The sequence below is a fragment of the Pituophis catenifer genome, unplaced genomic scaffold (assembly GCF_029215685.1).
Source record: "Pituophis catenifer annectens isolate HBS135680 unplaced genomic scaffold, rPitCat1.0.hap2 SCAF_8, whole genome shotgun sequence".
Taxonomy (NCBI): Eukaryota; Metazoa; Chordata; class Lepidosauria; order Squamata; family Colubridae; genus Pituophis; species Pituophis catenifer.
Window position 1 is genome coordinate 33,341,835 of NW_027256888.1, and position 144,179 is coordinate 33,486,013.

At 38.8% G+C, this 144,179-nt stretch overlaps 1 protein-coding gene, 2 long non-coding RNA genes and 1 pseudogene across 4 annotated transcripts in view; 1 reads left to right on the top strand and 3 right to left on the bottom strand.

Annotated features, from left to right (window-relative positions):
* The window catches only part of LOC139320298 (uncharacterized), a 6,224-nt gene extending 4,859 nt beyond the window's left edge, over positions 1–1,365 (bottom strand). The window contains exon 1 of the long non-coding RNA XR_011600683.1: positions 1,049–1,365. This is a non-coding gene — a long non-coding RNA (uncharacterized lncRNA). The remainder of the gene's footprint in view (positions 1–1,048) is intronic.
* Positions 1,366–3,907: 2,542 nt separating this feature from the next.
* Positions 3,908–4,650, bottom strand: LOC139320708 (ribose-phosphate pyrophosphokinase 1-like; annotated as a pseudogene).
* Positions 4,651–18,109: 13,459 nt separating this feature from the next.
* HAND2 (heart and neural crest derivatives expressed 2) lies at positions 18,110–23,842 on the bottom strand. Its single transcript, XM_070948301.1, has 2 exons — positions 22,595–23,842; positions 18,110–19,126 (listed from the first exon to the last, which is right to left on the bottom strand). Exons 1-2 carry the CDS (start codon positions 23,171–23,173, stop codon positions 19,028–19,030), a joined length of 678 nt encoding a protein of 225 aa, XP_070804402.1. The 5' UTR covers positions 23,174–23,842; the 3' UTR covers positions 18,110–19,027.
* Positions 23,843–24,063: 221 nt separating this feature from the next.
* On the top strand, positions 24,064–118,482 carry LOC139320600 (uncharacterized). Of its 2 annotated transcripts, none has more exons than XR_011600705.1 (5): positions 24,064–24,100; positions 24,771–24,828; positions 56,814–56,874; positions 77,391–77,635; positions 118,409–118,482. It is a non-coding gene; the product is annotated as an uncharacterized lncRNA (long non-coding RNA). The 2 variants fall into 2 exon arrangements; XR_011600706.1 differs by lacking the exon at positions 24,064–24,100 and adding an exon at positions 24,158–24,228.
* Positions 118,483–144,179: the final 25,697 nt, after the last annotated feature.

A 144,179-nucleotide genomic window follows, 5' to 3' on the forward strand; every position in this document is an offset into this window, starting at 1 on the left:
TGCTGCTATGAATAGATCTCTGTAAATTACAAAACAACAAGCTAGACAGGAACTTTTTTTAGAGACAATTTTTTGGGGAAAGGGAACAGATGGAAAGGGTCATCCAACACACTTTAATTACTATGTGTTGGTTTTGGTGCTTTTTAATCAGTGTAGCTATAAATGCTAAACTTTACAGCACCACATGAAAGGAAATATCTCATCCCAAATTCTTCCAAATCTTACTTAATTGACCCTAATTCACTACTTAACCCCAGATAATTCTTTTTCAATCAGAAATTTAATTCCAATAAATATCTGCAATCAAATTCCATTTCAGATTTCTGACTTTCTATCCTTTGGGCCTGCGTTTCATTAAGCCCTTGAAACACCAGCTATTATGGACCCAGATCACAACACAAATCTGTGATAAACTTAGAGTGAAAATGTCTAGAACCACTGTACCAGGGATTGAAGGAAAAAAGCTGTGGGCGGCATTTAGACCATACCCTTTTTGTATAAAGTTAGAGTTTGCTGACGTCTAGAGCTGAGGAAACAGAGGACTGGACTGGAGATCTGCACCAAGGATTCTGATTTAATTAGCCAATTGTTTTTGTGGTAAAACTCATCCAAGCTAAATCTAATATCTTTGATATCTTTGGTGAGGGGGGCATCAACTGATCCAAATCCCAACCTACTCTCTCTTCTCGAGACCTCAGATTCAGTGGGTGGGGTGGGAGTTCCCTGGGCCAGAGGCCAGCGCTACCCTTCTCCCTATGTAACGGGGCTAGAAGAGGCTGAATTCGAACTCAGGCTTCACTGGGACGCCGCGTTTTTCTCCTCTTCCCTTGGGAGCCAACGGGCCAAGAAATCTCCCTGGCCTCCGTCAGGGGCTCCTTCTCCTTTTTTGGCCAACCCTCCAGGCCAAGCCCTTTCAACCTTCCCAAATGGGATTCGGGGGTGGAAAGTTTGCAGCGGATAGCGGTGGGAGAGAGGAAGCTCTGCAGTATCCGCGACCCAAGAAAAGCGCCCCCTCCTCTCGCGTCCTAGTCTGCAGCCGGTGACCTACCGTCTCCTCCCTTTTCTTCCCGCCGATCGCTGAGCAAAGGGTGTGGAACCGCCGAGAGGCTCCGAGAGAGACTGGCGGGAGGTGGGGCGGGTCACAGAACGCTCCTGGGCTCCACCTTTCCCCTCCCGGGGTCTCCGCCTCAGAATCTGTGGCCGATTGGAGGGTTTTTTCCTTGGTTTCTTCGCTGTTGTTTTGGAAGGGCGTCGCTACTGGAGAGAGGAGGGCGGCGGCGGCGGCGGCAGGGGCAGGGCGCGAGGTTTCGTTCGAGAAACTCAATCTGCCCCACAGTAGCGCCTGTCTCTGGCACCCATCACCGCTGACAGCCGCAGCCTGACCCGACGCGCGCGCCTGCGCACACCCGCCGGGAGGTCTCTCTTCCCTCTTCCCTTCGTGGAGGTGCTCAGAGCCTGCAGGGAGCGCCTGGCAACCGAGACTCCCCCCCCCGTCCCCGCTTTCCAGACCTCGAGGGCTGCTGACCCCTCGAGCGGCTTCAATGAATAAACGCAGGAAAAGAGGCCGTCCCTCCAGGAAGCGAGGCTGAAGGTCGGCGGCGGTTTTTTCCCCTCCAAGGGAGTTCCCTTCCTCCATGCTGGAGGGAGAGGCCTCCCGCGACCGTCCACAAAGGGGAGAGAGGCGACCGAGCAGCCAAATACACGCTTTGCCAGCATAGAAGCCCGCAGGTAAATCGAGGAAGAGAAAGAGAGGCAGGGACGTCAAGAAAAGTTGCCGAGCAGAATGGCTGGTTGCGAAAGTCTCTGCGCGACGCGCCTTGAAATGCCTTTCAGTGTAGCGGGGGACCAAGCTGCCCTGGTTACCCCTACAGACTTCCCGTTCGCTTAAGTCCCCTATTCTGTCATGGAAGGATCATTTCAATGGAAAACCGAGGACTTAGGTTGCCCTTAAGTCCGGCAGTTCTAAGCAGTATCTTTCTTCAGTCTGCGAACAGTGGTTGACATCTATGCCAACCCACCCAAGGAGGGAGAAGGGAGCAATTTCTTTTAAACTTTTGCATAGGGATATTTTATGTGTTTTGCAGTTTGTAGGATGATATTGATCAATGGATATTCTGTTGTACATTCCACTATTTATTTTCACTTAACGCTTAGGTGAACATTATTCATCCTTCAATTTATTCGGTTGTGCTTAATATTAGGATAGCTGAGAATATTGAAGAAAATTGAGAATATCTTCTTGTGCTTTTAGTGCAATGTTCAAATTTCTCTATCAGGTCAGCTACGGAGGATTCTGTCAGTGCTCTGTGATTTTAACTTGAAGAGATATTTAAAACTGAATTAAATTGTACAGACTGAGGACTCATTCTCAATTTCTAAGAACATTATCTGGTAATTGTGTGGTTTTTATTAATGTTATTTCCTCATAACCTTGCCTTTCTTTTATTCCCAATGCACAGCTGCAAGTCTTCTTTAGGCATTAATGCAGTTTTAAAGTAGTGTTTTCCTTTTTCTCCTGATGTTTTTGCCCTGAATGTGATCTAGCATAGTTCACCTATGATGTGACTTATGACACAGTCAAGGCTGCTTTCTGGCCAGCTCCTCGTGCCCCTGTGAGCTGCCTTCTCTATCCACCATGTGCTGGGCTTTCCCCATTATTATGCTTTGGGCCAAGAGGGGCCAAGGAACTGGCTTCCACAGAGGAATCTGCCTATATAATACCTGATCAGAATCAGCTTTCCCCTGAGACGATGCATCTTCTAGGCTATAATGAAGGTTAATTTAAACCAGGAAAGAGCTGATTTTGCCAGTCACATATTGCTATTTTGCCTACTCCATTAGGGATTGCCAACTATGACCACACTCTGAGAGCACTGCCATTACCTTGCAGTATTCTACAATAGAGCATTTGTTGAGTTCTTCCTCCCACTTTACTTCATACCCATTTCAAGTGGAGAAATGGACCAAAGCATCACAAATGCTCCTTGCAATCCCTTCTCTGTTCCTCTGTCAGACGGGCTATTCCAAACATAAGTGTACTGCTTTTCTAAAGAAATGTGAAACCTTTATCTACAAATAGCCCAGCTAACTATACCTAACTCAATACAGGTAGTCTTGACTTACAACCACAATTGAGCCCAAAATTTCTGTTGCTAAGTGAGAAAGTTATTAAGTGAATTTTGCCCCATTTTATGCCTTTTCTTGCCACAGTTGTTAAGTGAATCACAAGTTGTTAAGTAAGTAACCTGGTTGTTAAGTAAATCAGGCTTCCCATTGACTTTGCTTGTCAGAAGGTTGCAAAAAGGGATCATATGACTCTGGGACATTGCAACTGTCATAAATATGAATCAGTTGCCAAAATCTGAATTTTGATCATGTGACCATGGAGGTGTATGAAAAACGGTCGTCACTTTTTTCAGTGCCATTGTAACTTTGAATGGTCACTAAGTGAACTGTTGTTGAGGACTACCTGTATGTCAGAATACCTCCCTTCCACTTCATCCTAACTTGCTCTTCTGAATTCATAACCCAATGCAGTTTATTTCTGAATACATGCTGAGTGTATGCTTAGAATGGCCTGACTGACAGATGATAGGCATAAGAAATCTCTGAGTCCACAAGTTTTAATCAGATAATTAAAAAAGTGCTGCCCTGTCCCAGTGGTTAGTATGCGGTTTTGCAGGCTAACTCACTGCTCAGTGCCAGGAATTGGCTGCTGACCGGTGCAAGGTTGATTCAGCCTTCCATCCTTCTGAGGTCAGTAATATGAGGACCCACATTATTGGGGGCAATATGCTGATTCTGTAAACTGCTTAAAGCATTATGAAGCAGTATATAAGTCTAAAAAATAACTTTTTAATTGAATTTGAAACAAATTGTTTTCAAAAAGCCACCCAAGCAGCAGCATCTATAGTTGTAAAGGGACATGACTGAAGAGGTAAGGGACAGATTCCACATTGTGAGTCTGCTTGATGGGTTCAGCCAGAATCATGGAGATTTCGATCCCCTGGATTTTAGAGCAGTGTTTCATGTTGTCTTTCTGGAGGATTGTGTTTGTGACTACAACTGCTTCAAAGCAGGCATGGTTGATTCGGGAAATGGCTGGCCCAGAAAAGAGGGCCAGCCATTTTTTGATTCCCATGAATCAGGTTGGCATAAACTTTGGTAGTGCCAGCTGTAAGCAGTTTGTCAGCAGGATGGTGTATGCCATTTCATCCACAAGGGTGGCCATCTGTTCCTTCACATCACCATGCAATCCACCTCCTGCCTTCTTCCTCTCTTTATGAATGAGGGCAAAGTCCATAATCAGCTAATCAATACAGGTCACTCTTTTGGCTGACCCAGTATCAGGAGAGATAATGGTGCAGCGTTTCCATTCAACAATGTTCTCCTTGATCCACTTTAGGACACCTGGCTCAGCATACAGGTTGTTCACAGGATATCAAAGAAACTCTGGCTCTGAGAGGCTGGAGGTCCACCGCGATGGTGTGTTCTGTGCCAGGAATGGAAAGAGTGTTGGCCACCAGCTTGCCAGAGATCCGGGCCGGCTGTCTTGTCCTCCTTGTCCTGGCGCGCCTATGAGGTTTGACGGCCGTGACGCGGCTGTCCGAGGCGATCTTGGCAGGCGTTGATCACCATCAGCAACTTCATCGGTTGCCGTTGATCTCCTCGCAGCCGCTCTGCATGATGCAGACATCCTCGCCGTGGACGCTCTCGCCGATCTCCACTCAGATCTCCCGGTTGGAGAACTTCTTGGTGACGACCTTGCCCAGCTCGAGGCTCAAACGGTCAGCGATCTTCCGCGACAGGTCCCGGTGTGAGCGGATGGTGGAGATCTTGATCCTGGTGGGCATCCTGGCCAGCGGCGGCGGCGGCGGCGAGCAGCGCTACGCGGCGGAAAACGAGGCCAACTTTGCGCGGAGCCGCCACCTTCCTGAGGCGCCAGCAGCAGCTTCGCCGTCTCCTTGCGGCCCTGCCGCTTGTCGCTCTCGGGATCCAGCAGCAGCAGCAGCAGCAGCAGCAGCAGCAGCGTCGCACGGCCTCCGCCTTCCGGGCACCGGCGCCGCTTAGAGGCTCAGTACGACGCACGGGCTGCCCTCGAGCGCACAAGCACCGACTGACGGGCCACGCACGCTAGGCCGCCATCTTGGTCCACGCCCCTTTCATTACCTTACCGCGTCTAGTCTGCAACGCGCATGCCTTAAGCAGACAATTTGATGGGTAACCAAACCTGCATTTTTCTTCTGGGCTACCTCACATTAAGGGGAGCTGTTTATTTGTTTGTTTGTTTATGACTTATAGAGTCCTAAACTCACCCAACTGATACTAATTTGATTCTTCAGAGTGTCCAACAAAAACAAATAATAATTAGAGAAATAATAACCACATAGCATTAATAGAGCAATATAAAATGGCAATTGAGCATGACAAATAACCAAAAAGGGAACTCCACTCTACAGAGAGAAAACATAGATCTTAACAGCTTTTCTAAGGGCAATTTATGCTTCTTTGGCTGGTGGTAAACAAGATCAGGGGAATCTTCCTGGAGATTTCCGACTTTAAAAATGTTAATCTATGGTGAGGCAAAATACAGTTCAGTAATCTAGGAAATCAATTTTATTCTGGCATACTTTTCTGCTAGAAAAAGAACTGGTAAACTGCATTTTAACCTGGGCATCTACAATAGATACAGGAAGTCTACATATCCCTGTTGTCAGGCTTTTGAGATATAAAAAAATCAGAACACAATAAATGCAGATTTTTTTCTACCTTTAATATAACATATGCTGTACAATTTGGTTGAAAAACAAACAAATTGTTTAGTGGGAAAAATTAAAACAAAAATAACTGCATAGGTGTTCACACCAGTGGTGGGTTGCCCCCGGTTCAGACGGATTCTATAGAACCGGTAGTAAAACTGGCAGGAGGCTCTGCCACTGACCCAGACATCATCAGAACGCTTCTGCGCATGCGCAGAAAAGCGTGTGCACGTGAGCAAAGCAAACAACGCGTGCAGCCCCGTTGCGAACCGGTAGTAAAGGTAAGTAGAACCCACCCCTTGTTCACACCCACAGTTATAAATACGGATATGGCTGTGTTCAGAATTAACCAATGACATTCAAACGATTGTTAAATAGTAGTCAGTACATAACTGCCATCAATTAAAGTCAGTCTGATCAAATCCATGTAAAGTTCAGCTGTTCTACTAGGATTTTTCTGACAGTTGTCTCTCACAGCAAAAACTGTAGCTTGCAAAGAGATCTCGTTGGAAGTTATAAATTAAAAGAATGGTACAAAAAAATTACAAACCATTGGCTATGCCATGGAACACAGTTAAATGTGTGTCATTCTCTGAAAAAAGCATGTAGGAAAATGTGTTTGGTACAAAAAGCATGTTTGCTGTGAATGAATAGCATAGCATAGAATAGCATAGAAACAGAGTTGGAAGGGACCTTGTAGGTCATCTAGTGCAACTCCCTGCTCAAGCAGGAGACCCTATACTATTTCTGACAGATGGCTATCCAGTCTCTTCTCAAAAGCTTCCAGCGATAAAACACCCATAACTTCTGAAGGCAAGCTATTCCATTGGTTGATTGTTCTGTCAGAAAATTTATCCTTATTTCTAGGTTAAATCACTCCTTGATCACTTTCCACCCATTATTCCTTGTCTGGCTTTCAGGTGCTTTGGAAAATATATTGACCCCCTCCTGTCTGTGACAGCCCCTCAAATATTGGAACACTGGTATGTGTCCCCTGGCCCTTCGCTTCATTAAACTAGACATACCCAATTCCTGCAACCATTCTTCATATGTTTTAGCCTCCAGTTCCCTAATCATCTTTGTTGCTCTTCTCTGCACTCTTTCTAGAGTCTCAACATCTTTTTTTATAGTGTGGTGACCAAAACTGGATGCAGTATTCTAGTTGTGATCTTACTAAGGCTTTATAGAGTGGTATTAGTATCTCACTTGATCTTGATTGTATCCCTTTGTTAATGCAATTTAGGATTATGTTTGCTTTTTTGGCTGCCAACACATACAGCTGGCTCATATTTAATTGATTGTCCACGAAGACTCCAAGATCCCTCTAACAGTTACTGCTATTAAGTCAGATTTTACTCAATATACATGTGTACTTTTGGTTTTTCTTGCCTATGTAAGACTTTACTTTTCTCTACATTGAATTTTATTTTGTTAGATAGGGCCCAGTGTTCAAGTCTGTCAAGATTCATATTGATCTTGATCCTATCATCTAAGGTGTTGGCTATTCCTGCCAGCTTAGTAACATCTGCAAATTTAATGAGTTCCCCTTCTATTCCCTCATCTAAGTCATCTAAGTACCCCATTCCCACAGTTAAGTGTGATGGTGGCAGCTTTGGGCTTTGGGCTGCTTTTCTTCAGCTGGAATTGGTGCATTATTCAAGGTGGAGGGAATTATTAACAGTTCCAAATATCTATCAATTTTGGCACAAAATCCCCGTTCAGCACAATGGCCCAAAGCACACCTCCAAATCAACAAAAGAATGGCTTCACCAGAAGAAGATCAAAATTTTGGGATGGCCCAGGCAGAGTCCTGACCTGAATACAATTGAAAATCTATGAGCTGATCTAAAGAGGGCAACTCTTCTAAACAGGAGTTGCCCTCGCAATCTGATTGATTTGGAGCACTACTGCAAGGAAGAGTGGGCAAAGATTCCCAAGGTAAGATGTGCCATGCTGATAGGCTTCAAAAGATTGAATGCTATTAGAAAATCAAAATACTTAACAAAGTATTAGTTTACAGGTATGAACTTTTATGCAACCACACTATTGTAGGATTTTATTACCCTTTCCCCCCCAAAATAAGACATTCCCTGATAATAAGCCCAATTGGGCTTTTGAGCGCATGGCAATAAGGCCAAGCACTTATTTCAGGGTTCAAAAAAATGTAAGACAGGATCTTATTTTTGGGGAAACATGGTATTTTTTTTCTAAACTAAAAGATTTCAGTTTTTCAATTGAATTTTATTGCTTATATAATATATTAAACATGGAAAGAATTCGGAAGTGATTTATCTTGGTCTGATTTTGTTACATCTCAAAAATTTGGCATTTTATCTGAGGTCTATAGACTTTCTATATCTACTCTAACGGTGCATTGATCAACTCTTTTATTTTTTTTTAGCCAGGGAGTTGGTGAAGAGGTGCTTCATGCCTAATTTTATGCGATATGAAACATGCAAGGCCAAATTAAATTTTACTGTCCTTTGTTGGGCCCTCCATGGAATTCAGAGATTTGTTTGTTTGTTTGTTTGTTTATTGGCAGTGTGTATCCCTGAAGCATTATAGAGCTATAAAGTATCCATTTTATGCACTAAAATCTGGACACTCCCAGAAATCCAGGGGATAAATACTGAACTGAAGACAACTGTAGCAAAATTAAGAACTCAGCAAGTAAACTGGCTCTTTGTAATTGTTCTCTGGACAAGGAGATGTCCTGAGACCAATCACAAGTGCCCCATATAGTTGTCCCTGTGTTCCACTGCAAGACAGTGGTCTCCAGTGGGCTTAGGGGTCTGGGAGATGGGGGAATAGCTATCTTGCTTAATCTATGGTAGGCTCATTTAAGGCTACTGGGTTTTTATACTTCCTTTTCTATTTATCTTTTTTTTTGAGGGAGGCAATTGCTTGTTAACTGCTTTGGGTCAACAGGTTTTACAGCACTGGGTGAGCCTTCAATCCCTATTGAAAGAAGTTTTAAATACAAGCTTAAGGACTTATTTTTTTCTGGAATAAATAGCAAAACTATGATTTTAGAAAGGCCCTCATCCCACTCATGTCAGAGGCACCATTGAAGGTCATTCTGAACTGAAAGGATTAGCTGGTGACATGATCATTGCCCTATCTCTGAGAGGGGTCTAGACTATGGTTAAAGATGTTATGGAAAATGAACAAGTTTTACTAAAGGAGATAGAGACTGATCGGAAGTGATTTAAAAATGACAGGTTACAACAAAGATATTGAAAATGATGCTATGTCTGGCTATACAAAAGAAATTAGCTGATGTCTTGATAATTAAAAGAGATATACAAATAACAAACCAAAGGAATGACTTGGATAATCTGCCTTTACTGGATTTATAAAGGAGGTTTGTTAAAGTTGTGAAGAATTTTGTGAGAGGGACCAAAGAAAAATGATTTGAGTTCCTGGACTTATTTGAAAGCACTAAAGATCAAGTTTGTTAAAAGTAATAGGAGAGAACGCCAAATTGGTTTATTTGATCAAGTTAAAATATATGTTATCTCTAGTAACCCTTAATGGACTTTTGCTGATCAAGACAGAAATGATGAGGTTTTAAAGGACTTTTTTTAATAGATAAGAGATGGGATATGAGAAGAAGACAAAATTTGTTGTATATTAAGTAAGATGAAAAATTACTAAAATCATTTATATTTTAATGAATGGGAAAATAATTTCTTTAATTTTTCTTGTTCTTTACTATATTCTAATTTTTCCTTTTTTTCTATTTTCTTTTTGTTAGCTGCAACTCCCAGTTTTTATTTTTTTAAATTTGTATTAGACTTTTTCTATCATCGTGGTTGTAATTTTTAATAAAATTACTATTAAAAAAGATATTCAGATATTCTCCTTTGTACCTGTGCTTTGCCCACTTCTGAAGTTGGTCTTTGCTTTTCCATGATGTCATATGTTTTCTCCAATTGATAGAAATTGCACACTTGTTTAAATTTCAATATTTAATGTATCAGTAGAAAACCTGTTGCAAGTTACTGTTAAGCAACATTTGGAGGCATGCATATACAGTAGTTCCTTTGTTCTATAGCAGTGATAAAATGCTGCAACATTGTCTTACATCCAAACAAACTCATTTGTTGGACATTAAACTAAAGAGGATTGGGGATATTCTTCTGAAGGTTGCATGCTAGGCCAGACCTATTGGATGCATTTGCTTTCCAGCTGATCTACAGTGGGACCTAAGGCTAGGAAAACCAGATCCTCCTTCCTCCTGTCTTTCATTTGAATTTGCATGGCTTATTCTATGGGTTTGTGTCACGCAGGGCTGCATTTCATTTTATAACCAATTAAAGAGAACATCATTTTAATTTTCCATTGAGTTTATTTGCCTAGGATTGCAATGGTGGACTCCAGCTGTTTTGAGAGGGAAGACAGGAAGGAGGGAGAGTGAGCATATAAATTTTTCAGGGCCAGATCCAATCTTTTCCTTAGCAGAACTGAAGTCCAGAATCCTGGAAGGAAACATGTAACTCTACTAATCATACAGAATAGACCTCTCATTCACATGAGAAACTGTGTCCAGGTAGCATGGAAAGCATACAACCACTTTTCAGAGTATGGCTGGCATTTAGATACCTAACTTCTGAGATAATGTTGATAAAGGAAAAAGGGTTTTCAAGCAGTATAATGTTTTATGATATGTAACTAACCCATGTTCAAATGTATTTTAAGTTAAAAAACCTGAAATTGAAACAAAAAGCACCTTTAGGGGTCCCTTGTCTAACTTTAGATGGCAGCCCCAGGCATTCATTCAATGTTTCATCCTGAAAAATATGTGTGTTCTAGCCTAGGAGAAAATATATTGTTATTTGGTGGAGTGTTTCTATTAAAAGAGAACCATAAAGAATAGTTGAGTGTGTGTTTGATTTTAAGCTAGTGTTGAACAGTAGCAAGTGTTTTGCTCAACTTTGGCAAAACAAAAGATTGAGTGAATTGCAGGATGGATGAAGATTCTGCCATGGCCAAGCATCTCCATCCATCTCACTGAGTTCCATTTCCTGATCTGTACTCTGTGCTGGCAGAGTTAAACACTTGCCTTTGGATGCCACCATTGGTGCCACCAATGTTGAAATATGACTCAAATGTCATTGATTTGAATCCAATAAATGGAGAATGAGAGATGATGTCTGTGCTTCAGATGGTAGCATTAGAGGCCTAGATTGGGAAGTTCTGCATTGCAGCAACAAGGCCATCACCGAAGCCATGCATTTTCTTTCACTCCTGGACATCACTCCATTAAGGCTTAATACCTTATCAAATAGGATTGATGCTGACATTCCTTGTCAACTTGTCCCACTTCTAGGGCTATTTTTTAAATCTCTAGTGTACTATGAACAAAACTAGGTGTTTCCATTCAAAAGAGATGTCTGCCAAGTCTTTACCTCCCCCAAATTCCTTTTCTATCTTGTTATCTGTCAGCCACTTAAAAAATCCTTCTTGGCTTAAGAGAGATAAAAATGCTTCAACTACATCTATTTTGGAGTTGCGACTAGTATAAACCTTCCTAACTTGGTGCTCTTCATATGTGCAGGACTGCAATTGCCATCAACTCATGCAATATGGCTGCTGCCTGATAGATTATAGGAGCTGTGGTCAAAATGTCTGAATAGTACTACATTGGGAAGGATGGTTTAAGAAGCTTTTGGGTTCCTAGCCTAGAATTATTTTTATAATTATGGCTTACTCATCATAGGACTTATTTTGAACATAAATATTATACTCCTGTAATGCAAAACCAAAAACACAGAACATCACATTATAGTTTGGAATGATTTGTGAAAATTTAGCCCAGGTAAGAACAGATTCATGACAAAATGCACAGGTACTAGAAAGTATAGATGGTCCTTGTTCCTTTCCTTCTGTACCTGTGTCACCAATATTTTTATAAATAAATATGATACAAACAGCATTTTAAAAAAGTGAAATGTAATTGCAGCAACTATAAAACCTAAGGAATGGGGGGTTTGGGTGAACATGAAGAAAAGAACAGAACAAGAAAAACGTCTCATTACATCCGCATTCCAGCTGGTGATCTGGACTTCAGCTGATGGTGTTTGGAAAATAGCATGGTGATTACACTCAGCTCCAGAGCAGGATGGCTCCTCGCCGTCTGATATGACGTTAGAAGGTCCACAGAGGGTCTCATTGCAAGATAGAGAGGAAAGGAAAGAATTGATCGCTGCCAGATGTCTCTTAATAAAAATATCAGGACATACAGTATGTGTTGCCTAAGAATAAATTTGGTGGATTCATGATTAAAGATGTCTCCTATACATATTGTACTCCTACTGTATACATTCTTGTCTGGAAGTAAACAGGCATTTTATGCTCAACTTTAGCTGTTCTCCCTAAAGGTTGTCTTGAAAATATTCAGATAGCTTCCCTCATATTTTTTTAAATCACTTAACTTTGTCCCTTTCCAAAACATTTTGACTGGAGCCAGTCATCTTCTCTCAGCCAAGGAAAGAGGCAGTGGTAAACAACTTCTGAAAAACATTGTCAAGAAAGGTGCAGAGACTTGTCCTGGCAGTCTCTGAGACAGGGACACAGTTGAACAGGAGGGGCAAAAAAGTCGTACTTAGCTAATCAAAACTTATTTCTGAGTAGGCAAAGGGGCAGGATGGTAACTTTCATTTGGTTGTAATTTATTTCAATGAAATGAACACTTGAGAGTGTTCTCAACCCAGGCATATTTAGAAACTGCTTAACAGTTCTGAGATCAAAAGCAGAAAAAGACAAAAACTACTTTTTGATATATTCTTACTGGAAACAAGTCCTTTTCAATGCAATGGAGTTAAACTCCTGGTAAGTAAAGTCAGACACTGAAATGATCACTACCGAAAAAGCCAAATAATGGCTCCTACTGGCATTAATTTTAATAAACAAAAATGTTTAATCAGACGTTCCTTCTAAAAAAAAAAAGAGGTTTTTTCATCAGGATAACCTGGAAAATTCACAAAACTAATGACCAGGCCATGAGAAAGATTGGAAAATGCCCTATTAATTTCCAAAGTTTAGCTTTTATGTTACAACATTGTTATATGTTGTTTTTTTTACATAACAAACAGAAGGAGAAATGAACACAAAAGATCCAATTTTCAGTTTAGTTGTTTAAAAAAGTAAAATTTCTACTGATTCTATATATGAAACTTGGAACTTTCATCCTAGTTCAAATGCTAATTATTCACACACGCACACAACTTGTACAGTGCCTGCTTTGAATTACTATACAAAGCTGGAAAAGAATGATGCCATCACAACCTCTCTAAAAACAAGTAGGATTTTGTTTTAAACTTTGGTGGATGACTTTTGGGCAGCAGATGAAAAATAAGAATATTTTACTTTTTCCTGTGTAGTAATTAAAAAAGATGTTATCATATGAACATTTTAAATAAACTGCATTAAGTGTATACTGATCCAATCAGTAGTAGAGGTTGCTTATTATTATTTTCAAGTACTTATATTAAGAAGCAGACATAGATCATTGTTCCTGAGTACCTCCACAGATAAAGAAGAAATGCTTGTTTTCAGGCATCTGCAAACCGGCCTTTCTTCACTCCATAATACCACTAAAGGGGAGGTTTCCCACCTATCCAGTAGGATTCACTTCCTAGCAAGTAAGCTTAAAACCCCAAATTAGTGGAAATAAAAATACTTTGCAGCAGTACTCCTGCAAAGCTGTAAAAGAACACAGTCCAGACGGAAGATGTTCTAGGTAAGTAAAGTCCCACTGAAATCAAAGAGACTTAATTCTAAGCATATGTGTTTAGGGTCAGAATGCCAGGCTGCAATTGACAAAATTGGTTAACTCTTAAGCAGTATAAATTGAAAATAAGCAAGTGAGAAGGAACTACTCCCATAAATTTCTGTTGACCAGCAAGCCAACTCCATCTGTCCTAGTCCGATAAGCATTCCATACTTAGGAAAACCCCCAGCCATTTTCTAGTGTAGATCCCTTCTTATTAAGTCTGCTAGCTTCACCAGTCATTCTTTAGAAAGTATGAAGCGTGTTTTGATTGTGGTATCAGTAAGGGTGGTTGAATTATTCTGGAAGCCTTGATTAGTGGAGAAAGGAAAGGATGATTGGTAAATAGCTGAGAAGCAAAAAGTACACCCTTCTGAAGATTAAATTGAGACTGCCAAATACTTTAGGAAAAAGAACCTTATAAATATATATATAAACCCATATAAAAGCTACTTCTGAAAAATCTAAAAAAAAAAACCTTTCTAGAGTTCCTCTCCCCACTTCACATTTATAATCTGTCTGTTGTCCTCAGTAGAATGCATTTCTTTGGAAATCTGTCTCCTTGCATCAGTCTGTTATTGAACTTTAAAACTAACTCTTTGGCAAGTTTACTAGAAAGTAAGTCCCCCTGGCATCAAGGTAATCTCAAGCAAGTTCGGGTTGCAATGAGGGGTTGACAGCAGAGTCCTATGCAACTATTATTTAGGAGTAATCCCATCCAGTTTACTGAGACATAAACATTTTTGTCATTGCAGTTTTAATATACAGTATAGAATATCCAGAAAAATGGAACAATGGATTTGTTTTTATTTTTTATTTATTGCTGCAACTAACTAAGACTCTTGGTACAGCCTATGGAAGCTTTCCTGCTTGTTCAGCTTCAAGATGCCACAAGACATGTTGCTCTTTTTAAAAGGGAAGAAAAATCATTGGCTTTATCTCAATCTAAAAGGAATGTTTTTACGGATTTTCTTGTATACATTTTATGGCTTTTTTTAAGTATTGTGAGCTGCTTATAGTCGGGATTTTTTAAAAATAGAAATTGTGGGGTTGCAATCCAGATTGATCCCTGTTTAGAGTTTATCTCTAATCAACCATGGGATATGAACGGTCTCAAAACTGGCTTGAAGCTAGTTGTCTTCCATGGACTTAAGTAGACCCAATGGATGGTACAGGGCTCCAAGCCAGAGCGATTTCGGTTTCCCGCTGGAAACTTTCCTCCTTGGAAACGGAGCCCTTTCTAAGAAAGAAGAAAATAGCCCCAAAGTCCCGGGCACCAATACTGCCTCCGTCAGCCGGAACCTTACAGCCAAGAAGCCTCGCAAGGGCAGGAGCTTTTGGGGATTGTACCGAAAAAGATTGCACAGTCCAAGCCCTTCGACTTTTTCGTGGGGAGAGATTTTTTTTTTTTCAACAGTTGCACTAGTTTCTTTTTCGCCAACCTTCTTCGTTAATTTTCTCCTCCGACTACTTGTGAGATATTCGCCACAGCTTTTAAAGCCATTTTTCCCAGCCGAAAGGCGAAAAAAAGAGCGAGTCCCCGCTCTACGGTGGGGCTCAGCCCAGAGCAGTTCCCGCCTCAATAGATCTGCGCGCGCGCGTGCAAAAGGCGAGGGAGAGAGTTCAAGCTTGACCTTCGCGAGAACTTTGCAGATAGGGAGAAAGGAGGAGGAGGAGGAGGAGGAGGAGGAAGGGGGTAGGAGAGAGAGCGGGCTGTGAGAAGCCTTTTTCCCCCCTGCCAGACCCGTCCTAGGTCCCCGCCAATCGCTGGCCGAAAGGGCCACGTACTCTGACGAGGACCTTATCAGGCCCGCCGCTCCAATCCAGCGATTTGGGGCCAGGGCTCCTGACATCCCAATCGGCCATCAATTTACCTTCCCACCGCCCCGCTCCCCATTTAGCTTTTAACGTCAAAAGCTACATTTTTGTCGGCTCCGGCCTGTCTAGGGCTCTTGCGATTTAGCTCCAGGAGTGATTGCTCCTGAGAAAATAGCAACAGCCCCATTACCGAGCAATTAAAAAAAGCCTTTCCCTCCGCCTCCCTCTCTAGACACTTCGTCGCTCGCCCTCACCTTTCCCTGGGACCGCCAGCTGACCGAAAGAGACCGAAAGTTAAAACCCAACGTTTAGGGATCGTTTTTGCCGTGAAGGAAGGAAAGTTTTCCAGTTACTGACTGGTACCTTTTGTTATTTATGTCCTCGATCCTGAGCTCCTAGGTTTGAATCTCATTGCCTGAAATGAGTTTTGAAATCCACGAAGGCTTACAAGCATATTGCGGTGTTGCCATCTGAGAAGGAAATGTTGGTTCTGGTTAGTTTAATCCATAGATATCTTAACCATACGCTTCTGAACTTTGATTAACCTATAGGGCAGCTCAGGTAGTATCGTTACGATGATTCCCCCAATAACTATACCCGAATAAACCTAAACTGGAATGCACCTTGGAAAACTCCGGACTGTGAGCTGGATCCTGTCTTCTCACTCCCAGCTTTCGTTTCATCACCCCAGCGTTGCCTGAACGCATGCGCGCCCGTTCACTTCCAGAAAGATAGACGTTGAATCCACAATAGAGTTTGCCCAAAAGACCGCAATATTTATTGTTTCTCTGAGTTCTTGGAAATAACTTCCAACACACCCCAACTTCTTCCTAATTGTCCTTCGTGCTTTGTCTGAGCTGCGAACACTGGCGTGAGAAGAAGACTGGCTTCCTCAAGTAACTTCTATAAATTAACCAGACGCAGATTAGAGTTCTCCCTACTGTCTGAGAATTAGAAGTGACTTAGGTGGAAGCAACATCTTTCTTCCCTTAAAGTGGGAAATATTTTAAAAGAAAAGTACCGGCGGGCCCAGAATTCGGGGCATCTGAATGAAGGCAAGGTCTTTAAAAAAAAAAAAAAAGTCCAGTGTGAAGAATTGTGTTTATAGGTTGGTGAAATCATCGTAGAGTGATTACATGTGATTGTGCCTGGCGACTAGAAATTCTCCAGGCGGGTAAGGGCTGACCCGAAACTTTGGTGACCTGAAAATTAACGCCCAGGACAAATCCTGGAAAGGAAGCGGAGGCTTGGTGAGATCCAACTTCAGCTGAAGTAGCAGTGATTTTTTTTCCTTTCTTTTTCTTTTTTTTAAGGAGAAGGGCGTCTTCTCGAAAGCAAATGCACCGGGCAGTCGAAGGAGTCTGACCCCAATGCTAGAAGAGGGCACATCATTCTGGCTAGTTGTTCTAACCTCGCAACCTTCCTGTAGTCAGCGCGGCCCGGCCGACGGGGCAAAACAGCTGCCATTGAAAAAGGAGAGGAGCGAACAGTGATCGCGGACATTAGAAAATTTATTGGTATCTTTACTATAACTGACATAGCGGTATATGCCTTTCCCTTTGGATCTGGAGCAGAGCCAACGTGCAGAAGAGGTTCCATGCTCGTTAGGGAGTACAGACGCAAAAAAGGAGCAAGAGGGGAAAAAAGGGAATAATCTACCCCCCTTTCCGGGTTTTGTGCCGTTAGATCTTACAGCCTCAACCTGAAAATTTTATAGCGGTAGTTATTATGGTCGCTGGATCGCGCGTTTTCTCTGCTTGATCTTCTGATTTGCCTTCTATCGGTAGGTAATGCCTCTTGTCTGGCCCAAAGAGGCCGGAAAAACAAACGTTTCTGCAAAACGCGATTTCTTACCCCTCGACTTCCCTAGGCGTCCGACCAATTGCCTTTATATAGCAAGGACCAGGGCCCCGGTCATTTGTAAGAGGAAGACGTGACAACTAAGTCTAGCGCCTTTTTTCTCCCGGTGTGGTTCCAAGTGCCACCATCGCCCCCCGCAAGCCGCCCCCCCTCCTCCGTCCTCCTATTCAAACAAGCCAGTTCTAATTCGCCAGCCCTTTTTTTTTGGTAGCGTTAAAATAAAAAGGTCTTTGGAAAATGTCCGCTCGGAGATATCGCAAAGGAAGGAGAAAGTCACTCACATTTCGTGGTAAATAGCTCTCACACACATTTTCCGGATGCCTGGATTGTTCTGTAATCAGGCCAACCGACCCGCTTAACTCTGCGTGGGCCTCCCCCAGCCAAAGCCTCCCGGTGATTTGCCGTCAGAAACTGCTCCTTGCAAGCTGGAAGGCCCGCGCCAAGGAGCAAAGCCGGCGTGGGGGGCACCCTGACTCTGATAAGTGTGAGAGACAGACCCAGATTAGCTTCCGTCTTTGGGTTCCTCCCTCTTTCACAACAAACACCTTTCGAAGGCCGCGGTAAATTATTAGTCCATCAGTAAAAATCACAGTACAAAAGTAAAGGGACCCTAGCCCTCTCTTCTTCCCCAGAAAGCAAAGGGAAACTGGGCTCTGCCCTTCCTTTTTTCATAGCGACTCTCAGACGCTAAGAGCTCTTCTCTCTTTTGATCACAAAGGAAGGTCCCTTTGAGAAAAACCTGCTCCTAGCCAAAATCTCAAAATCCTAACAATTGAATAAACATGTCCCGCCCTTGGAATTTCTTTTGGCCCTTCGGTTTCCAAACCGCCGACATAACCTCCGTTCGTTTACCAAATAAAAACCTTGATTAAAAAAACAACCAGACACAACTACAAGCTGTTCTTAAGCACCTTTACTCGGCAGTGAATCTTAGAGGGTTCGATGTTATTTTCCCAGCCAACCATACACAGGATCGATTTTTATACATTGTCTTCATAATTGAATTGTATTTTTAGTTCACTTTAACCAACCTCTTTGGTTAATGTCTAGATTTTTTTAAAAGGATTTTGAGGTTGGGTTTAAGCCTTTCAGGTTATAAAATGTAATTATTTTAACTTAAAAAAATACACTCAACGATCCAACGAATATTACAACACTTGGGCCTTGCAATATTAATTATTCAACAGCACGGATTGTAGTTTGCTTCATTTTAATTTTAATTTTTGCTTTGCTTCCTTTAGGACTGAAGTGCAGATTAAACAAAGAACTGTTAGACACTATTTTCTTCACTGTGAGGCGGGGGGGGGGGAGGGGAGGGGGAACTCTCACAACCCTGAAGTCCTACCTCGAGATAGGAAACCTGGGAGGGGGGAGGGAAGGAGGGGGAGAAGCAACTGCCTTACAGTTATCCTCCACAATCATTCAAAACAGAGCAGGTATTAAAGGTATACATTTCATATTACACACTAATGCCTTCATGTTTTATTTTGACTTCCTTTTGTCCCCTGGGTTCTATACAAACAAAGCAACATAACATTCATCACGATGGAAGGGGGAACCACCCTTTGGAGATCGCGTTTCTCCTTACCACGCCGGAGTTTTCCTCTTCATTTATTTCGTTGAACTATGGAATGCTTTTCTTCCAGGAGCCACATTTTTTTTTCTAAAGGAGAAAGACTACGGGAGGGAAATTGCACATAAATAAACCATACGATTCCAAAACAAGGGCAAGAAGGGAAAGTCCTCAGCTCAGCAACCTCGCCTGGAAGGTCCAGAGTCCCAGAAGGGACAAGTTCTCCATTCTTTTCACTCGCCTTCATTGCTTGAGCTCCAGAGCCCAAACGTGCTGGGGCCAGCCAGTCCTTCCCTTGGTTTTCTTGTCGCTGCTGCTCACTGTGCTTTTCAAGATCTCGTTCTGTTTGAGAAAAGGAGTGAAGAGGAGAGACAAAGCCATTATCCTTCCTCTCATTTCCGGATCACCACCTCCCATCCGTACCCTTTGGGGATGTTCTGCGGGACTGACTGTCAGACTCAGACCCGGCCGCAGAACAGAAAACCTGAAATTCAGATTCAATGTTTTATTTTTCACAAGCCTGTTTATTCGCAGGCACCGGAGGTACACAAATTGAAGTTGCAATCCTAGATATTATCCACAGGTGGGAAGCAAGCACCGTTCATTTCAACAGGCGTTTACTTCTTGGTAGATGCGTGCTGGGGTTACTTTGCAAGCCGGCTGGTGCCCGTGCAGAGCAAGGGAACTGCGGTCAAAGAAACCTCACTCTCCCTTCTGAACTTATGGGATACCATTCAGCTTTACGTCTTCCAGACCGGCCAGGTCACAAATCAGAACAAAACACTGAAATGTAATCCAGATTTTAACAACTTTGACATTTCTTTCTGGGTGAATCATGGACACGCATACCTATTAAAATATCTTTATTTAAGTCCCAAATACAAAATTGCTTCTGATAATCATGGGGTCATCTTAATTGCAAACGTATAACCACATACTTGCGACTGTACTGATATGAAATGCACAGACTGTGCAGAGTAAGGCTCTTAGTAAACTTGCTGTAAAACACACACACACACACACACACACACACACACACACACACACACAGCCCAGTCCCCAAATTCATCATTTTGCCACTCGGCTATATATTGTCTGCACCATATCTGCAAGAAAAATTGATGTCTCTGATACACACGTGCTAAAGGTCATCTTAAATGATTGTTAAATGGGCTACCTCAAATATTGATACAATCTCAATTTAAGGTAAGGGGTCACCCAACCCCGGTTGGGAGGATAGCAAGTCCAGGGAAAGATATTTCCATTACAATTCACCCCTATGCCAGTTAAAGAGCAAAGACTAAACAACCTGGTATTTTTTATTCTAACTATAGCTCTACAAGAAGGTTTGTCACTGTTCAAAAAGGTTCCAGCCTCCAAAAATTAAATCACTTTCCATATATTTATCTCCAAAATTGGATACTTATTTTATATGGGAGATATTTCGATCAAAATGCCATTAATTTTTCCAGTGAATTTTTTCAAGTGAATGTGGATTTTGAGGCCCCAATCCATTGAACGCTCCAGCTGCTATAAAATTTATACATGCACATATTCCATCAATTTCAGTGGGTTAGCATGCCAGCTTGAAATGAAATTCCAATTTGGAATGTATTCATTTCTTTATCTTGACCCTTTCTCAAGCTACAACTTAAAATGACTGTCGGGCTTGTTTGTAACCTTAATTCTTCTAATCTGCTTGGGGATGCATCTTTTAGCTTTCATGCCCTAAAACCTGACAACTTTTATTTCCATAAACAGAATCCCAAAATATTAAAGAAAATAACCAGAGATTGTCAATTGATCACATGGGCAAACCTGCTTACAGTCAAGCTTTTTCTGCTGCTTTTAGCTTGCAAGAAATCAAGAAACAAAATAGCTGGAAGTGTTGATAGAAGAGGAAGGGCTTCCTATAAACTATTTAAGTTGTATTTGGTTTAAAATAAAATTGTGCTCCCATTCTAATTCTAACACCACCATTTGGTTTATTGTATGAATGGTAGCAAAAATGCAGCCAGACTTGGATATTTTCTGAAAGAAATTCAATAGAAAGCACCAAGCAGTGTGAATCAAGTACAACTTTTGGAGACTTCAGTTAATATCCAATTGTACATGTTTCCCCAGGCTGCCAGCTGTGTTGTGCCTTCTGTTGAGGATGATTGAATTTGTAGCTATCTGGAGGTTACCAGGTTGAAGAAAATTTCAATAACACAACTGCACATTTTGCAGTTTGCATGTTTATGCAGTGACAAAGAATACTCATTGGCACTCAAGGGGTGGGAGGGGGGGGAGAAGGAATATAAATCTGAAACTGCAATACCACCTGGAATTTAGAGTCAAACTATTCCAATTCCTCTGGGTTTGGAAGGCAGTTGCTGTTGTAGGCATAACAACAGAAGTTGTTCCCCATCCTCCCTTGCTTCTGCCAAATTATATTCCTTTCCTGAGATGCCTAGAAATTCTAGGATAGAACTCTAATGTTCTTGAGCCTCAATTAACAATTTTAAGTCAAAATGTGGATTGTGATGGGAAACTAGTAACTGGGGGGTTGCAAACTGATGGTTTCATCCTCAAACTGAAATTAGGATCTTTTCCAACCCACATCTGAGCAAAGTCTAAACACTTGGATTTAAAGTGGAATGGAAACTTTTCCAACATTGGAAAAGCCAGAAGAATTAGAGAAAGAGTTTTTTTCCTAAAGCCAGTGATTTTTTCAAGGCGTTCTTGGTAGATCCTTCTGCATATCATTGCTGAGAACATTCCAAAGGATTTCATTCAGGGTCAAATTTATAAAGATGTTGGCTCCCAAGACAGTTTCTACAAAATTCTAGTGGATTCCTTTAGCCAATTTGTGAATCCATGACTAGTTTCGCATGTCTGCAGTCCTAAAAGGCCTTGAGACTAGAAACCAATGCGGCTAAAAGGGATGGGGTTTATTTTGAAGGGTGAGTTGCAATTTCATCTAAAGAAATATTTTCCCCCTTCCCCTCATGGATCTATATTAGTTGCACAGCAACTCCGGAAACCTGGTCAGAAGGGAAGCCAAAGGGCTGCTCCAGCCAGTGCTACTATCTCTGAAGCTTCCCTGTCTTTCTCATTTTAAAAAAGTCTTCCTTAGGAATAAAGGAAGATGGATGTTTTATTATATATGAATTAATATATGACTATCTCGAGGACCATTTCCAATCGGCCACAGGAATGCAATTCATACTTGGGATGGGCATGTTCTCCTATCCACGGGCCTCCAATTTACCTGGCTCTGAATTCCAGAAAACATTATACACTATGTAAACAAAATTTGAAATATAAATTACTTCAAATTGAGAATATTTTCCTTGGAAATCAACCCAAAATCATCGCCTCTATCCCCTACGGCCAGCCCTGACCAGGGTCAAATTCTTCCCTACTCCTTTTGGCTCATGAGCTTGGCTTGGGGTCGGGGACACCAGGCTATTGTTTCTCTGGGCACGGCCCTCAAGCAAGCCTCGCCGCCCCATTCCAAACGCATCGGAGGAACCTTCCCCCTGGATCCATCCGGGACGCCTAAGAAACGAGCCGGGCTTTTGTTGCATTAACCGAAACTCACGATCTTCCCCCCTCTCCCCGGTTGGTCCCTAAATTTCAATCGATTAAGGGCGGACTTAGCCGGATGCGGCTAAGAAGCGCGGCCCGCTCCGCTTCTGAGCAAGGTCTTTCAGCGGCCCGTCCGAGGAGAGCGGGCCTGTCTAAGCGGAGAGGGTTCGACGCTGGTGGCCTGGGAGCCTCGCCTTCCCCGCCCCATTCCTTCCCGGGCCCGCGGGAGACACTGACCAGCTCCTTCTTCCTCTTGTCCTCCTTGAGGTCGGTCTTCTTGATCTCAGCCTTGAAGGCCTCGGCCTCGCCGTTGGCGTCGTCCTTGGCCAGGAGGTCCATGAGGTAGGCGATGTAGCTGGTGGCCAACCGCAGCGTCTTGATCTTGGAGAGCTTGGTGTCGGCCGGGACGTTGGGGATGCACTCGCGCAGCTCGGCGAAGGCGCTGTTGATGCTCTGAGTCCTGCGCCGCTCCTTGCGGTTGGCCGTGCCACGCCGTTTGACCGGCCGGGGGCCGCCCCCCAAGCCCGGCGGCCCGCCGCCACTACCAGGGGGAGCCACGCCGCCCACGTAGTGGTGGGGATGCTCCAGGCCTGGCGCTCCGTTGGCGTACTCGGGGCTGTACGAGAGCGCCATGCTGTAGTCGGGCGGAGACATCTCCGAAGGGTGGCTGCTGATCAACCAGCCGTGGAAGTAGGGGTTCTCCTCGTGGCTGCAGCGGCTGGCGGCGGCGGCGGCGGCGGCGGCGGCAGCGGCGGCGAAGGGGTAGCCGTCATGGTGGACCACCGAGTGGTGGGGGAAGCCACCTACTAAACTCATCGCCGCCGGCCTTCCCCGGCCGCCCGCCACCCTGGATCCGCTCCCCTGGATCTCCGCTCCCGTGAAGACCCCCGCCTTAGCACCAGCTCGTCGCCATCGGGCAGCCGCTGCCAAGTCCCCCGGGCGCCGAGAGGGCAGGCTCAGTCCCCACCGCCGCACTCATACGGGGCGGGAGGGGGGCTTAACCTTGGAAGCTGCAGACACGGTAAGGAAAGCAGCCCCCCCCTCCCCGAAGGGATCAGCTGTCCTCCCTTAGCGTCTTCCGAGGAACTGTCGACCAAACTGGCACGAAAGCGGGCGGTTAAAGGGCTGGTTACTTACACCTGCATTTTTTGCCCCTAACTTCCCCACGTCTCCCTCCCCTCTGCCGCCCAGCTCCCCAGGCCCGCCGCCTGGACGGGAATCGCGTCTCCTTCGATTAAAGTGTGAGCAGCACAGTCTCCTCCTCTTGGGTCTAGTTCTTCTCCCGGGAATGTAAAACCCAGCCAGTCCGTTTTCGGGGAAGGAGGGGAAATCCGGCGGTCTTCCTGCTCCGACGTGGACCCGCTGAGAAGAGGGATAAGGACGGTCTCGAAAGAGGGAAGAAAAAGGATGAAACAGAGCACAACGCTTAGATGGCAGAGTCGGAGCTGCGCAACGCACTGGTCGATTTTCCCAGCTTGAGCTCCATGTACAGCTACATCTTTAGGGTAGTTCGGGTTAATATATTTCGTCAGAGGCTCTTTAAGCCAATCACTACAGACCGGGGCGGGGCATTTCGCTTTGAGCCGTAAAACGTTTTTTGATCTTCGCGCTGCTAATTGTCCAGCTTCTCTTTAGGATTGGCTGCCGTTTCTATCCGTAATACAATTAAAACAAACCAGGAAAAGTCGCTGCCCAACCCCCTCACATTCAGAGATTAATGCAAGTATTTAACAATGTTTTCCTGTAAGTATCTTCGTGCCTGCCCTGTGTTTTGGTGGAAAATCTTATCCATTAAAATGGATTGAAAGTAAAACAAGGAAGACGTTTGACTGTGTCAGTTCAGATGTATTATTATAATATGATATTATGATGTAAGTATATCTATATACTGCCAACCAATGAATAATATACCAGAATACAATAGTATTGTATGTTTGATATAAAAGTATGCCTATAGTTAAAACTGGTTAAATTATATACTACTAGTACATTTACAAAGATGAGGGGAGAATATCTGATGCTGAGGCAAGCCATTTACATTGTCGTTTATTGTCACTTAAATGTAAATCTCTCGTAGTCCAGAAAGAATATCCTGAAAATTTTATTAATGAGTCTATTTTTGCAAGCCATCTTATTCCAGCCAATGAGACCTCTAGGTTTGTATAAGATTCCTTTAATACAAAATGATACCTGCTTGTTCAGTGTTATTCATATAGAAAAATAAATAAAAATACCCTCTCCCCCAAAAGAAGAGGAAAGCAAAAAGGAAATGGGGGAGTGGGGGGGGAGGAAGGAAAATAAAAGTAGGAATTGTATGCTCTATAAAGGGGAGAACCAGGTCTGATATTAAGGAAACAGTCAGTTATTCAAAATGCTGACCTAAAATGATTTTAATCTTAATGCTCCTCCCCAGGCTTTTTGGTCTGTCCGGTATCACCACCTGAAATCAGCCGTCCCTTCATTTAGCCTTGGTAAGTAATCAAATCTTTTCAACAGCACCTCAAGCTCTTAATTTTTATATTTCTGCTAAAAAAAAATCTAAGCATATGCTTGTACTTTTTGTATTTAACAATAAAAGACACATCCAAACAGCTACTTTATGACTGTTACTACTAGTGTGGCCAGAAAACATGAGGAAAACATGTTTGACCTAACAGTAATATTAGGCTAAAGTATGTATATATATCCTTCCTTTATTATTTTTACAAATAATTCAAGGCCTATACAACACACCTTACTCCTATGTTCCCCACAACTACAACTCTATGAGTTGGGCTGAAAGAGAATGCAGCCAGCTGGCTAAGGCGGGACATGAATTTTCTGAAGTACTAGGTAACAAAGTCCTGATAAAAATTAGTATTCATATGTAGTTTTTGGGCATATGAAATGTTGAACACACAGAAACAAGAAAAAGTTCATTTCATGCATGCACTAGAAATTTGAACTTAAGCAACGTCTAGCCTTGTTCCTGAGGGAGGATCGATATGTGGGGGAAAGACCCCCCCCCCACGCACACACACTTGGGAAGAAGAGTAAGGTTAAAATAATTTAGGACACAGCCCCAAACATAAAGGGAGCAATAGATCAAATGATCACACTTATCCTGGAAAACTTTATTTTTGTTTCTGCCATATGGGCTTAATTCTCTCCTGATCACAATCATAGAACTGTACAAAGAATAAACGTTTCTTGATCTCTGTTGCTTCAAGAAAAATTCCTGAAAGCAAAATTACAGCTTACCTGTGACCTGAAAATGGAAAAGAATGGGAGGAATACATAAAATAATTGTATAGGTTCTGGTTCATCAGAAAGAAGAGAAGGAGGAGGAGGGGGAGGAGGAGGAAACAAACAAACAAAAATCCAGCCAAAACAGAAAGGGTCTTCCCACTCCAACTCTGGATTTTGCAATATGGGGACCCTGTTTTATTTCAAGACTACTGCTTGATCTCACTGCTACCCACTCCTCAAGCGGTCATAGCCAAAGGCAGAAGTGAGACAAAATCTGATGGCTGCAGACCTTAAAGTGGACTGTGGCAGGGCTCATATCTAACAGTGGGATTTACTCCTGAGTAAGCATTCTTAGAGATGCACAATTAATCTACAAGTTTTCTGCCAGCACGAGAAGCCTTGCTGTTAATTCGGGTTAGCTTAAGACTGCCTCTCATTCAGTACATTCAAAATTAAATGAATGAGATTCAAATTCTGAATCTTATTCACAGAGAATTTTCTGAATAAAGGTGGGGAAAAGTCCCATTTATTTCACTGATTCATTTTAAATAATGGCTAAATCTAACTCAAAGCATTCTGCTGCCACTGATGCCTCCATTGTAACCTATTTGAGAAATATTTAGCTCAATAGGAGAAAAGTAGTGTGTGTGTCAGGCCTTTGCTCCTCACTGCACAAAGGAAAGCCCGTTCATTTCTACTGAAATCCCAGAAGAGCAGCAGATTCTCCCAAGACCAGTTAGATAAAGGCTAGGACTGAGACTGAAATGGGAAAAAAAAGATGCATAAACTTTACCCTATAACTGTCATTATCTTTTTTGCCCAAACAAGCCAATCTGAAATGAATGTCTTTTCACACATGTGAATGCAGGGGAATCTTCATGTAGAAATGGAGAGTTTAATGAAAATAAAAAAAAACATCTATGGCAACAAATGAGCAAATGCTAAATATGCCCCATATAAAAACGGTCAATGGCACCCATAGTCTGGCCTGCAACGTGCCCGTTTAAATTTAGAATCCTCTGGTGGCCTGATATTAAGTCTCATTAAGGAGGGAAAGGACGGTGAGCGCAATCTTAATTATTTACAGGCACCTGAGGACTTTGCCCTGGTTTCTGGGGGAGCCTGACTTGCCCTCAGTATGGCAGATGACTGTCAGGAGAGCAGTAAATGCAAGGAAGCCATTTGGAGCCCCCACCGGCAATTCGGTTAAATCCAAGCATTTGGCTTGATCCCGATTTTCCGGTTGAGGCATTAAGTCAATTTACACCCAGATCCTAGCATAGTTCCTTGGAAGCAGAGCGGCCCTGTCCACAGGAGCGTTTACCCGCCAGGAATGTATGCAGCCCCGCTGCATTTAAGCGAAAGGCGGCGGAATTTCTTGCCACAACGCCAAATCAGGTTGTTGAGGAAAAACCAGGATTCGTTTCCTTTTAAATGAAACACCTTCATTTTAGGATTTGTATTGCTTAGTCGCTAAACTTTGGAGTGACTTTCCTGATGCGACAGGCATAAAGCAGCCATTGGTTTCCATAATATTGTGTTTAATCGGACGACACTGGTTAACCTGGCTATTAACGCAGCAATGCGGGTACAGGGACTTGGATCCACTTCTTGGATCCTCAGCTTCGCCTCTGCCGAGGCGAACGCAGCTCTTGAGACATTTCTCCGGCAAAGTGCTGCGGCTGCTTCTTCGGAGTTTCCGAGAAAAAGTCCCGGCCAGAAACAACGGAGCGAAGGACCACCAGACCCCCTTTGAGAGAGGAGAGGAAAAGCGGAGCACTCGTCTGACACGGACCCAACGAGCGGCCCTTTTCTCGTCTCCGAGCGAGGTGGCTGCTCGATCTGAATCCGTCGGCTTTCCGGAGTGACAGTTTGCCTGACTCTATACTGCAGGGCAATTCGGCTTTCACTTCCTCCCGACGTCCTGAGCTTTCCTTACTTTTCCATAAAGAGCCACCTAGGCAAATTCATATTATCACCTCCTTATTAACCAAGGACTTGAAAGATCCATAGAAGTCAATAAAGCCTAGGCCCCCTTTGAATGTAATATGCAGGATTAGAAGAAGAAGTGGGGGGGGGGAGAGATTATCCTCTGATTTAAATTGTTGTTTTGGGCTCCTTCCATGCGCCTATAAATTAATGCTTTTTTTTTTTTACGAAGTCAAAAGAGACAGATGCTCCGTTCGCTTGTTTAGTAAATCGACATTAATTTAAGAGAACTGACGTCCCGCACAGGCCAGGCACTTTCTTCGAGGTATATTGATTGGGTTCTGTAGAGATCCGCTTGGAAATAAATCCCCCGGAGCGAACCAAGAGCTTCCACTGAGAGAGGCTAAGTTGTAGCCAAGTTCGGAAGCTTGTTATGTGTTCGAAGAAGTCGGTTCAAGGCGCATATAGATTTCTTTTCCTGAGTTTGAGCTTTTCTTAAGTTAATTAAGAGGCATGCTACAGCAATGACTGGGAATACACTGTAATAAATTATGAGACCAATGGGGGAGAGGGAGTTATTTGAAAGAAGTGAAATGAAGAAACAATGATTAAAAGGATTAATGGAACAGAAGAGAGAAGTCAGAAAGAGAAAGTTAAGAGGAAAACGATGGCCTGCACCCCGAACTTTCAACTTTGCCTGTCTGATTTCTCTTCCAGAACTCTTTGTTAGAGGTTTGGGCAGATTACAATCTGGAGCGCGAAGGGCGCTGGGCAGCCCGGGAGGTTTCGAAGGGAGCGGAGATAAACTTAAGAAGGGAGCATTTCAGTCTGTGCCCTGACTTGCGGCCGCTGGAGAGCCGAGATCAAAAGCGGGGCTCTTCGGTTCTGGGTGCCGCCGGCCAGATGCTCGGTAATGTCTTTGGACATTACGCGTGGAACCGGCGGAGTGGTGACGTCTCAACGAGTATCCAGCCCACAAATCTCTCCCACATGCAGATGATTCGCCTTGATTTCCACTTTTCTTGTATCTGTTCCTTTCTTTTCTTTCTATATTTGTCTAAGTTGGACAAAATGTGTTCTCTTTTAGTTTCCTCCCTCCCTCCCTCCCTCCCTCCCTCCCTCCCTCCCTCCTTCCTTCCTTCCTTCCTTCCTTCCTTCCTTCCTTCCTTCCTTCCTTCCTTCCTTCCTTCCTTCCTTCCCTCCCTCCCTCCCTAAAACATGTGTGCCAGAGCAAGAAAAAAAGAACTGTAAGCTTTGTGGCCAAACTCGCTTCCCACTGTCTACTTTGGCCATGCAAGTAAAAGAAACCAAAAGCGCTACTAAAAGGTCACAGGTCAGAGACACAAAGTGCGCAGTTTCTCTGGCTGTCCTTCCCTGCGAGTTTTCTTCCGTTCTTCCTTCTTAGGTCCCGTTAACAAGGGAGGAAGGCTCAGGATAATTTAAATGTCCATTATTTACAAGCGGTAAAGCTCAAGAGAGGAGAGGGAAGGATGGCTTAAAAAGGATTATTGTAGTTGGTATTTGGAGGAGGAATACAAGCCAATTTTTCCTCCACTCCATCCTCGCCCCTACTTCTACAATGTGCGCGGAGACTTTGGCGTGTTTTAAGGCGAAGGCTCATTCCAGCCTTCGAGGGTTGGTGCTGTTTCTTCATAGCTTCCTTTTTTGCCCCTTAATCATCACACGAGACACTCCTCCCAAGAACATCTCAGTCATAATACAATGTTGAATGAATGCGATTTATTCTTAGGGACGCTCAAATCGGCAGCTGCTGGATATAATAAGCCTTGGTTGTTTGGATTCTCACCGCAAGCAGAGAACTGACTGGGGAAGGAATGACCGTCCACCACTCAGACAGAAAGGAGCCTGGCTCTGCAATTTCCCCCATCTGCGATCCGGATTCTGGAAATTGCCCGCGAAGCCTTTGGCCCAAGGGAAACAGTTGCCCGGGAGAGTAACAAAAGCATTTCACTCCCCTCCCCTCTCCAGCACCACAGGGCAAGTAAAGCGCCTTCTACCGATTCTGTGTTGGGGCCACAAATCTAAGCAACTCCATTCAGACCAGCGGGCTTTCCCGTTTAAATCGGCGGCATTTAGGGTTAGACTGCAGGCCGCCGTTTTGTGTTGCATGCTAAACCTGACAGGTTTATTTAGCAGTAGGTCCCAATTAAAACGCACATACATACGTGTCTTTAAAGCAGGACACCAGGAATTTATAAAGTGATACCCAATAATGTCTTGGAAATAAAAACATTCTGTTGTCTCTCCTACACTTTTTTTTAAATCCGTCTGGCAACATAGTTTATTTTTTGATGCAATTTTGACTCATCCTTGGAGTGGATGAGTCAAAATGGATGAGAAAGAAAGGTTTTTCTGTCTCTTCATCTCCCCTTTCCTCCATTTTCACTACTTTGTGTATTATTTCCAGATTTCAATAATCTATATTGGTATTTCATCAAATGAATCTGACATTACCTCCTTCCTCCAATATATTATTTCTGGATAACAATTCCCTTGGTGGTTGAAGAATGCAAGTCTTTACTATTGTGTCTAGTGTTTATAACGTTATGTAGGTATGTCTCCTCTTTTAGATTTATTTCCCTGATTTCAAAAACAGCGTTTGCAGGAATTCCATCTAAATGAGTTCAGGTTTACGTAGGTTTATGGAATGGGGAGGAAAATCGTTGCCGTTGGTGCTTGGGAGCATCAGATTCAGGACAGTGGGTTCTTTGCGTGCTTCCTTAAATGTCTTATTCAGCTGAAGAGGAGGCATCCAGCGAAAAGATGTCCTGAAATATGGTCTACTAATTCAGTGGGCTTTATCTCCCAGAAAATTAGGGATGGGATTACAGTTTAACACGTTTATTCTTGAAAAACTCTGATCTTCTTTCATGCAACCTTTCATCCAATTTCCTGCCTCCTTCCGATTATTGATTTATGAAGAAATCGGGGAGTCTTGAGTGAGGGTTGACATGTGGCTGGTTGCATTCACCTCATCTCTATCTCCCATTGAGACTGCTCCCCCCCCAAACATTCCGGTTACACATTCAGGAGAAAAAATGGGGTGTGATTGGGCTAGCAGGGCAGTACATTCACCCGCACTTATCAAGGAGCCATAGCTGTTATCGACTGTTAGTTGTTTCATCAATTTTGCAATTTAAGATATGTGAGATCTCCCCCATCCATTCAATAATTGAAATCAAGAGGTCTTTTGCTTGCCAATCGATACCGATAGCAGCACACAATTTGAGAGTCCCTCACCATGCTATCCCAATCCTACTCTGACCTACATTCCATAGAATTCAGAGGGTATTTTATTCCAAGTAATGAGTATAGGTGTACCCCAAGAGATGTGGGTAAATTATTATTTAAGTTTTTTCTTTTTCCTTGCCCATCATTTGTAAAAATTAAAATTATTTATTTATTTTAAAAATAAAATTATATTTTAATATAATTATCCTGACATTGTATAGTGTCCACAGATTCCTGTATTTTTATCATATTTTAGAATGTTATTTTTAGGTTTTTTTAAAAAAGCACAAAATAAATACAATTGTGTGATTTCATATTGTTTAAATAATTATAGTTATAGTTTAGAATAAGGAACCTACAGTTCTTTATTTTCAAGAAACAGCTTTCTGGATTTCTAAGCATTTTACAAAGCAATTGCGTAGATTATTTTTAAACAACTATGTAAATTAGGGCAAGGGTATATTACTTGAAATATATGAGAATTACTTTTTATGCGGGTCTAGGGATAATTCCCACAACCAAGTAAACTGTATGTCGGAAGGGAGATTTTAATTGGATAAAATCTATCCTTCGGTTTATATATTGCAGGGTAACCAGCCTAAACTTCATTTATTTTATGGCATTAAAATTCCTGTCCAGTAATGGAGTACTGTGAAATGCCTTCCTAGCTATTCAGTCTTGTCTGGGCTGAATGCTGAGCTTCACCTGGACACCAACTCACCATTCGTAAATATAATCCTATGTTGCTTTCCCCCGTTCAAGGGCTGGAGGTTTAATAACAGCAGCAATACTAATTCTCATCGTTTCCTTCTAATAAGCATTCTCGTTGGGGATAATGGAAATTGTAGTCAGACCTATCCAGAGGACTTCGATCGTTGGAAGGAGAGGCACAAGGAAATCCCAGCGTTTCCGGCCCAGTCTGTGTCCGGAACTGAATTGCTGTTGGAAAAATAAAGATGACAGGCTGACGACTTCGGCTTAAATTCCGCAGCCTCGCAAATGATTTCTCCGCAATTTTTTTTGCACAAGCACCTCCAAAGATCCCTGGGATTCAGTGGACCCCTTCCTCTAGCCCTCTTAAGACCTGGCGCGTCTTCTCAGTCACCTAAACTCACACGTGGGATCCCCGCATCCTTCCGCAAAGTCTGGATCTAGGGCCCTGGTGAGGTTAATGTGGCAGAGTGAGATCTGAGCTTCGGTTTGCTTAATTAAAGGAAATCGTGTAATTAAGGTTAGTCACTCAGGAAAGGATCCTATCGGCTGTGAAGAACGAGTGGCCCATACACTGAATAAAGAGCGAGTGTATATAGCGCGGTAGCGAATCGTTTAGCAGAAGTCCTTCGAATTTATGGAAGCTCCGCTAAATACGAAATGTGAAGCGTCCTGCCTTATCTGGCCTTGGCAACGATTTTTTTGCATTTAGCTGTGGGAAGGAGCGGAGCGGGAGGATCATCCGTTCTGAACCGAATCGCTTTAGTAGGAAAACGAATTTCCGCCCTGGTCTTTATATTCTTGCAACTGTAAGCTTTCCTGAAATCGAGACCCCCTTGCGGTTGTGGCCGCTTCTCCAGTCAGCTCCCAGAGTTGGAGCGCCTCGAGAAAGGCAGAAAGCCGCCACCCAGAAGGGGCTCTGGGCTTCGGTCCTCCGTGTCCTGAAAAGGGGTGGGGATTGCGACGGCGGAGGTGAAATGCTGCGAATAGCAAAACTGTGATATATACATATATACGTACAGGGACGGGGGCTCTGGTAGCACTCAAGTAACTTTGGAGAAGCGCCAAAGCCAGAGCACGAGCCTTTCCTGCAAATACCGTTATTCTACTGCCGCCGCCGCTGCTGGTGCGCTTACTTTGAGCTCTTGGAAAGACCTGCGAGTTCAAATGCGCCGAATTCTACTCAACAGTTTCAATGCATTTTTTTTGAAGTCTCAGAACCTCTCAAGTGTCAGTCGTGAGTTCCGTGACCTTTGGGTTCAGGTAATCGTTTAGAACCCCAAAGGAGGGAGGCCTGTTGCTCAAAGGCCTTTGCTTTCACCCCCTTTCCTGAGTCGCGAGAAACCAAGCAGCGCCTTCCAAGCATCTTCCCTTCTCTCCCAAGGGCGTAAATGGGAATGGATACCCTTCGTGGCTTCGGTCTCTCCGGTCTTCGCAGCAGACGCGAACCTTTCAAAGAGGAACGCGGCGGACCGGACACATTTATCCCAGGGCGACCGAGCGAGGCCCGTTGAAGCTCAGCGGAACTTCCTCCGAGGCGGCAAGAAATCGATCGCCGCCGCCGGACCCCTTCTTGCCATCCCCATTGACAAAAGCAGTCAGTCGCTTTTCGAATTTGCAAGAGTCGTGCAAAGGTCCCCGTTCACACACACACTTCTACAGAGGTGTCGGTGTGCTTAAATCCCTCCCCCCGCCCCGTATCTCAGTGTAATTGATCTGGCTGAGTGAGGCCGTTGTGGTAATTTGGATACCCCAAGTCTCCAGATAATGACATATAATCAGACGCAGGGTCACTTGGTAATTCTCTCATGACAAACTCCTTCTGCGCTCTGTGATCTCCTTTCAAACTAAATTTCACACAAACAAATAAAGCAAGACAGGGGAAATTCCTAAAACACCCCCAGACGGCCAGGACGGGAGAGAGGAGGAGAAAGTCTAGAGAAGTCTGCTAATCGGGACAAGTAAACAGGCTGCTGGAGTAGGGAACAGGGGCGGGTTTAAGAAAGCCCAGCTTATCGCAGGAAAGGCATTTGTGTACAAAACGCGAGGAGAAAAACTGTTCTGGCTCACGTTAAAAATGACATCAGTTAATTTTAAAAATAAGGACAAACAGAACATGTCATAACATAGACACGGGAGAGAGAATGGGCAGCAACCTCCGGCCTTTGCCTGCGATCTTCCTTTGCAAGCCGGCAGCTCCTCCGCCCTCCCGGTTCCCTTGAGGGCCTGCGCTGCATCACTAAAGCCGGCGATGACGAGGAGGGCGGAAGTGAATTCCGGTCTAACGGAATCGGGTTTAGTTTTTCCTTGGACACCAGGAAAAGATCCAGAAGGACCAGCATCTTGTAGCCGGAAGGAAACGTAGCAGCCGTCTGCAACTAGACGGTTTTTTAAGAGGTGTTGGGCATCACCCGCAGCCATGGCGGCCAACGAGAAATGATTCTTACCGGTCCTTTAAACCAGGGGTCTCCAACCTTGGCAACTTTAAGCCTGGCGGACTTCAACTCCCAGAATTCCCCAGCCAGCTTTGCTGGGATTAGGGTTAGGGTGGGGAATTCTGGGAGTTGAAGTTCTCCAGGCTCAAAGTTGCCAAGGTTGGAGACCCCTGCTTTAAACCATCTGATGGAAGATCTTAGAAGTATCCAGAAAAAGCAGCAGTGCTCAACATCTGCAGCCCTTTAAAGACCAGTTGTGCACCCAAGAAAGAAGGTGGCCAAGAGGACCAATCCAAGGTCATATCTGGTCAGAAGAAAGTGTCCCTGAACTACTGGAACCACTTCCCCCTTCTCCCAAGTTGGAGAATACCTCTCTATTCAGTTTTGTGCAATTTCATTCTGAATTGACATAGGAGTGGACTGCTTCCAAGGCAGGAGAAGGAATGTTTTGCAAGGGGACAATGAACCTATTTGTTGAACCCAAAACACAAAAAGTAGCTATCAATACAAGCTGTTTCTTGGAATCATCATTAAGAAAGTGGAAGGATAGAATCCTTTAAAAGCCAAGTTGCCTTTAGGAAAGCAGCATATTTCATTGCCTACAAGTCTTGAAAAATAATTGAAACAATGGATGGAAATTAATTCAGAAGAGAAGCAGCCTAGAACTAAGGAGAAATTACCCAACAGTGAGAAAAATTAACCAGTGGAGTGGCTTGCCTTCAGAAGTTGTGGGTGCTCCATCATTGAAGGCTTTTAAGAAGAGTCTGGATAGCCACCTGTCTGGAATGATAGGGTCTCCTGCTTGAGCAAGGCTTGGACTAGAAGACCTTCAAGGTCCCTTCCAACTCCATTATTCTGTTATAATCCATGTGCTTTTACTGCACTTATCCTAGCTACCACATCCTCAGGCTCAGACCGAGGAGGGCATGAGATTTATAGAGATATTTTCTCACTGCTGAGTTAAAGTGCTCTTCCCACATTGTTCAATCTGGCAGAAGATCTGCTGCTTTCATTTCCTACTCTTGACTTGTCTCAGTTCTGGTTCACTGCCAAATGGGACAGTCCTAATTTTGCATGTCCAACTTCCGATAACCAAAGCTATTAGTTGAGTATTAAGCTGATTTTTTTAAAAATAAAATAAAATAAGATAAACATTGAAGCTGATTCACATACATCAATTTTATTTAGAACCTCTTTTTTCCTTTCTTTATATAAGTAACAAATGCTGACTTCATGTTCTTTCAAGAAGCAAAGACGATGGCACCTTCCCATCATTTCAGAGTTTCAGTCTATTACTCTTTGTTATTTCATTCCTACACCATTTCATTGTTATGCTATTTCAAGCCCTGATAAGTAATTGTAGTTATTTTTCATGCACTGTTGTTTATTTAGCTTATAGTGTATCATACATGGACTAGCAATATGCATTAACATTTCATCTAGATTAGCAAGAACACAATAAAAATATAAATGTTAAAAAGATCTATGTTCAAGTACCAATGTCTAGGCCATCTAACCATTGAAGCATAGTGTCATTTATATTAAAAAAAATAAATCAATCAGATACTGGACCAGTATTTGCGTACTGTTTACAGCCAGTCACTAACGGGAGGTTGCTATGTCCCATTTATACAGAGAATTCCAACAGATGTGGAGCACTGAGGTGCAAATCCTATTCAAGATTGTCAATTGCTGACATGTTAGTTCAAAGACTGGCACCTTTTTGTGGGGTCATTTATATGTCTTTCTACATGTGGGCCTCCAGCAACCCATTTGACTTTCCATTGGAAATTGATGTTAAAGTTGTTGGGCAGATGTTGTGCAAGTGTTAGTGGGGGTTTCCTGGATTTGAGTCTTCTGGTTGATAAATGAAGAAGGTCGGTATACACCGGTAGGAGTGTATTGTTCATAATTTTTCTGTATTTTTCTCACTAGTACATCTTGCCTTCTGGTGGTGCTAAATGGCTCAGGACAGGAAGCCAGCAAGTTGGAGTATTTTTAATGCATCTGCTTATAATTCTCCTGGTGTTGTTGAGTCTGGCATCCAACTTACTAGTATGTCAGCTCTTAAGCCACACAGGGGCACAGTATTCTTCTGTGGAATAGACCAAATGGAGTGCTGATGATTTGAGGGTGGCAGATGAAGCTCCCCATTTAGCTCCACATAATTTCTAAAGTATGTTGTTCTTAGTATTGATTTTGGCCACATTTCTAGGTGTATTTTATAGGGGAGAGTTTGGTCCAATGTTACTCCAAGGTGCTTTGGATGGGGATAATAGGAGACTAAGTTGTTATTTAACTAGATCATCGGGGCTTCATATGTTTGCTGTTTAGTGAAGAAGTTTCCCAAGATGTTAAGATCTTTGGACAGGAAGCTATCAGTCGCCTCCATGTGTTATTCTTGTACTGCTATGGCCAAATCATCAACATATCGAAGTTTGTGTCTCCTTGTTGCTGGCATATCTGATATGTATACATTGAATAGTGTAGATGCCATTACAGAGCCTTGTGGGACACCATTGTTTCATCTTCTTACCTAACTTATGTTGTCCCCCATTATTATCTGAAAGGACCTAATACACAGCATGTTATTAATTAGTCAATAAAGATTTTTGCAGGGGATAATATGGCACATTTTGTATAACAACCTGTCCCTCCAAACTATGTCATAAGCTGTAATGAGGTCTACAAACACGCCCACGGTTTTGAGGCCTCATTGGAATCCTGTCAGTATAGCCTGTTAGGCTTAGTGCCTGGTCTATACAGCTCTGGTCTTGTTGAAAGTAGGCTTGTTCCACGGGCAGATTTCATCTGTTTATAATTATTTTTCCAGGTGTTTGTAGCAGGAACTCAAAAGGATGATTGGGTGGTAACTTTCAAATCTGTTTTGTGGTTTGCCAGATTTTAGAAATGATGTTATTTTAGTTTTTGGGAATTCTGGTGGGAAGCAGCCATTGGAAACTATGTCTGAGAGGAATTTACCAATCCAATTCTGCATGCACCTCCCAGAGTTTATCAGGAATTCTGGATGAATGCCAATGAAGCCTGGTGCTTTACTACTTTTCAGACTACCAATGACAGTGTCAATTTCCTTTACAGAGAAGCGACAAGAGTACTCAAAAAGCATTTGGTCTGAACTCCTCCCCCAAGATGGCTGCTGCCAATGATCTGCTGTTTTTATTGACAAAGCTGGTTCTTTGGAAGTATTACCTGGTTTTAAAAGAGGGCTCTTAGGAATGACCCAAGACAATTTTCGGACCCACCTGAGAAGGGGAATCTTGAAGGTTGCAACTTCATGTGGGAGCAGCCAGAAAATCATTGATCTTTTCTCCTCCTCTTCTATCAGCAGAACCTTGTGAGCAAATCTAGGTTTTAACTTCACTTTTTGGTTTGTTTTTTATCTTTAAATGTTAACTGGTTGGCTGAATGCTGATTTATTTCAACCCCCTGCTGGATTTTATCTGTTTTTACCCCCTGGTTTTTTCCTTTGATCTATTTGGCTGTTCTCATTAACACGGCACAAGCCTTTGGATGGTGAAAGTGATTCTATTTGAATTCTATTTTATTGAACATTCACTGCAGGGAATTTGTATTTTATTAATTTGGAAAAAGTTTTTGGATAGAAATATCCAGAAAATACCTACCCCGTTCTTTGGTCTTTTTCCTGTTCTGCTTACCTGCTGCATTGAACAATGACATATTGGATTACAGAGGGAAGGAGGCTGACACTTGGGGGGAAAAAAGACTGCTTGGCAACATGCAATCTTTAGATGAAAGTTTTCTTTAAAAGTTTGATGAACTCATAAGGACTGTGGAAAACATTCAGAGGAAACTGACAGTAAGTATTGTATTCACCAACTCAATGATAGGTAACTAGCACCTCAATTTGGTAGTTGGGAAAAGCCCAGAGTGAATCAGTTTTGTTGATGTACAAGATTAAGCAATAGATTGAATCTCTACTGCACTTCATGCTGTACTGATGGAGAACAAGAGGATTGAGCCAAGACAAGCATATAGTGCTACCGAATTGCCATATTTTGTTTTGTTTTTGTGCTTTTGAGTCATTGTTGACTCCCGGCAGCTATTCCCTGTGATTTTCTTGGCAGGATTTCAGAATAGGCTTGCATTCTTATAGGGGGAGGGGAGTGTTATCATGGTTGCTGAATGATAGGACTCAGTAGAACTGGGAAGGCTGGATTGAAGCCACCTTGAAGATTTTCTTAATTTTTCTTTCTTCTTGAAAGTTGATAGATGTCAAATGGCATTAGAGATTGTGGCAACTGGTTTGCAGATTGTTCTAGCTGCACCATTTTCTGAAGTACTGGTACACTACTGGCACACTCGTGCAAAGGAGAAGAGGTGATCATATCAAAGCCAATTTGCTGTGTCCTTTACCCCAATAATGAAGCAATACTGTGAATGTTCTAGGCCCGTGATGGCGAACCTATGGCACGGGTGCCACAGGTGGCACATGGAACCATATCAGTGGGCACGCGAGCTTAGCTCCGGCATGCATGCGTGTGCCAGCCAGCTGATTTTCAGGCCTTCTGGGCCCACCAGAAGTCAGGAAACACACTGTTTCTGGCCTCCAGAGGGCCTCTGGGGGGGGGAAGGCCGTTTTTTCCTTCCCCAGGCTCCTAGAAAGGCTCTGGAGCCTGGGGAGAGCAAAAAACAGGCCTACCGGGCCCACCGGGCCATCGCGTGCCAAAAGTGGGGAGAGCACAGGGGGGAGCACATAGAATTATGGATGTGGGCACGCGCGTGTGGGTGACCCAATCACGCTGCCCCCGCTTTTGGCACGCGATGGCAAAAAGGTTAGCCATCACTGTTCTAAGCTGTGTTGCATTTACTAGTGTCTTGTGAATTGTGGTTTTCACTTTCATTGTGCATTCATTTGCCTAACAATTTGCTGCTTTCTTGCCTTCCTACACAATCATTATATCTATGGAGAAGCCTTTCACTTTTCCCCTTTCAAGATTTGGAAATGCAGGGAGCCAGGGAAACTAAAGAGCGATGGAAAGAGATGTGACAGAAATGAAGAACACAATAGCTTTACTGTTTGAGATCTCAAGCCGGTAATCTCCGAAACATTTCCAAGATAAAGTAGAAAAAATTTCTCAAGTACCCAGAGAGTAAGGTGGAAAAAAGAAACTTCTTTCAAAAAGTAAACAAAAAACAAAAAACAACCCACTTGAGAAGCTGTGAGGTAAAGCATCCTAACATGTGAAAGCCTTGCTGCCTGTAAAGAGTTAAAGATTTTTCTCCACCTCTCCCATTTTCTTGTCCCATTTTTTTCTAGGCCCCCACCTCTGGACATCACAGCTTTCCTCTAGAGGTCTCATTAGGGAAGTTCAAGCTGCTATTTTCAACATTTCCTCAATCAAGTGCTGTTAAATATAGCTACACAAACAAGTGGGCAGCAAAGAAAAGTGAACATTGTCAGAAATGTAATCTCTTGTTGCTTGTAATTCTGATTTGGCTGGTGGCTTCTTTGCCCTCTGTATTTGCCCTGATACATTTTATTTTTCTTGTCTATTTGTGGGGAGAAAACTTTTGAAAGCCTTCCTTTTGAAAGGGTTCTCAATGCAGGTAACCTTATTGTGCCACTAAGGAGATTATCTGCTGCAAGATGACCTTGGATGAAGACAATTGAACATGGGGAATGGGTTACATTTTTGAGTAAACATTCATAGGATTGTGTTGTGAAGAAAAGGCAATTAGAGACCAGCAAAAACAGATACTCCTACATACCTTACTATATCTTGTTCATAATGGTCATTAACATTAACACATACACTCACAATATATCTCTAATACCATTACAAGCATTTCTTATGCATGTATCTTTCAATATATTAAGGAATTAGTGTATTTCAAGAAACATCCTCGTTTTATTTTTTGCTCAACAGTGAAGTATTCACTAAGCATCCGTTTATTCTCACAGATACTTTAATTTCACTGTATACCATTCTTAATCATATTTGACAATAAAAACTTTTCTCACATTTGTGCCAAATGTGCAATAATTTAGGCCTCTTCAGCTTTTATCCAAATCAGCAAATATACTATACACATTCCTTTTTACCTTATAAATTGCTTCTTAATTTGTTGAAGAGCAAAAATCTGATTTGTTTACTCCCGTCTAACATAAAACCACATTCTACCTCTTAAGTTTTGCTCAATATCCCTTCTATATTTTCACTCAGAAGTTTTCCAAACATTTTGTCAGGCCTACCTAACAAACTAACACTTCTGTCATCCCCCCGCCCCTCAATGATCAAACTTGGATGCAAATCATATAGTAACAGCAGTCTGTGCCCATATCTACATTTCCAAAGTTACCATTTTTTAACATGATCCCAGCAATTATGACACTTTGCTCATGGTCCCTTATGCCATGGCTACTTCTTACTTGAATTACTGCAATGTGTTCTATATGGGTCTGCCCTTGAAAACTATTCAAAAGCTACAATTGGTCCAGAATACCCTTACGTTTACTCTCAGTTTATTTCCAAGTATGGTTCAAGGAGCTGGTTATTACCTTTAAAGCCTTACATGACACAGGACCAAGTTATTTGCAAGATTGCGTCTCCCTGAGGATACCTGCCCATCCCAGCAGATCAGATAGGGTAGCCATGGTCCAGGCCCCTTTCCTTAATTTCTGCCATTTTATAGGGCCTAGGTAGCATGCTCTTTCCATGGTAGCCCCTTCTCTATGGAACACCCTTCCTTTGAGATCTAGCCCCACCCTTTTAATCACTTAAGATCTGGCTTTTCCCCTAAATCCTGGGATAGGGTGAGATTGGTATGGAAGGAATGTGATGTAAAACTGCATTGGAAAGTTTAGCTGTGGTGCCAGTCTTTTTTTTTAAATTGCTTTTTTATTACTTGTATATATTGTTTCCTTGGGTTTGAACCACCCAGAATTTGGTTTAAGATGGGTGTCTTTGTAAATATTTTACATGCATGCGTGCAACATACATACATACATACATACTTTTTTCTGGCATCTGAAACCAAAATCGCCATGGAGGACAGTTCCCAGAGATTGGAAAAAAGGAAGCATGCCCACAGAGCCAGTTCGATGCAAAATCAAAGTGTCAAGATTCCAATTGAGGAACCCAAGCAATTCAGCACTCCATCTTCTTCAAAGCACTGGTTTATTGAATACATCAATTCGGCACAAAGAAAACTTAAAAATAGCTCTGACTATTTCCCGCTTTTCAATATAATTAAAAGCTAAGCATTCCCCCTCCCCCTTATGTCACAGATCACATTGTCCAATAAGGTGCTCTGCCATCTCCTTGGCAACTGGGTTCAGTCTCTGGTCAGTGGCCATTGGAATGACCTTGGTTCCCAGGAGATATGAAGTTGTTTTGACTGGTGTGCATTCCAAGCCACTCTGCTCTTCCTAACTGTGTGGCAACTTTGGAAATGGAAAGATGGTTGTGACAGGCCTGATCCATTTCAGAGTTGGCACAAAGTTAAGGTGGTAGCCTAGAAATCAAGTATTAGCCCTTTGTGTTAGTCCAGACAAGAAAACAATAATGACTATTTTTTTATGGTACAGTTACATTAATAGAATCTTGCAAGTTGGAAAGTATTTCTCCTTTCCTGTCCTTTTACTCTGCAGAAAGCTAGGATGGGTCCCTTGTGAAAGTTTCCCATGTCCTCTACCCATGCCTTTTGCATGATAGTAGTCTAGTCTGCAGTTCTTCTTCCTGTCTCCCAAAGCCATTCCCAAAAACAATTATAGCAAGATACTGTGATATCTAGTCCTGCCTTAGCCATGAAAGCCAACTAGATGACTTCTGATCAGTCATTCTTTGTCAACCCAATGCACCTCACAGAGTTGTTGTTCTGGAAAAAATAGTATTATAATTGTGGGCATGAGTTGTTGTGGGCATGAGTATTAGATATGTTCACCACATTGAATTGTAAATATAAAAAAGTGGAATAAATAGTAATAATAAAAACATACCATAATAAATACAGTCATTGACAAATATTGTAAGAATTTTTTAAAGCACAGATATAGCAATGGGATTTGGCTTATGATAATTTGCTACAGTAGCACTAAAATCATCAACATAAATGAATTGTAATGCTGAATAGCTAAACTGTCAGAAGGCAGTATGGCTTGTTTTACTGTCAGTATGAAGCCTAGTAATATTTGGACATTTTACAGTTAGATAACATCAACTATGGACAAGTTAAAAATGTGATTAGTAAAGAAAAGATCCAAAGAGTGAGAAAAATGCTAAAGACAACAGTAAATGGTGGAAATACCATCAAGCCATCAATACTTGGGCCATACCTAAGCTAATACCTGATACAATACACTATTGGAATTACTAACTGGACACAACCTGATCTAGACTGTTTGGACTAAAAAACAAGAAAGATAATGATTATTCACTATGCATTACATTGCTCAGTGATATTGATTGATCACACCTGACCTGCTTATTTTACTTTAAGTCAAACAAACTGTCAAAGAAGGAAAACATGCATTGGCTGCTTACATAAAAGATATCCAAGAACAAATTTTAATGCAAGTTAAAAATTGGAATTGGAATTTACTCAATATGCAGGAAAAACAAACATGAATATCAAAATAATGTAATAAAAACACAAACAGAATGCTTGCAAGGAAAAGGATTGCATGATCAATTTCTACAAAAGATTGAATAGATAAATGTGCTGGAAAAAATGATTAAATGACTGGATAAAAATAAAATTGGGCAATGGCTTACAACTGGAACATAAAAAAAGAAGCTGAAGGCTTGGTTTTGGCTGCTCAAGAACAAGCTATCTGAACTGATAAATTCGAAGCCAGAATTTTTTTTTTTAAAAAAATCATCAAATGATTCAAAGTGCAGATTGTGCTAAGAGACAGAAAAAACAGGAGTTCATGTATTCAACTCATGCAGGAAGATTATAATCAATAACAACAGTCACCAAAATTTATCATGTGTCTGTAAAGAAACTTGGTGGGATCATAAAATTGAAAAAGTAGTAAAAAATGAGCAGGTTTGAGCATATTGTAGGATTTCTGAATACAAACTGATAAAACTTTGGCTTATAACACACCAGATTTAACTATGGTTGAAAAACAGAAAGTGTGATCAATTGATGTGGCAATACTAGGAGACAGTGGAAGACAAAGAATTGGAGAAGTATCAAGATCTGAAAATAGAAGTTAAAAGGTTATGTTATTAACTGGCCTTGATAATCTCAGTGGGTGCTATTCCAAAAAAACTTGGACTGCACTTAGAAAATATGTGCATTGCCAAAGGCCACACAGCTTGGATCTCAAACTGCTTAGAACTGCACATAAACTATGCTAATACTTGCACTAGCTAAAAAACCGTCAACTGTGAAGTTAAGTGTAGGAGATCTCTGTGACTATCTGGACGTCCTCCATATCATTTCTTTCTTTCTTTCTTTCTTTCTTTCTTTCTTTCTTTCTTTCTTTCTTTCTTTCTTTCTTTCTTTCTTTCTTTCTTTCTTCTTTCTTGACTTTATGTAGAATCAGAAAAAATGAATATGATTTATTAGACAGGTATATGAATATAATTAGACAGAATATATAATGAAAGTGATGCTATAGTCATGAAATAATAGTTAAAATTATAATTATATTTATAACTGCTGTAAAGAAAATTAGATACTACTTTGTATTTTTTTCTATTTTTTTCTATTTTTTTCTTGCATCTTTAGTTTTTTCTTTTTCTTGCTTTATATTATTTCATATTAGTTTTAAATAATCTTTTAAAAAATATTTCATAAAGCAAAACAAATTAGTCTTAATTGCTTAAAGAAATACACACATAACTAGTGCTAGTTACCCACTTAATCAAATTGTGTGATTATTTTTCATATTGACACATCAAACATCTTATTTTTTGAAACAAGCACAAAACTTTGGTGTTACTTGTTAATTCAGATTCCCTTCAGATACCTGTAGGACTTATTCAGTGACAAAGATAGTGTCATTATGAACATCCCACTAAGACTGATACTTTTTATAAACTGCACATTCAGTTGAATTCAACAGGACCTATTTCTGTGCATAGGATTGACCTAGGAAAGAACAAAACTACAAGCACAGTGTGAACTTTTTGAGCAATCATTTGCCTGAGACTTTTATCTATAAACATAATCTCGTTACTCTTTTCTTTGTATTTGTGGAAATCAAGACAATGCATTTTCAGTTAACGATGGTTTTCAATTCTTCTGAATATTATTACCATACCAAATATTCTTTTTCTTACAATAAAATGTTTTTTAAAAAAGTTTTAAGTTAGCTTATTATTAATTGAATAAGCCTAAATTGTACATGCTGTGTAAGGAAAAGAGATACGTTCTTATAAGAGGCATGTAGTTACAGTATTTAACTGAGATACAATAATCTGACCCCCTTAAAGTCAAGTACAATTGAAGCAGTTCAAATTGTTCATAAATCATGTTTTAATAATACAGATTTTTGTTTTCATGCCATGTCTGAGGTTAGTAGCACTGAAGACAGTTTGATATTCAAGACAGAGGACTTTGTGCTTACATAAGTCTAATTATAATCATTTTGAAGCTTTTAAATGCACATGTACAATTTTCTTTTGAAACCTCACAGTTATGAAGTGTTATTTGAAACTCATTTTCTTTAATCATTGTATTCTGGGCATTTGTTCCTAAATAACCTTGCTTCAGTCAAGTTAGGTCTATTTATCTCTCTATCACACACACACACATGCATACGTACATTATGAATAATCTGCACAACGAGGGTCCATTTTTCCCAAGGTTTTATTCTATAGAGATATCACATGATATATTTTTTTGAAAACAGTAGCAAGAGCAATGATACAGCCCTCTTTAATGATTTAGTTCTCCAAATAACAATGGGAAAAATGGATAAATGCTTTCAGCTGGGATCATTTTACTAATACCTTTGGAAGTAATGGAGAGTGCAGTTCTGTGAGTATCAATCTGGTACACTTGCCAGAGAGATATTACTCTATAGAACAGGCAATATTAAAAACAGCAGCAGATTTGCAATGACAGTAGCTTTATCCTTTGTCAATGTTGCCATTTTCTTAGGATCTGAAGAATAAAATTTCTATTAAAGATTCTAAGAAGATGATCTTATGTACCTGTTTAATGCAACAATGGGAGAGATAATGGTCCTCCAAGTATTGAAAAACTTTGAATTCAAGTTGTCATAGCTAGGAGAACCACTAGTGAATAGAATATGGGTAGTTCGATATCTGAACTACCACGTTTCTCACATTATTTTATTCATTTATTAATTTTATTTCTACACCGCCCTTCTCCCGAAGGACTCAGGGCGGTGTACAGCCTGATTAAAAGCACAAAGACAGACAAAATTTAAAAATAATTAAAATGATTAAATAATTGGCTCAATTATAAAAACCCCCAAATTTAAAATCCCATATTTAAAACCAATTTAAAATCTTTACATTGATAGCCTGGCCTGGCAGAATAACAAGGTTTTGAGGGCACAGCGAAATACACGGAGATCGGAAGGGATTCCAAAGGGCAGGGGCTCCCACAGAGAAGGCCCTCCCCCTGGGTGTCACCAGCCAACATAATTTGGCCGATAGCACCCAGAGGAGACCCTCTCTATGGAAGCGGACTGGCCGGTGGGAGGCTACTGGTGGCAGAAGACGGTCTCGAAGGTACTCAGGTCCAATGCCATGGAGCGCTTTAAAGGTGGTAACCAACACCTTGAATCGCACCTGGAAGACCACTGGGAGCCAGTGCAGCTCGCGCAGGAGGGGTGTCACGTGGGCACAACGAGTTGCGCCCATAACCACCTGCGTGGCCCCTTTCTGGACCAGCTGGAGCCTCCGGGTGCTTTTCAAGGGGAGCCCCATGTAGAGAGGATTACAGTAGTCCAGTCGGGAGGTGACAAGGGCATGAGTGACTGTGCGCAAGGCATCGCGATCCAGAAAGGGCTGCAACTGGCGAATCAGGCGAACCTGATAAACCCCTCCCCTGGCCACGGCCGTCATATGTTCTTCTAAAGACAGCTGTGCATCCAGGAGGACGCCCAGATTGCAAGCCCTCTCTGTGGGGGGTAAAGACTTACCCCCAATAGTCAGCAATGGCACCAGCTGACTATATTGTGATGCCAGGAACCATAGCCACTCAGTCTTGGAGGGGTTGAGTCTGAGCCTATTTCTCCCATCCAGACCCACACGGCCTCCAGGCAGCGAGACATCACATCAAGGGCATCGTTGGGGTGGTCTGGAGATGTACAGCTAAGTATCATCAGCGTACAGGTGGACTCTCACCCCAAAACCACGGATGATCTCACCCAGCGGCTTCACATAAATGTTGAACAGAAGGGGCAAGAGGACTGACCCTTGTGGCACTCCCCATGTGAGGTGCCTCGAAGTTGACCTCTGCCCCCCTGTCAACACGAACTGCGAGCGGTTGGAGAGGAAGGAGGAGAACCACCGCAAAATGGTGCCCCCTATTCCTAACCCCCTCAACCGCTGCAGCATGATACCATGGTCGATGGTATCAAAAGCCGCTGAGAGATCTAGCAGGATCAGGACAGAGGAACAACCCCTGTCCCGAGCCCTCCAAAGATCATCCACCAACGCGACCAATGCCGTTTCTGTGCTGTACCCCTGCCTGAAGCCGACTGGTACGGGTCCTTCTGAATTAATTTAGGCATAGATATGTTTAGAAGCAGTGAACAACTTGGAATTGTGAGAGCTTGTCTTTGTGGCTGTGAAGGGCTGTATTATTCACAAATGACTTCCATTCTATACACGGGCAACTGCAAAAAGACACAAGAAGCAGAAGGCAAAGTAGAGAAGTTGGTTACTGTTCTCTCTCTCTCTCTTCCTCCTTCCCTCTCTCCCCCCTCTCTCTCCCTCACTCCCCCCTCTGTCTCTGATTTATACTTTGCCTCAACATGCTGTACATGGCATTCTCTGCTTCATTTCCATCCCAACAAACTTCCCTGTGAAGTAGTTGGATCTGAATGATAAAGATTGGCCGAAATTCACCTTTTGAGTCTGGATACTTTGAGGATGGACTAGACAGAAAATACATGAGACAATTCTTTTTCAGACTAAATTGACTGGAACATCAGTCGCTGTTTTAAAAAGAGTAGTTTTACCACTCTATTACAAGTTTGTTATGCATGTTTTTAAAAGGTGTGCCATTCTTCTAAAAGACTGGAAAACCTGTAGAAATAGGAAACACATGTAATGACTTCGGAAAGTGCAACTGAGACATTCAGGGAGCAGATGCCTCCATGCAAGCTAAGTATTTGGACTCATTAACAGCACAAGCCAAACATTTCTCCAAAGGGCAGTTCCTGATTCTTGGACGGAAAGAATTGTTTCTATTAATAAATCCAGAAGAACCACATTTCCCCAATTATAATCCATTTATTATGCCTTAAAAATTTTGTCTAAGAAACCCCCATGTCCTCCCACAGCAGATCTGGAATGCCTAATTTCTTTGCTCCTCTTTCTATTTCACAGAAAGAATCGGTTTTATTAACTTGATAGCCTTGAGAGATAGTCTTGAGAGCCTTGATAGTACAGTGGTTTAATGCACCCTGTTATTAACACAGCTGCCTGCAATTTCTGCTGGTTCGAATCTCTCCAAGGCTCAAGGTTGACTCAGCCTTCCATCCTTTCTAAGGTAGGTGAAATGAGGACCCAGTTTGTGGGGGCAATAAGCTGACTTTGTATAAAATATACAAAAGAATGAAGGCTATTGCTTAACGCATTGTAAGCCGCCCTGAGTCTCCGGAGAAGGGCGGCATATAAATCAAATTAAAAAAAACAAAAAAAAATAGAAAGACTACATTAAATTTCACCCTGCAGTCTGGAGTCAAGTACTAAAGTAATTGTCATCTCATCCTCATCCTCAAGCAGATTCAAATCTAATCAGATAAATATGTACCATGCAATTTTTTCCTGCTAAAAAAGATGGAGAAGGTACTTTCAGACAGCACTGCAAATAGAATAGTATGAATAAGCCAGTACAATAATGCAGAAATAGCAAAGGAAAAAAAATATTCGGCTTTATTTTTGAGCTTAGCATGTTCAGTGCTGTTTATTCAAGAATAATCTTGTTTATATTTAAGTTATTGCTCCTCATAGATTCTCAGCATATTTCATCTTTAATGAGGCAATGTGGCTGTTTTGTTGTACAGCATTCCTGGTTTGAGATAGTGAGATGTTTAATAAAATGTTTATAGGAAAAGATTACAGCACTTTATCAGATCTCAAGTAATGTCAGAATAATAAAACTTCTTGGATCTAAATGCCAAAGAGGTACTGTAGGTTTTAATTTACAGTACAATATTTTCTCAGTTACTATATACAAGATGGCTGCCTAAAATGAAGTCCCCCAAAGTCTGAAAATCATCTTTTAATTATTGTAGATCCAATTTTTATTATCACTGTTTTTAGTCCACTGGTTAGCAATTAGTGTCACAGTAAGAATAATGGCAGTTTTATCTCTCCAATCTCCCCAAGCAGGTAAAAAAGTGCCATTTTTCATAGTAACATTTTGTTATTTCTGATTTAGAATTAATTCACATTTCTCAAAGGGTAGATTATGCTTTGGAGAATCTGGAAGAAGATCTTCCAGATAAATATTTATTTATTTATTTATTTATTTATTTATTTATTTAATTAATTAATAAAATTTATATGCTGCCCTATCTCCGAGGACTCAGGGTGGCTCACAACAATAAAACAACCAGTTAAAAATATAAAATACATAATGTATAATTTATATTAAAACCCCCAAAATCTAAAAACCCTCTCAGTCCGGGCTGGGCGATGTAAACAACCATGTTTTTAATTTGCAGCGGAAGGTGTGAAGGTCAGGAGCCAACTGGAACCCCAGGGGAAGTTGATTCCAAAGGGTGGGCGCGCCCACAGAGAAAGCTCTACCCCTGGAGGTCGGCAGCTGACACTGTTTAGCTGATGGCACCTGGAGCAGGCCCTCCCTGTGAGAACACACCGGGCGATGGGCAGCTGTTGTTGGCAGCAGATGGTCCGCCAAATATCCTGGGCCTAAGCCATGTAGGGCTTTATAGGTCATCACCAGCACCTTGAATCTCACCTGGAGGGCAACTGGCAACCAATGCAAGTCATGCAGGAGGGGTGTAACATGGGAGTATCGGGACCCTCCCATCACAACCCGTGCGGCTGCATTCTGTACCAGTTGAAGCCTCCGAGAGGTCCTCAAGGGAAGCCCCATGTAGAGAGCATTACAGTAGTTAACGCGTGAGGTAACTAGCGCATGAGTAACTGTGCATAGGGCATCTTGGTCCAAATAGGGGTGCAACTGGCAGACGAGACGAATCTGGGCATATGCCCCCCTGGTTGTTATATGATCTTCTAAGCTCAACCGTGAATCCAGGAGGACACCCAAGTTGTGTGCCCTGTCTACAGGGGGCAAAATTTCACCCCCTATAGCCAGCGATGGAATCTCTCCTTTGAACCGAGATGCCGGTATCCACAGCCACTCAGTCTTGGCAGGGTTGAGCCAAAGCCTGTTCCTCCCCATCCAGATCCATACCGCTTCCAGGCACCGGGACATCACGTCAAGGGCATCACTGGGCTGGTTAGGGGTGGATATAAAAAGCTGGGTATCATCAGCGTACTGATGACACCCCACCCCGAAACCACGGATGATCTCCCCCAGCAATTTCATATAAATGTTGAACAGAAGGGGTGAGAGAATTGACCCTTGAGGCACCCCATAGTTGAGGGGCCTCATGGTCAATCTCTGCTCTCCTGCCAACACGGCTTGCATCCGACCCGAGAGGTAAGAGGAGAACCACCGTAAAACGGTGCCTCCCAATCCCAATCCCTCAAGGCGCCGCAGCAGGATACTATGGTTGATGGTATCGAAAGCCACCTAAAGATCTAATACGACCAGAACAGAGGAATGACCTCTGTCCCGAGTCCTCCAGAGATCATCCACCAGTGCGACCAATGCCGTCTCCATGCTGTATCCGGGCCTGAAACCCAATTGGTATGGATCAAGGTACTCTGCTTCATCCAGGGCCACCGGGAGCTGACATGCCACCACAGTCTCAACAACAACTCTTCGCAAAGAAGAGAAGGTTGGAGACCGGACAAAAGTTGCTCAAAACAGCTGGATCCAGGGCAGGCTTTTTGAGGAGGGGCCTCACCACTGCCTCCTTCAAGGCGGCAGGAAAGCTACCCTCCTCTAAAGAATCCGCTATCATCACCTGGATCCAGCCACGTGTCACCTCCCGAGCTGAATAAACCAGCCAGGAGGGGCATGGGTCCAGTACACATGTGGCCACACTCAACTTCCCCATGATCCTGTCCACTTCATCTGGGGTAACAGGATCGAACTCTTCCCAAAGCACAAGACCCGCCGCTTCCTCACCGTCTGACCCTGTCCAGTCAGAGTTCAAGCCATCCTGAATCTGAGCGATCTTGTCCAGCAGAAACTGGCCAAACTCCTCAACTTGCCCTCCCATCGGGTCTTCCTCCGCCCTCTGATTCAAAAGGGATATTTAGTTTTTATCACAAAATACAGTAAAATGATAGTTTAGGAGATTTTGTTAAAATCTTTTGATTTTTGTTATATCACATATCCGTGAAATATTTCCATAGCCCCAATTATCAAATATCAACCCAGTTTTTCCTTTCTTTCATCTTTCTCCTGAATTTTTAATCATATTCCTAATGGACTTCCCAATATACCAGCTCCTCCATTCCTACTTCAGATTCCTGAAATTTATTTTATTTATTTAGCCTATGGCATCTACAGAAATCATGCAATCACTTATATACAACACTGATAAACCATATTATACTTGCAAACACAAAAATAATTTTAAATAAAGTTTCAGCAAAAACATGTATATAAAGGTTATGGAGAATAAAATTCCTGAAATAATTAACTTCTAGATTTAAGCTAATTTTTATTCAGGATCTCTTGCAGTTTAATTTGCTATATTAATTTCATTTCATACTGATTGAAGAGTGCACACAAACTAATTAATACTGATGGGGCCACAGCACCCATTCATACACATTATTCTGGATAGGATTACTGATAGTAGGACAATGAGCATACTGGTATATAACAATTTTTGGGGTAGTTAGCATAATATTCTTAAATATTCTATTTCTCAAGCTTTTGGGCAGAACAGTAATTGTTCTACTGTACTTCATTCAAATCTTAGTGAATTGATCAAATCATTAGCTAGCAAAAAGAAACTTACTTTTAAGTGTTATAATTAAATCGACATTTATACAAAAGCCTTTATTTCCTATCAGACAAAAAAGAGTCTGAATAGGCTAAAAATTAAACTGTGTTTTGTGGGGTTGAATTAAGGTCAGTTGAGGAAAAAGATCAGTAGAAGAAAAAAAATCAGTTGCAACTTTTGAGATAAAAACATCATCAAAGCTAAAGGGAAGTGTTTCAAAGTGGGCTTTAATAGCAGCTATCATATTGCCTCCAGTGCCTTGACCATTTCTTATGCAGCTGTTTTATTTTAGAAAGATTCACCCCCACTACACAGGCATCATCCTGCAAACTGACCTAAATACACACATCCAAGCACTTTGGTATTCATGATCTATAAACCCTTCAATGAACTACTGCAAACCTAGTTCAAATGGAAAAGGTGAAATTCAATCTGGCATTTAACTAAGCCATTGATGAAGGGGTTAAGCCAAAAGAACAGGCAGTAAAGGAAGAGAAGGGGACAGGAGACAAATACATCAATTCATTTTAGTTACTGCTTTTACTTTTGTGTTGTGTTGCTGATAGCTTTTTTATATTGTTAGCTGCCCAGGATATTGAGATAGGCAGACAAACAAACAAACAAACAAACAAACAAACAAACAAACAAACAAACAAACAAACAAACTCTTGCTTGCTGAAGAAAATGTGATTTTTTTTTTGTTAGGACTTCTATTATAGTAAAGATAACATCAATTTGTGTCAACTGCGATATAAATTAATTTGACCTTAGGTGAGTAAAATTTGCCTGATTTTTGAACTTGCTTGACAAAGAGTTTGCACAATAAAATCTGATTTGGTTTCAGAACAGTGAAGTGGAACAAATGATGTGTGCCCTCACATTCCTTCTTTATCTGTATATTTGCCTTTCTTTAGTTCTTCCTTTTCCTCTTCTCTTTTACAAATATAAATTTTTGTTTTAATCACAAGCCAAGAATTAAGAATTTAGTGAAAGCTGATATGATATAGTGTTGTAGTCAACCATTTTATTTTCATAACAATTCTATGGAGATGATTAGGTTCAGCAAGAACCTTTTCCTCTTGCATCTAACCATGGCACAAACGATCCTTGGCAACATTTCTTTTTCTATCTTGCTCTGTGATAGTAGAACGAACCAACCAACCAGCCAACTAATCAGACAAATGCATTTGTTTTCATCTTGTTTCCACTCTATGCCTGAGACAGGATTAAGTTATTCTCAGTTGTATTGGTGCTAAACTAGTATTTTCCCTCTTATTCAAATATATACAAGGACAGCCTCAAGATGTGTGCAGTTTGTTATATTTTGCCATCCATTATTTTGGAGAGAAATTAAGTGGAAACAGATGCAATAGAAACAGGATAGAGACTAACAATGGGGGCGGGGGAGACCATTTTATGCAGTCTCTTTTTCTCTGATTCAAGGATGGATGAAGATTCCTTTCATTCAATAATAAGAAAAAACAGTTCATCTCATAGTTTAAGTAATTCCTCAAGTCTAGCCATTACCAGTCCCCATTATTGTGGCAACCTGGAGTCTGATCTACTCACCCTTCTGTTTCCCAAAGAGGATTTATTCTGATCACATCTCATCCTGACATGAATTAGCTACCCACAGTCCATCTTAATTTACAATTGAAATGTTTATGGTGTTCTGAATTGCTTGGAGAGCTGCAGTAAACCAGAGCAAGGCTAGAGAGCTTGTTGAGAATATCCTGAAGCACTTGTAATAGAAAAGTTAACATTCCCTTAATTAATATCCTGGGCAGCCAAAAGGTGTTGAGAGCACAAAAAGTTATAAAGAAGTCTAAGGAGGGGCTGGAATGGTTTTTTTTTAAAAAAATTTTTTTACATGTGTCTGTGTGCATTAATTAATGGAAGCTGTTGTCTGGATTAAGGCCCTTGCAGTCTCTATGCACTTCTATTTCATAGGCCTTTTGATAGATGCATTTATGTAGCCATTATATCAGTTTCAATAAGTATAATGATAAATAAATCTAACTTGAATAAAGTTTTTACCTATCAAAACAGTATTTGTAATATGATATGTTTGCCAAAGAACATTATACTATGTTAGTCACTAGTCCACCCGCCACCCTTAGTATCATGTTGCATCAGATAAATGAATCTAGATAGTATTTATGGGCACATACAATAAAGAGAAATTTTTGCCCTGAACCTACATGTCTGTTGATCAAACATTATAGCATGTAACATGGTATAACAGCAAATGTGTTTGCTGTCCTCATTATATGTTCCTGTCTTCTGTCCTTACAAATTAAAAATGTTTAAATTGGTGATAATTATTTAGTTTTCTTCAATGTGTTTACTAATAATTATAGGACATAGAAATAAATTGTATAAAAATGTTGGAAATTCTGTTTACAAGGCTACTTATAGATATGGACTACATATACTAATAAGCTTAATTTCTTTTTAAAAATTAAGTAACATTATTTAAATGTTGATAATTTTATTTTACTTTACACCATGACACAAAGAGATAGCTGGTTAGCATGCAAGATATCAATTCTTTTATTCCCCCACCCTCTGCCTCACACACACTTTCTAATCTTCTATCTAAGCTAAACTCTATTGTTGAGACTATCTACTGTATGTTAACAATAATTTTGTCATAGAAAAGCTGAATTTTGTTTCAGGTTAAATAATATTTGTTGTCTTGTGAACGCTGGTTTTCTTTTAATAGGTTAAAAAAAATCAGCATTTATATTTTCTTTTTTTACTCATAGTTTAATCTGAATTGCTACCCTTTTCCCATCACTTTCTACAAGATAATACCACTCTCATATTTTTATATTTTAAACCTATGCTCCTTTCCATTCTTTTTTCAAGTCTGCTTTGTGACCATTAATAAATAATAGTTATAGCACTAGCTTGTCAAGTATGGACAGGCAAAAGTTTTTCAAGACTTCTGTTCCTTTTAATAAGTTTCCTGTTTGTAAGACCATCCTTTTTATTGCTTCCTGTTAAGTGTGACAATAGGATTACTGATGAATAGTTTAATTGCCCTTGAATATCCTTCCTTTAATCACCTAATAATGACTATTCTTGTTTCCCTGGGTACATATTTTTATTGATTTCATTTTATTTCCTTTCTCTTTTTCGTACAGTAAAAAAATAACTGTTTTCTACCCTTAATAGGAAGAACTAGAAAAGGCAAAACTAATCTGTGTTGGCAAGCTGAATATAAATTTTACTGGAGTAAATATTGTTAAAACTAATATTATACCTTGTTTAGCCTAAATAAAGGCTGCAGAGTTATATTCAAGCAATCTTTAACTTCACTAAGATCAAGCTCTATAAGATTAGATCAAAAGCCTGTTTTGTATTCTCATTCCTGGACACATGTATGAAATTCATACACATGACATAAATGCAGCTGAGTTTTCTGTTTGCAGAGAGAATTATAATGCTAATAGTTATCTATAGCCTTAGTCTTCATAAAAGGCTCAATAGATTGTCACTGGCATAGTGCCTTCAAGTTACATTAGATATTCCCATAATTACAAGGCATTTTAATTAAAATACATCCTTTTGAAATCCATAAATTATATTTATTAAACTTATGTTTCACAGTATAAAATACCTTGCTCTTAGACATTTCTTATGTTGCACAAAATTACTTCCCATTTTTAAGGCTGGTACTGGATAACAACATGTAGCTTCAAGGCCTCAAAGGCACTACACATACACATGCAAACACATATGCATACCAGTGGTGAAATGCAATTTTTTTTGCTACCGGTTCTGTGGATGTGGTTTGGTGGGTGTGGCTTGGTGGTGGTGGGTCATGTGACTGGGTGGGCATAGCCAACTTTATTTTTTTTTACTCTTTAAAGCATTTTTACTACCTATTTGCCCGACCCAGTAGTAAAAAAATGCTTTAAAAGAGTTAAAAAAAAGGTACTAACAATTGTGCGGCACAGCTGTAATCATCGGAACCTTTTTCTTTACTTTTTAAAGCATTTTTTTTACTACTGGTTCACCTGAACCGGTAGTTTTTATCACTACCGGTTTGCCCAAACTGGAGATTTTTTAAAAAAAGCAATTTTGCAATTTTGCAATATTTTGTTTCATCCAAAAGGAACTAACTTGTGAAGCTTACAGATTTTCCTTCCAGCTGTTATTCTTCTCAGAGTTGTGATATATGAAGCATCTTTAAAAAGTATCTTTGTGGTTATTCACATGAATAATACATTTCACGTGCGCAGTTTGATAGCAATCTGTGTTTCTCAGCATATAAAAATACTTACGGAGCTACATTTACCAAAGAGGCATAAGAAAGATGACACAGATTGGAATGTTTTGTGTAAGATCAAAGAACAGAATTATGATACAGGAAACAACAGCTGAAAAGGAAACCTTTGAGGCCAAACAACCCATTTATTAATTTCAAGACTCCCTTACTAACACCTGGCCCTCCCTGTTGGACCAATCAGCATTTTGAAGAGTTTCTTTGTCTTAACAATGAAAATTCCCATTTTAAATAACTTACATGGAAAAGTAAGATTTATGGTCTCTCTTATACATACACACTCACTGGATGCCTGTTTTTGTTTTCACAGTTCCATGTGAAAACACATTTCCATGCAATCATTTTCTTCCATTTATTATGTATTGGCACAGAAAATGGGCTGGTGTTTGCAGCTGTGGTTTCTGAGACCCTTGCCAATAGCCAATGATATGATGAAATCAGTTTGCAAAGTTCTTAAAACTGCACAACTTTATCTTTGCAGAAATATTCATAAATGTCTTTGCCTGACAATATTCTCCCCCACAATAAATTAAATAACTATTTGCTGTACTTCTATGACACCACAAAACAGCTGTTTGAGATAGTAGCTCTATTGTGCCTAATGGTAGAGATGGCTAAGGTAATTTCCATTTTATAAAATGGAATTTTATATTCATTCATTTACTCCTTAAGAAACAATGGGATATACATCTGATCAAATAAACAAACAAACAAACAAATGATTTGGTTTGGAGAGTGGTTACTGTTTTAAAAGTGTTAGCATATTTATTGTTAAAATTAACTGTTTAGTTTCATAATATATAATTATCCTTTTATGAACAGAACTAATACCTATAGTGAGCATTCCTATGAAATAATGCCATGATACTATATTTGAATTATTGGAACAAACAGTGTTTGTCAGATAAAAAATAACTGGAGAATTTAAAACTATCCTGCAGATGAAATAAAGCCCGCAGAGATCTTTAATTAGATCAAGCTCATGGAAGACAATAGTACGATAAAGAAGATTTAGTAAAACATTTTGTCTTTTTATTACTTTAATTTCAAATAAGATGCTTAACTTCAAAGGATACTCAAGCTACCCTCCCTTTACTCAGTGAATAACTCTTTAAGCAGGAAAGATAACATGGAGTTGTAGTTTGGCTGAAGTTGCTGACTGGTAGAAAGATCAATCATGGTCCTTCTTCCTGGAGCTACAGGTACCATTAAATGAATGTTTTGCACAAACTCCTTTAATATGAATGAATAGCTCGATGCCAAAAAGCTATAGTTGAATAAAGTGGTTCCTTTCTGCGTCCATTTTCTCTAGTCATTGTGAATCCTTTCCTCTATTTTGTTTATTTACAGTAACAGGGGATCTAACAGTGATCTGCTGTAAGTATTGAATGAAAAAAACTGAAACAGAAAGGTTAGTGCCTCTTACTCCCTCATAAAAGAGGAATGTTGGAAGTGTTTCTTAGTCTTTTGGAAGCTTGTTGCTTTTGTGTTCTGAACACCATGTTACTAAATTTGCTAGTATCAAATTGTTTAACTGGTTAAAGTATCCCCTCTATCAAATGTGTGAACACTTATAAAAACATGTATGGAAATGATAAACAATACATGAAGATGAAGATTAATTTGGTGAATAAATTATTTTTAAAGATGATGTTATCTTCAAGGAGTGAATGAAGTTATTGTTTGACCTGATCATAAAAGAATTGTAAGCCAGTATTTCTAGAAAAAGAGTCTGGCACCATTCTTTCTGCACAAACACCTACAACAATTTGGGACTCGCTTCTTCTCATCGAGTGTCCTGGTAAATGGGAGATCGCAGTTTGGGCATTATGTTGCTGGACTGAATTTTGTCTTTGATTCTAAGATCTGTCCAGTTGTACTCAAGAATTTTCTAGGCTTGATATCTTCATTTAACAGAACAGAATAACAGTTGGAAGGGACCTTCGAGGTCTTCTAGCCCAACCCCTTGCTCTATACCATTCCAGACAGATGCTGTTCAGACTCTTTTTAAAAGCCTACACTGATGGAGCAGCCACAACTTCTGAAGGCAAGCCGTTCTACTGGTTAATTTTTTCTCACTGTTAGAAATTTCTCCTTAGTTCTAGGTTGCTTCTCTCCTGATTAGTTTCCATCCATTGTTTCATGCCTTGCCTTCTGGTGCTTTGGAAAAAAGGCTGACCTTCTTTTCTTTGTGGCAGGCCCTCAAATATTGGAACCCTGCTATCATGTCTTCCCTAGTCCTTCTTTTCACTAGTCTTACCCAGTTTCTGCAACTATTCTTCATATGTTTTAGCCTCTAGCCCTCTAATCATCTTTGTTGCTCTTTTCTGCACTTTTTCCAGTGTCTCAAAATCTTTTTTTATAATATGGTGACCAAAACTGAATGCAATATTCTACATGTGGTCTTACTAAGCCTTTATAAAGCAGTATTAATACCTGATGTGATCTTGATTCTGCCCCTCTGTTAATACAACCTATTAATACAAGCATTGTCTTTTTTGGCTGCTGTCACACACTGCTGGCTCATATTTAAAGTGATTGTCCACTAGAACTCCAAGATCCCTCCTATAGTTACCGCTATTGAGCCAAAATTCACCTAATCTGTACCTATTCATTTGTTTTTTCTTGCCAAAGTGTAAAACCTTACATTTCTCTACATTGAATTTCATTTTGTTAGATAGGGTCCAATGTTTGAGTCTGTCGAGATCCATCTGGATTTTGAGTCTATCTTCTGGTGCGTTGGCTATTCCTGCCAATTTAGTCTCATCTGCAAATTTAATGATTTCCCCTTCTATTCCCTCATATAAATCATATATGAAGATGTTGAAGAATACTGGGCCTAAAATGGTACCCCACTTCTTACTTCCCTTCATGTAGATGTAGTTCTAGGAATGCAGTTTGTCAGCCAGTTACAAATCCATCTAGTAGTGATGCTGTCTATCCCACATTTTTTTAGCTTACCATGAAGTAGATTGTGGTCTACTTTGTCAAACATTTACTGAAATCCAAGTATATTATGTCCACTGCATTTTGCTGGTCCACTAATTTAGTCACTTTGTCAAAGAATGAAATAAGAATGAATAATTGTTTGGCATGATCTCTTTTTGACAAACCCATGTTTGTCTGGTTATAACTGGCAACTGGTTATAACTTTGCTTGCTTCTGTTGCTTGATTTTCTTTTCTAGAATCTTCTGAGGTATTGATGTGAGACTAATTGTTCTGTAGTTTCCTGGATCTGTTTATTTTTTCATTTTTTTGATGGGAACCACATCAGCTCTTTCCAGTTCTCTGATAGTTCCCCAGTCTCTAGGATCTATAAAAGATATGGTTAAATGCTTGGCATCTGATTGATTTTAAAATGCAACATTTACTAACAGATGTTTTTTTTTTCTTGGAATGGCTGATCGTTAACATGAAGTATAATCCTGAAACAAAAATTTATTTCATTTTTCTACTGTTTTCACACTAACATACAGTTATAGTGAAATTTAGAGAAATATTTACATAAAAATTACACAAGATTATGCCCTAGAAGTGCAATGATGTTCATGTATATAAATAGATGTAACAATGTTTAACTGAACATATAACACTAGTAAAATATAAATGCCACTTTTGTTCCAGTTACAGATCTGATGACATGAACAGATTTAATTGATGGTGGAAATTATAATTTAAACAGAAACCATAACTTTATTTTATGTCTGGAAATATTTATTATAACAATCCACATTTGTCAGTTGGCTTCAGATATACTGTAATTAACTTTGCTTAATTTAAAATATTGGATCATTGTTTATAAATAGATTATTCATAAACTTATTATTTTGAGCCTGAGCTTCATCCATTTTTTAGTTATAGCTGTGACTGATGATATTCTGCATCATTTTTAATAATAACAACATGACCCTTTTCTGATACTTTGGCAAGCACAAACCATCAGGATGGCCATATGTTCCAACATCAGCATCAATATTAGTATTTAGTAAGAAGATAATCCTTTCTGACTTCTGCTGAAAAAGAAGGAAAGGTTGTTTGTTCTTGTTGAGATCCCCAGCAGGACGGAATAGATGTGTATGAAATGGGAAGACTTTGGCAACTGTAGCAGATAAGGAGATAGAAATGGATGATAGGTACAATTCCTGTCCATGTCCACTGAAAAAAGAATAGCCAGATGGCTTTATTGTAAAGGTAAGTGTGGGTGGGTGAATGTTATATGTAGAGGAACCAGAACAATTCTGTTGATACAAATAAGACACTTGTTATGAAAAATTGCCTGCTTTATTGAATGTTATGAAATATAAAGCATTCAACTATTATGCAGTTTAATCACCACACAAAATCTTTCCCAATTCAGATCTGGAGAACTGTTACATATAAATGCCTAACATCGTTTCCCCATGGCCGAGTAAGGGTTAACCCCATTCACCCACCTGGCCCTTCCCCTGATCCTTCCTTACCTTAGCTCCACCTCCAAGGTATATAAGGTGTGGTCCAGGGATCCAGATGCCCTTTTCCAGACGTTCACCTGTAATAGCAATAACTGATTTATAAAGAGCTTTGATCCAAGAACAATTCGTGTTGGAGTTATTGGGTAAGATCCTTGGAAACACGCCACAGATTGGTAGCAGAGGATGGTTAACCCACAACTGAACGCTACCAGGGCAGAACTTATACAAAGGGGGGAGACCATCTCTGAAGATAGTATAAAAAGTATAATTATAAATTCCCAGGATTCTAGTTGGGAAAACTTTATAATGCAACTGGATAGCCTCAACATAGAGCACCTCTCCCTAGAAACACTCACCAACAGGCTGATAGCTGAGGATAGCCTAAGAAGAGACTGCTCCATGAGCCGCAGAGAGGGTAGGCCAGTAAAAAGGGTAGAGTTTCAAACTAGGAATCACAACATTCCCGAATGCTTTATCTGCGGCTCCAGGAATCATTATAAGACAGACTGCCCCAGAAACTCAAGGGACAGAGACTACACTCACCGCAGGGAAAGGCAAGGCCGGAGGCCAGGGTTCTCAGATAGGCACTCACCAGATAACAGCTACAGACGCAGAGGCTCCCCCAATCCCAGAGACAGGAGGGGACAGAGAGACAGCTCCAGGGAAAGCCAAGCAGGGTCACTGTATGGTCTTGGAGACCATCAATCCACACACATGCAGCCAGGGGAAGGGAACATGTGGCTCATCGATTCAGGAGCCACCAACCACACTACCAACAACAGGAACATACTTACATCATTCACAGCAAAGAAGTACCACATTAAAGTAGCAAATCAGGACAAGGTCCTGGTAACAGGAGAAGGGAACACATACATAAATGGGATAGGAATAATAGAGGGGGTACTGCTCATACCTGAGATACCTCACAATATACTAGCCACACTCAAACTCAGCAAAGACTTGGGTATCGAGACGACTTTTAAAGGAGGAAAGGTATACATGACCAAGGATAATAAGGACGTAGGCAAAATCATCATTGAAGGGGGGCTAACATACCTCCAACCCCAAGAAGATTACTATCCAAGTACAAATATACAACTAGAAAGTAGGGAAGGCAAGACAGGTACTCCCGGGGAGACAAAGGGGGTTAAGGTTGAACACATCACTGAAGACAAACACACTTCTGACACAGCACACAAGGGGAAGCCCTCTATTGGCAAACCCATCCACAATGACTGCGCCCACCTGCTTCATAGGAAGTTGGGCCACGCCAGTTTCCCAATTGTACAAAAAATGACAATGTTCAAACGGTTTACAAGTAAAAAACTGCAACAATTACCTAGAGTGTTCCGTGTGCAAATGTTCCAAACTCAAAACAAAAACAAAACCAAAAAAGGCCTCTCGCACCACAAATTCGACCTCCCAGTTAGTACACATGGATTTGGTGGGCCCCATGAAACCCTCTATAAAGTATAAAAAGAGGTTCTTTCTAACTATAGTTGATGACTTCAGTTGTTACAGATTCGTATATACACTCAATCATAAAAAGGAAGTGTTTCAAAAATTCAAAGAATTTTACAGGAGAGTAGAAACACAACACAACACCAAAATAAAACAAATAATGATGGACAGAGGGTCAGAGTTCCTATCAAGGGACTTCTCCAATTGGCTAAAGAAACATGGAATATTACATTTCACTTCTTCGCCGTTCTTCACATTCCAGAACGGAGTGTCAGAACGAAGGAACGGAGTATTACAAACTATGGTAAGATGTGTATTAGAAGACGCAGGGCTGGGGCAGCACTTCTGGGCAGAGGCACTCACATACTCAAACTACACCCTGAACAGACTATGGTCCAGCGTGGTAGGCAAAACTCCTTATGAGGTTATGTACAACAGAAAACCCCAAATAGCTCACCTACACATATTTGGGGTCACAGCAGATGTGCATATACTGAAACAACTGAGATGCAAGGGGGACAAGGTATCAAGGAGATTTATGGGATATGAGTCCGGGACAAAAGGGTACAGGTTCATTGACAAGGACAATAAATTTATCATATCCAGAACAGCAGTATTCCATGAAAACACAAATTGATCAAAAATACACCTCAATGAAGTGTTCCCCAGGCAGGAAGTCACAGACAATGCAAGGATCAAGAGTAGACTAGACACAGCTGACACAGAGGCACACGAGAAACACAAACCTAGACACCAAGGGATAGCCACCAAGGGATGGAAAGAGGACCACCCCATCATAAAGGTAGATACACTTACAGAAAGGGAAGCCAGGTACATGCATGACACAGAAACGCAACCCAATAGGTCCGTTAGACATAACAGGAACAAAATGCCAAAAAGGTTTGAAGATTACGTACTATCAATACACACAAACACCACGACACCCAACTCTTATGAAGACATACTTAGGTTGCCACGGGAAGAAAGGATTAGGTGGGAAGAGGCCATGGAGAAAGAGATGGCCAGCCTGAGAGAGCTAAATGTGTATACTCCTCCAAGGTACCAGACAACAAGGTACCCATTGGGACAAAGTGGGTCTTTAAAATCAAGGAGCTTGAGGACAATAAGACGCTATACAAGGCTAGGTTAGTGGCACAGGGGTTTGCACAGAAATACCTGGAGGACTACACCGATACATATTCACCCACGGTCAGGGCCGAAAGCTTCAAGAGTGCCCTGGTGATAGCAACAATTCTAGGCCTAGAAGTTTACCAATTTGACGTGCGGACAGCTTACCTCCACACGGAACTAGACAAAGAGATCTTTGTCAGAGCACCCCCTGGAAAAAACACACAAAAGGGAGATACCTGGTTGTTAAACAAGAGTTTGTATGGGCTGAAGCAATCCGGTAAGAGATGGTATGAGTGCCTAGCAAAAATTCTCAGGGACATGGGATTCACAGCCACCTCTGCTGACCTATGCTTCTTCACCAAAAAGGAGGGCACATCTATTGTATACGTACTTGTTTATGTGGACGATATTGTATACTGTGGCCAGTACAAACAGAAATGTGATGATTTCGCTGATAAGTTGGGGAAGCATTTCGCACTAAAAACTTTGGGAAAGGTAAATAAGTACCTGGGTGTCCAGATTGACAGAACACAGAAAGGATTCAGAATCTCCCAAAAGGAGAAGATATTGGAGCTACTACACCAGTGCAACATGAAGGATGCCAAGCCATGCAAAACACCCATGCAAGTTGACTTTCTAAAACACATGAATGAAGAAGGTGAAACATTTAAGGACAATACCCTCTACAGGTCTGTCATTGGGTCCCTACTATACATAGCCAACTGGACTGGGCCAGATATCATCCTAGCGGTCAACTTCTTGTCTAGGCACGTCAGCGAACCAAAAACATACCACTGGGAAGGTGTAAAATGCGTGCTCAGATACCTAAAGTACAGCATAGATGCCTGCCTACGTTTAGAGCCGGTGAGCTCCAAAGAACCCATATTAACCTCTTATGCTGATGCTGACTGGGCAGGCGACACAAAGAGCAGGAAAAGCACGTCTGGCTATGTATTCCTCATCAACGGTTGCCCGGTGCACTGGTACACCGGGAAACAGAACCTAGTGGCCACATCTACAGCAGAAGCAGAATACATCTGCTTCTCGAAGGCAGCCAACAACCTGACATGGTTTGATGACCTGCTCTCCAACATCTGGACTGAACCAGCCTACCCGATAATAATACATGAGGACAACAAGGCAGCCATAGACATATCCATGGCAGATGCTGTGGGCCAGAGGTCAAGGCACATAGACATCAAACATAAGCACGTCAGACAGTTAACGAACATTGGTTTTATCAAAGCCATACACTGCAAGACTATCGAACAAATCACTGACATCCTGACCAAACCCTTGCAGAACAAACAGCACGACTACTTAACTTCAAGATTAGGTGTACATATACAACACATACACACAGCTCCAACTGTTAGGCATTTAGAGGGGGATTTGTTACATATAAATGCCTAACATCGCTTCCCCATGGCAGAGTAAGGGTTAACCCCATTCACCCACCTGGCCCTTCCCCTGATCCCTCCTTACCTTAGCTCTGCCTCCAAGGTATATAAGGTGTGGTCCAGGGATCCAGATGCACTTTTCCAAATGTTCACCTGTAATAGAAATAACTGATTAATAAAGAACTTTGATCCAAGAACAATTCGTATTGGAGTTATTGGGTAAGATCCTTGGAAACACGCCACAAGAACTAGTAAAAATAATGTAGAAACGTTTGGTGCCAAAAGCCATTATTGTAGTGTTTTAGGTTTCATGAGTGCAAATAGAGGGAGACTTAACTGCAGATACATAGCTAAACCTAAAAAAGATGTCTAAACATTGAACATTGAACAAGGAGCTAAATAGTGCCTGATGATATTTTGAGATCAAACAGGTATGAAATTCTGAAAGAAAACATTCAAAAAGATTCTTAAGTGAGGCAGATTTAACATTTAGAAAATCATTTGATATTATGTCTTATGAAAACAGGTGCTAGAGATACGATAGGAAATACAGTAGCTTACAGCAGACAGTGAAAGGATTTGTGCTATCATGGCAGAAGTTCACACATAGCAAGTCAATGTATATTTGAAGAAAAAATCTTCAGACAGTGCAGTAATATTGGACATATCAAGAAGTTTGTTGCTTTGATTAGAAACATTTGCTGGCTTCAAGTTGATATGTATTATAAATAGGCCTAATTTACAAATGTTAAATAGCTGTTAGAAATGATATGGGCAATATATATTTTAGTCAACTCATAAATTATCTGCCATAGATTATTTAACTTTTAGAGACCTTTCTCTATGATCTTAAATACTTTGACATAGTTCCCGGGTCTCAATTTACTAATTTTTACTTGTGAATTTATGCAAGGCACAATCAAATATCAAGTTATGTTCTATTTAAATTCACAAAGTTAGATGGAATGGCTCCCTTGTTGATGGGTTGCCTTGCTGGTTTCAGTCTGAGAAAAGAAATACATACTTTTCAATCTTCTGCAGGTTTGAGGTACATTTAAATCCACCTGGTACTCCCCCTCCCCATAATAAAATATTTAATGTATCATGCTCCTGTGGCCAGGCTTAAATCTTTTGAAAGGAGGACAATGACCAGTTCAAACTGGAGGGGACTTCACTCAAAACTTACATTGCTGCTAAAACACCATTATTAGAATTTTTCATTACTTTACTGGAGACTGATTTACTAGTAAAATATTAAAGGAGCAGGAAGACAATATGAGGCATGAAGAAAAAACCCACTTGATCAGAAAAAAAATGGTCTCAGTTTATTGAAGCTACATAGTCCAGAAACTTATAAAAGTGGAACTATTACCAATGAATTTAGTAAATGTAGAAGAGCAGATTGAACTCTTCTACATACAACCCTACATGCAGGTAGGATTAAATGTGTCCTCAGTTGTCATAAAAGACCTAAGTCCAGCCCCCCCCCATGATTTCTGCTGACCCTTATCCAATGCCAATTTAGCTTTGATCCCTAGATATCTAGATTTCTTTTTATTAGAGGTAGCAATAATAAACTCTTCTGTGCTTTGAACTAAACACATGGTCTTGGTTATTTAAACTAATTAATTCTAATTCTAATTGTTGGACACCAATGTTGCCCTCTCTACTTCCATATATTAACCATATAGCTATGATCCCAGAGAACTGGGAAGGAGGAACTATAATTGTTTTTCTATATAAAAAGGACAGGAATAGCCTGGCTAATATGCTAATTAACCTATAGAAGATCATTAACAAATTAAATGACAGCTAGCTATTTCACTAATCTTACTGTGTACAGTTGTTCTCTCTTGGCCTTATGTAGCACTCTTTAAGAAACTGGCATCCTTTTATTAAGAGAATTGGCAATTAATTATGGGAAATCCAAATTTTTAATGTTTTCCAACAAAAGATAAAGTGTATAACTGGCTTTCATGAACTAAAATAAGCTAAATATTTTAATATTTTGGCATAATTTTTCAGGCTTTAAAAAATTAGCATTTCAAGTTAATTCTGTCAGTTCTACTACCCAAAGACATACATTTGCTGTAAGCAAATTTTATATAGTAAAGGGCAATTAGCAAATTTTATATAGTAAAGGTCAATTACATTCTATTGGCAATTAAATTGTTGAAAGCTAAAGTAATTGCTCAACTATTACAAGGTATCATTTTGGCCCATTTCCAAACATAAGAATCAAGCTTCCATAGAATTCTGTTTGGTTCTCCAAAATGTGACTTAATGCCATTTTGAAGCTTGAAGTTAATGTTCCAGGCTGATCAGGCTTTTAGATATCATGGCTCAGAATCATGTTGATCCTACTGGGCTGTTGCCACTGCTACAGACAGATAGTTATCAATTTTGTTGATATCCAAATTTGTATCAAAGTTTTGGCTTTTCTCTTGAATATATAGATCAATTAACTTTTTTGGAAGCCAAATGAATAGTAAAAGAGGGATCATCACAATGTGATCCAGTGTTTCTGAATTTTATTGCCAAATTTTAAGAGTGCTTCTATTGTTACATGCAGCTATCAATTTAGCCTGGTTCTTTAACCACTAGTCTAAACTGGCTCTGTGTCTTTTACAATAAAAGTAATCTTAATCTATTAGGTCCTTGGTCTTGTCTATCTTGCAGGAATGACAATATGATATACAAACACATGCATTGCTTACTCCAGTCCTTTCCAAATTTGAGGATCATACAGATATATTTTATGTTACGTTTTAAGGCAGGGGTTCTAATCCCCAGTCCATAGCCTGTTGGGAACCAGGTCATGAAAGCAGTGGGCCAGCACATGAAACCATCCCCTCTTCCCCCACTGTGGCTGCTGTTGCCACCATAGCTGGTCCATGGAGCTGGAAAGGTTGGGGACCTCTGTTTTAAGAGATATTAACCCTTCACTAATATTCCATGTTATCAAATATCTTTACTGAGTCATGCAACTGCACAAAAAATTGACTTAGATGTGTTATTCTATTGTTTTATGATAAACAATAGAATATGTTTCCTGTAGCAATTTGTTATCTTTCTTCTATTTGTAATGCTGGTCAAAGACCATAATAAAGAAATTTCATGCAATGAAATGCAATGCAAAGAAAAAGCAAAACTATTGAATTGTTTTGAGATTCTAGCTTTTAAAATTAGAAACTCTTTTGTTGCATCTAGCCAAAGATCAAAATAATATAAAATCATTTACTTTAATGTTGGGCAATGAAGGACAGTTGTGGAAAATATATTTTTAATGTATTTCTATTTCATAACATCTAATCTGATTCCATGCTAATTCTCTTTTCAGTGGGACAAAAGATTCTAGAAACACAATATGATTTCTTTTTAAAGACTTAGGCTACCAGGAGACTATTTTTATGCCTTCTTAATTCTCCTCCTCCTCCTCCTCCTCCTCCTCCTCCTCCTCCTCCTCCTCCTCCTCCTCCTCCTCCTCCTCATTATTATTATTATTATTATTATTATTATTATTATTATTATTATTATTATTATTATTATTATTATTATTATTATTATACTACCCTTACTTAGAAACTCAGATTCATCTGTCCTGGAATTGACTTTAAATTGCAAGGTGTAATAGTGAACCACAATTTACAATTTGAGCTTATTTAGGCAGCAGAAGGGACTAAAAAAAAGGTCTCATAAACCAAGAAAGAGTTTGCCAGCTTCAAAGCATAAATTATTGGGAGCAGATGACACTTCAAAATACAAATCCATGCTTTATATAATATTTATTTATATTAGAATAATTATTATAATATGTAACATGCTTTGTATTAATACATGAAAGAATTGTCTTAACTTAATTTTGTCTTAATTTAGTTTTTTAATTTACATATTTATTTGTGTTGTCTCTGCCCTCCCTAATTTTTCAAACCAGCTTCTGGCCCAGCACTGAATAGCCAAGTGTTTGCTGCTTGTTTGAACTATCTTCCACTTTTCTTATATGAATTCAATTGTGGTATACATAAGGGTGCTTTTTTCTCCAGTATTATTAAAATAACACAATTGTAAAGTAACTTGGTCTAACATGATTGATCCAAATTACTAAATGATTCTCCTCCCTGAGCATGGACATGAACCAGTCTTAATCCAATGGTTTGACCACTACACTAAACTGATTAAGTTTGACTCTCAGCCTGGAAAAGAAGGCATACTTATGCACAAAATCATAGTTTAGCAGACATTATTTATATAATCAAATTTGTATGACCACCTTTCTATGCAACAACTCTGGGCAGTGAATATACTATATAAAACATGAATATAGCAATACAATAAAAATCTGGGTTAAGGCCATCTCATTAAAAACATGAAACATCTATGCCATACATCTGTGTTTAAGTCCCAAACTAACATTCTACCCCCAATGAATATAGGCAGAAGGTCATGAATTCTGTGAAAACGGAATTATAAAATGATTAAGAATAATGGTATATATAGGGCATTTTTACTGATATCCAAGCAATGAATGAAGCCATAGAGGAAGCTATTTCATATATCCTATTTCCTTTATGAATAGGGTCAGAGCTGAATCTTATGATACCGTTTATGCAATATGTTTTAATCAATACTAAGAGCATACTTAATATTTGGCCTGATACATTCTGAAGTTTAGCTGTGAGCTCCTAGAAGTGACATTGTTTTCTCAAAGCTATGGCTTCATCACGAAATTCTTGTTATGAAAGAGCAAGTTACATATTGACTTATCTGACTATCTGGCAGTAAGTATGCAGCTTTGTCCTGAATATCCAAAATAGCCTATAATTAGTCCTGAACATTTGAATTAAATCTATTCTTAGGGTCTGATCTTCAAATGCAGATTAGATGCACAACTATTCTTGGCTGTATTCTCTTACTAAAATCTCAAATCATCGAATAACCTGAAGAAAATTCTAAAATAATTTGGGCTTGACAGCAACTGGCAAAGAGAAACTGATTGAGAAACATAAAAAATTCCAAGTTCAGTTGTTGAAACTTTCTTGAAAAAAACAAAGAATAAGTCACTCTTTCTCACATCAATAATTTGGACTTTTGTGGATTTGGAAAAAACAGTTTCATATGTATGTCACTGTACATTTTCTGGAACTGGCTTGGTGGAAGCTATTTTGTTATTTGAGGGAAACCATCCTTTCAGTTTGATAAACAATAATCAAGGCAATGATACTTCATTATGTGAGTCAGAAAACTCCACAAATGTCTCTTCTCTGGCAACAAAATACATATAAAAATGTAAAATGTAGATTGCTTAAATCCTGTATGAAAAGCAATGTAGCAATGCAGTGACCAGTCACTGCACTTCAGAGTCAATAGCCACTGCATACAAGCATATTTAGTTTTGATATTGCATATAATAGAAAATGTAAATATAATGATATGCTTGTGATAAACTGCAATATAAAATTGTATATTTCCCCCTGAACTCATCATTGATCTACCTGCTAGAAAGAGGAGACTAGAATCTTCGTCATATAAGTCTAAGTGCTATCGCTATTTACCTTTCTGTACTATTTTGGTAGAAGCAGCATAACTTACTTAGACCAAAGTAAGTTCAGTGGAGAGATTATGGCCATCAGATTCAATTTAAATCATAGAGCATGAGAAAAAAAAATGCTTCTTCAAGGATCCAGTCATATAAAAAGACCCCTAGAATATTTAAAATATTGATCAGACTGTAGTTAATGCTAATTATTACCCTTGCATGATGTCATATAACAAAACTTCTTGAAAACACTATTCCTTTGTTTTAACAGGATTGATGTAAAATTCATTTTCCTTATATGTTGAATATTTTCCCCTCGTGACAGGTAGAATCAGAAATGACAGCTTCACTCTGCTCAAGAAAAGGGTAGACTATTTAGAAAACTGATGTGCTTTTTGGGAATCATTATTTATCTTCTAGATATACTTCACAATAAAGAATTATGAATGGAAACTTTTTTTCCCTTGTAATGGACTGGCCCTTTTTAAAAAGTTATTTCAATGTATCTTGTATTTTCTACCCCAACCCATTATGCTAGTCCCTTAGGACAGGAGAGCAGAAAAAGAAACAAAATGGCAAGAGTTCCTCAGGTCTGATATTTCTGTCAGTTTAAGGTCTGGCAAAATTCAAGCGTGTCTTTCAGAATTGATGTAAGTGTCTGTTCTAAACTGATTTGGAATAAATACAGTCCTATTTTATCCCCTTGTTTATTTCAAATTTAATTTGTATTACGATGGCATATGGCTATATCAAGAGGATAAGGGAGACTCCTTTGGAACTGCTACACATGATTAATTCATGTGCACTCCCTGATCACCCAAAGATGCTTTTTTCAAAAGGCAACAGGACTTTCTTAATTTTTTCTTTTACCCCTCTTCTTTGTTTGTTATGAAGGAGCTCCTACTGGATCTTTTTCAGGATTTGATCATCTTCTTTGATCAAATAAAGAAGATAATAACAAACAAAGCAACATTGTCATTCCATACGTTGCAGGAATATCTGAAATGCATAGACAACATAAGAGAACAAGCCCATCAGGACAAGATTCAGCATTCCATCTGCATTTGAAAGACAAAATCACTCCTTTGAAGACAGCAAAGTCCACATTCTGGGCAGAAAGACAATTGATTTGAAAGAGGTGTAAAAGAGGGCATCTGTGTTAAAACTGAACAGCCCTCTCTCAACAGAAGGATACGACAACACCTATCTGCTGTTTACAGCACAGTTGTTTCAGCAGTCCCAAGAAGTTTCCACACCCATTTTTACTCTGATTCACTCTGAGGGTACAGATAAATGCCAAGTGGCTTCAATAACTCTCAGAGAGATAATGACCGGACCTTCAGAGTGCTAATGACCAGATAAGAATATAAATCCTTCCATTCCCCACCATTCAATCACCACTGAAAAAGCTTCTAGGATGTGAAGCTAAATATTTTCAAGAAAAAACTGAGAAAGTCCAGTTGCCTTTTGAAAAGTACCATGACAACCATGATTTGGATGATCGAGAATCTGCATATAGTCTCCCAGATCACATTTAAGTATATAGAAGTGGCACTACTGAAAACAGTAGTGGCTTCTTACTATTTATTTCATGCATTTAATGGCTTCTTACTAATTATTTCATGCATTTTTAAAATTTAGATTTTATTTACATGTTCACAAAGCATTATTCAATAGATGTTTTATGAATGTTTAAAAACAATAAAAAATAACCACCATACCAAAAAGCATAGCCACAAAATGCTGTGGTTTTAAAAAGAAACCCCTGATAAATAACCCTAGCACTGTATTATGTTTCCATCATCAAAGCCTTGTTGTGAACCACCCAGAAAAAAGTTTAGATCTTGATTCTATGACAGTACTATTTTTCTTAGTAGTGAGCAGACTGCAATGGCATTCTGCTGTGTTTCATGTCCTTGGAGTTGCATGCTAATTTAGGAGCCATTATGTTGCAGTGAAGCTTTTGGCCAAGAAAAGCCTGAAAAGACATTCTTGACGACATACAATATCTCACCCTAGTAAAACCTGATACCGATCATTGTCAATCATTATTATTATCAATAATTGCCAGTTGTTAATATAGATATAACTTTAGAACCAGTTTGTACTATACAAACCATGAAGTTTCTAATAAAATATTATGGTTGGCTCTTGTGGACTGCCTCATTTGCACTTAAAACAATTGTTTGATGACACTGCACCATTAAATATAGTCACATGGGATTTTCTCTTAATAAATATCCTTTTGTTGATTGATTTATGCTATAAAATGTTACCATGAAGAAGTAAGCCAAGGATATGATGATGACAACTTTCTGGATACTTTTTTGGACCCTGACCATTGCCATGCTGGCTGTGACTAAATGAATATTGAGTGCTCTGACTGTATGTAAAAGACCATGTTTCTATTCCTTGAACTACTCCATTGACAAATCTATCTGCAATGCAGAGATAAATTCCTTCCAGTCCTCACAATGAAACAGTAGGCTATAAATCTGTTGAAGAAACCTTGTGGTGGTTCTTACGTTTCATATACCGATCTTTTCATTAAAAGCTAAAGGGGCACTAAATGATCTAAATCTACTGATTACATGCAGATGGATTAACCTCTGCTAAAACTACTATGAACATCTTACAGGTGTTCCAATACTTATATTTAAAAGTGGCTGCAGCAACAATCTAAGAAAATATTCAGGCTACAATCTGGCTGTTTAATGTTTCAAGCAAATTGTGTATAATGAAGTGAGGATATGAAGAAAGATATCAAATTTTCTAATTTTGGGGAAACAACATTATAGCAAAGAGCTTCATTTTAGTGTTGGGATAGGAATGAATATGAATTAATGTTTCCAGAATATTAGTACATTTCAGAGACTTAGCCTGTATCGGACCTATCTTTCATTGTGTCAATAAACAGCACATTCATACACAAGTATTAATGAAATGTAAAGAAAAACTTTGAATGAGAAAGCTGAAAACATGGTAGTATTTAAGAACCTTTTTTTGTCTGTTAAACTTTCAGTGTCTGAAAAAAATCATATACATTAAAATGTAGATTGATATCATTTAATTAATTAAAAGTTAAATTTATCTAATTTATAACAAGTAGTTGAATGCTACTAGTTACATGCAGAAAGATATGCTGCAACATTTCAGAAACATAAATGCTTTTGTGGTACTCTTTTTAAGTACAAATAAATACATGCATTCATTATATAACACTGTTTAAATCTGTTTAATATAGATATAAAGGTCTGAGGGGCTTTATTCAATAAATATAACTCTAACCATGTTCAGCCAAACATGTTTGGGTTCATATGAAAAGTACACCAGAAATTAAAGCAGGAACCAGGGTTGTCAAGAGTATATAGTCAAAATGCCAAGATAGCAATAGCACTTAGACTTATATACCGCTTCATAATGCTTTACAGCAGTTTACAAAGAGTCAACATATCTGGGTGCTCATTTTATTATCATCAGAATGATGCAAGGGTGGGTCAACCTTGCTGCTCGGAAATGAACTCCTGGCAGTGAGCAGTGAGTTAGCCTGCAATACTGCATTCTAGCCATTGTGCCACCACTTCCACCTGTTATTATATGCACAATAAAACCCATAGATGTAAAAAATATGACAAATTTTATTAGACTGACATTAGTATAAAACATAAAACAAGACATGTCAGTTCATACAAAAAAAAAAAAAAAAAAAAACCAACTAAGACAATCCTTTAATTAAGACTCAATCAAAAGATCACTGATTTATAATTAGGTTAATGATTTCTAAGACCAGGTCATAGATGGCTATAAATGAGAACATATTTAATAGAAATAACAAATCTACATTTTTACTGTTTATTATTTTTATATTTTACCACAAAGTCATCCAGCTGGTTTTTCATATTAAGGTGGGATTAGAAGTCACAGTGTCCTGGTTTCCCGGTCAATTTTCAATATATAATATATTATAATAGAAGCAAATAAACACTTGAGAAAATGTCACTGTATTTCATGTTTCTCAGTAAATGCTCTTTCTAGGAATAAAAGGCTAATTTAGATAAAATAAAAAGATTGCATAGAACCCACGCACAGGAGTAGCTTTATGATTTTGACAACATTAAGTAGAGTTAAATGATAATAGAAACAGATGATATTTGGATAGTTGAAGAACTACAAAATGAACAATCAGTAGGTCAAGAGCATATTTTTTATTAAAGAGTTTTATTTATCCCTCTATTTAATTAGTTGAACTCAGGGAAGAAAACAGAAATCAAAACAGTTCGTTATCTAAATTGATTAAGGAAAAACTCGCTTGAGATTCATATACACATCTGAATACCAGCATATGGCACACACCCACGCCAAAGCTCTATTTTAGACTCATGTCTATTCGAAAGTATTTTTTTGTGCGTTCTGGAACCATTACTAGAAATTGGCAGCCATTTTGCCTTTTTGAGGGAAGAAATCCATAACCAACAAGATAGCTTAAAATAAAAATGCTGTATGTACGTACACCTTCTAAAAACCCAGGGAAAACCCACAAAAATCACAGTTCTGCTCACAGATAAACAGAAGTTTATATCATTGCCTCATTCAATATAGCCTTTGTTTCATTGCCAAAATGTCAAATTCAGCAGCTATCAAAATTCTTCCCATCCGTAAATTCAGCAAATCATTAGAAATGCCAGTATGAAAGAAGAAAAAAATCTTTAAACTTTAAACTATCAAGCTAGATCTTTGACTAAGTTTCTAATTTAATATGGAGTCACAGCAGATCCAGCTTCCTGTGAAGCAAGCACATTCCCTCAGCATATCCAGTATACTGAATACAAAAAGAATGGGAAATGAATCTTATTTCAACACTAGTCATTGGACAGTGTGCTCCATCCCTTGATCAGCAAGCTGGTGGTATTGGCACAGATTAAATAACTTTAGGTGATGTAGGAGGACTGGTGGGAGGCTGCTTGCTGTCTTTCCCCAAGATCTGCAGCAGTTGTTTTAGGCTGCTTACTGATAGGTAAGTCCTAAATCCCAGAAACTCCTTGAAAAAAATGGGACACTCTGCCAGTACTTTTAGCTTACCCCATGCCTTTTGCATATACAGAATTGTAACTTTACTAATGACTATTTTTAAATCCAGTGCAAATCCTTTTAAATCTACACTCTACATTTGGCAGCCAACAAATGTGCATGAGGCAAACATTTGCAAAATCATATGCTTTATTTAGACCTTACGAATAAGTAACATCTGTTCCTGCTGATGGAAAATATCCTTTTGGTCACCAAGGGATCAGAGTCACATGTTAGTCCAGGAAAAGCCTTTGTGAACCACAAGTCAGATAGACTCATCACTCAGCACCTAATAGATATATACCAAAATGAAGCCAACATTCCTGTCCAAATTGGGAGGTAACAAAATGTTCTCTAGAGGATGTCACAACCAGACAATAGAAAGGAAAGAAAATGATTCTATTTGTTATTATTAGGAATTTCACTTTCTCGCTCTCTCTTTCCCCATTCCATCATATGCAAGTATTGTTTATTGTTAGCTGAATTGCTTTCATTGTTTTAGTGCATATTACAGCTCTACAAATGATGACTAAAAGCATACATCCCATTCAAAAAATTGTGGGATAGTTTTAGTAATTTAGAAAAGTTAAGATTTAATAGAGAATTGAATTTATTTATTAGATGCATAATTGGATAAACTTTAAATCTAAAACACAGTAGACTAGAAGACTAGAAAAGAAAGTTCAAGAAAGAGCATCAGATTATTTTATTTTTCATTCAAAAGAATTAGGCAATCTATGACATACTGTAACATTATTTAGCAAGTGAATGAGCAAGCTGAAAAGAAATAATTCTGCATATATATCCCTAATATTTTATTATCACTGCTCTCTCAGGCAGGATTAGTATAACTATAGATTTTTTTTGAGGCCCTGTTGTATTGTTACATCTGTGAGTACTGCCAAATTAGGTGGATAAATACCTTTGATGTATGTAACATATCAGACTGTTACTGGCTGATCCTGATCTTCATCCAAAGTAGCTTCTTAGGTCTCTGAGTGGATCTACACAACTATTTAAAATTTAACTAAAGGTGACAGCTTTGTAAAGACTTGGACGCAGTATAATAAGGCTCAGGAAACAGAAGTGGGGATATTTTAGCTGCTTCTTATAGTCTGCATTGACTTGCTTTCGATTGCATCTAATGTATGTCTTCATGCATCAAAGGGACTCTTCAAAATCACCCTTTTAAGCCTTCATTAAAGTGATTGGTGATTTTGAAGAGTCCTTCTCCATTCTTGCATATAAGCATATTAAAAAGCAAACCAAAAAAAGCGCAAATTTTTGCAAACTAATTTCTGCAACTATGTAAAAAGTATTAAAAAACTTCATAGAACTGCAGAAATTAGCTTGCAAACATTTGGTTTTTTGCTTTCCCTTTTTCATATGTTAAAATGCAATAATGGAAAGAATAGATATTCAGGGATAAAAGAGAAATGGAGTGATTGACAAACTATTTTGTAATTACAAGGAATCATTAATTAGTCCAGGTGTTCTGCTTTCGAGAGAGTTGTTGATTATACATCATTGTATTAATTCTGGCTCATTTGAAGGCTATATTCATGTAAAGAATGGCAAGTATGTCAATTTCAGTTACTAACATTTTTTTCACTTAGAAAATGGCCAAGATAGTTGGATTTGATTTCTTATTTAAATTAGTAATAAAAATTGTATATATTTTTTGTATATTTTCTCAAGCATGCACAGTGTAATTTGAGTTTTTTCTAATGTGTTAATTTTGCTATAAAAATTAACAGTAATTCAATTTTGTAGAGTATGTATGTAATTTCATGCATGTTAATATTTTATATTATAGGTGAACTGCCCTGCAAAATTAAAAAAGGCTCAACTTTTGAATGTGAATTAGGTTTCCATTTTTGCATTAAAGACTGCGACATATGTTTGCAAGCTAAACAATTCTTTTTCTGTCTATAGTTTCGATCACATTTTTCTTATTATTCTAACCAATCCTCATTTTTATCATTCAGTCTTGCTTCTAATTACTTTATTCTTTCAATGCTTCCTTATGTCTTCTATACATCCATTGATCAACTAATAGAATCAATTGTCTCTCCATCCAGTTTCAGGAATGGAGGCCTTAAGTCTTGATTTCCTTTCTTAAATTATTACTAACATGATACACATATAACAACTTCCTATTCTATAGTTTGGTTGGTTTTTTTCTTTTCTTTCTTTTTTGTCCTATCCCCTCATTACTGCATCAGAAATTCAATTGATTTTTTTAAAAGATTACTTCCATTAATATCTTATAATAAGATCAAGCAGGCTTTTGCCCTTCTGCTCCACAGAAGGTTTCTGTTCTCCCTGAGCTCGCCTTAGGACACCTGTGTTATGGTTTGACATAAATTGCATTCATTTTTTTCTTAAAACAGAAGGAACTGTTTATAGCATTCTTATGCATGGGATACACGGTCCTTATACCTTAGTTTTGAAGTACAAAAAGGATGCATGTAAATGTTTTAACTTTCACTGCAGAATAATGCCCTACAGCCAATTGTCTGCAGACTCCTTGGCTTCCCATGTTCAGTTAAATTCCAAAGAAAGGCAAGGTGTTTTCAGAATGAAGGGTCAGTCCTCTTCTTTTTAATTACCAAAAGAATCTTATCATTAAAAAAGTCTTGTAACTTTTATCTGAAATTTTAGAGGTTAGCCATGCAAGAGATCATGTTTCGTTCTGCTCTAACATAATCATCAGTATACAGGTACAATACATCATTTTAGATTTCCAATCTTATTGTGAATCTCTCCTCTTATTAATTTTTGGACTTGTAATCCAAAATATGTAAATGGTCCCTAATTACCCACACATTTATTAATTTGCTCAATTAATGCGATCTTCCTCTGTTTTCTCTTTTTCAGAATCATAAACGGAGCACAACAGACTCAAAGGCATTTTGAGCCTTCAAACACTATTGGAAAGAAAATGGGATTGTTATCTTGCTATTATCAATATTGATTTATAGTCTCAGGTGCTGACCTAGAAAGCAGCAGACTGTGAATTTTAGTCCCACCATAAGGATGAAAGCTGACTGGATGACTTTGGGCCAACCACTCTCTCTCAGCCCAATTTAACTCACCATGTTTTTGTAAGGAAAATAGGAAAGGTAGGAGTATTATGTATGTTTTCTGTCTTGAGTTGCATATGGAGTAAAAAGAAAGTAGGATAAAAAAATCAGATAAATAAATGAACAAATAACATCATGGATTTAATAGGATTTGGTTTTGGTTTTGGTAAAAAGAATATTTTTGCAAATTCTTTGCCATAGGTCTCAGCTAGGAATTTCATAATAAACTTAGGAAAATAATGTACCAACAATTCATTGGTAATAACTCATCAATGAAGGCAAATATACACATCTCAGAAAAGGAAACTTAAAAGGGAACTGTTTAAAGTAGACAGAACTGAACTGGAAACAGATTACTGACAAGTTTAATAAAGAACTATTAAAACAAACATGGCATTTAGCCTAAATATGCATTCATTGGTATGTATAACAAGGAAAGTGGATAGTTTCTCAAAGATGGAGCATCTTCACCAACTATTATCCATCTACAGACATTCAGTGAAACAAACTGAATATACACTTAACCTTTATAAGGTCCAGAGTTGATGGTATTTTGTGACTTCATTTCAAAAGAATCTCAGAAGCATGCATGTGTATGTGTATGTATATTGTATATGTATGTGTGTATATGTGTATATGAGGGAATCCTATAACTGAAAACGTCTTTTGATCCAACTGTCAGTTACAGACACTTTTTGTAGATAGGCATGGTCAGGATGTTCTGTAGAGGCAATATCAAGGATCAATACAAAACTTCCAAAGATTCTCAATATGCTCTTAAAACAGTTTGCAATGCGAAGCCATTGCAAATTATTTTCCAGACAAGTAATGAAGGGAAAAAACATAAATACTTCTTTCTCATTTTTACCTACTGGCAAAAGTTTAACATTATTTTCAAAAGTCAGAAGTTATCCAAAAATAATTTAATTTAATTTAATTTAATTTATTGCATTTCTATGCCACCCAACTCCCAAGGGACTCTATTAGAAGACTAATGTTACCACTTGCAATTTGGCTTGGGTTATATGAGTGAAGCAAAAGAGAGCCAAACTACCTACAATAATTCTTTATATTTTAAGGCATGATATTATGCTTCATTATCAATATGAGAGGTTCTTAATTCTAGGTTATACCATCTCAAACCACTGCCTTTCTAGTCATTCTATAGTCATAACCCTAAATTGCCCAGAATCACTCAGGACATTATGATAGGTAACAAACAAACAAATAGCAAATAAATAAAGTTAGTGATATAATCATGTGGGTAACACTAAAAATAGTATTTATTTGTGCTAATATGTAAAAGGGCATAGAATTGAACTGGCTAATTTTGACATATTTAAACAAGGCTAAAAAAAGGAGAGTATATACATGTATTTAAGGGAAAAAAGGCTGAAATCTCTGTTAAAAAACTCCAGCTTTTAATGGTTTCTTATTAAATCAGTCATTGTTTTTGGCTAATAAAATGGAAAATGCTTTATGGATTTATAACAAAGCAAACTAGGGTTGCATGAAAAATAACTTTCAGCGATTGAGTACAGGTGGAGACTTGTTTAAACTCCAAAGACATAAAGTCTTAGTATGTATGACTGAAAAAGGTAACATGGCACAATAAAAAATCTTCCTTTCTTCAGTCATCAATCCACTGGGTATTCCATGTCAAATATACGCTACAACAATTTACAGTAAAAGTACACAGTGGAAGTGCCAATGTTAACACTCCTTAGGATTGGAGAGGGTCCAGATTTTTCTCGCCAATATTTAAGACTCACTGAAATGTCTTTTCCATTGGAAGTGTCAGCTACAACATGCTTTGCTATATTTGGCAACATGGGTATGCCAAGCATAAAGTCCAGCGAGCCTGATGTACATTTTTATTTCAACCATGATGAATTGTGCTTCATTTGTTTAAGCGCACATGGCAGTTTTAGTGTTCCTACTATAAATTTTGGCTAACTTCTATTGACATGCTGTATTAAACTTAAAAAAACAAATTACACTACAGCCATTTTAATTGACTAAATGTGTCAGAAACACAATAAGTATAACATTAAAGGTCAAGACCTCAGACTATACTATAATGGGTGTTATGGCAAGTGTCCAAGTTTTTTCTTCTTCTTCTCCCTTTCTTTTTCTTTGGTACATTTCATTTTTCACAAATGTTTGGCACAAGGCAGGCATTTAACATTCTTGGGTGCTTCACATTTGATAAAAGAATTCTTTTGCCATCTGTGACCAGATTATTTGAAATTTTCTGTTTTTAAATGTCGGTTGCTTATGGTCATCTATAAACATACTCTATGAAATGATATACTCATTTGGAAAGAGGAAATAATGATTTATGCCATGTAATGCAATTGAAAACTGGAAAAAACATGCTTAGAAGACATAATTAAATAGGTGAGATATTTCATAGTTCTGGCCAAAAATATCTTGGCAATAAATCATTCCTAGAGGATTTTACTAGAATCTCTCAGTTTTGATTCATGCCTTTTATATTAAGTGCCTGATGTACATATCTTCCCAGTTTTTAAATTGAATTTGTTTGGACTGATATTTCTTAACTTGGTATCCTATAGATATGCCAGGATGTCAGATTTTCAAAACAGGAAACAGGAATCACATTATAGGTGAGAAAGGACAGCATATAAATTTAATAATAAATAAATAAATAAATAAATAAATAAATAAATAAATAAATAAATAACTGAAGTACAACAACTGTGGTAAAAGAAAGCAAACTAGTAATAGGCATCTTGGATGCAACCTCAAAGCATCTGGAGAACCACTTAAACACCATTGACATTGATCAAATCACTCAATTGCAAAAGGCAACTTTACTTGGAAATGATGATACCTTTTACATAATCAAACAACATCTGCCTATCCCAGGTCCTTGGGAAGGATTTGATAGATGGACAAAAATGTCAAACCCAGAGTGGCTGTGTGATGAACTATAATAAATCCCCAATGAATAAATAAATAAAACCTTCCCAATGAGGCAGTACCTTGATATAATTGTGGGGCTTATGTGCTTTGAAGATGAGAGCTATGCCAGATAGCAATAGCAATAATACTTAGACTTATATACCACTTCACAGTGCTTTACAGCCCTCTCTAAGCAGTTTACAGAGTCAGCATATTGCCCCAAATAATCTTGGTCCTCATTTTACCGATCTTTGGAAGGATGGAAGGCTGAGTCAACTTTGAGCCTGGTGAAGTTTGAACAGCCAAATTGCAAGCAGCCAGCAGTCAGCATTAGTAGCCTGCAGTACTGCATTCTAACCACTGCGCCATCATGGCTCTGCGCTAGTGCAACTATAAACAACAGGTCTCATCAGAGGAACTAGACAAAGAGTGTCTTTCCCATAAATAATATGGTGAGATGTAACTTATAGAAACTTATATTGGATCAGTCATTGCCTGGGTCAACAAGGACTGCATACAAGGAGGAGATTTCTAGAGTTCATTATTGAAAAACCTATTTTTTAAAATATTTTTATTTATTTACAATATGTAATATTATAATATTATATATATGTATACACTGCTCAAAAAAATAAAGGGAACACAAGCAGAAGACATTCGAGATCTGAATGAATGAAATAGCCTTATTAAATACTTTGTTCATTACATACAGTAGTTTTGTGTTCCCTTTAGTTGTTTGAGCAGTGTATAAACTACTGTATGTAAAGAACAAAGTATTTAATAAGGCTATTTCATTCATTCAGATCTCAGATGTCTTCTGATTGTGTTCCCTTTATTTTTTTGAACAGTATATATATATATATGTAAAATGTATATTTTGCTGATAAAGAAATAAAGGGAGACTAGTATAGATCTATTTCAAGCTATTTAGCTCCCATCAGCTAGCCATACCCTTACTCGGATTCAAACTTGAGCTTCCTGCATGTTGGGCAGTTGAATTAACCTCTGAGCCACAAGTTCTCCTCCCTTCATCAGCTTGAGCCAGGGGAAAGATTAAGTATTTTCTATCAAGACATCTGGTCTACCCCAACATGTGGGAGGAGACATTCTGCTCCCTTTCGCCTTTCAGCTCCAATCCAGGAGCCCTCAAGCAGTCGCATTCACGACAAACCATTTTATACCAAATTTATATTTTGTGGATAAAGAAATAAAGGGATACTAGTATAGATCTATTTCAAGCTTTTTAGCTTTCATCAGCTAGCCATACTCTTACTCGGATTCGAACTTGGGCTTCCTGCATGTTAGGCAGTTGAATTAACCTTCTGAGCCACAAGTTCTCCTCCCTTCATCAGCTTGAGCCAGGGGAAAGATTAAATGTTTTCCCTGGTCTACCCCAACATTTTATACCAAAAATTTGGTATAAAATGGTTTGTCATGAATGAAACTGCTTGAGGGCTCCTGGATTGGAGCTGAAAGGCGAAAGGGAGCAGAATGCCCCCTCCCACATGTTGGGGTAGACCAGGTGTCTCTTTAGCTGCTCCTGTGAGGCATTTTCTGGTTCCTGTCATATATATATATATATAGGTCTTTGGTTATTCGGGTTTTCTCCTGCGTAAAATTGGAGGTGTCTTGGCAACGTTTCGATGAAGTCTCATTCGTCATCTTCAGGCTGGTGTTCTCGGCTTCGTGCTTCTAGGAGCAATGTGTGTGATCGCAGCTGTTTCTTTCTTTTAACTGTCAGTGGGAGTGGGAGCTGATTGGGTGGGAGCTTGGCTGTGTTCTGATTGGGTGGAGGTGTGTTCTGATTGGTTGGGGGTTTGGCTGTGCTCTGATTGGATGGGGGGTTGGCTGTGCTCTGATTGGATGGGTGTGTGTTCTGTTTAGGTGGGGGCTTGGTTGTGCTCGGGTTAGTCTGAGTAGCAGGGGGATTTGAGCTGGTGAGCTGTGTTGCTGTTGTTTGGCTTCGTGTTCGTGGCCGTGCTATCTCTTCATGTTGGGTGTCAGTCTGCTTCATGTATGGATTGGAGGGGTTTAAAGTGGCTAATGATGCAGCTGTGGTCTGGCTTCTGGTCCGTGGTCGTGCCTGATCATCAGTGTAGGTTTGAGTCTGCTTTCTGCGTGGATGTGTGGTGGTTACATCCTGTGTGGCTCTCGTGAGTGTGGGTCTGGTATCATTCTTTGTGTTAGGGAGTCGTTTGTCAATAAGGGCGGGTTTCCAAATGGCTGGCAGGCGGGAGGTATCATCTTGTTTATTCATGCTGTGTGGACATTTTTCTATCTCGATGGCTTCTCTGATTATTCTGTTGTTAAAGTGTTCCGTTTTGGTGATAGTTCTGGTCTTTTTAAAGTCAATATCATGTCCTGTGGCTTTGAGGTGTTGGACCAGGGAAGAAGTTGGTTCCTCTTTTCTAACTGAGTTCTTGTGTTCTTCAATGAGTGCACTTATTCTTCTGTTGGTTTGTCCGATGTATGTGGTGGGACAGGTGGTGCAAGGGATTTCATATACTCCTTGATTTTCTAACTCAATTTTGTCTTTGGGGTTTCTTAGGATGGTGGATATTTTTTGGTTTGTACAGAATGCTGTCTTGATGTTGTGTTTGTGGAGGAACTTGCTGATTCTGTCTGTGGTGCCTTTTATGTATGGGAGGAGGGCTTTGCTGTTTTCCTGTTCTCTGTCTTGGATTTTAGTGGGGGTTTCTTTTTGGATTAGGTTGGTGATCTTATTTCTTTGGAATCCATTGGATGTTAGTACGTTAGTGAGAGTGTGTAGTTCGGTTTTTAGGTGTTGTTCATCAGCTAAGCGTTTTGTTCTGGAGATGAGTGTCTTGGCTACGGAGTTGATCTGTGCTGGGTGGTGGTGTGAGAGTGCATGCAGATAGCGGTTTGTGTGTGTTTTCTTCTGGTAGATGGTGTGTCCTAGGGAGCCATTGGATTTTTTGTAGACTAAGACATCCAGGAAGGGAAGTTGGTTGTTCGTTTCTGTTTCCATGGTGAACTATATTTTGGGGTGTAGGCTGTTGAGGTGTGTGAGGAAGTTGTCCAGTTTTTCTTTCCCATGTGGCCAGATTATAAAGGTGTCGTCTACGTATCTGAGCCAGAGTTTCGGTTTGTGATCAGATTTTTCTAGAGCTTGGGTTTCAAAGTGAAACAGCTGCGATCACACACATTGCTCCTAGAAGCACGAAGCCGAGAACACCAGCCTGAAGATGACGAATGAGACTTCGTTGAAATGTTGCCAAGACACCTCCAATTTTACGCGGGAGAAAACCCGAATAACCAAAGACCTACATACAAACACCCACGAAAACCTCAGAAAACAAATATATATATTTGTTTGGGTTTGGGTTTCAAAGTGAAACAGCTGCGATCACACACATTGCTCCTAGAAGCACGAAGCCGAGAACACCAGCCTGAAGATGACGAATGAGACTTCGTCGAAACGTCGCCAAGACACTTCCAATTTTACGTGGGAGAAGACCTGAATAACCAAAGACCTACATATATATATATATATATTCCTAATGATGGCTTATCACTGTTAACTGCATTTTGATTAAACTTCTGAAGCAGAGGCAGAGGCAGATTTTTTTTCTTATTTTCCTCCCAAAAGCTAGGTGCGTCTTATAGTCCAGAGCATCTTGTAGTCTGAAATATAGAGTAGTTTCCTTATCAATTTTTCATCTGTCTCTAATAGTATATGATCAAGTATTGTTGGTTCTTTATAGAAACTCCATATTTTTGCATCTTTCTCATATTTAGATTGTATTTGCAGGGTTAGGATTAGCCATGCTAGGTCCACCCCTTAGTTTTGTCATTCCTGTCTGGTTTTAAGTCCTCTTTCTTCGGTTAAGATGTCTTTGTAGGATACAACTTTTTCCAAGTTGACAATATTTGGATGTATCAATGCTTCCATTGTAGAAAGCCAGACTGGTATTTTCCTATAATTTTTTGATTAAACTTTTTTCCTTACTAAAAATAAAGCATTCCTCACATACTGCCTGTTAGGATATGGTTTGAGCCTAACAAGTTGTCCAGGCAATATATGTTTTCTGTGACTTTAATATGAATATGTATTGTGTGACTTTGAAGTTTTACTGCTGATTCATTGTAATGCTGATTCATGCTGTAATTAGATAATCACTAGTTGTAAATGTATTTAAGAAAGGTATTGTAAAGTATTCAGTTGATGATATGCTACCATTGTGTGAGGAGTTGCATCCATTGTGCTATCATCAGTTGGATGGATCTGTTACCATCGTGGTTTGTGAACCAGAGTGAGTTTGTTATTCTAACCAACTACTGTTTGTGTGGTAAGAAGAGTTTTTGTATCACTGGACTGATTTTATTGGCAAAGACTTGGATTGATTTAAAGACTATGAGATTGTTTCTTCACTATAAAGTAAACTTTTGATAAACCAGTTTGTACATCTCTTATTCATTGCTCTCAGCAACGTTTCTCTGTGCTGTACACTCTGCTGGTTGGTAACACAACAACAATATCCTTAACAGTGCCTTTGAAATTATCTATGTACTGTATCCCTTCCATACAACAGAAAGTAATATAATAATCTTCTATGCCTCATATTTATCCATTCTTTCACCCATGTAAGTACAGATGCTTGGTAAAAGAACTGTCAGCCCTGGAGGCCGTCTTTTCTTTTGGATCTTCAGGGCTGCCACACTTTGTCTGTGGGAAGCTGGCAGCGGGGGGCTGCTTGGAGTTGGTAAAACCATAACAACATTCTTTTGTCTGAGAGTCAAGGATGTTCAGCCTGCACCTGAAGTGGTGTGACTGGGAGGCATCTCCAGTTGGGATGATGGATTGATTGAACCATGTGATGGACATGTGGGTATAGGGGAAGGGACTTGGACTTTCCTTTGGATGGGGAAAACCTGGGAGCTTTCAGATTCGGGTTTTCCACAGATGTGCCAATATGACATCTTTAATAAAATGGAACTTTGAGGAACTGCTGACCTTGGAGTCTTCATTGGTTGGGGGTGTTACTTGGAACCTTGACAACAACTCCCAATCCGGTAACCCAAACCCCAATTACATTTAGACTCCTGTAACATTTTCAGCCTTATTCTTGCTTTTTTCTCTGAAAATATATTTCAAAATTATTTTATTCAGTTCCTCAAAATATTTTTCTCTAATTTTATTGGCATTGTTTGATATAAGAAAAGTAGTTTCAGCAATATATTCATTTTTATAGTAGCTATTCTCCCTATCATTGAGAGTTTCTTCCATTTCTCCAAATCCAATTTAATTTGTTGCATTAACTTTATACAGTTATCATCTTTAACTGTTGCACATCTTGCTGTTAAGTAAATTCTTAAATATTTTGCTTTCCTTACTATCTGGAGATCTATTGTCTTTGTCAATTCGTTTTTCTACTTGTCTGTAAGATTTTTAACTAATATTTTAGTTTTTTCTTTATTTATTTTCAATCCTGCAACTTCTCCATACTTCTCTATTTTTCCTTTTAGTCTGGGGCTGGTTTCTAATGGTTCTTCTAATATAAAACCAGGTCATCTGCAAATGCTTGTAATTTATACTTTTCTTTTTTTATTTCCATTCCTTTTATTTCTGGATCCTGTCTAATATTTCTAATTAACACTTCCAGTGTCAATATAAATAACAATGGACATCCTTGTCTTATGCCTTTTTTATATAGAAGTTCAGAAAACCTATTTCTGAAGATCCAGGAAGGCTATCTTGAAATATAATATTCAGCTAGAGGCTGCAAGGTTTTAGGACAAATATATGCCTTTCTTCCATACTGTCATACAATTATCATGTAAGATCAGGGAAGTTAGGGATCTATCAGTAAAAATTTGTAAGCCAAGTCCAGCCACCAAACAATTCATAAGAATTGAAAATATACCTTGGGACCTGCAACAAGACTCATAAAAATTCAGACTAGACTGCTTCTTGAAGCCTTGAACCAGTGGTGGGATTCATCCAGTTCGCACCACTTCGGGAGAACTGGTTGTTAACTTTCAGAGCAGTTTGGCAAACTGATTGTTGGAAGAAATCATTAGGACAGAGAACCGGTTGTTAAATTACTTGAATCCCATCACTGCCTTGAACCTCTGCGATTACAAACCTTCATGCTGGATAACTTCAAAGTGTTTTATTGTGGCTGGTTCATGATTGCTGACTTGAACTTATTCTGTGTTTGGCCCCTGAAATTTTAATGAAATTGACTGACTTCTGTGAGTTTGAATAATTGTTTTTTTTCCCTAAGAAGCTGTTTTTTTTAACATTTGTTTTTGTTCCTCTGCTGTCTAGTTAATTATTGGTTGTTCCTTTGTGGCTTATTTTTATGTAATTGGTTTTCTATGTGGCAAATTCACTGGATAATTCTTCAAGGAAATAATGTAATTTCTCTCTTCAGTGTAGACAATTAAATAAATAAAGAGGATGTGGAAAGGAAGAAACCAATCTCCTGGGAATATCTCTTATGTTAAAACAGGAAATCATGTACTATACTCCAATTTCCTTATCAAAGCTTTCTATGTATATCTTTTCTCTAATGCAGCTTTCATTCTATTGGATGATAAAGAATGAAGTGCTTCTTTATATAGTACAATGGGATTTCCTCTCCTCTCAAAGTATAAACATATTATGTAATGTTCTAATAAAGATTAGAAATCAGGGTTTCAGTATTCACAATCTGATTGGATCACATCATATATTTATGTTCTTGCACAAAACCACTGACCACTCATTCCTTTCTGCTGCTTTAATGATATAAGTGCACAAAATATGAATTTTGAAAGTGGCAATGTCTCCCGTTACATATCAAATGGCTCTCAACTTACAAACCTCAAAGCTGGTACTTAATGCCTAGTAGGAAATTCTGAGCATTTCTATTAGTGTGGTGGTATTAAATGAAATCACAGTTAATTGTAGTTTAAATGATTGGATCTTGCATGTTGGAATTAAAATGGATTTGAATGAAAACATCAAACATTTCTATGCTTTGTAATATGAACTGTTAATGTTCAACCAAATTAAATCACTTAGGGTTTAAATATAATATCTAATTGCTGGATAATGGGCTTTATGCATTATTTTCTCTCTAAAGTCTCAAGAAAATTCCGTAATTATCTGGTTTTGGCCACATATTTTATCACAGTATATGCCCTTTCATGGTGCTGATACTTTTCTCCCTAAGAGTCATACCCATTTTACTATTTATCAGTTGCTTTGCCACGTAAATAGTAGTAGATTGAGTTTGAAAAAATGTCACTGTGAAAGGGTAGAGAGCAAGTGAATTATTGATTAAAACATGAAAATTTCTTAACAAACATTTTTAAGAAGTTTCTTTATATAGAAAGCAACCATCATAGAGGAATTTTCATGTGTTACCAAGAATGTCAAAATACAATCAGTTATGTTTCATTTTTCTTTTACCTTTTCCTAAGAGACTCATTCTTATGAGTTAATTTGTATTTTGTGAAACTCCACAAGTTCTGATCATATTTTAGAATATTAAACATTTTCTAGTTTAATTCAGAAGAACCACTTGCATTATCTAACTGCACTGGCCGTTTACAAATTTAGAAGTGCAATGCAATGGTACAATGACTGGATTAGAGTACCTGTAATCTATTAACCAAGTTCTACATGCTTTTGATAAAACACATGGTAGTGCATACTAATAGAGAACCCAACATTTAGGCTGTAGTCACTATTGCACAGAACTCAACCTCATTTTAATTTAATATATTGGGGGAATCCAGCATACATGCTGCTTATAACTCAGTGTGTTGTTTGAATCCAGAAAATTGGATTGAATAAATGATAGTTATAAAACCATGAATAAACACAATTTTAAAACAAGTATCACCCTACAGTAAGGACATTTGTTGGCAGAAACCATCAAAGCTATGAGACAACTGAATCTGTTTACTTATAAAAATGTAAGAGAGGAGACTATGAAGACAGGGAACATCTCAAACAGTTATATGCAAATGGTAAAACAAAGCTTTATATACAGAAGACCACATATTTAAAGTTTGATAACTCCATCTAAAGGATCACATATGGCAGATACTATGACAAAATGTCTTTTTTATTTTTTGGAAAATATTCATATTTAGCAGATGTGGAAAGCTTATGGTTTTCCATATGTTGTTTAATTCTATTTACCATTACTGCAGTCAGCATGATATATGAGCAGATATTTTAGGAATTGGGTTCTAGCAACATCTGGAATGTCATGTGCTCTTCCAGTGAGATATTATATGCAGTACTGATAGATCTTTGTATGCAGAATCATTTAGAGTTTGCAGATAATCAATAAATCATTTTTTTTAAGTTTTTGCAGAGATATTCAATATTTCTGTTACATTCAGCACATGTAGTAGTAACATTTGGTAAATGATTTCAGCATTCAGCAGTAGGTTCGTGCTATGCTGAATCAGGGCACTTGCATTTTGTGCAGTACTTTTAACATTCTGCAGCTTTTTTTGTAGGAAAAAAGGATTTTCTGAAGAGGGGGTAAAAGAGAGGTCACTTTGAGTCACTAGGTGATAGTAGGAGTTGTTTTTCCTTCTATTCTTTCACTGTAAACAAACAAGAAATCTTCTATATCTTGTTCACCATAACATCAGATGATTGATATGAGAAAGAAGAAGCAGAAGAAATATGAATGAGAAATGAGATGATCTCTTTGAATGGAAATTGTATTTTCCTTTTTTATTTGATCCACACATTCATTAACTTTGAAGAGGGCTTGAAAAGGAACAAATGGAAAAAGCATATACAATGCATTTATGTTAACTGTTGTGTACCAGCGATATCTGATTTATCTAAAATGGAAATGAAATTTGCCACTATGTTTTAGAAAACATAGAGGTTTTTTTCCCCCTCATTTTCAAAGGCGAGCAGTTTAATGGAAATAGGACAAGAATAAAATATATATTTAAGGTTTCTTCAGTTGAAAGATCTTACAGTATTTTCAAATAGAGATAGTTTCTATAAGAATATCTGTTCATACTATGGAGACTTGTTAAGGATATGGAAACATGTGATCCAAAGTGTGTTTACTTCTGGCAGCACTAAAACACGAATGGGACTCAGATTACTGATTGATAAACTAAGCCAAAGATAAAATTGTTAGCACTCACAGCAACATAATTTTAGTTGTTGAAGCTCAAGAGAGCCAAATACTAGGGATGGGGTTGAGTAATGGTGATAAGTTAAAACCAGCATTTTCTAATCAGAGTGGGAGGGAACAGACTTCTTTTCTTCTAACTCTTTTTCTCTCCATTTGGTTATGTCAAAGATTAGCTGTTATTTCAGGAACATTGTACAAAGTTTTCCAAAGGATTTTCTTTGTAAATGATTGCCACATGTTTGTTCCATTTAAACAGGCAGGATATATAAATTTGATTGATGGCATTGGTTCAAGTTATGTTGTGAATCACTTTTTTATTAGGAAGACTTTATTCATGTTACTTATTGAGTGCCTAGCAAAATGCAACATTGATTTTCATTTCACATTTTTGAGTAAAAACAATTGCAGAATAAAACCATAAAACTGATCAAGAACATGCATGGTATACATTTCTTTTCTTCTTTTCTTTTCTTTTCTTTTCTTTTCTTTTCTTTTCTTTTCTTTTCTTTTCTTTTCTTTTCATATACTTAGAACTTTTAAGGCCTTCTGCTTCTTTTCTGATGCATTTCTTAATCTGTATTCCTAAGAAAAAGAAAAATTATTTCATTTAAATATGACTAAAGTATTGCAATGTACATTCTTTGTGTGGTGTCTTTAAAGTCCAGAAAGTGTAGCTGGCCAAGAATGTATCAGAATAAGTGGCAAATACAACCATTTTAAGGTTCCAAATTACCTACTACCTTTTGAAACAACTCCAGTTCACTTCATGATGCTCACAACATTATAAGGCTTTAGATGGCTTAGGACCAACAAACTTACAAGAGTTTCTATTACTGTACAGTTATCAGCGGAATAAATAACCACAGCCAGGGATAAAAAAGAATTGCCATAGGAATTTAAGTAAGTTTCCTCTTAACTGCTAAGTGGAGGTTCCAAGCATTTTTTAGATCATTTAATGTCACTCTTTTATAGTACATATATTTCATTCTACTGTTGTTGTTGTTGTTGTTGCTGTTGTTGTTGTTGTTGTTGTTGTTGTTGTTGTTTGATGTTTTTATTGTACCTGCTGATTCAACTAAAGCCATTGTAGGAGTGGGTGATAAACACAGAGAAATAGAAACAAAATGGAATTCATGTTTCTAAACTGCATAATGTTTTTATCTTCAGATTTAATGTAAGAAAGGATGTGCTATTCATATATATATTCTTTATTATAGTTTTTGATCAGTACAAAACAAAAGTATGGCAGATTGAAAGGATAATATAGCAGAAATGTTACCATGCGATATATGACAAATGAAACTCTGGACCTCATTAGTTTATCAATGAGTGAAGTCCCAAAATATCACCTCATGGATTCTAAAAACTGCAGCACAAATTACCAGTTGAACCCAGATCTTCAAAAGAAAAGAAATATAAAATAATTCATTTATACCTGGTCTGTTAGTCAAAAATAAAGTAGTATAAATGGTATGAATGGCTCAGTAAAATAGTTCAGTCTCTTTTTTCCCTTTACCACAAAATCATATCTGATCTTTCACAAGCATATTGCAATATCTGTCCTCTAATATTACTGATAAAAACATTAAAGAGAGCTAACAATGTAGAGAGGGGTCTACACTGCTTGAGATTGGTTAAATGTGTTTGGCCAGTTGGGAATTCTTAAAAGTCAACCATATAATATCTCTGATTTTGGCCAAATTAAATTGATAGTCATAGTTGAAAATACTTTGATGCTTTGTTTACACTTCTCAGAACACTTCTCAGACCCAGAGATGATATGATATTAGGTGAAAATCCACAAAAAACTAGTAAAATATTATATTGCTGTGCCAGTTAGATTGATAATAATCTAAAAAGTCAGAGGTACTAAACTCACTAGAAAAAAAGTTTAGTTTAAGGTAATAATGCAGGGGTGAAATTCAGTCGGTTCTATCTGGCTCGAGCAAACCGGTAGCAGTGGCTGCAGGAGGCTCCGCCCACCCATGTGGACATCATGACATTGCTTTTTTGGGATGATTTTAACCCTTTGTGCATGCACAGAAGGCTTTGTGCATGTGCGGACGACAGCGCATGTGAATGGAGCGAGCCCGTGCATGGCACGTGCACATTTGCAAACCGGTAGGAAAGGTAAGTGAATTTCATCCCTGTAATACTGGTTCAATATAAGCCATGCTTTTGGCTACAATCCTTCTAATTGTAGGGCTGCATTATGCACATTGGAAGCTACAAAATTCCTGGAGGAATTTGATTGAATTTAGAAAAACAAAGTTTAGAGAAGACTATGATCAAGACATTAGTTGGGGCAGAATGTTAGCTTCAGAAACTTTGGAAGTGTCATATCCTTCTCTGAACACTATTAATACACCATGCCTTCTTGTCCCTCTCCATAAACATATTACACAGTGGGCTTTTCTCAAATATTTGTAACTAGGCATATGATCTGTAATATTCTAACCTATTTGACATTTCTGATTTAAGGACCTTTGGCAAAGCCCACAATTTTAGTCCTACTATAATTAATGGACAGGAATTTGTGTCAGCTAAGTAGCTATGATCCAAAATAATCTTCTCAACTCTACTAGGTTTGGGCAAAACTACTGTATCATTTGTAATTTGGGAGTGTGAAATTATGCACTATTGTCAAACCATTACTGAATTATTTAGTTTAAATAATGAGAGATCTAGAATATGCCCCCTTAGACTTATATATCACAAGAACAGCATTTTTTAACATGCTATCTAGACCCCAAGTACATTGTAATTATAAAGCCTAGTTGATAAGGGAGTATAATCATGAAGCATTATTTGAATTATTCATAAAGGCAGAAATCTGCAACATCATTACAAAAAGAAAGAGTAAGAAATTTGGAGCACAAGAACTCTTAGTCTGTATAGTTGCACTGATTACTTATGATTTATTTGTTTTTACATATTATTTATTTAGTAGTCATGGAAATTTGAGATGCAAGTATTGGAGATTTTTGAAAGAAAATAAATAGTTCCATTAGCTTAGATATAGAAATATATAAAGGGAAGTGTAACTGCTGGAAATTTGTAAAGTTATTCTGTTATTACAAGAAATTATAGCATAATGACATTTTACAAGTTTATTCTATAAAAATGAAGTTATAAAAATAATTTCTGGTACAAAAGAAATTTCAGCATGTATAGCTTTTAAAGACAATAGTTTTGAGATAAATGCCTTAAAGAACAGTGGTCTCCAACCTTTCTGGCTCCACAGACGCAGCAGCGGTGGCAGTGATGGGGGGAGGTCATTTTGTGCATGCAACCTAGCTCCTGCACATATGCAAATGAAGCTTTGCATACTTGCCCATCGCTTGTGTGGGCTGGTCCCAATGGGCCACGGACCAGTACTGGTCTGCGGACACGGGATGGGGACCTCTGCTGTAGAATTCACAAACTGTAATTAGTAAAGGAACAACCTAAATCCATCAAATTATAGTTTAGTATAAACTTTTATGAATAATATGGATGGATGGCAATAAAAATAAGGTAAATTAAGTTAAGCATACGAAGGCTTTTTATGTTTCTGTGATGTAATGTGGCAAGTTGATAAGTTATATCTACTTTCACATCTGAGTGGATTTGAACCTGTCCACTCCTTTTCCATCAGTTTCTCTGTTATAACTGACACTTTTCTTTTACAGCATATTAGCATATACAATGGTTTACAATCTTGTATCCTAATCACCAAATATACACATTTCAAGGCTTTAATCAATCTTTTTCAATTTGGCATTTTGTGTTAAAGAAAATTACTCAAGAATTTGTAGCTATGGTAACTCTGGAAATTGTAGTGCTATCAAACAACGAGATGTAAGGAGAAAGTTATACCTCTGTGAGAAATGTGTGCATAGATGTATCTGCTTTGAAAGTAAATAACCGTATACATATTTCTATGCTATAAAGCACAAGTGTCAAACTCACCGCATCACATTGCCATTACATGACGTATCATGACATCTTCATGGAGCTGGGGCAGGTGTGGCCTGCACATGACACATCTGGCCCATGGGCCGCCAGTTTGACACCCCAGCTATAAAGGAACCAATGGATTGGCATATAGCAGCTTTGATTATATCTATAATTTGCAGAATGATGGACAATGTAAGCAATTAGTCAATGTATTTCCTGTTTTTAAAGTTTCAACAAGAAATTCTACAATCATTTCCTTGGAAGTAAAGAATTAACCTGAAATGAGAGCCAGAAAAAAAAATCAATATCCGCATAGGTATTCCAAGATTTCATTTCTTTTACAGAAATGTATTGTCTTTTTCCCCTCATACAATAGAATATCGGCAAATGGCTTGAGATGCCATTTGAGTTTTTATTGAGGAATATTGGAAAGAAATAAATTGGGTTTAAGTAAAGTTTAATATGTTTTAAAAGAATAAAAAAGTGATGAATCAGATTACCTGAAGTCAGGAAGCTTATTTAAAAAAACAACACCACCAAATCTCCCCTCAAAACAAAACCCTAACAGCTTACTTTCTTTATGGTTTTATTACTAAAGGTAGAGGTAGAGGCATGACGGCTCAGTTGACTAATTATGCTGGAGAGGGCCTGTGCTCCAGCAGTTTGTATCCTAGCACCAGGGGTGAAATCCAGCAGGTTCTGACAGGTTCTGGAGAACCGATAGCAGAAATTTTAAGTATTTATTTTATTATTTATTAATCAAATTTCTATACCGCCCTACTCCCGAAGGACTCAGGGCGGTGAACAGCCAAGATAAAATACAGATAATACAAATATTAAAAATCCCGTAGTTTGGAGAACCGGCAATACCACCTCTGGCCGGTCCCAGAGTGGGGTAGGAATGGAGATTTTGCAATATCCTTCCCCAGGAGTGGGGAGGGAATGGGGATTTTGCAATATCCTTCCCCTGGAGTGGGGTGGGAATGGAGATTTTGCAGTATTCTTCCCCTGCCATGCCCACCAAGCCACACCCACCAAGCCATACCACACCACGCCTACTAAGCCATGCCCACAGAACCGGTAATAAAAATATTTGAATTTCACCACTGCTTAGCACTATACGGTGGGGTGAGTTCCCATCACTTGTCTCAGCTTCTATATACCTAGTAGTTTGTTTTATGCAATAGATAAATAGGTATCTATGGGTACTGGACTTTCCCAGATTTCCTACTGTTAAATGCAAATAAACTGGTGAATGGCATAGTTACATCAAGTTACATCAAGACTGGTGGTCTTTTTACTAATTGTTTTTAATTTGTGTGGATATTTGTGCTATTGGAACTGTGATCAAGGCAAGTCCAATAGCAGAAACATCTTTTATAGGCAATTGGGATTTCACATGTTACCCAAGTATTAATATTGTGATATCAAAGGAGCTGTCCTTAGCCAATCCTCCTTCTCTTCCTTTTTCTCTACCTGCCTCTCTGTCATGGTAGCAGGCAAAGAAGGGAGAGGAGAGGAAGAACTGATAGAGGAAAATATTTGTCGCTCAGGGTTGAAATAGGGTTCCATGGTGCTCTCTAGGCTTGGTTGCTAACTGGACAGGTGGTTTAACAGAAAGACTGCTGGGCTAAGTGGACACTTCAAACATTGTTCGTCCAAGTAGTATGCCCACAAACTTGATCTAGTGCAAGCATAATGTGTAAAACACTACTTCAAGCTTAACATCAAGTTGCTTCAGTCAGTGGTGGGTTTTAATTGTTTTTACTACCAGTTCTGTGGGTGTGGCTTGGTGGGCATGGCATGGCTTGGTGGGCGTGACAGGGGAAGGATACTGCAAAATCTCCATTTCCTCCCCACCACACTAACCTGCTCTGGGAAGGAATCAAACTCTCCCCTCTTCATTTCCCAAATAAAATATTACTCATAAGAAAAGGCTCCCAGAAAAGCAAGGAAAAATCAAGCTGCTAACAAAGGAACCTGCCTGAGACTCTTTCCACATTCCTGCCGGCTGCATAAAAGAAACTTTGTAAGAAGAAAACAGCTACCGGTGCTTAGAGATAATAGAAAGTGGAAGCCAGAAGGTCGGCTCCATTTACAAGCAGGCAGAAAACTCATTCAAGACAGGATACACAACCTCGCGCTTGCCCAAGATGGCGACTCCCGATGGAGCTCCGGTTTTGTGGGGGTAATGTCCTGACGGTTAGGGGGTCCTTAGGGCCAAATTACCCACCTATGGCCCTTGGTGTGTTGAGAGGGCTGATTTGCCGATCCGATGGGAGCGTTTTCGGCTCCGGAAGACCTTTTAGGAGAGCGGTTTATGGCTTCACTCTCTGAAACAGCTTATAATGAGACGGGCGGTTCTGGCAGGATTTTGAATCAGCGAGTTTGGGCCGATAGCTTCATGACAGCCGGCCCTGCATTCATCAGAGGCTGCCGGAGGGATGGCGATATGCGACTGCGGTGACTGTCTGGCACCTTGGGCTGACTTCGTTGGACCCTTGGCAAGATCGGAGATTGCCTGCGGAGGCCGGCGGTGAGCGGAGTCGGTGCAGAGGAGGCCGATGGTGATGGCGGTGGTGATGACGGCGCCCAAAATGGCGCCCGAAATAGCAGTTACAGTTGGCAGTTACAGGCGGCAAAAATCGAAGCAATTTAGAGACCAAAGAGGCCACAAAAAGGAGAATAGGGACCTTTCTTATTTATTTTCAACTGAACTCCTGGGCAATGGAGAGATGCCGACCCTTCCATTGTGGGGCCAGCCCTGGATTACCTCCCAGAGGCCTCCCCCCTCTCTTTCTATAGGGGGGGGGGTTAAACCTTCATGCATAAAAGACCTAAAGAAGGCTAAGGAGATTAGAAAGGATTGTTATGTCTATCATGGGGGCTTTGCTTCTACAAAGTGACTGCCTTATTCCATCTCCCCTCCTGTATTTTTATCTCCTGTCCCTCCTTTTGTGACTGGATATTCGGCTTTTTGTGAATTATTTGCTATCCAGGTTTGTTGTTTCCTGTATATCAGGATGAGAATTTCCTTACTTTTATTTCATCTGAGTCTCCCTGGATTTTTGCCTACTATATATATTTCCCACAGACTATCCGTGTCTCTAATTCTCAAGGATTGGCTTTTCCATCTATGCCTAGGTACAACATTGAAAGAACAGGGCTATAGCTGCTGTTTTTCTCCCTTATATCTGGTTGCCGTGAGAGGGTGATCGATGTTTACATCTGAGTTCAAAATGGCTTTTTTCTATCGCTGATGTGAGAGATCAGCGGGACTAAAATGACTTGTACCTCTGATTGATATTCTCTCCACAAGACCCTGGATAACTAGGACATGCCTACCAACTATAGACTATCTAGCTACAAAATGTACTCATTGGGAGAACTCCTCAAACTGCGAGATGCCCCCCTCTCGCAGGTCTGGCCCTCTTCTTTATCGAGGGCCTATCTCGATGACGGACTTTGGAGTCCGGAGAGATGGCATACAGCAAAAAGAGGGTTATGGGGTTTTTTAGGGAAATTTCTTAATAAGATTTTAAGGGATTCTGGGAGGGGGGTAGGTTACGTGGGTTCAGGGGAAGACCCGCGGGGGAGGGTATCTGGGCCAGCCGTAGGGCGTGGCATGGGAGGTGCGAACTCGGGGGTCAAGGAGATGATTAGATCTTATGATATAGATGCCCATAACATCGATACTGTAGGTGGGAGGGGCAGATATGGCGGGAGCAGGGAGCCACATCATCCTGCAGGAGTGCGTCCTCGCTGTTTACAAGCGGTGGCGCGCTCCGACCCTCAAAACTCTTCTCGTTCCCCAGGTTGTACGGAACCTCGGGCCCCAGGCCTTCGGCTGATGCTGTGCAATGCCAGGTCCGTGGTAAATAAAGCCCCCCTCATTTGTGATCTTATTCAGGAGGGGGGTGCGGACCTGGCGGGTATTACGGAGACCTGGTTGGGCCAGGAAGGGGGAGCCCCCCTTGTTGATATGTGCCCACCAGGTTTCCGTGCTTTCCATCAGCCAAGGTCTCAGGGGAGGGCGGAGGGGTGGCGGTTGTTATTAACGAAGGTCTTGGACCGAGGGAGGCCACTGTTCCTCAGACGGCTGGATGTGAGTCCCTCCTTGTGAAGTGGGGTCATAGGGTGCAGTTGGGCTTGCTGGTCACGTACCTGGCTCCCTGCCACGTGGCAGCAGCCCTGCCTGAGCTGCTTGATGTTATAGCCGCGGTGGCTGTTGACACCCCCAGGCTTATGGTCATGGGGGATTTTAACCTGTCATCAGTTGGCGAAACGTCTGAGGTGGCTCGGGAGTTCATGGCTTCCATGACGGCTATGGACCTGACCCAGTTAATTTATGGCTCTACTCACATGGGGGGGGGACACACACTGGACCTTGTTTTTGTCTCTGGACAGTGGTTGAGTGATCTCAAGATAGGGGATATAGTGATTGAACCCTTGTCATGGTCAGATCACTCCCTCCTTCGCCTGGACCTTCGAACCGCCACACCCCACCGCAGGGAGGCGGAACCGACCAGGTGGTTCCGCCCCAGGCGCCTGATGGATCCTGAGAGATTCCAGATGGAGCTTGGGCCATTTCCTGAGGTTCTGGCACACAACTCGGCTGAGGACTTAGTGGCTGCCTGGGATAGGGCGGCGGCTGAGGCTTTAGACCGAGTCGTGCCTTTGCGGCCTCTGACCCGGTGCCGGTCTCACTTGGCTCCTTGGTATACTGAGGAGCTGAGGGAGATGAAGCGCCGGAAAAGACGCCTATAGAGCAGTTGGAGGGCTAGTCGTTCTGAATCCGACCGAACACTGGTAAGATCTCATATTAAGAATTACCTAGTGGCGATAAGAGTAGAGAAGAGTAACTACTTTTCTACTCTTATTGCGTCATCAGATAATCGCCCAGCCGCCCTGTTTAGGGTGACCCGCTCTCTGCTCCATCAAGAGACGCGGGAAGACCCCTTGGAGGGTAGAGCTGAGGATTTTGTACAATATCTGTATGACAAAATTGCTCAGATTCGGGAACAGCTGGACTCTGACTGGATTGATCCAGAGGAGATGACAAGTGCAGGTCCTGAGAATATTATTTGGGAAGAGTTTGATCCTGTGACTCCCGAAAGCGTGGACAGGATACTGAACAGACTAAATGCGACCACATGTTTATTGGACCCGTGTCCCTCCTGGTTGGTACTGGCCTCCCGGGAGGTGACGCGAGGCTGGCTCCAGGAGATTATAAATGCTTCTTTGAGTGAGGGTGTCTTTCCCACCGTCTTGAAAGAGGCGGTGGTGAGGCCCCTCCTCAAGAAGCCCTCCCTGGACCCAGCTGTGTTAGCAAATTATCGTCCTGTCTCCAACCTTCGCTTTGTTGCGAAGATTGTTGAGAGTGTGGTTGCACGACAACTGCCTCAGTACCTGGATGAATCGAATTATCTAGATCCGTTCCAGTCGGGCTTCAGGCCCGGGTACAGCACAGAGACAGCATTGGTCGCATTGGTTGATGATCTCTGGAGGGCTCGGGACAGGGGTTGCTCCTCTGTCCTGGTCCTACTAGACCTCTCAGCGGCTTTTGATACCATCGAACATGATATCATGCTGCACCAGTTGGAAGGGTTGGGGGTGGGGGGCACTGTTCTACAGTGGTTCTCCTCCTTTCTCTCTGACCGGTCGCAGTCTGTGTTGACAGGGGGGCAGAGGTCGACCCCGAGGCCCCTTATATGTGGGGTGCCACAAGGATCGGTCCTCTCACCCCTTCTATTCAACATTTATGTGAAGCCGCTGGGTGAGATTTATTTATTTATTTATTTATTTATTTATTTATTTATTTATTTATTTATTTATTTATTTATTTATTATTGCATTTCTATACCGCCCTACTCCCGAAGGACTCAGGGCGGTGCACAGCCATGAAATAAAACACATAGATATACAAAATTTAAAATCGAATAAAATGAATTAAATAAATTTGGCTGAATTAATACCCATAATTTAAGATACCCATATTTTAAAATACATTAAAAAATTAAAATTTACACTTAAAAGGGAGAAGATTTAGGCAAGGCGTCTTCCGTGGTTTTGGGATGAAGTACCATCAGTACGCTGATGACACCCAGCTGTACATCTCCACCCCAGACCACCCCAATGATGCCCTCGAGGTGATGTCCCGGTGCCTGGAGGCTGTACGGATCTGGATGGGGAGGAACAAACTCAGACTCAACCCATCCAAGACCGAGTGGCTGTGGTTTCCGTCATCCCGATATAGTCAGTTGGCGCCATCTCTGACTATTGGGGGCGAGTCGTTGGCCCCCACAGATGGGGTTCGCAACTTGGGCATCCTCCTGGACTCGCGGCTGTCTTTAGAAGAGCATATGACGGCCGTGGCCAGGAGGACTTTTTATCAGGTTCGCCTGATTCGCCAGTTGCATCCCTTTCTGGATCGGGACTCGTTACGCATGGTCACTCACGCCCTTGTCACCTCACGCCTGGATTACTGTAATGCTCTCTACATGGGGCTCCCCTTGAGAAGCACCCGGAGGCTCCAACTGGTCCAGAATGCGGCCGCGCGGGTGGTGATGGGAGCAATGTGGCGCTCTCATGTAACCCCCCTCCTGCGCGAGCTGCACTGGCTCCGGTTGGTCTTCCGGGTGCGCTTCAAGGTTTTGGTTACTATCTTTAGAGCACTCCATGGCTCAGGACCAGGGTACTTACGAGACCGCCTCCTGCCACCAATAGCCTCTCACCGACCAGTTCACTCCCATAGAGAGGGACTCCTCAGGGTGCCGTCGGCCAAACAATGTCGACTGATGGCCCCCAGGGGGAGAGCCTTTTCTGTGGGGGCACCTACCATCTGGAACGGGCTTCCCCCAGTGTTACAAAACATCCAAGACTTACGCATTTTCCGCCGTGCTCTGAAAACGTTTCTATTCCAACAAGCTGGTCTGGCCTAACTCTCCCTTTTTAAATTGGCTTTTAAATCGGGTTTTTGACCTTTTTTAGATAAATTTGGATGTTTTAATCTTTGAACCAAATTACTTAATCTGTTTTTTAATAGTTTTTAACTTCTATATGTATCTGTATTTATTATGGCTGTTCACCGCCCTGAGTCCTTCGGGAGTAGGGCGGTATACAAATATGAAAAATAAATAAATAAATAAATAAATAAATATTTCACAATGGAAATCGCCCAAACCTTTTTAGAAACACAAAGCCCATATTGCACAAACCCCAAAACTTCAAAAACATAGAACCATATAAGAATCCGTCCTCTTATCCAGTTTGTTGTTCAGCTGACCCACTGCTGAATGTCACTTCGCTTCTGCAAGTAAAAACCTCCTTCCAGCAGCTGCTTCTTGGCTTGCCAATTTAAAGCGACAGCATCTTGGGTTTTTTCTTTTCTTCTTTTTCTTTGCCAAGCGATCTCCTGGCTGAAAAGCGAGCCCTGATTTTTCCTTCTAGCTGATCAGCTGGGAGACTGTGAGGCAGCAAATAGATTGGGGATGGGGCCAGGCAGAGATGGTATTTACCGGTTCTCCAAACTACTCAAAATTTCTACTACATGTTCGCAAGAACCGGTCAGAACTGGCTGAAACCCACCTCTAGCTTCAGTATATGACTAGTGACAAGATGGAGACTGCATTATAGGAATATGTCCATTGACAAATAGTTAATGGAGTATCTTAATGCCACAGCAAGTAGGTTGTAACAATGAACCATAAGCCTGTTTAGAATACTGGGCTTTAATAATTGTCCAGTTGCATTTCACTTAAGTTTCAAATGAAAAATTTTTATCATAGTGCCAAGTAAAATTCCATATGATAAACCCATTGTATATAAAAACTCTGCTGTTATGTTACCTGAATAGTTGATGCAACTGAGCAAAACTTTATTTATTTATTTATTTATTTATTTGTCAAACATGTACAAGATAACAGGTATAAGTGTAAACATGGACATGAACATAGGAAATGAGTGGCAGATAGGGATTATTTTTTTCTCTGTAGGCTTTAAGGTTTGCGATTGATGATATTGTGTTTTACCTACATGAATAGGATAATACTTTAGTCCAACTTTTAGTTTTAGAAGTGCCAGTAGGGGAAGCAACTTACACATTTAAGTCTTAATTAGATGTTGTTTTATAAAAAGACAAAAAGGAATCTGGGAGTTGGAGACTGCAGATTACATATCCTTGCACTCTTCTTTTAAAACATGGACAGGGAATTCAATGAGACCAATAATTTCCTAATTTACTTATGGCCCTAACAAATCAAACATAAAGTTACAACACAGGATTTGTCTAAATTGCTCTGCTGATTGTAGTGCAACACATGCATGTCTTGCATGTCTCCACCCCCCTCTCTTTTTGTTGCATCTTTAGTTAGATTGTTCTCATCCCATTGTGTTGTTAAAAATCATTTTCAAATTTGAAATGAACCACTGGAGAACTACGAATCTTTAAGCATCTCTAATCATGTACCCTGCAAAGCCCTGAATTCCAAAGTATTAGTGTTTTCTGAGTCTAGTAATTCTCAGCTTTCAAAAACCCAAATCAAAAACAAAAAACAAACAAACAAAATACCAGGCATGGAATTTTATAAATCTAGATCTTTATCCCTAGCCAACATAATTATATTTGTGGAATGAACTGTGTAAGATCTCGGAAATACGTAAGATCTCCGACCTCCGGGTGTTTCGCTGCGCACTGAAGACCCTGTTGTTCCGCCAGGCCGGGCTATCAACTTAATAATTTTAAATTGGGATATTTTAAATTTTTGGGGTTTTAAACCGGCCAAATCTATTTAATTATTTTAACTTTTATTCATTGTTGTGTCTTGTGTTTTTAAATTGGCTGTACACCGCCCTGAGTCCTTCGGGAGAAGGGCAGTATAGAAATAAAATTATTATTATTATTATTATTATTATTATTATTATTATTATTATTATTATTATTATTATTATTATTTTTCTATTCTTTCCCCCTATAATAAATTTCAGAATAGTCAGTGGATTGCTAATAAGCACAGGTTTTTCTAGGTTAGGTATTATCATTCCTTTATTGCCCTGGAGCTGTTAACAGGCCAAATTAGTCTGTGATTAAGAGGCTGGTTGCCTCCAAAAAACACATTTCAAGGTATTTGCATCATGACCATATATCTAACAGATATCAATATTATATTTTGAAGTTGGTGATATAAAATTGATGAAATTAAGAAATCAAGTCTAAAACTTCTGGTGCACATTTGAACAAATATATATTCTATTGATATTTATTACATATCTGACCATAATGCAGTTACTTTGAAATGAATTGTAATTGAAATGCAATTACTGTACTTTTCGGAGTATAAGACATACTCCCCCCCCAAAAGTAGGTGAAAATGGCGGTGCATCTTATACACTGAATGTTGCCAAAGCCCTACCCATCCGCTGACCCCCACTCTTCAGCTGTTTTCGGCCTCTGTGCGATGCATTTTTGGCCAGTTCCAGGTGGCGGGGATTGGCAGTGGCAAATGGGCCGTGCGTTGTGACCAAGGCCCAAGTAGTGATTACCAAACACAATTCAGTCCTCAACAAACTTATTTTATTAAAACAGCTGAGAATTAATTCATTCTCATCTTAGTCCAAAAAAAAAAAAAAAAACTTAATAACCAGTCTGTCAGCCTTATCACCAATCTTTGATGTCTTTGGCAACCTGCCAAAGGCTTTTCTTGGCAAAACCTCCACAAAGTTCAAGAGATGCTGACAAGAAGCACGGGAATCAAAGTTGCTTTTCTACAAAGAACCCAATGGCTTGTTGCTGCTCCTTTAAGCCTTATGGGAGTGGCCAATCATCTTCTGGCCTTATTCCCGAGTTGTCCTTTTTTCTTCAGCTGCTCTTGCCTTCTGGCAGCTCTTCGCATGTTTGCACTAGGAACAGGCTCCTCCTGTTCCTCTGCCTCTCTGCTGTCTGCCTCTGGAGGCTCCGTATCCGTGCATCACTCCCAGATGACCCCATCTCTGCCTCTGATGCAGAACCCTCGTCTGGGTCTTCCCCTGACTCCAGGACTGGCTCATTGTGCTCCCCAGCCTCCTCACTGTCCGACTCCGCTGCCAGTCCGCAGGCTACTGGCGGACCACAACACTGTGCCGAATGGGCCGCAGCAGTGGCGAACAGGCAGGGGTGAATGGGCATGCTGAATAGGCCATGGTGGCGGGGAACAGGTCCCAGCAAATGAGTGGTGGTGAATGGGCCACGCTGAATGGGCTGCGCTGGTAAAAATCTCATCTTTCAGAACTGCAATGATAGGTATTTTTAAAGTATAATTGGATTTAGCAATTATATCAAACTTCTCTGGAGAGTTTAAATGGAGTTCATAAAATTGAACTTTGGCCTGCAATTTTTCCCCATGTATTGTCCATGTAATATTTTGTCTTGATGTCTCCTTTCTACTTTTCTTTTGGTCTTTTCTATTGGTCAGTTTGGTTTCTTCAATATTCAGTAAGCCTTCATGGTAAACTAGTTTCAGTGCATCTTCTTCATTGTCCTTAAAATATTCCAACTATAGCCCTTCAAAACATCCTAAGTAAATCAGAAGTCCCAGTAGCCCCAGAAGAAAAACAACAACAGCTGTATGTTAGACAAACAGGAAGAATACTATCAGAGTGCATCCATTTATACCAACTAGCAGTCAAAAGACATGATGTAAACTCCTTAATTTCACAACATATGGACTGACTTAACCCCTTCGAAATGGTACCAAGCAAGCCCACAAATGTAAATGAATTTCTGGAAGCCTGGCACTCAAAATTGGCCATCAACAGGCATATAGATATAAACAACATCTAGATATTAATCAGAAGAGACAATCCAAAAGCCAAAAAGGAAACAAAAACATCTTTTCACCACCAGTCAACACCCAGATGGGCAGAGATTAACACCAAGATTAACATTAGACTGACAATCAAGAAGCAAACTATCTCCCAATCAAGGAACTATCAACTCAGATTCAACTCAGCTAACAGTAAATAACAATCCAATCAACAACCAAGAGCACTGTCAACAGCACTGACAGGGTTAGCTATTTGTATATAAAATGAGAGTAAACCCCATTCCCTACTGGCACTGATGATGTTACTTATTTTGGTAATGAAATGTCTCCAAGAAAATAATCAAGCTCAAAGAGAGCACCAAAGACCCTGATGATGATGATGAACTTTCTGTACTTTGAAATAGAATAGTAGGCATATCCATATGTACATACAAAAAGAGTTTCATATTGTATTACAAAAATATAATTATTCCATTTAAACTGTTATTGATGTATCTTTCTCTAATTAAAACATAGTGAGTTCCTAAAAAGTCTGAGTTTCTCTTTTAATTTATAAAGACACTAGCTGATAACCTGGTGCTTGTCTGAAAGGGAGCATTGAGAGGGGCCTTTCTTCCCCCTACTTCCATGCCCATCATCCCTGCCCTCTCATTACCCCTCCCACCCCCCTACCTGTACCACCATCCATTTTACCATTTCCTCAAACTGGGCCTGGAACTGGAACATAAATCCCTGAGCTGGGCCATGCTGTGCCTCCTTCACCCCTGCTGAAATAAGCTGGGTCTCTTCTGTGGCCTCCATATCTGTTTCACTTCGGTTGGTGTGGTCCTGTCCTTCGCGCGATGAGTTGGGGTGAAGGACAATCCTGGAAAACTGGGCCAGAGCTGTGAGGTGGGGGCAGATGATCCGGTTAGGCCATGGTGTGCTCAATCAAAGTCTTAATCAGGCTCCCTTCACTTCATAGGCTTACTGTGAGGGGAGCACAGTCAATCAAAGGCCTCTGTACTGGCCTAATCAGGCTCCCTTCATAGGCCTACTGTGTGAAGGAGGCCTGGGCCTTAAAGGCCCACTGTGTGAGGGAGCACGTTCAATCAAAGGCCTTTGTACTGGCCTAATCAGGCTCCCTTCATAGGCCTACTGTTGTACTGCCCTAATCAGACTCCCTTCCCCCTCCCATGACATCACAAACAAATGTCGCTCTAGGACGCCGCACTTACTCTCCTTAAAGGCCCAGGCTTTCCAGAGTTATGCTGGAACACACAGACACACAGACACATACACACACACCAGGGGTGTCTTACTCCCACAGTGTTTATCTCCAGAGGGTAAGTCATCTGTGTATAAGGTGACCAGATTTTAACATTGGTAAAGAGGGACATTGTGGGTGTGGCTTATTTTGTGGGCGTGGCTAGCTGGTCATGTGACTGGGTGGGCGTGGCTAGCTGGTCATGTGACCGGGTGGCCATGGCTATGTGTATAGGGTAAGGTGAACAGATTTTAACATTGGTAAGAAGGACACCATTGTGGGCGTGGCTTATTGTGTGGGCGTGGCTTGGAGGCCATGTGACTGGGTGGGCGTGGCTAGCTGGTCATGTGACCGGGTGGCCATGGCTATGTGTATAGGGACTACTCAGAGGGCTGAAAAGTCATTTCTGACAGGTCCTCACACTTTTGACTGGTCCTCACACTTATGACCATCCTCACATTTATGCCCGTGCAGCATTCTTAACAACCATGTCACTCATTTCACAACTGCTTCTCTTCAACAAGGTGACAAGATAGGGCAAAAATGTAAAATGTGAGGACAGTCGTAAGTTCGAGGACTGGTCAAAAGTGTGAGGACCAGTCAAAAATAACTTTTTCAGCCCTCTGAGTAGTCCATATGCACAAAAGGACTAACCAGAGGGCTGAAAAAAGTCATTTCTGACAGGTCCTCGCACTTTTGACTGGTCCTCACACTTATGACCATCCTCACATTTATGCCCATGCAGCATTCTTAACAACCATGTCACTCATTTCACAAGTGCTTCTCTTCACCATGATGACAAGATAGGGCAAAAATGTAAAATGTGAGGACAGTCATAAGTTCGAGGACTGGTCAAAAGTGTGAGGACCAGTCAAAAATAACTTTTTCAGCCCTCTGAGTAGTCCATATGCATTAAAGGATTACAGCAATAGAGAGGGATGAAGGAATGGAAATTAGAGTAGGAGTGAGGGTAAGAGAGGGAGGAAGAGAGGAGGAGAAGGAGAAAGAAAGAGGAAGTAGGGAGGAGAAAAAGAGGGTGGGGGGAAGAGAAAGTAAGAAGGAAAGAAAAGAGAGAGGTGGTAGGTTTGAGGAGAAAGATTGCTGTACAATAAAAAAGATGAAAGGGAAGAAAGCCAACCCCAAGCAAATATAAAGATATTAAGATAAAGAATGAATTGTTAAACTTTAAAGAATAAAAGAGAACAAATATGATTAAATAGCAATAATTAGAAACACACATACAAACATACAATGTATTTTCTTTGAACAGAATATTTGGCTGGTTCACAAATTTAAACAGCGTTTAGTCATTTCAATTAAATTTACAATTTCTATATTTCCTTTTTGCCATATTTATTCCTCATCTATTTTTTAAAAAAACCAATATTACCCTTCATCCTCATCTCTAATCTTAATCAAATTCAATTTTTCCCTTCTATTCTATATTATACCCCTTCCCATTGTCATCTATTTTTATATCCATCCTCACATTGTTTAATTATGTAATTATGTAATACAGTTGTTTAATACAAATTCAACATTTTAATATAAATCAATTAGTTATAAAACTATCTTTTTTGTATATTAATCAATATGAACATGAATATTCCAATTATTTCCATGCAATCCAATTTCTTACAAATCAATTAATTATATTTACCAATAATAATAAACCAAATAATTTCTCCCATATATTCCTCCGAACCACAACTTAACCATTTCTGCTTTCAACACAATATACCATTAATAGTATCTCAATTATTACAATTCCCTAGTTAAATACAGCTTTTTTTCCTTTGTGTTTTAAAATCTTGAACTCTCCTCCTAAATTTCCCATTGTTTGCAGTTTTTCACCTACCTTTTTTGGGGAGGAAAAATAAAAATAAAAATAAATCTCTCTCTGCCTCATTTTGTCACGCTGCACCAAAGACCCTGGTTTCGGTTTCGTTTCTGAAGCTTAGCTAGGGGAAAAAAAACTGCTTTACACTGATTGCCTGTAGGGCGGCCCTTTGAAGCCCCGGGCAAGAGTTTAAACAGTTTTTTTTTCTTCTAGCCATCAGCTGGGGCTCAAGAAAAATCGGGACTTTTTTGAAACGCCGCGGGACGCGGGACAAATTACTCAAAAGCGGGACTGTCCCGCCAAAAGCGGGACGTCTGGTCACCTTATCTGTGTACCAAGTTTGGTCGAAATTGCTCGAGGCATTCCAGAGTTATGCTTGAACAAATGAACATACATACATACATACATCCTTTATATATATATATATATATATATATATATATATATATATATATATGTATGTATGTATGTATGTATGTATGTATGTATGTATGTATGTATATGTATATGTATATGTATATGTATATGTATATGTATATGTATATGTATATGTATATGTATATGTATATGTATATGTGAAGAAGAAGATTGAGGTCTAAACCTCATGGTTAAGTTTACTAATACTTACTTACTGGGTTGCAATATATTTGAATTATTTTTAAGGATAATAAATTCCTTTCAAAGACAGTTCAGCTAAAGAATTTTAAACTAATGAGACATGCTTATCAACAAGGCATTTTTTTCAGTAATAAATGTCAGAATTCCAGTTATAGTAAATGCTGGGTTTGTGCTACTCTATATATATTTAAAGTGTTTGCAATGTGAAAATTAGCATATTCATAACTACATGCATGTTTCCTTGCTACTAGCTTAGCTGACAATAAATGTTTCCATAATTATGGAATTTCCCTTCCATCAAACTAAAAAATACCATTGTGGTTGTCTCTTCATGCAATTTAATGAGACCAACATAGATAATTAAGAATAATTTATGCCTTTGTGAAGATATAATAAAATATCTTATCATATTAATGATATTCCTATAAGCAATACCCATTCAGTAGAGAATGTACATTTGTATATTTAATTCTCAGAACTGTAAAACTGGAAGACACGCACACATACCACTTAGGATTCAACACCAATGTAGTTGGATTCAAAATAATTTTTCAGGTTATAGAATGGTTAACCCACACATTCAGAGAGATATCATATTTTGTTAATGTTTCCATTATACCATCAGTGAAGCTTTACAACATATGGTGGCTTAGCTTTTGTTATGTTAACTTGCCAAACAAATTATCTACCATGGCATCTTCATATCTATTTTTTCCAGCTAAAATAATTTAAAAAGGCTAAGCCTGGTTATGTTGTGTATAGAGAAAATAAGAATGGTTCTCCGTAATGTGCTTTAAACATGTTGATTGATATTTGTGAATTTTCATTGAAGATTTAAAGATTTAAATTGCAGGAAATTTATAGCATCTCGATCTAAGCATATTTAGTGCAACTGGCTTTAATCCTTTTTTTATCAAACAGTGGATAAGGCATTATTTTGAATCAATCAGAATAGCTGGAAGAGACCTTGGACGTCTTCTAGTTCAACACCCTGCAGGACAGGGGAGGAGCAGGAAATCCTATACCCGTGATGGTGAACCTATGGCACGCATGTCGGAAGTGGCACACAGCCATGATGCCTGGCATGCGCGGCGTCGCCCATTCCTCTTCCGGGTTTCCAGGTCATGCATGTGCACCAGTCAGCTAGTCTGCTGGTTTCTGGTGCACATGGGCGTGCGATGATCAGCTGGCCTTCACGTGTGTGGAAGCAGCCAGCTGAAGGCGCGCTCTTAACACGGGTGTGCACCAGCCATGTTGTCATCACCCGCATACAGCTCCGGGACATCCACCCATTGCCAGACAGGAGCGCTGCTGCCAGTCATTGCCCTGCACCCATCCGCCTGCTTGCCTCGTCACCACCACCGCCGCTGCGAGGAAAGGCCCCAAAGCTGCACTGCTTGGGATCCACGTGGGCTGCCACAGGGGGAGACCAGGTATGGCTGGAGTGCCAGGCTGGCAGGAGGAGGAACACCTGCTGACTCTTAGCCAGCGCAAACGGCCTGCCACCGCTGCCCTCTCTGCCCTGCTAGCTGCTTCTGCCACTGCCAGGGAAGCAGCAACGTGAGAACTGCCACCCCAGGGGCAGAGGGGTGGCAGCGGCAAGGATGGGCAAGCCGGGGCTTCCTTGTCTCTCTGCACAAGCAGGCTTCTAGTGTGGCCCAAGGCCTGGGGAGGGGATTGAAGCCCCAGCACACCTATACTTTCTGCTGCCACCCATTGCCCCCGCTGCCAGCGCTTCTCACGCTTCCCTGTCAGTGACAGGAGCAGCCGGCAGCAGGCTTCAATCCCTCCCCCCCGAGGCCTGAAATGCAATGCACTTTTTTGGCCTCCGCATGCCCCATTTTTGGATTTGGAGAGGAAAGGGTTTTCGGGTGGCAGCGCTGAAATCCCCTCCCCGAATTGAAAAAGTGCACTGTGTTTCAGGTGGCGGATCTGGCCAGGATCTGGCCTTATGTGGAGAAGGAGGAGGAATGTGCAATGTGCACCGGAGAACCATGGAGGAAAGCCTTTTCGGGCAGCAGCACTGCGATCAATTGTACGTTGTGGTCTACTTTGTTGAATGCCTTACTGAAGTCTAAGTAAACTATGTCAACAGCATTTCTCTGATCTACTAATTTAGTCACGTTGTCAAAAAATGAAATAAGATTTGGCATGATCTGTTTTTAACAAACCTGTGCTGGCTTTTAGTTATAACTTTATTTGATTCTAGATGTTTGCAGATCTGTATTTTGATTATCTTTTCCAGTATCTTTCAGGTATTGATGTCAGTTTGATTGGTCTGTAATTTTCTGGGTCTGTTTTCCTCCCTTTTTTGAAGATGGGATTCATATCAGCTCTTTTCCAATCCTCAGATAGTTCCCCAGTGCTCCAGGATTTTTTAAATATTTGAAAGATTTGTCAAGATCAGGTGTTCTCTTACTGTTTTCTTGCTTATTTTAATTTTTATTTCTAATCTTATGGTTATGTTTTTGGTAGATTGGGCTATAGTTTCTTTTTGTGTGAAGACTGATGCAAAGAATGAGTTAAGCAGCTCTGTTTTTCAGCCTGTTACTTCCTTGCCAACGTCTCTCTTTAATGGATCAACTGTTTCCTTGACTTTTATTGTTATTTATATGTTGAAAGAAACGTTTTTAAAAATTATCTTTGACTTTTGTTGCAGGTCCTTGTTCATTCTGAGCCTTTGATTTCCTGACTTCATCTTTGCAAGTTATGGCTATCTGCTGATATTCTGCCTTAGTTATCTGTCCTTCTTTCCATTCTTTTGTACTTATCCTTTTTATCTTTTAGGTTATCAGAGAGATATTTGTGCAACCATGCTGGTTTCTTCTTGGATTTCTTGTTTTTCTTTTTCAGTGGTATTGTGCTACATTGGGCTTTTATGATCCTCTTTTTCAGAGTTTCTCATGTTTCTATAGTTGTTTTTCCTTTTAGGATTTTCATTCTATTGAAAATTTCCTAGGCTGTCTCTGAGTTTGTTAAAATCAGCTCCTTTAAAGTTTAAGACACTGGCTGGATTATGTTCTATTGCTTATGTTTGCATCATATTGAATTCCAATATGACATAGTGACTCTTGCCCAAAGGTGAGGGCAACTTCAGTTCCGTCTATCACTTCTCTATTAGTAACAATTAAGTTCAGTGTAGCTTTTCCTCTAGTTCCCTCCTCTACTTTTGGATGACAAAGTTGTTAGCTAGGTTGATTAGGAATCTGTTCAATCTCCCATTTGATGCAGAATATGTCTCCCAGTTGATATCTGAGTAGTTAAAGACTCCCATTACTACTATGGTATGTTTCATGGTTCATCTGGTTCATGTGAGGGTAACTCAGGCATAGCATTAAATTCTTGCCCTCTGGCCACTCTGAAAGGGATAAAACCTGTGCTAGCGTGAACTGCATTATTATAAGCTACTTCTGCCAAAGGCACTAGTTCGATCCACTTGTCCTGCTGGTAATTAATAAAACAGCGTAGGTACAGTTCCAGAACTGAGTTCATTTGTTCCGTGGCCCCATTTGTCTGCAGATGATAACTAGAACTAAGTCCCTGCTTGGTCCCAAGTAGATTCAAAAAAGCTGTCCAGAACTTGGATGTGAATTGGACCCTCTGTTTGAAATAATACTTCGTGGAACCCCATGCAAGCAGTAAATATGGACCAAAAACAGTTTAGCCAAGGCTTTAGCCATAGGGATCTTTTGGCATGGGATGAAATGAACCTGTTTTGAGAAAAGATCTGTGAGAACCCAGATCACTGTGTTTCCAGAACTCTTGGGCAGTTCAACAATGAAATCCATTGAGATCTTTCTCAATGGTGCTGAAGAGTCGGTCACTGGATGCAGTAGACCAGGGTTTTTGCCCTGCCTGCATTTAGCGACAGTGCAAATGGGACAGCTTTCTATATAACTTTCTATGTCATTCTTAAATGAGGGCCACCAGAATTGCCGTTTCAGTAAATGTAATCTTTTTACAAAACCAAAGTGACCAGCTACATAGTTCTCAGCCTTTCCCTAGCTGGGACATACAGCTTATTTCCCACCCAAGCTAACCCCTCTTTTATTATGCAAGTATTACTAAACCACTCATCTGTTTCTAAGGCTTTTTTGAAATTTGTGGTGGTGGCATTGTCTAAGGTGGAGGGGTCATTCTTTGAGAGCATGTGATGACCTTAGCTGCTAATTGGGAGGTTGGGATCATGGCAGGGATGAAATCAAGCAGGTCCTGACAGGTTCTGGAGAACTGATAGCGGAAATTTTGAGCAGTTCAGAGACCCGGTAGTGGAAATTTTGAGTAGTTCAGAGAACTGGCAAATACCACCTCTGGCTGGTCCCAGATTGGGGTGGGAATGGAGATTTTGCAATATCCTTCCCCAGGAATGGGGAGGGAATAGGGATTTTGCAATAACCTTTCCCTGGAGTGGGGTGGAAATGGAGATTTTGCAGTATCCTTTCCCTGCCATGCCCACAGAACCAATAGTAAAAAAAATTGGATTTCACCACTGGATCATGAACTTAATTACTTCTGCCTTGACACTGTTGTATTGGATAAGGCATCCGCCAAAAAGTTTTTCCGTCCTGGTAAATACGTACTTCAAAGTGAAATTAAAGCGTTGGAAGTACTGTGCCCACCCTTGTATTGGAGACATTTTCCGGGGTGGTGAGGTGGTGGTTTGAGTGCTTCCAAGTTCTTGTGGTCGGTCCATACTTGGAAAAGTATTTTACTTACTTCCAAGAAATGTCTCCAAGTTAGGAGTGCCCACCTAACTGCAAATGCCTCCTTTTCCCATATTGCCCATCTCTATTCAGTGTCAGTTAACTTCCTAGAGGTGTATGCACATGTTTGTAATTTGTCTTCATTCTCTTGGAGTAAAACAGCACCAACTGCCACATCACTGGCATCGGCCTGGATTACAAATGGTTTCTCTGGGTCTGAGTGTTTTAATACAGGTTCAGCCAAAAGAGTTTTTTCAGTTTTTCAAATGCTGCTTGGCAGTCCATAGTCCAATTCAGTGGTTGGCTAGGTTTTGGTTTATCTACCCCCTTGGTTTTTAACAGATTTGTAATTGGCAATATTATTTGGGCAAAAGCGGAGGCAAACTGCCTTTTTTTCTTTTCTTTTTTCTTCCTGTCACAGAAATGCTGGGTTATGCCTCTTTTTAAGAAACTATTGATGCCTGCTCTTTTATAGATGTCTGCACATTTTCTTCCAGGGAGTGGCTATGAAAGTGATTGCTCAGTTCCAGAGGAGATTCATTGGAGTGGGGTAAGGTAGATAGTAGGGGCTTTGCTCTTGGTTGTTGTTTTCTTCTAAAAATGACATGTTTCCATTGGTCTTCTCTTTTAAGTTCATTTAGTGTCATTTTTTACAGAACCTGGTTGTTCTCTATTGTGTTCAATTTGGATGTATTAGTTTTCTTGTTTCTCCTTTTGTGTTTGATGATCCCAAGGCAAATGAATTGTCCACATGAATGTAATCAATAATTTATTTGGCTACATTAGATAAATTAATTTAATGGCCAAAACAGATAAACCAAAGATGTAATAGATAACCATGATATATACATTGAAATAAACTTAGAAAGTATTGACAAATTTAAGGCTGTTGATAATAATGGCAATTGCAACAAATTTAGTGTCTCTTTTAGAGATAAGATATCTTGTATAGTGACTTGTCAGCTAAGAGAAAGAAAAGGTTCTCTTTGGAGCTAGCATGAGAATAGCTTTGTGGTGAAGGTTGTTGAGAGTGTGGTGGCACGACAGTTTCCCCGGTTCCTGGAGGAAACGGTTTATCTAGATCCATTCCAGTCGGGTTTCAGGCCTGGGCACAGCACAGAAACGGCATTGGTCATGTTGGTGGATGATCTCTGGAGGTCTCGGGACAGGGGTTGTTCCTCTGTCCTAGTCCTATTAGATTTCTCGGCGGCTTTTGATACCATCAACCATGGTATCATGCTGCGCTGACTGGAGGGGTTGGGGATAGGGGGCACCGTGTTGTGGTGGTTCTCCTTCCTCTCTGACTGGTCACAGTTCATGTTGACAGGGGGACAGAGATCGACCTTGAGGCGCCTTGTGTGTGGGGTGCCGCAAGGGTCGGTTCTCTCGCCCCTTCTGTTCAACATTTATGTGAAGCCGCTGGATGAGATCATCCATGGTTTCGGGATGAAGTGTCATCTGTACGCTGATGATACTCAGCTGTACATTTCCACCCCGGACCACCCCAACGATGCCCTTGATGTGATGTCCCGGCGCCTGGAGGCCGTGCGGATCTGGATGGGGAGAAACAGGCTCAGGCTCAACCCATCCAAGACGGAGTGGCTGTGGCTTCCGGCATCCCGATATAGTCAGTTGGTACCATCGCTGACTTTTGGGGGCAAGTCGTTGGCCCCCACAGAGAGGGCTCGCAACTTGGGTGTCCTCCTGGATACACAACTGTCTTTGGAAGAGCATATGACGGCCGTGGCCAGGGGGGCTTTTTATCAGGTTCGCCTGATCCACCAGTTGCGTCCCTTTCTGGATTGGGATGCCTTATGCACAGTCACTCATGCCCTCATCACTACTTGGTCCAAGCTACTGTCATTACAGTAGCTTGGACTACTGTAATGCTCTCTACATGGGGCTCCAACTGGTCCAGAATGTGGCCGCGCGGGTGGTGATGGGGGAGACTCGGCGCTCCCATGTAACACCTCTCCTGTGCGAGCTGCACTGGCTCCCAGTGGTCTTCCGGGTGCGCTTCAAGGTATTGGTTACCACTTTAGAGCGCTCCATGGCTTAGGACCCGGGTATTTACGAGACTGCCTTCTGCCGCCAGTAGCCTCCCATCGACCAGTACACTCCCACAGAGAGGGGTCCCTCAGGGTGCCGTCGACCAAACTGAGCTTGAGAGTTTTCTTGCAGATGTTTCATTACCAAACTAGACAACATCATCAGTACTAGAAGGGAGTGCTCTTATCAAGTATATGAGTTTGCTCATATAATAGTCTAGTTGCTTACCCTGTCAGTGTTGTTCAGTTGCTTCACAAAAAGTGTTTTGATTGGTGCTGGGTCTCTACAGCCTCAGGCAGGGAAGGGCCATTCTGCACCCTCAAATGTTGTTTAAAATATAGAGTTTCCCAACATTTCTTTAGGAACCTCCAAAATGTAAACTGTGGTTACTCATCCTAAAATGAATCGTCTTTACCTGGAGCTTCAAAATTTGCTGTTTGCTGGGAAGGTGTGTAGCTAAAAGTCAGGCTACATTTAGTCTAAATCTGACTTTGGGGATATTTCTTCATAACCAAACAAAAGTGTATTTTCTGTGCAGTTCACACCTCTTGCTCACTGGATCTGGATGTCACAAAGCAAAGTCCACATTTTGTAATTAACCCTCACATCCCATTTTGGCTGGCAGAGTGCTGCAGGAGGCTGTGCCGTCATGCCCATCCTGGCCATACCCCCTGGCCATGCCCCTGGCCCTCTGAGGTGAAACGCAAACTTGATGCGCCCCTCAATGATATTGAGTTTGACGCCCCTGGGTTATAGGAATTATTTTAATAAATAAATAATAAATAATTTGTCTCCCAAAATAAGCTTGCATGGGTTGAAATCCCATTTATGGACACAACTATGTGGTTTCTTTCTGGAAATTCTTTTGAGTTCTCATTGTAGTTTGGTATAATCTGTTAATATCCCATATACATATTACTTCATAGCTAGTTAGTTTCTGAATTCAGAGAAATGTATCCTATAATTTGAAGTTAGTAAAATGCTAAAATAATTATAATACAACAAATTCAGATTCAAAAATAAAACAAATTGGAATGGAATGGAAAACGCAGAACAGACTAGGGCTAAAGCAGCAGCTAATATTTAGAATCTATAGAGCACCTTATATCCCAACAGTTACTTCTATAGATTTTTGCTAATGTGGATAAAAAGCTAGGCAGATTTAGCTCTATCCTATGTTTAAGAAAAAGAAATGAAATATTGTACAATACGGTATTAGAAAAGCTGAGACCATGGAAAATATGGGGAAAAAAACAACAAGTTTAAAGAGCAGCAGGTCTAATAGCTACATCTAGATTTTGATGGAAGCAGTCAGCTGGTTAATGTGGCTTCTGTCTAGTTTGCATTGAATATTATCTATTTTTATTGCATGGATGGTAAGAGACTTTGCTAAATTCAAGCTTAGCAGCCTATTTGTCAGCTCTTTAATATATACAAGGAGTGGAGTGCTCTACACTATATTGTTGTATAGTAGAATATGCAACTTATAATAGAGTTTTTCTCTACTTCATCTTATACAAAATCAAATCAAAGTGGGGTCATTTTAAGTTTTTTAAAATCAATCATGCCTTGTGATTTATTAGAACTGAATGCTTTTTCTGAAATTCCACAAATTTACATTCTGTCACCATCACATTTTCTGTAAAAATCACTCATTCCTCCCACATGCAAAACAGGCCACATAACTCATCAAACACTTACTCATTCAACTTTCCTCTCTTAAAGACAGGCCTAGTTAAACAGACAATAGAATAGAGAAAATCTAGATGGAACTGGAAAGTGCTAGCTACACCATGGCATTATGCAGATTTGTTGTTTGCATAACTACTTGCTGCTGATGCTATAATAATGCTTCAAAAATTGTTCTGCAGACAGTGGGATGCTTCTAGAATATTTTGCCTCATTTTATTTCTAGTCCAAACCTCTCTGATAAGAGAGCAGGGAGACTTTAAAGATTAATATCAGATGTTTGAGGTTGGCAAGGTCAAGAAAAAAGGCACAATAGGATTCCAGGATTGCTCATAACCACTGTAAATTAGAACAAAATTTTGAAAGTCTATCAGAGCTTCTCTTTATCTTATTTTGAATAAAATGAAGAAAGGTTTATTTGAGATTTCTTTCTTACAATTTCATCTTTTTAGTATGAGTAATCTTTTCTGAAACTCCTCTCTAAACAGTTTGAGCATTTCATTTCCATTCCCAAGGTCAGATCTACATTCTTTCACACTAGTTAAACTGTAAAAACTGGTGGTTGTAAATTTATACTGAGCCCTGATTAGGTGAATCTTGCAAGAATATTAAAGATTGAAGAATCAGAGCAAACCCTAGTAAGAGTATTTGCCTTCTACTTAATAGAGTAGAAGTTAGGAAGGAGAAGACTGGAACTTGGTTGCATCTTAGTGCTATAGAGTAAAACAATATTCCCCTTTCCATTTTTCCCTCACAGAAATAATCCCGTGCGATAGATTGAGCTGGAGGCAGGTTAAGGATTTTACATATAGTAAAATTTGTCTAAATACACAATGCTCCTTCAGGTGATATCAAGTAAGTCCTTACTTAATCATTGTAGGATGAAAAATAAGGCCCATTGTAAAAGCATAAATATTATACTTAAATTGACAGAAATTTCTTTTAAAAACAATAGATCCATTGCTCTATTAAAAATAGTGATTTTAAGTTCTGAATCAGACCCCCCAAATATATAATAATTATGCCCATCAAAAAGTCTACTATGCATATTCCAGATGTCCTTGTTTCTATAGTTAACATACGCAGCAATCAGATGCCCAGTAGAAAATCCTTATTAGGTTAATTACAGATCTTGAAGAAGGTCAATGTGCCCTTTTGGCATGTTTCACATAATCCATCCTGTGTTCTGGTGGAAAAACAAAATAATTTAAAATTATCTATATATGGAGGGACACTAGAAATCACAGCAAGCAGTTGTCATAGTCTGTTCCTATCTGTGGCTTATGCCTATCTATTAAACCAGCATTCCATCATTGTAAGATAAACAAACCTTTCCACAAGTTGATATTTTGAATAAATTCTGGTCCTAAAATTTATTATGTAAACATATATGCTTAACTAAGGAATTTTGTGTAAGTGAATTAATATGAATTTCTAGTTATCAACAAACATTTATTTGGTCTATCTGAAATGCCTAAGAACTCAGAATGCAGAATATAGAATAATAGAGCTGGAAGGGATTTCATATATTTTAGTTTCCAGGCCACTAATTATCTTTGTTGTTCTTCTCTGAACTCTTTCTAGAGTCTCATTATCTTTTTGTACCATGATGACCAAAATTCAATACAATATTCCAAGGGTGGTCTTAGCAAAGCAGTATATAGTGGTACTAATACTTCATGTGATCTTGATACTCTTCCTCTAATGATGCAGCCTAGGATCACACTGACATGTGGCAGCTGCAGCATACTGCTGTCTCATACATAAATGGTTGCCCACTAGGACACCTTGATCAATCTATCAGTCAATTCCAACTTCTCACGGGAAAAAAAAAAGATCTCGTTTTGGAATTGATTGAACTTTGTTTTTTTAGTCCCAGAAACTTTTCTTTCCCTGCACATGACGGCAAGAAACGTGACAGAGAAATGCAATGGACCTGGAAATCAGGTAGGCAAAGAAATGCTTGAGGGAAGCAAGGGCATCTGGGCGCCAGGAGCGGAAATGGGGCCATCTGTTTCCAGCAGTTGCTCAGGCCCACTGGAGGGAAGGCCAGCACTTTAACATGGTGGCATTCTAGATCTGGCTGGGAAGGGACAGCTGGCATGGACACTGCAGGCAGGATGCCCATTTGCTTTAGCATCCTCCTCGACACTCTGGCGGTCTGCTGGTGCTTTGGCCATGGGCTGCCGCCTTATGCATAAGCCCTGCCCCTCCACCTGTTGTAAAGTGAGGCAGTTTTCTTGAATTTTTGGGCAGGGTTTTTCTTCCCCGCCTGGAAAGAAGTTGAATGAAAACAAGTTGCGTTCTGAAAAACATAGATTTTTCCAAACACATCTAACCAGTTTGCCAAACTCAGCAAAAAATTAGCTACCAGTTCTACCAAACCAGTGCAAACTGGCTAAATCCCACCACTGGTTGTTCTACTTAAGTTTCAGTGACAGAACAAAAAGTAATACAGGACCTTTCAATGGTATGTACTATTTTCATACATGTTATTGCTCTTGTACTATTCAAGCACTCCAAACAGACAGCAACAACAGCCAGAAGAAAATCATTCTTAAATTTAAAGTAAATATTTTGGTTTTGGGGACTTAACACTAATTTAAGTTTCATATAAACATCAGGGAAAGACCATCAAATTTAGCTCAAATTTTAGTGACTAAACAGAGTCACTAGATGTCATATAGCTTTCTTGACAACAATATGAAAATAGATTGTTCTCTTTTTCTGGTAATTTTTTTTCAGCTTCCAGATCTTGGCTATGATCTTGGGATACCATAGTTCTCTTCTTTTCTATGTGGACAATGGAGTCAGTGATCATTGGGAGAAATCCAGCCTTTAAGGTACTACAATATGACTTCCCAGAGTTTGATAATATTTTCACTTAAAATATATGAGAAACCATTGGGAGAGAACACCCACCTGTTCAAGATGAGATGTCATCATTATGATAAAGACAACTGATTTTTATACTGGCTTTTACTAGCTTCAGTCTCAGCTGGAGGGAAAATGCTGTGGATGTCTTGCTCATTATATCAACTTTGATTCTGGACAGGATTGTATTATTTTTCTCTTTAAAATTCTTTTAAAAATACTGTCATTCTATCCTTTTTTGATAGAGGTTTGTTTAAAAGAATACTGGAGATAGGATTAGATTCCTTAATTTTACATTTTAACTAGAATGAACTGCTTTATATTTATACATAGAAAGCAAAACTAGGAAATAAGTAATACAATACATATTTTTTGCATTGTAAACTTATTTATATTTTGTATTTCAAGCAAATATTACATTCTAAATAATGTAAGTATTGCAGCTCTACTTTTTACTATCATTTCAAAACCAATTCTAATGTTTATTTTGATGTTTCTTAATAGTTTGCTAACATAATAGCTTACATGATCAGGATTTGAAAAAAGTTCACCCAGTGGCCAAGCCAAGTATTATGGAAATTCATTATAAACATTGACTTCTAAATATTATGACTAGACAGCAAGGATAGTTAAATTGTAAGTAACCAGCATCATTCTCTGCATATGCAGAAATATACATGTGTTTCCTGAAGGCTTTCTAAAATACGAGTTATGAAGTGAAATAAGAAATGTTTTCAATTATCGTGAAAGATACTTCCTTCTAGAGTGTCATGATATAAGCAGTGGAGGGTGCTGTGGAGAAGACTAATAGCAAAAAGAGAACAGTGTATTAAAGAACTGTTGAACATTCCCCCCCAAATTAGCTCATCTCTAATTAGCTCTCTTGTGTCCTTCTGTGCTTTGTGCAATATAGTGTTTGTTTAAAACTGTTAAGACCTGGATACATTTTAAAAGTTAACCTCATGGGTCTTTTTTTTTTTTTCGTAGAAGGGAGACCAAAATAAATAAATCTTTGACTGATCAAACAAAGTTGCTCTACCTATTAACTATTAACTCTCTTTTTTAGATAAAATATTCCGGTGAAGGAATAATATGCGGTCTTCCAGATGTGATTGCTCCCAGGAACTCCCACCATTTGCCATATAGCCTAAAGCAGAGAACAGCTGCAGTTTAACCATCTAAGGCCATTCTTTCTTTATCTGTAAAACAGACAGATAGCTAAGGACGTTTGTGTGAGCATCCTGGATGTCTTCCTTTTCAAACAATTTAATTTTGCTTAACATTCTCTATGTTTAGATGTTAAAACATGCTCAAGTAACTATTATGTTTTGCTTTAAGACAAATGGGTAGTAAAGAAGCAATTTTAGAATCACAAACATTCAAACAATATCACTGATATCAATGAGAATCACAACTGATTAAACTACGTCATTCTGAAAAAATGAAAGTACACAATTACTTAAAGTCATTTACTTCTTTTGGCTTTGACAGAACCAAATCAAATGTATATGGAAATATTTCAATATTATTGTATATTATTATTTAATGGATTATACTATCTGCCATATGGGAGAGAAGAAAGCCATACTTTGAATGATAGAAATATTTTAATGTGTCAATATAGTTTATTACATTTTAGTAAAAAGATATAGCATGTCTTTTGCTATATTCAAGATATTTCTTGTAAAATGTTGCAATTTTCATTGCAGTACCTGTATTTGGTCTAGTAGTTTAAGGCACAAAGCTGGAAACCAAGAGACTATGAGTTCTAGTTCCATTTTAAGCATGAAAGCCATGGGGGTGACTTTGATCCAGTACTCTCTCTCTCAGCCCAATCCACATCACAGGATTGTGGTTTGTAGAAAATAGGAGGAGAAAAGAGTATATTTTCACTACATTGAATTACTTATAAATAATAAAGGTGGAAAATAAATAAATCTATGAAATGGGCCAGTGCAATTTACTGCCTAAAATGTATTTTATTTCCCTTAATTATATAAGTATAGGATTGATAGATAGAATTAGTTAATTCATTGGTAAAATTATTTGTACAAATCATTTTCTGGAAAAAAAATACTCTACTAATGCCACTATTACTAAAAGAGCAATAATAGGATAGGCTTAAAACATTGCTTTCTGATCAGTCAGTCATAAAAAGTTGTCTGTAAGGGCTAAGATCTTATATTGCTGGCTATCATTAAATCAGTATGTTTCTTTTCTGTTAATAAACTGGACTACAAAGAATGTTAAACTTTCATGATATGTAAATATAACATAAAAATAATTCACAATGATCTGGGTTAATAAAATCTAGGACTACTTGCCTAAAACATTGACACAATATCAAAGAAAATAAGTTCATAATTCTATATTTCAGATCTGTTCCACATCTGATCATAATATGTATATTAACATGTTTATTAATATGTAATTAATTTTCTAGACATTTACGTCAGTGCTTAGACCAGCTGAAAATAATCATACTGCATCTATTCCCCATATGCCTATTGGCTCACTTTTGACCTCCACACGTGGTCTGCAAAAGAAAGGCTGTACAGTACTAGCTTCTCATAACTTGGAGCTCTTCAAATGAATAATTATTGTATACTGTACTATTAACGGCAACCATACTTTATGTCCTGGATCCTTCTGGGTGTGTTATCTCTTTCGCACTGACTAAATTCTGACTCAGGCTTGTTGTTCAATAATTAGATTAATAGTTTTTTTCAGACTTTATGTAAATTTGAGGAAAGGTGGGAGCAGAGTAGTGGCCATCATCCTCAAGCTTGCCCCCTTTTTTTTCTGCTGGCTTTTTGTTCTAGCTATGACGGTCTTTTTGCATGATAAACAGAGGACTGATCTGATCTACTCTGCTTGCAATCTAGCCATAGGCTCTCCTCTTCCAGCAACTCACTTTAAGTCAGGCAGCTTTATTATATTTGTTGTAATAATGCATGAAGAGATTCCAGCCAGAGTCTTATGCAATATTATTTAAGCTCTTATAAAAAACAGAGAAAGGAAAGACCTCATCCAAGAGTCCAGGTATCAAAATAGCTTCATACTCTTCACACATATACACACATGCCAGACTTATTCACTCTTTCGGAGAAAAAGTCTTGTTACTGAGAAAACTGTTTAGGAATCCTTTATTGAGACAACAGTACACATAGAATACCCTTCCTTTTTCAGGGAAGGGAATACTGTAACTGGACCATTAGCACAATTCAACTCTTTTTGCCATGCAATTATGTAAGAGATAAAGTGTAAATATATTTATTCTAGCATGATCTTCATGCAGCTGCCAGATTCTATATGGCCTATCTGAAAGCTAATCTATTTGTATGCATATTTTCTATACTCACATATTAATAAGTATATGATTGGGCACAGATCAAACACATAAAAAGATATTTACTAACAGCCATCAGCAGAATCCTCAGTTTGCCATTACCTCTTAATAGTTAGGCAGTTCCATCTGTGTCACAGAAGATGGTAACCTTATCCTTGCTTCTTTGCCAAACAAAAAGACTAGCTCATAAGGAGATTCCATATCATCTTTGGTGAAAAAAGAAATTAAATGAAAGGAGAGAAAATAATATCTAAAATACACCAGGGATCAATGCTAGGTCTGTTTTTAATTAAGAATTGTATTAGTGGTTGGGAAAAAAGAATAAAGATGACATTAAATAAATTTGTTGGTGATGTATAATTGAAAGAATTTTCAAATACCAGTGAGGAGACCAAAAAAAAACAACAACAAACATGCAGAGGAATCATTAAATTAAACATAAAACTCAATCAGGAAACCTATCAGAGATAGAGAAGTTTTTTAAAAATGAAAGGACAATTCTAAGAAAACTGATGAATTAACATCTTAGTCACATCTTAGTCGTAGTCAGAATTCATGTTTCTATCAAGGTGAGTATCTCTGCATTGAAGTGTAACTTTTTTGTCCAGATCCTGCTCTTATTCCAACTAGAAAAATGGTTCATCTGAAGGAAGCATGACTTGGTGGTAAAGCTGAATTTACAATCACAGTAGAAAGTGTGATCAATGGCAAAAAACTGGAAGTTGCAATGCAAAATATATGTGGATTGTTCAGGTTAACTACACATGATCTGGATGACATATAGCTATGCTTAATTAACTTTAGAATCTGATATAGGTATCAGCTAACATAGTTGATCAACTTATCAACTATGAAGTTGATAAGATTAATGATGGATGCAGTCATTAGTACCAATGCACCATGAGGAATGACAGAACTTGCTTTTTCAAGTCAAAGAGCTATGAAGTTAATAGTCTTTTTAAAAATATAATATTTAGGCAATGTTTATTCAAGGACAGTTAAAATAGTAAAAAGAAAAAACACAACAAACAAACCATTAAAAATAAAAAGTGTCTTAGAAAACACATAACATCTTCCCTAGTTGAATGCTGATTAATATAATATGACAATGTTAATTTCTCACTCCTTACAAAACAGGCCAGAGGAATTTAAAACTATTCAACCATTAAATCTGTTTACAAATTGTTAGCTTCATCTATATACTTTAATAATAACAAAATAACAGGAATAACAGGAATAATAATAATAATAATAATAATAATAATAATAATAATAATATATAAAAATATAGAAATAATAAAAATTATCAATAATAATGAAAGACAATATTAACATCCCAAAACTTTATGTTAACAAACCCTTATTATAGTCATCTAGGAAACTTATTCTAATACACTACCATTATGAGGAAAAGTACTGAATGCTTCATTGTTTAGTAAAATATTTGTCAAGCAAATATATAAGGAATTAGCTTCTCTGCCTCCCAAATTGATCTTTATAATTCTTTGAACTTTTGAACTACATTATTTTTAAAAAAACTTATATTATTTCAAAATTAATCATTTACTAAGGTTTATGAAGATAAACTTAAAAGTATAAGAAGTTTATCTCCTACTTGTACGTGTGACAGAAGTTTCATTTTGCCCTAGATCATTAATATGTATTTCACCTTACTATTTAACTTCTCCTAAGCTGTGTAGTCAGTGATTATTTCTTCGGAGTCAAGCCATATGGCTAAAAATAGTCAGCAAAACTCTTCCAGACCAGACTATTTATATTAACTCATTAAGAGGCTGTCACTTTCTGTTATCTTCTCACACTCTAAAATAAGGAATAAAACTGTATACTACCCAATCTGATAAAAGTGTGCCAAGGACTGGCCTTGAAAGAAGAAATTAATTGGTATTTCAAAAGCTAATAAGGATGGTGTAATGAAGCAAAAGATGGGAAAATACATACAAGACTAAGAAGGGAGGCAGTCTATAAATTTGAGATACAGATATGCAGTTTATCAGCTCTTTTAAAGATCTTGAAATTCTCTGTTCCTCATTTGTTAATACTTCAAAAACAAATTTCCTTGACACTTCATTTCAGGGTAAACTTAAGGGAAAAGAAATGGGTTATATTCTAAAGGTTCTAATAAACAGGTGGTGTTCCAGGTAAGCAGATCATGTTTGTTTTCTTTTACATTATTAGAGTAGCATTAATAGTTAACCAAATGTGTGCCATAGTTGACAAAAATGTCTGTTGTGGGTAGGAAAGTCAAAATAGTTGTATGAGTACCCATGGGCAATGTGTTGAAAACTTCTGATGTATTGAAATCATTTTAAAACAATGAAGATGGGTACTTTTTAATTTTCAAAATTTTATATTTCTTTCACTATTGGAGTATTTGAATAAGCCAGTATGTTATGAATCTCATAAGGCATTTTTTTCCTTTTGATTTTGTTCTTGAAAATACACCAATTAATAAAGACAAAACAATGGGTTGCCCTTCTAATCTGAATTAGACTTATTGAAAAATCCAATTTCTGGTGGAGTTTTTGTTAGGAGGTGGAAGAAGAAGCTGACTTTATAGTACATAGTAGGAAAGCTCATTAGTTGCTCTGAAAAAAAATCTTCTTGGAATACACAAGAGACATATAAAAGACATCAAGTACTCAAGTGTTAGATTAAAGGCAACAAAATGAAACAGGGAACTCTTTATTGTGTGAAGACCTTACACAGGTTGGAGACACTTCTTGATTTTAGAAATCAGATCTCAGGATTATGAGGGCAAGGAGATGGAGATGGAGACTAAATTGGGGTAGCACACATCTTAGACCACAGATTAGAGTTGATGGCAAAATGAAAAAGGTATTCTAGCTTAAGTGTACCTTATTTTAAATAATTTAATATTTTTTAAATTAGAGGTTTCAATACTTTCTCAGAAAATTCACCAAAGATGCTTGTATTCTGAAGTTTAAAATCATCTAGGTAGGTAGACCTGCATGTATATACACATCTTACACTTCATGTACAATGTACGACAGGAATGAACTTTTCTTTGGTTGAAAGTTGTATTTTGGAGTAATGTGTCTGGTTCCTAATTTATTATAGTCTAATTGAAATTCTACATTTTCATATAATGGAATAATTTCCATATCTGTTTGTTCCAAACTTTTATTAATTTTACAGGATTAATAGTGGCAACATTGAAATTCTAAATCATAAATCATGTCATACCATTAGGACTTATTTTGAGATAGCTTCCTTGGTCTTGAAACACATTATCTGCAAATAATAATAAAAAGGAAGAAAATTAATACTCCTAAGGTCAGAAGTTACCTTTTACTGCTTCCTCTTTCAGAGCTATATGAGATGTGAGTTCATTGGTATACAATAAGCTTTCCCAATCTAGGTTTTTCCAAATGAATTGGGAATGCTGCTCCACCATTTCCTCCTAGCATGTGGGGAATTTTGGGAGCTAGAGTCCAAACATCTGGATGACACCAGGTTGAAAAAGCTGATGCCGACCAATTACATGGTAGAACAAGCTAGTTGAAGCTACCCATAATGAATTAAAAAAAAAACCAGCTGAAGAAACACTGTGAAAAATAGAAGTCTGAATTTTCATTTTTTATGTCTGTTTATAATGCTGTCACCTTTGTTTCTCAGGGCACAGTTTAAAAAAGGGGATATTTAGTAGTATAGGATTTCAATAAACATTGTGCAATATGATAGAAGCAGGAGTGATTTATTGATAATTTGTCACTTAATTTCTGGGAATTGGAAACCCTAGAGCATTACAGCTGCTAAATCATGTTAGTGATTTAATTATTTGTTATTTAATGAGTATTATGTTTAAGAAACATTAAGGTGAACTGTCTTCTTCAGTTGGTAATAATGCACTTGCAGATGTAAAAAGCAAATGCAAGAACAGCCAACTAAATGAGCATTTATTTTGCTTCTGATGTGTTATCAACAATAGATTGATAAAATATAATTATAAACAAAATTATTGTTTAATGAACAGAGATTTTGAATATTTCCAAGGAAAGGAACTGATAAACTGGGTAGAGTTTTTATATTTTTATTATTCTACAGAGGTAAAGAACTTCCCTACAGTTTGCCTATGAAAACAGTTATTTTCAATGCTGTTCAGGGAGAATAGGTGTAATGACTATCAATGGATTGTTCTATCAACCTTGTGGACTAGCTTGATTTGACATACTTGGTTAGATTCGACACCATCAGGATGTTGGAACTGATTTGCTAGTTTGCCACTTTGTCATTTGCTTATCTTGCCTGGCAACTTCTCAAACAACAAGGTGTTCCACTTCTTTGGAATACTGTTATCTCTGATAGTGATGTCAGCTGAAGTCAGCAGATTGAATATTCATGCGCAGACAAGTTTGGATAATGTCCTTTGTTTATAAGAAAAGCCTCCTTATCAGCCTCACAGCTGCTTCCTTTTGATAGGTAGAACACAATGATTCCAAGTTTCTTTTAAAATTTAAAACCGAGATTATTATTATTATTTTTACAGATGGGCAACATAAGAAACATTTGTCTATCTGTAGTCCCATTTGCTATGGTTTCCTATATACTGAAGGGAATACAGAATTGAAATGTGAGATATGCTTCTTTTAAAAGGGATCAAAGAGAAAAGAAGATGTTAAAGAAACAAAATGCAATATATAGTAGAAGCATATAGAAATGTAAAATTTAAGCAGCAGATCTTTCTCCTGGGAATCCTGAAAATAGAATACGCAAAAAAGAAGAAGTACTTAATTACACATATAACGACAACTGCAAGAATCTCTTTCGCTCAGTATTGGAAAGAGAAAAAATTACCACCCGAAAAACATGTAATCAGGAAAATATTGGAGTGCGACGAAATGAATAAATTAACATTAGAAATTAACAATAGAGAGAACATGAAATATTATAGCGTGTGGGATATGTGGTATGAGTGGATAGAGAAAAGAAACAAAAAGTGAAGCTCGAAGAGTATAAAGTTTAATTTAATAATCAATTAACAATGATTATATAGAATCGAGTATTCCTACTTGTAGTATCAACTGCAATTGAGTAAGGCTGTAAGAATATGTAAACAATAAGTAAATAACATGTATATATGATCATAAAGAATTGTGTATGATTATCTGTAATATCTTTCAAACCAAATATAATGCAAGGAAGCAATACCATGTAAATAATTATAAGTAAATAACATGTATATATGTATTAACACCACGGAACCGGAAATGTTTGAATTGTATTATCATATTTCACAATAAAAAACTTTAAAAAAAAAAGAAATGTAAAATTTAAGCAGCAGAGATGACTTCCCAGTGCTCTAATAGAAAATGTAAACTGGGGTTTTAGAAAGGTATGAAGCATCAGCTGCGATGAAGGAGAGATCACTAGATATTATGTTAGGCCTGAGTTAAGGAGACATTAGGCCCTAAGAAGGACCAAAACATGAGGATATGATTTCGCTACCTGTTTTTCTGATTGGCCATGATGAAGACCTGGCAGGGAATATGAAGCCAGCATAGAAACAAACAGGAGAATAGGGCAGGTTGAAGTAAAGATTTTCAATCTTTTTGTAGTTCTAAAATCTGCTAGTTAAAAAATAAAATAAAATCACAGAACTCCTGAGCAAAACGCAAAACTCCAGAGAAAGCAAACACAATTCCACCTAATACAACTTGAAAAATCCTGATCTGGAAGATTAGAAATCCAGCTGCAAAGTGAAAACTCACCATTCTGCACCATTTTTATCCCACATTTTACCATTCTATGCTGGCTTCATGAATGATGTTTGTAATTCCAAAATAGGATAGGTTTTAATCTATTCTGAGGTTACTGGAGAAAAGTTTGTAAAAAGAATAAATATAATCTAAAAAAATTAATACAAAAATAAATATAACTTTAAAAAACCTTTCTTTATATATAACTCCCATAATCTGATGTTTAAGAAAGCTCCATATTTTTTCTAATGCAGAGTCATTTATATGCCGTGACATCCTTTATGTCAAGGTATTTTGTGATTTAAAAATAAGTATTTGTAGCTGATGCTGAGAAATTATCCTGGAAGAGACTGATTGGGGAGTTCAACAAATGAACCGGAAGAAGGGCCTGTTGCTCCATTGCAGAGCACATGCTTTGAGTGCTTCTGTCATTTTTAAAAAAGACTATCCAAAACTTGAAAAACTCCAGTTATACTGTGCCAAAAGCCTTGGCCAATGACCTGACTCAACAGAAGTCTGTTTTTCTAGTTTAAGATGTTAATGTATAGCCATAGATTTGGTTATTGCAATTCTTCTAGTATGCAATTTACTTCATTTCTCATTGCTTTAAAAAAGAAAAACATGCACAGCCTCAGTTGCTTTGTCTGTAAAGATATTTACATATATTTATGACAAATTCCATAGCACGCTAAGCCAGGAAAGTGCTGAATCAAATTTAATACTGTAAGTACTGCACAGGTTAAATATATTTATTACAAGCAGATGTTGATCAGATGTATGTCTGGAGTTCTCATATTTTTCAGCCATGCCCCAGTTCCACTATCAGGCACACATAAGAGTAAGCTGCCAAATCACGTAGGATTTGAGCCAAATATGCTATTAATATATGAAATTTGTATGCAAGATTAATAATTTAAAATGGTAAAGAATCATTACCTCAGCTAAACATGTAACTGTAGAAACATGCAGTGGACTTGGAGATTTAAATTGCAGTTCTCTGAAATATTAATATGTAGGCAGAATCTTTTACATATATATGCATACTTTATTTTTTCTGAATATTTTTCTTCCAGAGTTTCTTTTAAATTGTATACTTAATTGTGTGAAAGGAGAGACAGACTTTATATTTTGAGGCTGGAGAAATTACCCTGTCAAACTTTTGGTATTCTTCTAAAGCAAGGATAAGCAGCCATCGGGCTTGTAGAACTTCAACATCTGTAAACTAGAATTTGTTATAAAACAATTGGTATGGAATACCACAAACTGAATGAAACTCACAATAATTCACTCCTATTTAGGTTTCCTGTATATCAATAGCAGAACTCTATCTTTGAAGAAAAGTTCAAAATGAACTTTACAAATCAAACGATCTCTGCAGTACAGTAAGATTGGGAATAAAACCATTCATACATATAATGAATTCATACATGTTTTTAATATAAATTTTAGAATAGATTTAGTTACGCTATAAAAAGGATAATAGTGACATAATAATCATCATCCCTATTTTCATATAGCAACCATTTTCTCTCATACAAATCTTTTCCATACATTCCTTTTTCTTCCTGGGAGAATGACTTTAGTCTCATTTGAAAATGGCATCATAAAATCTTTACTCTTCCTCTAACATTTTAATTATTATCAATTGTTTAATTGAATTCAAACAATCAGGAAACATAAAAGATCCAGAAATGCTCCACAAAAGTTAGAACATGCATGAAGGAACTAAAACCAAGTAGCTGGCAGAGCCCTTCCAGTGGAAAAGAAGAGGCCAAAACTGAAATGCAAACTGCAGTTCTTAAATCATATTATTATTCAAATTTAATCAAATTAAACCAAACTTTTTTTTGGGACCTGAAACTGAATTGGAATTTGTTTGTTTAATTTGTATACCACTTTCATTATTTTTACCAAAAATCTCAAGGCAGCAAACATATCCAGCACACTTTCTTTCTTTTATTTTCCCCACAACAACCATGTAAATGAGTTAGACTGAGAAGGAATGTCTGACACAAAGTCAACCAGTTTGCTTTCCTGGCTAAGACAGGACTTGAACTCACTTGTCTAATTTAATAAAAAGAAGGACTAGGGGTGACATGATAGCAGTGTTCCAATGTGGTAAGGAGCTGCTATGAAGGAGAAGGAATCAAGCTATTCTCCAAAGCACCTGAAGGCAGAACAAGATGCACTGGATGAAAATTAATCAAGGAGAGAACCAACCTAGAAATAAAGAGAACTTTCCTGACAATGAGAACAATTAATCAGCGGAATGGTTTGCCTTCAGAAGTTGTAGGTACTCCATTACTGGAAGTTTTTAAAACTATTTGTCTGAAATGGTTTAGGCAGTGGTGGGATTCAGCTGGTCTGTACCAGTTCAGGAGAACCATTCGTTAACTTTCTGAGCAGTTCGGTGAACAGGCTGTTGGAAGAAACAGCCTTTTGTTTTTCCCACTTTAACAGAGTTAATCCTGTCAGGAAGACAGGAAGGAGACATTCTAGTATGCCTCTTTGTTTCTAGCCTAATCCCTAATTTTATTGCCCTGCTTAAGTATTTTCAGAAACTGCCTCTGTGGTTAAGCCTTGTTACACTGTAACAGCTATACACTGTAACAGGTTCTTGGCAATACGCCCAGACTTTCTGTAGCCTGAGTTTCTCTGGAGTTTTTTTTTTTCTTTGCTGGTACTTTGCTTTTCTTTGCTTTATTAGAGGCTTGACTTTCTTAAAGGGGAAGGGTTGTTTTAAGCTTTTTACACTACTTTACTTATTCTTGGCACTGTCCTTTTGGGGTGTACTTCCAAGAGGCAGGATGCAAGCTTGGCACTCTGTCTGATTTTTTTTAATTGCCTTTCTGGGGGCATGTGATTTTTCCTTAAATCTGGATAATTTCCTTGGGATATCATGTGAGGTGAGTGAGACCAGTCGGTATCTTAACATGGTGCAAATGGATCTAAGGATTGCTTCTCCTGGGTGGGAAAGGGTGCTTTGTCAGTTCACTGAGCACAAGAGTCTCTTGTTTATGGGAATTCTTCATTCATCCAGGTCATGGCTGTCCCAAAGGTGCTTTTTTCAAGAAGCAACTGGACTTTTTTGATTTCCAGAAAGTCCAGTTGCCTCTTGAAAAAGCAACTTGGGACAGAAATCTCTTGCATTGCTTCAGAGTGGTCAAGGCACATTGTTGCTTACTGATAGTAAGATTTTAAAAAAGAGGGGGGTAAGGGTGTGGATGCTCCCTCAAATTCATTTTAGTTTTCTCTCATGATAATAAGGCTTAGTAACATGGCACCAGGCTTGAAGTTGATTTAGGTATTTGTGGCATGTGCTAATTTTATTGTGATCCTGACAAGCTTGGGAGGCCAGAGACTTGAACCTGGATCCCCTATATACTTCGTTAATTTGTCTCTTTAACTGGCATTTTGTAGCCCAAGTATGCCCACCCACTTTCTGAAGAGCTTAAATGATCTCTTTGCTAAAGGATTTCACTTTATGAGCAAGAGTTCACTGCTAATAGTTATCATTGCATTTTAACTATTTTAATTCCTCAAGGTGCTCTAGCACCCTGCCTGATTTGTAACTCTGGGTTTCAGGTATTGCTAATGAAAAGGAAGGTATTCAGACAGAATGGTTTAGGTTTCCATAATGGCTATGACTCTCTTTGATCTTCAGTGTGTATTCCCCCATTTCTAATCTAATGATTGGTATTTAGGGAAGCTTTTTGCAAGCAAAGAAGCTTTTTGTATTTTTTGTACAGGTAATCCTTGACTTACAACAGTTCATTTAGTGACTATTCAAAGTTACAATGGCACTGAAAAAAGTGACATGACCATTTTTCACTCCTACGACTGTTGCAGCATCCTCATAGTCACGAGACACCAGATGAGGCAAAGTGCCCCTCGATGTGAGTGATGCCAAGTTGGCCATGCCCACCCAGTCACATGCCCACCCAACCACTCCTATCCAGCTGGTCATTAGGGCAGAGAACCGGTTGTTAAATTATTTGAATCCCACCACTAGGTTTAGGGTCTCCTGCTTGAGAAGGGGGTTGGACTAGAAGACCTCCAAGGTTCTTTCCAATAATTATTCTTCATTCTGTATTGAGATTGAAAGGATTTTATGTATGTTAAAATACCTCTGTCAAATGTTGAAAACTGTAACAAGGAAAATGATCTCAGTATCAAAGACATCAGCAAAAAAGCTGAGAACAATAGCAGGACAGATTACATAATAATGAAACTTAATGATATCTTACCAGAATTACATTTGTCTGGAAAACAACCATGCACTTAGAGTTCAAATAACAGTCTTACAAAGTTTAACAAACTTGGATAATATTATAATTAAGTTTCTTAATTGCTTTGAGAAAGAAATATTCAGGAAGTTAGTAAGCTGAAGAAAATGAACCGGAGAGAGGACAAGTTTTGCTTTATCAAGACATTAGTCAAACCTTAACCAAAAATATAGTATTTAAGCCTTTTACACAGCTCTTAATAAAAACGGGAGTGCAAGATAAATAGGGATTTTCACTTAAATTAAAATCACAAAAATAGAAATCATTTATAATATTCAAGATATGAATAAAATTTTGGCAGTTTTGAAGAAGAGTTCCTTGATGTTAGTGCAAGGAACAACTGTTGAAATTAGGCCAAGAAGATACAGCAGAAAAAAGATCACAGATGAAAGAATATTTTGACAGAATCAAAATCAAAAGGGATTAAATGAATAATGAATAAATAAACACATCTCTTTTGACTGGCTAGTTAAAATACAATATTAAAATATTAGCTTGTATAAAATTAAGCTATGAAATAAGTAATTTAAGAATTTAATTTCGGAAGAGAGAAGCCTTCAGTTTATGGGAGAAGATATGAAAATAAAAATAGAACCAAGAGTTGATTTACTAAGATAAATCATTAATTTGTTGTATGGGGAGGAGGCTAGGTAATTAAGAATGATCCTTTTGAACTATAGATGCACAGTTGGTCTAAGTTTGAATGGGATAAATTGGGAAGGCTGAGATAGGTAAGGAAACATGGGTGACTAGAAATATAGGGACAATCAGAAAGAAGGAAATGTGATTAAGATGTAATTGTGAGTATAACAAGTGTAGGCATTTCAGTGGGGAAAAACACAAAGAAACATAATTCTTAGGAAAGGAACAAAGGATTTATACTAAAAAGTCCATTTTATAGGATACCAGATATTAAAAGCAGTAGAAGCTGTTCTAATATTTCAGGCATAAGAGGCTAAAAATGCTGCTGGTCCAAACAATGTTATTCACAAATGTTGTAATTGTAAAAATTGCCATTGTGTTATGATATGATATTTGTAGATGATATTTATCTCTTAACAAAGAACATTTTCATCATCTATCCATTGGTACAAAGTCAATATCCCTGCTTCTGTCCAATTTTTCCATATCATCATCTTTTATCCCAATTTTTAAAATTGGGTTTCCCCATAAAGTCAATTTAGCATGTATTTAATTCTTGACAACAGATAAGTATGATGATACAGCTCCAAATTCAGAAAATTGAGTCTTCCCTTATTAATTGGTCATTATATATTCTGAAAAAAAAATGCTTATAATTGAAGATTCCCATAGAAATTTTCTAAACAAAGAATTTATTTTTTGAAAATATTTTCCAGATATATAAACTGGAATTTCTCTCAGAATGAAATGAATCTGGGAATAATATTTAACAAATGTTATTTCAAGTTACATCTGCATCTTTGTTTTAAATTATATCTATAGTAGTTTGGAGAAAGCAGTAAAGGTATATAGGATATTTAGATATATAAAATTCTTCAATCATAGATATGTAAAATTTTCCCTCATTTATTTATTTATTTATTTATTTATTTATTTATTTATTTATTTATTTATTTATTTATTTATTTTATATAATTAGCATTATATAATTAGCATATAATTCAGCATTAATTATTATGCTGAAAAATCTTAGGGAACAGACAGTATAATGATAACATTTTAATAATGTATTTGGTTGTTCTGGCCAAGTCAGCAAAGTAGCCTAGATAAACAGTATAAGACTTGTTTTAATCAAGAAGATTAGAAATGTTATTTAAAGTCGGTCTAAACTTTCAAATGGATAAAGTACTGAAGAATAACACTGCACAGTTCATCTTTATTAAAGGGAAGTTAGATAACATGCTAGTTGCCATTGCTGCAATCTATTTCCAAAATTATTACAGATTCAAGGATTGACTGACAGATGAGAAATCATGAATTCTCAGTCGTGGATTTGAATACATATTCAATTGTACATACTCTCTTGTCAGAATGGATTAATACCTTAATTTTTCCCCTTCCAATTAGAGTATTTGCCATTAGGTCTATAACTTTTCCCCATTTATAAAGTTTTGAGATGGTATAATTTATCTCCTATTTTAACAGTAATTGGTTTGAGAATGCCCATGGGAGAAAATATTGTTCCGTGTGACGAATAATTATGGCAGGAAAAAGGTTGTTTTGCAAGGCTTCTGTTTAATGCAGAAAATCTGGCTTTTGAAATAATGTAATAATTTTTCCACTAAATGTAGGTAAATATACGTGTCCCAGGCAGGGCGGGTTTCAAAACCCGTTGCTACTGGTTTGCTCATGGGTGTGCGCATGCTCGCATGCGTGCACAACAGATCAAGGTGGGTGGGTGGAGCCTCTCGCCACTGCCGCTACCTGTTCGCCCAATCCATGGCAAATAAATAGCAACCCACCACTGGTCCCAGGATAACGTTGGAGTCTGGGTCTGTCACCAGGACCATAGCTTCTGTCTTCTGAACTTTCAGACGTTGGAGCCCATCCTCAGCACAAAAATTCTCTGTGTGCTTTGGTCTATTCATGAGGATGGGTTCCACACAAGTCCGAAGGCTTGGAAGACAAAAGCTCTGGTCCCAGTGACTGACCCAGGTTGGATGCTGCAATTTTCCCACTATTATTATTATTCTGGAAATGTTTGCTGCCACTGTCTCATTAGTATATCTGAACTTTTTATTATGGAAGCAGGAATGGAGAAAACTCTTCCCACCATTGATTTATCTCTGGGCTTCCCAAACCATTTTCCTTTCTTATCCAAAACCATTAATCTGAAAGTACTTTTTAGCCAATATAAGTGACACACTTTAAGTCCATTTAAACAATGTCTCTGTTGTGATTGGGTAATGGGTTCATGTGTTATTATAAAAAGAAATGCCACTTTTACCTAATTTGGGTTAATGTACCCATGTTAGGGAAGCATTGATTTATCTAAAAAATCATATTGTGGAGTTGCTAATAACAATAACAATAGCACTTAGATTTAAGCTTATACTGCTTTACAATGCTTTACAGCCTTCTCTAAGCGGTTTTACAGAACAATTTGGGTCCTCATTTTACCCACTTCAGAAGGATGGAAGGCTGAGTCAACCTTGAGCCTGGTGGAATTTGAACAGCCAAATTGTAGGCAGCCAGCAGTAAGCAGAAGTAGCCTGCAGTCCTGCACTCTAACCACTGTGCCACCAAGGCTCTTAAGTTGTTAAATTGTTGAAAACATGGAGAGAGAAGAGAATGAATATTTATATGTTCTTCTATGTGTGCATAAACTATGGGTATGCTTAAAAATTGTTTTTAGAATAAGTTCTCTTAGAATGTTACTCTTTGGAAATACTACAATATTCCCATTCTGGAAAAAAAATCTAATTTTATAATTATTTATTTATAATTATTTATAGTTTTTATCAATTCCCATTTATAATTATTTTCAATGACTTACTGGTTGCACATGTTTTCTATGATATTGTGTTGGTCCATTAAGATAAAGCACCAAGAGCAATCTTATTCATCTGTTGTTGTTAGTTGCAAAGTCGTGTCTGACCATTGCAACCCCATAGATAACATTTCTCCATGACTTCCTGTCCCCTGCCATTCCCCATAGTCCATTTAAGGTCACACCGACTGCTTCAGTGACTCCATTCAGCCACCTCATTTTCTGTCATCCCCTTCTTCTTTTGCTCTCAATCATTCCCAGCATTAGGCTCTCTCCAGTGAGTCCTTCCTTCTCATTAGGTGGCCAATGTACTGTATTTCAGTTTCATCTTCAGGATCTGACCTTCTAAAGAACAGTCAGGTTGATCTCCTCTAGGACTGAGTGGTTTGATCACTTGCAGTCCAAGGGACTCGTAAGAGTCTTCTCCAGCACCATAGTTCAAAGGCCTCAATTTTTTGGCATTCAGCTTATTTATCTAGGTTTTCCTAAAAACTATTTGTCTGTTTTTACAGGCAGAAATCCAGCAATTTTGAAATTGGATTAGGTGATATTTCAGGAAACATATTCTCTATTTAGGTTATTATTTTCTAAGACACTTATGACTTTAAAATAACCCATCAAATCTTTTGAATATGTCTTGCAGAACTCTGTCGATAGTTTCCCAATTATTTGCTTTCTCTTTTTTTCAGATGTCTCCCATCTCTTAAGTGTTCAGTGACAGCCCATAGCCTTCATAGGGTAGAGGTTTCACCATAATCCACCTTTATCCATTAACAGACACTCAATCACTGAAGTGCTTACCAGACTAAACATATTTAACCAACTGAATCACACTTTACAATGCCAAGCTGTCAATCAGGCCTTGGCTATTAACAAGAAATTGCTTTAAAGTGGGAAGCAGAATTTGCTATTTGTGCTGTGAAAAGTGCGCTTACTTCCAGCAAACCACTAAACCAAATTAACCTAGCTGTATCCTCATCAAAGGACTCAGATATCCTGTTGTGAAAATAGAAAGCTTGGCCAGATCTTCTTTGAAGCCAATGGCAGGATAGAAAGACAGACAACTCAGGCTACAAAGCTGATTATCTCAGATATGTATCACTTCTGCTTTTCTGATTCAGACTTCCAATTGGACGTTTTCTTCCGCTCAAAATCGGTTTTCTTCCACCATCTCTCTTTCTGTCCTTCTTTCTTTTTCCCTCTCTTAAAGGATTATTTGGGTAATTCAAGCAGGCTTACATTTTCCAAGGTTATTAGCATAATTGCAATAAGTGCTGTATTTAATGACTGAAACTCCTTTAATTCTAATTGCTCTTTTTCAGTGCAATTATGTTGTAAAATGGCCTGCATTAGCCAAAATAATAAAAAGGGAAAGAAATCCAAGAGACACAAATGTGGTAGTAATAATAATTCTTTTTATTAGCTAGCAAAGAGGAAGAGAGTAAAGTTCTTTTTTTAAAAAAAAAACACAACTTCAAAGTTCTGATGGGTGAGAGTAGGACTATTTGGGCGGGGGAGTTCAGAATTGAAGAAACTTACCTACATCACAATCCTTTGATTAGTCTTGAAGAAACCAAAAGCCACGACTCATCTCTCCTCCCCTTTTCTCTTGAAGAAAGAGAAGAGGCTCTAACAGCTGCACAGGGGAGCTTAAACATCCCAGTCAGAATGGCATAAAATGGACTGTATGTTTGCATTGTGAAATCTTAATAGTTTCAGACCTACTGGTATTAGGCCCATTTAAATACCACTCACTTTCAAGTAAGATTGACATTTGGTGGGCTTAGTATATTCTATTAATACTGCCTCTGTTTAAAAAAAAAAGGAGTGCTAGAAGGTGAGATTTTATTGTGCGAAAGCAGCTGCAGAGGCACACTGAAATTAATCAGGGGGTTCCTTTAAGACACACAGGATTCTGGATTATCAGGTGACAGAAAGGTATATTTTAGAGGTTGTCTTGCTTAGCAAAAATAAGCAAAAGCCACTACTCTACAGCTAGCTTCTATACAAAGTTTTACAAAAAGTTCTACCTTTTTAATAAGAAAATTCAGTTGGCATTAAAATTAATTTCCAAACTAAAACAAAATAATCCCCCCTCCCCTTCATATGACTCACAACATGGTCCGTATTTCCAAACTTCACAGAAGGCTTTCTCACTGAGCACAGAAAATATTTAAAGCACATATGGAGTTGTCAGAAAAGCAGCTATGAGCAAACATAGCAAGAGTCACAAAAAGAAATCCCACTAGCTGGACAAAAGATAAACATTTGTGATTCACTCAAAGACTAAAATTGTGAAATCAACATGAGAATGATATCAATTTAATATCATTCTAATAAAATTAATAGGGGGAGAGAGAGAGAGAAGAGAGAAGCATAGGGATCAGCCTGTTTATTAACTATACAATTAGTCCTTAGGTTACAATTATTCATTCAGCAACTGTTCAAATTTATGACGGCACTGAAAAATTGTACTTATGAAGATCCTTGATAGTTTCAGCTGTTGCAATATCCTGTGGTCAAAGGACTGTGATTTGAAATATTTCTGTTGGCTTCAGTGGGGCAGCTGTCAAAAGTCGTGGTTAGATGAGACTTTCACTTAACAACCCATGCACTACTCAGTTAACAACAGGACTTCGGGGATTGCCATTACCAAGTGATGCATTCATGTGACATCAGGCTTTATTCTGTGTCTACAAATTTTATTCGCTTATCAAAATCTAAAATACAAAGGAAAATAAAAAATAATGGGGAAGGAAAATGGGAAGAAGAGAAGACATGTGATAGAAATGGAAAAAGAAAAAAAGCATTCAGGTTGCAATGTTATTATATTCTATTGTGCTAAAAAGGAAGTCAACATGACATTGTGCTTTATGCCACTAAGGATTGGCAAAATAGTAGAAAGAAGATCATCTGTGGTTTTGAGATAGAGTTCCATCAGTACGCTGATGATACTCAGCTGTACATCTCCACCCCAGACCATCCCAACGATGCCTTGGAAGTGATATCCCAGTGCCTGGAGGCCGTGCGGGTCTGGATGGGGAGAAACAGGCTTCGACTCAGCCCTTCCAAGACCGAGTGGCTGTGGCTGCCGGTGTCCTGGTATAGCCAGCTGGCGCCATCGCTGGTTATTGGGGGCAAATCACTGGCCCCCACGGAAAGGTCTCGCAACTTGGGCGTCCTCCTGGATGCACGGCTGTCTTTAGAAGAGCATATGACGGCTGTGGCCAGGGGGGGCTTCTATCAGGTTCGCCTGATACGCCAGTTGCACCCCTTTCTAGATCGGGACTCCTTACGCACGGTCACTCAAGCACTCGTCACTTCTTGTCTGGACTATTGTAACACTCTCTACATGGGGCTCCCCTTGGGGTGCACCCGGAGGCTCCAACTGGTGCAGAATGTGGCCGCGCGGGGGATTATGGGAGCGATGGGGCGCTCCCATGTGACTCCTCTCCTGTGCGAGCTGCATTGGCTTCCAGTGGACTTCCGGGTGCGCTTCAAGGTGTTGGTGATCACCTTTAAAGCACTCCATGGCTTAGGGCCAGGTACTTACGGGGCCGCCTTCTGCCAATTGCCTCCCACCGGCCAGTTCGCTCTCACAGACAATGTCAGCTGGCGACCCCCAGGGGGAGAGCCTTCTCTGTGATGGTGCTACCCTCTGGAACAATCTACCCCCAGAGATACGAGTGATCCCAGACCTCCGGACTTTTTGTCGGGCCCTTAAAACCTATTTCTTTCAGTTAGCCGAGCTGGCCTGATTTTATATTGGTTTTTAAAATTTATACTGATTTTAATTGAAATGTTTTAAATTATGGGCCAAACTTTATTTAATTATTTTAAAACTATTTTAACTTTTGTGTACAAATGTTTTATTTTTGGCTGTTCACCGCCCTGAGTCCAAAAGGAGAAGGGCGGTATAGAAATTTAAATAATAAATAAATAAAATAAATAAGAAGATGTGTTGGATGTGTTCACCTCATTATTTGTAAAAACAATAAAGGTGGGATAAAAATAAATAAGTAAATAAATAAATAATTTCTGGTCCCAACTGTTGTCATACCTGTACTGCTACAAAATGCAATCCAGTTCAAATTGTTTTGTTTTTCCAAACAAAAAAGGACCAGATGTCTGTTGGTCACACTATTTTTCTGTGTGAAGGAAATTTGACTGCTAACACTATTCAGTAATTTTCTCCATACCTTTCTATTCTTACAAACTATCCTTACAAACCATCATATCTTCATATTTTCTCTTTTTCACTCTTTTTAAGGGTTTCATGAATTTATCAGAATAAGAGAACAGAATAAGAGAGTTGGAAGAGAACTTGTCCAATCTAGTCCAATCCACTGATCAGGCAGGAAACCCAATACCATTTCAGAAAAATGGTTGTCCAATCTCTTCTTTAAAACTTCCAGTGTTGAAGCACCCACAACTTCTGGAGGCATGCCATTCCACTGATTAATGGTTCTACTTTCAGGAAATTTCTCCTTAGTTCTAGGTTGTTTGTCTCCTTGATTAGTTTCCATCCATTATTTCTTGTCCTGCCTTCAGGTGCTTTGGAGAATAGCTTGATTCCCTCTCCTTTGCAGCAGCTCCTTACCACATTGGAACACTGCTATCATGTCACCCCTAGTCCTTCTTTTTATTAAATTAGACAAGTGAGTTCAAGTCCTGTCTTAGCCAGGAAAGCAAACTGGTTGACTTTGTGTCAGACATTCCTTCTCAGTCTAACTCATTTACATGGTTGTTGTGGGGAAAATAAAAGAAAGAAAGTGTGCTGGATATGTTTGCTGCCTTGAGATTTTTTGTAAAAATAATGAAAGTGGTATACAAATTAAACAAACAAATTCCAATTCAGTTTCAGGTCCCCAAAAAAAGTTTGGTTTAATTTGATTAAATTTGAATAATAATATGATTTAAGAACTGCAGTTTGCATTTCAGTTTTGGCCTCTTCTTCTCCACTGGAAGGGCTCTGCCAAGCATGTTTTTAAACACATTCATTTTCACTTCTTTAGACAAATATGTGGTCCTTTAAATAGACTGCATAATATTTACTGCTATTTTTTCCATATCATAAAATTTCTGCATCTATTTTTGAAATGTAATTTCCTTTCCATGAAGGTACACAAATTCATCCTTTGATCTAGCATTTTGTTACCAATGAATAATTTGCAATTGTTCACTTTTTTCTTTGCCAAACACAACTGACTTGATCTATGATACCTTAATTTTCATTGTATATGTGATGCATTACACAATCTATGATTTTTTTTTGCAAATTATTTGTGTACTCAGCCAATAACACAGCATAACCTGCAAAATTACAGATACCTTTATATCCATTAGCCACACTTTTTTTAATACTCACAAGCATTTAACATTCATATATCCTAAAACACATTAAATAACCAATGGAAAATCACATATCTTTATCTTATTCCTTGTCTACACTGAACCATTTATTCACATGAATGCTTTAATTCCAGCATAGACTTCTTTTATCAAAAAGGAAAATTTAATTATCGTCAACCAGCAGTGCCATGTTTGCACAAAACATTTCATAATTCAAGATTTTTCACACACACACACCCATATAGATATACACATACATAAACAATAAATTTCTTTGCCATGTTCACATGTGCCTGAACGACATCTGCCTTGCATAAAGAAGCATTCCCAGATGTTGCTTATCATTATCTCTTAAATCCTTCCGATGAGAAATCTGCCAAACACATTTTCAGGTGCATGTAACGAAGCATCCCCTCTTTTTCCCCCATTCTTCTTTCCTTTCTTTATATACAAGGGACAAAAACCAACATTCTTCCAATTGTCAGGGATAGATTTTGCACAAATATTAAATAGATTGCATCTCATTCATAAACCACATCCAGATTTTAACATTTTTGCTCTGATAGCACTAACACCTGCAACCTTTCCATTTTTCAACATTCTGTCAGCAATTTTTAATCTGGAGCTTAACATTTGCAGCATTTCAGTTCTACCCATCACCATATTGTTATGACTTCCATATAAATCTCTAAAACACTCTTTCCAGCATACATCCTAGATAATTTAATTTCTTCTGTTCTTATTTCCATTCACTCTGGTTAAGGTTTCTTATTTGTTTGTTTTTTTGCCTACTTCCAAAACATACAAATAAAACATGCTTGTTTTCAGAAAAATTGTTCTTTGCCTCTTTGGTCTTAATTATTTCTTGGTTTCTTTAGCTTTGTCCTTTGCATCTACATTTTTATTTTTTTTAATACATTGTACAATACCTTTCCCTTTATTTCTTTTTAATTCCAAGTCTTAATCTTTACATGCCATATCACCAGATCAGTCCACAAAGAGTGACTTCTGTCTGTCCATTGTGTCCATTCAGTTAAAGATTTTATATAACGCTTCTATTAAGTCAATGTATTAGGATATAGTTTTAACTGTGGTCTTATCTAGGGTTGCCAGGTGTCCACTATTTGAGCGGACAGTCCGCTTTTTTCACATTATGTTCACTATTTTTTTTCACAAAATAGTGGACATTTTTTTTATTCAAAAGCTTTATGATGAAATGGTACGTAAGTTTTGCGAGTCAGAATTCCATGAAGTTTTGCGCCATGTTCCAACACGTTGGTTAAGTTTGTTTAAAGCGGTCGAAAGACTTCTTTTAAACTGGATACCTCTAAAATCGTATTTTATTTCTCTCGGATCTGATAAGGTTATCTGGAACCTTATTTCGGATCAGGAAAATGAACTCGCAAAGGATGATGAACCAACAATTTCAGAATTGTATTTATATTTCACGCACTTCTTCATGTCAATAATGCAAGACACCCTACTGAAGTTGGAAAGCAAGAAAATTCTTGCATGTGATCTTCACATTATCATGTGTAAGCTGCGTGATTCTTTGCAAAAAAAATACGATGAGCAGTTTTTTGGAATGAAAGTTTTATTTGCCTTACATAAAAAACATTTGCCTGAGAATGCCGTGCAAAAGTTCAAGAAAGAAGCCATCAACGTGTATCAAAGAGTCATTGCGTACCTAGAAAAGTGGTATAATTTCACCGATTCAGTATATGAGACGCTAAGTTGTTTCAATCTAATTGATCGCAATAATCCTCCAACTTTAGAAGAAATGACGAACATCTGGTTATCACCATGGCGAGAAGAACTTCCACCCAACACTCTCTTCGATGAAATTTTTGCCTTAGAAGAAGTTTATGTTCATCTACAGGGCGATTCATCCCTTGATAAGTGGACATACTTTTTCAAGAAAGAGCCAGCTTCGAGTTTACTGAAACTGTTCCAGTATTGTGCATCAATTCTGGTATCAAATGCAAATGTTGAACGAATTTTCAGCGTCATGGGAAATTTGTGGACTGACAAATGTAACCGACTGCTTGTACCATCAGTTCAAAGTGAACTTTGTATATTTTTTAATATTTCTCAATGTTGTACTGAAATTAAAGAATTATTCTTTAAGAACACAAAGAATTGATCAAAGCTGCGCAGTCAAATAAAAAATACACATGACAGCAAAGTAAAATGTAATTTAATATTTTACATATTATTATAATATATTTGATGTTTTGAATTTTAAGTAAAGTTTTGAAGTGATTATTTTAATACATGTTAAAATGTTTGTAAGAAAATATATAATTTAATTGTAAATTTTTTTTATTTTTTTACTACTTAACCCCCCCCCCCCTGCTTGTCCGCTATTTTTTGGAAGCAGACCTGGCAACCCTAGTCTTATCACATACAGCATTCCCTGTCAATGATTAATTTGGACAATTTTGATTATTATGTCACAACTGCAATCAATTTTCAGATTTACCCCAAATATACTTGTATTATTCTAAGTGAGTTTCAATTTCTAATTTAAAAACTCCTTTGCCAGCCAACTATTTGTCCCACCAATTAGGAAG

What these genes read in the sequence shown, in the direction of transcription:
- HAND2 (XM_070948301.1), bottom strand. Translation starts at nt 23,173, where the DNA reads ATGAGTTTAGTAGGTGGCTTCCCCCACCACTCGGTGGTCCACCATGAC. An exon ending in ACAAGAGGAAGAAGGAGCTG is followed by an intron (nt 19,127 to 22,594) that starts GTCAGTGTCTCC and finishes TTTCTCAAACAG; the next exon opens with AACGAGATCTTGAAAAGCAC.